A 144,179-nucleotide genomic window follows, 5' to 3' on the forward strand; every position below is an offset into this window, starting at 1 on the left:
AGGAGCTCCGGAGGAGAGGCACGGGATGGCTGGACCAGCAGTTCCACGGCGGGGATGTCGGCAGCTGCCCCAGCGCCTCCGCGGATGAGCGGGAGGAGGTCCAGGGCGCCATCTAGAGTAAGCCCCGACGCGATCCCACGCTCCCGGCGCCGGCAGGAGAGCCCCGCCAGGGACCCTCCGGTGAGGCCTGCTGCTGCCCCCACCTCGCATAGCGGTGAGTCTGCCGGGAGGAATCTCGGGCTGGGGAGGGGAGTGGTGGAGCCAGCGCGTGCAGAGCAGGGGTGCTCTGCAAGAAGACGCAGCAGGAGGGGAGAGGCAGAGCTACTGACGGCCGGTCCCAGTGCTGAGGCTCCGAGCTGTCACCAGCGGCCCAGCGGGGCGCGGGTATGGAGACTGATGTGGCCGGGAGAGCCTGCAGACGGAACACTGGGCACACTGCGGCGCCTGCGTGGTAGCGGCGCCGGTAGGCTCCTTCACCCAGACGACATCCTGCTTCCGGTCGGAAGGCACGGGGGGAGCGGGAGGTTAGCTCCGCCCCCAGGGCTGCACGTGGAGGTGAGGAGGTATCTGAAGACGAGAGGGATGGAGGAGGCGCCTCTCCTGTCTCGGCTGCTGAGGACATCGCCGGGGATGAAAGTGATGACCTGCGGCCTGCGGTGGCCAGTGTGGTGGTGCTGCCAGCGGCGACCCGGGCCGGCGGTGCGGCGGGTCAAGTGATGGCCGTGGAGAGATCCGGAGGAGGTGCGACACGCCGCGGTCAAGGAGGAGCGGCAACCGCTGGGCCGTCCGCCCCAGAGAGGTTGGGTGAGTGGAACACTGCTTCGGGGTCTGGGGTTGGGGGGGGGTTTGTGGGAGGGTTTGTCTTCTTTGCTGCGGGATGTCCGGGATCTTTTGCAGGATAGGGCTGCTCCTGGGGTGGGGTCACCGGCGGCAGTCTGGGCGAGTGGCGGTTCGGGGGTGGCCGAAGGGGGGGCTGCTTCGGTCGCAGTTGTGAGTGGGGACAGTGGGCTGCCGGTCCCTGGAGCGGCGGCTGGCAAGGTGGGGGAGAAAGTGGTGGATGAAGTGCGTTTGGCGGATTCGGCGAAAGGGGAGGTCTACGTCTGTTTTGAGGGGCCCCTGGGTGCGCATTTGAAAGCGGAGGTTTGGGAGCGGATCTGGAAGGGGGAGTATGTGGAAATTTTTTCGCTGCTACCGTTGGAAAAGTTCAACCTGGATAGGGTGAAACCTGACGAGTCGAAGGAGGAGGAGGAACGCCGGCGGTATCGGCTGATACCTCGGACGTTTAATAATTGGCTGCAGGCGTTTGCCATCTTGGCGAGCGTTATTGGCGAAAAAGCGCCGGATAATTGTTCCGGCCTTTTTTGCTATCTCGATTCGGTAGGGGAAGCGTATAGGACATATGGGGGCATATGGCTGCGATATGACGAGCAGTTCCGGCAGCGCAAGGCGGTGCGCCCCTCGCTGCAATGGGATCACAAGGATATCAGCTTGAGGATGAAACTCATGGCGGCGCCTCGCGCTCCAGGGGGACAGCAGTCCTTTCGGGAGGGGGCCGGCGGGTCTGGGGCCGGGTCTGGTCGGCCGGCCGATGCAGCGAAGGGTTGTTGCTGGCAATTTAATAAGGGCCAGTGTAGGTTTGGGGAGACGTGCAGATTTCGTCATGAGTGCTCCGGTTGCATAGGCGCCCATGGTCTGTCGCGGTGCTTTAAAAAGGGGAAGGGAAAGGGCGGAGATGCTGAGGCAAAAGGGGGTCACGCCGGTGAGGGTGGAAAGGATGCTTCCTTTCCTAGAGGCGTACCCAAATAGGCGGGTGGCGGAGTTGCTGAGGGAGGGGTTTTCGGAGGGGTTTCGTATTCCATGTTCGCCGGTTAGGGACTTGGGGGTAGTGTGCAACTTGACATCGGCATTGGGTCATCCTGACATGGTGTCGGACAAGTTGTTTAAGGAAGTTGAGCTGGGTAGGATGGCGGGCCGTTTGCGGCCCCGCCGCTGCCGAATTTGAGGATCTCTCCGCTGGGGGTAGTTCCCAAGAAGGAGCCGAATAAGTTCCGGCTCATCCACCACCTCTCCTTTCCTGAAGGGGAGTCGGTGAATGATGGTATCGACCCGGCGCTATGTGCTGTGTTGTACACGTCGTTTGATGCGGCGGTTGAGTGGGTGCGGCGGTATGGCAGGGGTGCGCTGTTAGCGAAAACGGATATTGAGGCTGCATTTCGGCTCCTTCCGGTCCATTCGGACAGTTTTGAGTTGTTGGGGTGTTGTTGGGAGGGTCAGTTTTTTGTGGATCGTTGCCTTCCTATGGGCTGTTCTATTTCTTGTTCGTTTTTTTAGTTTTTTAGCACGTTTTTAGAGTGAGTAGTGCGGTCGGAGGCTCAAGTGCCTTCGGTTCTGCATTACCTCAACGATTTTTTGTTTGTGGGCCAGACTGGTAGGGCGACATGTGCGATTTTGCTGCAGACGATGGAGAAGGTGGCGACCTGCTTCGGGGTGCCTTTGGCACCCGACAAGACGGAGGGGCCGTCCATGGTGTTGAAATTCCTGGGCATTGTCATTGACACGGTGGCCTTTGAGTGTAGGCTGCCGGATGACAAGCTTCGGGACTTGAGGGGGGCGATAGAGGGGGCGTTGCTGACTCGGAAGCTTAAATTGAGGGACTTGCAGTCGTTTTTAGGCCGCCTCAATTTTGCATGCCGTATTATGCCCATGGGGTGGGTTTTTTGTAGGCGTTTGGCGGGTGCTACGGCAGGCGTGCGACGGCCGAATCACTTTGTGCGGTTGTCCGCGGACTTGCGGGCGGATTTGGGGATTTGGCTGGCATTCTTGGACAGGTATAACGGGCGGTCGATTATCATGGAACGGCAGGTGTCCAACTGGGACATGGAGCTGTTCACGGATGCGTCGGTTAGCTGTGGCTTCGGCGCTTACTTCCAAGGTCAGTGGTGCGCGGGGGAATGGCCGATGGCATGGCGGGAGGGCGGCTTGGTGCGCAACTTGGCGCTCTTGGAACTTTTTCCGATTGTAGTGGCGGTGGAGATTTGGGGGGAGCAGTTGCGCAATCGGAAGATCTGTTTCCGGTGTGACAACCTGGGAGTGGTGCAGGCAGTGAACGCACAAACGGCAAAATCGCCTCCGGTGGTGAGGCTATTGCGGCGTTGGTGTTAAGTTGTTTATTGTTGAACGCGCATTTTGTGGCTTTGCATGTCCCGGGGATCTGTAATGAGATTGCTGACTCTCTCTCTCGTTTTCAGTGGGACAGGTTTCGGGAGCTGGCGCCGGAGGCAGAGTCGCAGGGGATCCCCTGTCCGGAGGAGTTATGGCAAGTGGTTTGAGGACGGCCTTTGCCTTGATTCGTCGGTCGGTCTGTGATAGCACCTGGGCGGGGTATAGTAAGTGTTGGCGGGAATGGGAGCTTTTGGTGGCGGAGTTGGGGGTTTTGAGTGATGGGGATTGGGAAATGGCGGTTTTGTTTTACATTGGGAGATTGTTTGGGGATGGAGTGTCCCCGTCGGGGCTGAGCCGCCGGATGGCGGCTCTGGGGTTTTGGTTTAGGTGTCAAGGGTTTTCTGATGTCACTAATTCGTTCAGGGTGCGTTTAGCTGCCAGGGGTTTTCGGAGAGGGGTGGTGCAGCGTGTTGCTCGGCGGCCCGTTTCTTTCCAGCTGCTGGTGGATATAGGAGTGGTTTTGGGGACGGTGTGTTCGTCAGGTTTTGAGGTGTTGCTGTTTCGGCTGGCTTTCTCGCTGGCGTTTTTCGGGGCGTTACGGGTTTCTGAGTTGGTTGCGCCTAGTAAGGTTCGGGAGGGAGGTTTGTTGTTTGGGGATGTTTGCTTAGAAGGTTCTGTTTTAGTGTGTAAAGTGCGCAGGTCCAAGACGGACCAGCTGGGGAGGGGATTTGCTGTGCGATTGGCGGTGCTGGGTGGCGGTGGCATGTGTCCGGTGCATTGTTTTCGGGAGTACTTGGGGGTTCGGACTGTGATGGGTGGCCCTCTGTTGGTTCATGCGAACGGGGAATTTTTGTCCCGGTACCAATTTGCGCGTATTTTTCGTTTTTGCCTGGAAAAGCTGGGGAAGGATGCGGGTGGGTTCAGCTCGCACTCCTTTCGGATAGGAGCGGCTACGGAGGCGTCCCGGTGGGGTTTGGGGCCTGAAGCGATACGGAGGATTGGTAGGTGGGAATCTGACAAGTTCAGGTTATATGTGCGCCCGCAGATGTTGTAAGGGGGTGGGCGAGTCTTTCCGTTGGGGTTTTTGTTTTTTTATGGATAATATATGTGGGGGGAGTTGGGCAGGAATAGTGATGGGTTGTTTTCGTTTGTGTCTTACAGGGGCTCAGCCGTGCTTGGTCTTGATCGTGGGACATTCGTACGTGAGGCGTGGGGCCTCGCGCACTGATGTTCAGCCGGGAGGCAGTTGGGCCTAGACAGGGAACAGGCTCAGGTGCGGTGGATTGGTCGGGGGGTTTGCAGTGGGCGGGACTGCTCCCCCTCTTGCAAATGTACGCGGCGCTGGACAGGCCCCCCAACGTGTTGGTAGTCCACCTAGGTGGCAATGATCTTGGGGGTCGGATGGCCAGAGCCTTGAAGAGGGATATTAAGTTACATATGCTGCGGATATGGTCGTCCTTCCCCGGGATCGTGGTGGTCTGGTCGGACATTGTGGCGCGTTTCAAATGGAGGGAGGCGCGGTCGGTCGTCCGACTGAATAAGGCTAGGGCCAAGGTTAATCGGGTGGTGGGTCGTTTCATGGCACGGAATGGGGGTCTGGTTGTGCGCCACCGGGAGTTAGAGACTCCTTCCTGGGATTTTATGGACGCTGACGGGGTCCATCTGCACCCCCTGGGGATGGATTTGTGGGTTCTAGAAATTAAGGAGGTAGTGGTGAGAGCAGTCGGGTTGTGGGTGGTCGACCATGTGTGAGGAGTCACACAAGGCCGTCGTGGCAGGTAGTGGGGGGAGGGGGACCTGGAGGCACTTGATGGAGAATTGGAGTGAGGTGTGAACAGAATGGTGTGGTAGGGCTGGGGGCGGTGCCCCAGTCACTGGTGACACCTCAGCGGTTGAGGTGGAAAACGGGGGCTCTGAAGGGGGTGTCCTTGGGTCGTTGATTTACAGCCAAGGGCAAAGTAGGAGCCCGGGGAATAACTCAGGTTGCCTTCAGGTCCCCTTACCTTTGGGGTAGGAAATGGAAAACTGTTTACACTGTTATGCACTATGGTATTTGTAAAATGTTATAATGTTAATGGGTAATGTTTACCCAACTGTTTCTGTGTTATTGTAAAGTTAAAGTATATATTTATTTTATTATGGTTATTTAATAAATGTGGCCGCTGTGGCCTTTTTCCACCAAAAAAGTGTTGTAATGTGGTTATTGATTGGGGTGGCAGGGTGGTACAGGGTCACAGAGCAAGTAGCAGATCCCCTAGTCAAGAGATCTACAGCTCCTATGTATAGAGATCTACAGCTCCTATGTATAGAGGTCTACAGCTCCTATGTATAGAGGTCTACAGCTACTATGTATAGAGATCTACAGCTCCTATGTATAGAGATCTACAGCTCCTATGTATAGAGGTCTACAGCTCCTATGTATAGAGGTCTACAGCTCCTATGTATAGAGATCTACAGCTCCTATGTATAGAGGTCTACAGCTCCTATGTATAGAGGTCTACAGCTCCTATGTATAGTGGTCTACAGCTCCTATGTATAGAGGTCTACAGCTCCTATGTATAGAGGTCTACAGCTCCTATGTATAGAGGTCTACAGCTCCTATGTATAGAGGTCTACAGCTCCTATGTATAGAGGTCTACAGCTCCTATGTATAGAGATCTACAGCTCCTATGTATAGAGGTCTACAGCTCCTATGTATAGAGGTCTACAGCTCCTATGTATAGAGGTCTACAGCTCCTATGTATAGAGGTCTACAGCTCCTATGTATAGAGATCTACAGCTCCTATGTATAGAGGTCTACAGCTCCTATGTATAGAGGTCTACAGCTCCTATGTATAGAGGTCTACAGCTCCTATGTATAGAGGTCTACAGCTCCTATGTATAGAGGTCTACAGCTCCTATGTATAGAGGTCTACAGCTCCTATGTATAGAGGTCTACAGCTCCTATGTATAGAGATCTACAGCTCCTATGTATAGAGGTCTACAGCTCCTATGTATAGAGGTCTACAGCTCCTATGTATAGAGGTCTACAGCTCCTATGTATAGAGGTCTACAGTTCCTATGTATAGAGGTCTACAGCTCCTATGTATAGAGGTCTACAGCTCCTATGTATAGAGGTCTACAGCTCCTATGTATAGAGGTCTACAGCTCCTATGTATAGAGGTCTACAGCTCCTATGTATAGAGATCTACAGCTCCTATGTATAGAGATCTACAGCTCCTATGTATAGAGGTCTACAGCTCCTATGTATAGAGGTCTACAGCTCCTATGTATAGAGGTCTACAGCTCCTATGTATAGAGGTCTACAGCTCCTATGTATAGAGGTCTACAGCTCCTATGTATAGAGGTCTACAGCTCCTATGTATAGAGGTCTACAGCTCCTATGTATAGAGGTCTACAGCTCCTATGTATAGAGGTCTACAGCTCCTATGTATAGAGGTCTACAGCTCCTATGTATAGAGATCTACAGCTCCTATGTATAGAGGTCTACAGCTCCTATGTATAGAGGTCTACAGCTCCTATGTATAGAGGTCTACAGCTCCTATGTATAGAGGTCTACAGCTCCTATGTATAGAGGTCTACAGCTCCTATGTATAGAGGTCTACAGCTCCTATGTATAGAGATCTACAGCTCCTATGTATAGAGGTCTACAGCTCCTATTTATGAAGGTCTACAGCTCCTATGTATAGAGGTCTACAGCTCCTATGTATAGAGATCTACAGCTCCTATGTATAGAGGTCTACAGCTCCTATGTATAGAGATCTACAGCTCCTATGTATAGAGGTCTACAGCTCCTATGTATAGAGGTCTACAGCTCCTATGTATAGAGGTCTACAGCTCCTATGTATAGAGGTCTACAGCTCCTATGTATAGAGGTCTACAGCTCCTATGTATAGAGGTCTACAGCTCCTATGTATAGAGGTCTACAGCTCCTATGTATAGAGGTCTACAGCTCCTATGTATAGAGGTCTACAGCTCCTATGTATAGAGGTCTACAGCTCCTATGTATAGAGGTCTACAGCTCCTATGTATAGAGGTCTACAGCTCCTATGTATAGAGATCTACAGCTCCTATGTATAGAGGTCTACAGCTCCTATGTATAGAGGTCTACAGCTCCTATGTATAGAGGTCTACAGCTCCTATGTATAGAGGTCTACAGCTCCTATGTATAGAGGTCTACAGCTCCTATGTATAGAGGTCTACAGCTCCTATGTATAGAGGTCTACAGCTCCTATGTATAGAGGTCTACAGCTCCTATGTATAGAGGTCTAAAGCTCCTATGTATAGAGGTCTACAGCTCCTATGTATAGAGGTCTACAGCTCCTATGTATAGAGGTCTACAGCTCCTATGTATAGAGGTCTAAAGCTCCTATGTATAGAGGTCTACAGCTCCTATGTATAGAGGTCTACAGCTCCTATGTATAGAGGTCTACAGCTCCTATGTATAGAGGTCTACAGCTCCTATGTATAGAGGTCTAAAGCTCCTATGTATAGAGGTCTACAGCTCCTATGTATAGAGGTCTAAAGCTCCTATGTATAGAAGTCTACAGCTTCTATGTATTAAAAAAAAAATGACCTTCAATATTACAGGGCACCAAAGATGGAGCAAAATGGGGATGATGTTAGAGACAATCACGGGCCACTATAGTCTATGTCCATGTTTCCCAACCTGTGTGCCTCCAGATGTTGCAAAACTACAACTCCTAGCATGCCTGGATGGTCTTTGGCTGTCCAGTTATGTTGGGAGTTGTAGTTTTGCAAAACCTGGAGGCACCTTGGTTTACAAACACTGGTCTATGTCTTATGGTTAATAGAGGGGCCCCAAGAGTCATTCCAGTGGGGGCCCAAGGTTCCTCAGTCTGACACTAAGTCCAGCTCTATGAGACAACACACATGGACAGGAGATATAGATTGGGAAATGATTTATTGATCGGAAGAAACAAAATTTATAAGAAACTGTTTTGTTCATTATCAAGAAAACCAAAAGATGAATTTATGGTTTTATGGGTTTTTTTTTGTCTTTTTTATTGCGCACTTTCTACTCTTCTACTATTTATGTCCAACGTCCCTAGAAATAAAGAGAAGAGATCAGTAAATGATGAAGTGGACACGAAAATTTCCCATAATACACACAGATTCCACAATAAACTGCAAGGAGACAAATTCATTGCTTCTTTCTTTCTTCTGGATTCTCCGATCCTCATACAAGTTCATACTCAGTGCTGAGGCCGGGAACAATGGGGGGGGTATGAATGAAGGATTTTACCCTGTTTTTTTGACTGTGATTTGTCTCAAATTTCCTTTTCTGTCACTTTTTGCAACAAACAATTGCACCAAATGGTTTTGAACAAAATCACTGATTTCACTTAGTCGTGATTTCAGTTACAATCATTCTTTGGTCTGGAATTCATAAATAGCGACTTTTCGATTTGGCGCAATTTTAGGCGCAAATACCTTCATTTAGGGCAACACTACACCATGAATAATGTGACAGAGAAAATAGCTACAACAATAGAATGTCCCAAAGTCAGATTTACTGCCTGGAATTCTGGGGTCTGCTCCTTTTGTCGGGCTAAATTTGTGCCAAAATTACAAACTTGCATACGACAATTGATAATTTTGGCGCAAATATGCTCCATTTTACGCAAAAAGACATACATAAAATCACACATTGCTACACCATTATTGATACATACCCCCCTATGAACCCAAAAGATTTCTATGTAAGGACAGAAACAGCATTCAGGGGCCACAACAATGTATTCCTATTACTGTGCTGATCCTATTAGATCTGAGGAGGTGACGTGTCCCCTGGGGAGATCACCAAGATGGCGGAGGACGTCCTAGAGGCCACAACAATGTATGAATAAGATGACTAATAATAAAAACTTATTTCATGATGATTTATTATCTGTTGTGGTGGTGTACTCCAGTATTATATAATGAGGATTTATTATCTGCTGTGGTGGTGTACTCCTGTATTATATAATGAGGATTTATTATCTGCTGTGGTGGTGTACTCCTGTATTATATAATGGGGATTTATTATCTGCTGTGGTGGTGTACTCCTGTATTATATAATGGGGATTTATTATCTGCTGTGGTGGTGTACTCCTGTATTATATAATGGGGATTTATTATCTGCTGTGGTGGTGTACTCCTGTATTACATGATGAGGATTTATTATCTGCTGTGGTGGTGTACTCCTGTATTATATAATATGGATTTATTATCTGCTGTGGTGGCGTACTTCTGTATTATATAATATGGATTTATTATCTGCTGTGGTGGTGTACTCCTGTAATATATAATGGGGATTTATTATCTGCTGTGGTGGTGTACTTCTGTATTATATAATATGGATTTATTATCTGCTGTGGTGGCGTACTTCTGTATTATATAATATGGATTTATTATCTGCTGTGGTGGTGTACTCCTGTATTATATAATGGGTATTTATTATCTGCTGTGGTGGTGTACTCCTGTATTATATAATGGGGATTTATTATCTGCTGTGGTGGTGTACTCCTGTATTATATAATGGGGATTTATTATCTGCTGTGGTGGTGTAATCCTGTATTATATAATATGGATTTATTATCTGCTGTGGTGGTGTACTCCTGTATTATATAATGGGGATTTATTATCTGCTGTGGTGGTGTACTCCTGTATTATATAATGGGGATTTATTATCTGCTGTGGTGGTGTACTCCTGTATTATATAATGAGGATTTATTATCTGCTGTGGTGGTGTACTCCTGTATTATATAATATGGATTTATTATCTGCTGTGGTGGTGTACTCCTGTATTATATAATGGGTATTTATTATCTGCTGTGGTGGTGTACCCCTGTATTATATAATGAGGATTTATTATCTGATGTGGTGGTGTACTCCTGTATTATATAATGAGGATTTATTATCTGCTGTGGTGGTGTACTCCTGTATTATATAATGAGGATTTATTATCAGCTGTGGTGGTGTTCTCCTGTATTATATAATGAGGATTTATTATCTGCTGTGGTGGTGTACTCCTGTATTATATAATGATGATTTATTATCAGCTGTGGTGGTGTTCTCCTGTATTATATAATGAGGATTTATTATCTGCTGTGGTGGTGTTCTCCTGTATTATATAATGAGGATTTATTATCTGCTGTGGTGGTGTACTCTTGTATTATATAATGGGATTTATTATATGCTGTGATGGTGTACTCCTGTATTATATAATGAGGATTTATTATCTGCTGTGGTGGTGTACTCCTGTATTATATAATGAGGATTTATTATCTGCTGTGGTGGTGTACTCCTGTATTATATAATATGGATTTATTATCTGCTGTGGTGGTGTACTCCTGTATTATATAATATGGATTTATTATCTGCTGTGGTGGTGTACTCCTGTAATATATAATGAGGATTTATTATCTGTTGTGGTGGTGTACTCCTATATAATATAATGGTGATTTATTATCTGCTGTGGTGGTGTACTCCTGTATTATATAATGATGATTTATTATCTGCTGTGGTGGTGTACTCCTGTATTATATAATGAGGATTTATTATCTGCTGTGGTGGTGTACTCCTGTATTATATAATGAGGATTTATTATCTGTTGTGGTGGTGTACTCCTGTATTATATAATGGGGATTTATTATCTGCTGTGGTAGTGTACTCCTGTATTATATAATGATGATTTATTATCTGCTGTGGTGGTGTATTCCTGTATTATATAATGAGGATTTATTATCTGCTGTGGTGGTGTACTCCTGTATTATATAATGATGATTTATTATCTGCTGTGGTGGTGTACTCCTCTATTATATAATAGGGATTTATTATCTGTTGTGGTGGTGTACTCCTGTATTATATAATAGGGATTTATTACCTGCTGTGGTGGTGTACTCCTGTATTATATAATGAGGATTTATTATCTGCTGTGGTGGTGTACCCCTGTATTATATAATGAGGATTTATTATCTGCTGTGGTGGTGCACTCCTGTATTATATAATGATGATTTATTATCTGCTGTGGTGGTGTACTCCTGTATTATATAATGGGGATTTATTATCTGCTGTGGTGGTGTACTCCTGTATTATATAATGAGGATTTATTATCTGCTGTGGTGATGTACTCCTGTATTATATAATGATGATATATTATCTGCTGTGGTGGTGTACTCCTGTATTATATAATGGGGATTTATTATCTGCTGTGGTGGTGTACTCCTGTATTATATAATGAGGATTTATTATCTGCTGTTGTGGTGTACTCCTGTATTATATAATGAGGATTTATTATCTGCTGTGGTGGTGTACTCCTGTATTATATAATGAGGATTTATTATATGCTGTGATGGTGTACTCCTGTATTATATAATGGGAATTTATTATCTGCTGTGGTGGTGTACTCCTGTATTATATGATGAGGATTTATTATCTGCTGTGGTGGTGTACTCCTGTATTATATAATGAGGATTTATTATCTGCTGTGGTGGTGTACTCCTGTATTATATAATGAGGATTTATTATCTGCTGTGGTGGTGTACTCCTGTATTATATAATGGTGATTTATTATCTGCTGTGGTGGTGTACCCCTGTATTATATAATGAGGATTTATTATCTGCTGTGGTAGTGTACTCCTGTATTATATATTGAGGATTTATTATCTGCTGTGGTGGTGTACTCCTGTATTATATAATGGGATTTATTATCTGTTGTGGTGGTGTACTCCTGTATTATATAATGGTGATTTATTATCTGCTGTGGTGGTGTACTCCTATATTATATAATGAAGATTTATTACCTGCTGTGGTGGTGTACTCCTGTATTATATAATGAGGATTTATTATCTGCTGTGGTGGTGTACTCCTGTATTATATAATGGTGATTTATTACCTGTTGTGGTGGTGTACTCCTGTATTATATAATGGGGATTTATTATCTGCTGTGGTGATGTACTCCTGTATTATATAATGATGATATATTATCTGCTGTGGTGGTGTACTCCTGTATTATATAATGGGGATTTATTATCTGCTGTGGTGGTGTACTCCTGTATTATATAATGAGGATTTATTATCTGCTGTGGTGGTGTACTCCTGTATTATATAATGATGACTTATTATCTGCTGTGGTGGTGTACTCCTGTATTATATAATATGGATTTATTATCTGCTGTGGTGGTGTACTCCTGTATTATATAATGGGGATATATTATCTGCTGTGGTGGTGTACTCCTGTATTATATAAAATGGATTTAGTATCTGCTGTGGTGGTGTACTCCTGTATTATATAATGGGGATTTATTATCTGCTGTGGTGATGTACTCCTGTATTATATAATGATGATATATTATCTGCTGTGGTGGTGTACTCCTGTATTATATAATGGGGATTTATTATCTGCTGTGGTGGTGTACTCCTGTATTATATAATGAGGATTTATTATCTTCTGTGGTGGTGTACTCCTGTATTATATAATGAGGATTTATTATCTGCTGTGGTGGTGTACTCCTGTATTATATAATGAGGATTTATTATCTGCTGTGGTGGTGTACTCCTGTATTATATAATGAGGATTTATTATCTGTTGTGGTGGTGTACTCCTGTATTATATAATGAGGATTTATTATCTGCTGTGGTGGTGTACTCCTGTATTATATAATGAGGATTTATTATCTGCTGTGGTGGTGTACTCCTGTATTATATAATGAGGATTTATTATCTGTTGTGGTGGTGTACTCCTGTATTATATAATGGTGATTTATTATCTGCTGTGGTGGTGTACTCCTGTATTATATAATGGGGATTTATTATCTGCTGTGGTGTACTCCTGTATTATATAATGAGGATTTATTACCTGCTGTGGTGGTGTACTCCTGTATTATATAATGATGATTTATTATCTGCTATGGTGGTGTACTCCTGTATTATATAATGGGGATGTCACGATGCCGGCTGGCAGGTAGTGGATCCTCTGTGCCAGAGAGGGATTGGCGTGGACCGTGCTAGTGGACCGGTTCTAAGCCACTACTGGTTTTCACCAGAGCCCGCCGCAAAGCGGGATGGTCTTGCTGCGGCGGTAGTGACCAGGTCGTATCCACTAGCAACGGCTCACCTCTCTGGCTGCTGAAGATAGGCGCGGTACAAGGGAGTAGGCAAAAGCAAGGTCGGACGTAGCAGAAGGTCGGGGCAGGCAGCAAGGATCGTAGTCAGGGGCAACGGCAGAAGGTCTGGAAACACAGGCAAGGAACACACAAGGAACGCTTTCACTGGCACTAAGGCAACAAGATCCGGCAAGGGAGTGCAGGGGAAGTGAGGTGATATAGGGAAGTGCACAGGTGAACACACTAATTGGAACCACTGCGCCAATCAGCGGCGCAGTGGCCCTTTAAATCGCAGAGACCCGGCGCGCGCGTGCCCTAGGGAGCGGGGCCGCGCGCGCCGGGACAGAACAGACGGAGAGCGAGTCAGGTAGGGGAGCCGGGGTGCGCATCGCGAGCGGGCGCTACCCGCATCGCGAATCGCATCCCGGCTGGCAGCGGAATCGCAGCGCCCCGGGTCAGAGGACGAGACCGGAGCGCTGCCGCGGGGAGAGTGAAGCGAGCGCTCCGGGGAGGAGCGGGGACCCGGAGCGCTCGGCGTAACAGTACCCCCCCCCCTTGGGTCTCCCCCTCTTCTTAGAGCCTGAGAACCTGAGGAGCAGACTTTTGTCTAGGATGTTGTCCTCAGGTTCCCAGGATCTCTCTTCAGGACCACAACCCTCCCAGTCCACTAAAAAAAAATTTTTCCCTCTGACCTTTTTGGCAGCTAAAATTTCTTTGACCGAGAAGATGTCCGAGGAGCCGGAAACAGGAGTGGGAGGAACAGATTTGGGAGAAAAACGGTTGAGGATGAGTGGTTTGAGAAGAGAGACGTGAAAGGCATTAGGGATACGAAGAGAGGGAGGAAGAAGAAGTTTATAAGAGACAGGATTAATTTGACACAAAATTTTGAAAGGACCAAGATAGCGTGGTCCCAACTTGTAGCTAGGGACACGGAAGCGGACATATTTAGCGGAGAGCCATACCTTGTCTCCAGGGGAAAAAACGGGGGGAGCTCTTCTTTTCTTATCCGCGAACTTCTTCATGCGTGATGAAGCCTGTAAGAGAGAATTTTGGGTCTCTCTCCATATGATGGAAAGGTCACGAGAAATTTCATCCACAGCGGGCAGACCAGAGGGCAAGGGAGTAGGGAGGGGGGGAAGAGGGTGACGGCCGTACACCACGAAAAATGGGGATTTGGAGGAAGACTCAGAGACCCTGAAGTTATACGAGAATTCGGCCCATGGGAGGAGATCTGCCCAGTCATCCTGGCGGGAGGAAACAAAATGTCGCAAATAATCACCCAAGATCTGGTTAATCCTTTCTACTTGTCCATTGGACTGGGGATGATATGCAGAAGAAAAATTTAATTTAATCTTGAGTTGTTTACAGAGAGCCCTCCAGAATTTAGACACGAATTGGACGCCTCTATCCGAGACAATCTGCGTAGGCAACCCGTGAAGACGAAAAATGTGTACAAAAAATTGTTTAGCCAACTGAGGCGCAGAAGGAAGACCAGGAAGAGGGATGAAATGTGCCATTTTGGAGAATCGATCAACGACCACCCAAATAACAGAGTTGCCACGGGAAGGGGGTAAGTCAGTAATAAAATCCATACCAATCAGCGACCAAGGCTGTTCGGGGACAGGCAGAGGATGAAGAAAACCAGCGGGCTTCTGGCGAGGAGTCTTATCCCGGGCACAGATAGTGCAGGCTCGCACAAAGTCCACAACATCCGTCTCCAGAGTCGGCCACCAATAGAAGCGGGAGATGAGTTGCACAGATTTCTTGATACCGGCATGACCTGCGAGATGGGAGGAGTGACCCCATTTGAGGATTCCGAGGCGTTGGCGAGGAGAAACAAAGGTCTTTCCTGGAGGAGTCTGCCTGATGGAGGCAGGAGAAGTGGAGATCAGGCAGTCAGGTGGAATGATGTGTTGCGGAGAGAGTTCAACTTCTGAGGCATCCGAGGAACGAGAGAGAGCATCGGCCCTAATGTTCTTATCGGCAGGACGAAAGTGAATCTCAAAATTAAATCGGGCAAAGAACAGAGACCACCGGGCCTGGCGAGGATTCAGCCGTTGGGCAGACTGGAGGTAGGAGAGGTTCTTGTGGTCGGTGTAGATAATAACAGGAGAACTTGATCCCTCCAGCAGATGCCTCCATTCCTCAAGTGCTAATTTAATGGCTAGAAGCTCTCGATCCCCGATGGAGTAGTTCCTCTCCGCTGGAGAGAAGGTCCTAGAGAAAAAACCACAAGTGACAGCATGCCCGGAAGAATTTTTTTGTAGAAGAACAGCTCCAGCTCCCACTGAGGAGGCATCAACCTCCAATAGGAAGGGTTTGGAAGGGTCAGGTCTGGAGAGGACGGGAGCCGAAGAAAAGGCAGACTTGAGTCGTTTAAAGGCGTCTTCTGCTTGAGGAGGCCAGGACTTGGGATCAGCATTTTTTTTGGTTAAAGCCACGATAGGAGCCACAATGGTAGAAAAATGTGGAATAAATTGCCTGTAATAATTGGCGAACCCCAAAAAGCGTTGGATAGCACGGAGTCCGGAGGGGCGTGGCCAATCTAAGACGGCAGAGAGTTTGTCTGGATCCATCTGTAGTCCCTGGCCAGAGACCAAATATCCTAAAAAAGGAAGAGATTGGCATTCAAACAGACATTTCTCAATTTTGGCATAGAGTTGGTTGTCACGAAGTCTCTGAAGAACCATACGGACATGCTGGCGGTGTTCTTCTAGATTGGCAGAAAAAATTAGGATATCGTCCAGATATACAACAACACAGGAGTATAACAGATCACGAAAAATTTCATTGACAAAGTCTTGGAAGACGGCAGGGGCGTTGCACAGTCCAAAGGGCATGACCAGATACTCAAAGTGTCCATCTCTGGTGTTAAATGCCGTTTTCCACTCGTCCCCCTCTCTGATGCGGATGAGGTTATAGGCGCCTCTTAAGTCCAATTTAGTGAAGATGTGGGCACCTTGGAGGCGATCAAAGAGTTCAGAGATGAGGGGTAAGGGGTAGCGGTTCTTAACCGTGATTTTATTAAGACCGCGGTAGTCAATGCAAGGACGTAGGGAGCCATCTTTTTTGGACACAAAGAAAAATCCGGCTCCGGCAGGAGAGGAGGATTTACGGATAAAGCCCTTTTTTAGATTCTCCTGGACGTATTCGGACATGGCAAGAGTCTCTGGGGCAGAGAGAGGATAAATTCTGCCCCGGGGTGGAGTAGTGCCCGGGAGGAGGTCGATAGGGCAATCATAAGGCCTGTGAGGAGGTAGAGTCTCAGCTTGTTTTTTGCAGAAAACATCCGCGAAGTCCATATAGGCCTTAGGGAGACCGGTTACTGGAGGAACCACAGAGTTACGGCAAGGGTTACTGGGAACCGGTTTTAGACAGTTCTTGGAACAAGAGGACCCCCAACTCTTGATCTCCCCAGTGGACCAATCCAGGGTAGGGGAATGAAGTTGAAGCCAGGGAAGTCCAAGGAGAATTTCCGAGGTGCAATTGGGGAGGACCAAAAGTTCAATCCTCTCATGATGAGATCCGATGCTCATAAGAAGGGGCTCCGTGCGGAAACGTATGGAACAGTCCAATCTTTCATTATTTACACAATTGATGTAGAGGGGTCTGGCGAGACTGGTCACCGGGATGTTGAACCTGTTGACGAGAGAGGCCAAAATAAAATTTCCTGCAGATCCAGAGTCCAAGAAGGCCACTGTAGAGAAGGAGAAGGCAGAGGCAGACATCCGCACAGGCACAGTAAGACGTGGAGAAGCAGAGTAGACATCAAGGACTGTCTCACCTTTGTGCGGAGTCAGCGTACGTCTTTCCAGGCGGGGAGGACGGATAGGACAATCTCTCAGGAAGTGTTCGGTACTAGCACAGTACAGGCAGAGGTTCTCCATGCGGCGTCGTGTCCTCTCTTGAGGTGTCAGGCGAGACCGGTCGACCTGCATAGCCTCCACGGCGGGAGGCACAGGAACAGATTGCAGGGGACCAGAGGAGAGAGGAGCCGAGGAGAAGAAACGCCTCGTGCGAACAGAGTCCATATCTTGGCGGAGTTCCTGACGCCTTTCGGGAAAAACGCATGTCAATGCGAGTGGCTAGGTGAATAAGTTCATGTAGATTAGCAGGAATTTCTCGTGCGGCCAGAACATCTTTAATGTTGCTGGATAGGCCTTTTTTGAAGGTCGCGCAGAGGGCCTCATTATTCCAGGACAATTCTGAAGCAAGAGTACGGAATTGTACGGCATACTCGCCAACGGAAGAATTACCCTGGACCAGGTTCAACAGGGCAGTCTCAGCAGAAGAGGCTCGGGCAGGTTCCTCAAAGACACTTCGGATTTCCGAGAAGAAGGAGTGTACAGAGGCAGTGACGGGGTCATTGCGGTCCCAGAGCGGTGTGGCCCATGACAGGGCTTTTCCGGACAGAAGGCTGACTACGAAAGCCACCTTAGACCTTTCAGTGGGAAACAGGTCCGACATCATCTCCAGATGCAGGGAACATTGGGAAAGAAAGCCACGGCAAAACTTAGAGTCCCCATCAAATTTATCCGGCAAGGATAAGCGTATCCCAGGAGCGGCCACTCGCTGCGGAGGAGGTGCAGGAGCTGGCGGAGGAGATGACTGCTGAAGCTGTGGTAGTAACTGTTGTAGCAAAACGGTCAGTTGAGACAGCTGTTGGCCTTGTTGCGCTATCTGTTGTGACTGCTGGGCGACCACCGTGGTGAGGTCAGCGACAACTGGCAGAGGAACTTCAGCGGGATCCATGGCCGGATCTACTGTCACGATGCCGGCTGGCAGGTAGTGGATCCTCTGTGCCAGAGAGGGATTGGCGTGGACCGTGCTAGTGGACCGGTTCTAAGCCACTACTGGTTTTCACCAGAGCCCGCCGCAAAGCGGGATGGTCTTGCTGCGGCGGTAGTGACCAGGTCGTATCCACTAGCAACGGCTCACCTCTCTGGCTGCTGAAGATAGGCGCGGTACAAGGGAGTAGGCAAAAGCAAGGTCGGACGTAGCAGAAGGTCGGGGCAGGCAGCAAGGATCGTAGTCAGGGGCAACGGCAGAAGGTCTGGAAACACAGGCAAGGAACACACAAGGAACGCTTTCACTGGCACTAAGGCAACAAGATCCGGCAAGGGAGTGCAGGGGAAGTGAGGTGATATAGGGAAGTGCACAGGTGAACACACTAATTGGAACCACTGCGCCAATCAGCGGCGCAGTGGCCCTTTAAATCGCAGAGACCCGGCGCGCGCGCGCCCTAGGGAGCGGGGCCGCGCGCGCCGGGACAGAACAGACGGAGAGCAAGTCAGGTAGGGGAGCCGGGGTGCGCATCGCGAGCGGGCGCTACCCGCATCGCGAATCGCATCCCGGCTGGCAGCGGAATCGCAGCGCCCCGGGTCAGAGGACGAGACCGGAGCGCTGCCGCGGGGAGAGTGAAGCGAGCGCTCCGGGGAGGAGCGGGGACCCGGAGCGCTCGGCGTAACAGGGGATTTATTATCTGCTGTGGTGGTGTACTCCTGTATTATATAATGATGATTTATTATCTGCTGTGGTGGTGTACCCCTGTATTATATCATGAGGATTTATTATCTGCTGTGGTGGTGTACTCCTGTATTATATAATGAGGATTTATTATCTGCTGTGGTGGTGTACTCCTGTATTATATAATGAGGATTTATTATCTGCTGTGGTGGTGTACTCCTGTATTATATAATGAGGATTTATTATCTGCTGTGGTGGTGTACTCCTGTATTATATAATGAGGATTTATTATCTGCTGTGGTGGTGTACCCCTGTATTATATAATGGGGATTTATTATCTGCTGTGGTGGTGTACTCCTGTATTATATAATGGGGATTTATTATCTGCTGTGGTGGTGTACTCCTGTATTATATAATGAGGATTTATTATCTCCTGTGGTGGTGTACTCCTGTATTATATAATGAGGATTTATTATCTGCTGTGGTGGTGTACTCCTATATTATATAATGAGGATTTATTATCTGCTGTGGTGGTGTACTCCTGTATTATATAATGAGGATTTATTATCTGCTGTGGTGGTGTACTCCTGTATTATATAATGATGATTTATTATCTGCTGTGGTGGTGTACTCCTGTATTATATAATGGTGATTTATTATCTGTTGTGGTGGTGTACTCCTGTATTATATAATGAGGATTTATTATCTGCTGTGGTGGTGTACTCCTATATTATATAATGAGGATTTATTATCTGCTGTGGTGGTGTACTCCTGTATTATATAATGAGGATTTATTATCTGCTGTGGTGGTGTACTCCTGTATTATATAATGAGGATTTATTATCTGCTGTGGTGGTGTACTCCTGTATTATATAATGAGGATTTATTATCTGCTGTGGTGGTGTACTCCTGTATTATATAATGATGATTTATTATCTGCTGTGGTGGTGTACTCCTGTATTATATAATATGGATTTATTATCAGCTGTGGTGGTGTACTCCTGTATTATATAATGGGATTTATTATCTGTTGTGGTGGTGTACTCCTGTATTATATAATGGGATTTATTATCTGTTGTGGTGGTGTACTCCTGTATTATATAATGAGGATTTATTATCTGCTGTGGTGGTGTACTCCTGTATTATATAATGATGATTTATTATCTGCTGTGGTGGTGTACTCCTGTATTATATAATGAGGATTTATTATCTGCTGTGGTGGTGTACTCCTGTATTATATAATGATGATTTATTATCTGCTGTGGTGGTGTACTCCTGTATTATATAATGAGGATTTATTATCTGCTGTGGTGGTGTACTCCTGTATTATATAATGAAGATTTATTATCTGCTGTGGTGGTGTACTCCTGTATTATATAATGGGGATTTATTATCTGCTGTGGTGGTGTACTCCTGTATTATATAATGGGGATTTATTATCTGCTGTGGTGGTGTACTCCTGTATTATATGATGGGGATTTATTATCTGTTGTGGTGGTGTACTCCTGTATTATATAATGGGATTTATTATCTGTTGTGGTGGTGTACTCCTGTATTATATAATGGGGATTTATTATCTGCTGTGGTGGTGTACTCCTGTATTATATAATGGGGATTTATTATCTGCTGTGGTGGTGTACTCCTGTATTATATAATGAGGATTTATTATCTGCTGTGGTGGTGTACTCCTGTATTATATAATGGGGATTTATTATCTGCTGTGGTGGTGTACTCCTGTATTATATAATGGGGATTTATTATCTGCTGTGGTGGTGTACTCCTGTATTATATAATGGGATTTATTATCTGTTGTGGTGGTGTACTCCTGTATTATATAATGAGGATTTATTATCTGCTGTGGTGGTGTACTCCTGTATTATATAATGAAGATTTATTATCTGCTGTGGTGGTGTACCCCTGTATTATATAATGGGGATTTATTATCTGATGTGGTGGTGTACTCCTGTATTATATAATGAGGATTTATTATCTGCTGTGGTGGTGTACTCCTGTATTATATAATGGGATTTATTATCTGCTGTGGTGGTGTACTCCTGTATTATATCATGAGGATTTATTTTCTGCTGTGGTGGTGTACTCCTGTATTATATAATAAGGATTTATTATCTGCTGTGTGGTGTACTACTATATTATATAATGAGGATTTATTATCTGCTGTGGTGGTGTTCTCCTGTATTATATAATGAGGATTTATTTTCTGCTGTGGTGGTGTACTCCTGTATTATATAATGGGGATTTATTACTTGCTGTGGTGGTGTACTCCTGTATTATATATTGAGGATTTATTACTTGCTGTGGTGGTGTACTCCTGTATTATATAATATGGATTTATTATCTGCTGTGGTGGTGTACTCCTGTATTATATAATGAGGATTTATTATCTGCTGTGGTGGTGTACTCCTGTATTATATAATGAGGATTTATTATCTGCTGTGGTGGTGTACTCCTGTATTATATAATGAGGATATATTATCTGCTGTGGTGGTGTATTCCTGTATTATATAATGGGGATTTATTATCTGCTGTGGTGGTGTACTCCTATATTATATAATGGGGATTTATTATCTGCTGTGGTGGTGTACTCCTGTATTATATAATGGGATTTATTATCTGCTGTGGTGGTGTACTCCTGTATTATATAATGGGGATTTATTATCTGCTGTGGTGGTGTACTCCTGTATTATATAATGGGATTTATTATCTGCTGTGGTGGTGTACTCCTGTATTATGTAATGAGGATTTATTATCTGCTGTGGTGGTGTACTCCTGTATTATATAAAATGGATGTATTATCTGCTCTGGTGGTGTACTCCTGTATTATATAATGGGGATGTATTATCTGTTGTGGTGGTATACTCCTGTATTATATAATGGGGATTTATTATCTGCTGTGGTGGTGTACTCCTATATTATATAATGAGGATTTATTATCTGCTGTGGTGGTGTACTCCTGTATTATATAATGGGGATTTATTATCTGCTGTGGTGGTGTACTCCTGTATTATATAATGGGGATTTATTATCTGCTGTGGTGGTGTACTCCTGTATTATATAATGATGATTTATTATCTGCTGTGGTGGTGTACTCCTGTATTATATAATGATGATTTATTATCTGCTGTGGTGGTGTACTCCTGTATTAAATAATGAGGATTTATTATATGCTGTGGTGGTGTACTCCTGTATTATATAATGAGGATTTATTATCTGCTGTGGTGGTGTACTCCTATATTATATAATGAGGATTTATTATCTGCTGTGGTGGTGTACTCCTATATTATATAATGGGGATTTATTATCTGCTGTGGTGGTGTACTCCTGTATTATATAATGGGGATTTATTATCTGCTGTGGTGGTGTACTCCTGTATTATATAATGAGGATTTATTATCTGCTGTGGTGGTGTACTCCTGTATTATATAATGAGGATTTATTATCTGCTGTGGTGGTGTACTCCTGTATTATATAATGAGGATTTATTATCTGCTGTGGTGGTGTACTCCTGTATTATATAATGATGATTTATTATCTGCTGTGGTGGTGTACTCCTGTATTATATAATGGTGATTTATTATCTGTTGTGGTGGTGTACTCCTGTATTATATAATGAGGATTTATTATCTGCTGTGGTGGTGTACTCCTATATTATATAATGAGGATTTATTATCTGCTGTGGTGGTGTACTCCTGTATTATATAATGAGGATTTATTATCTGCTGTGGTGGTGTACTCCTGTATTATATAATGAGGATTTATTATCTGCTGTGGTGGTGTACTCCTGTATTATATAATGAGGATTTATTATCTGCTGTGGTGGTGTACTCCTGTATTATATAATGATGATTTATTATCTGCTGTGGTGGTGTACTCCTGTATTATATAATATGGATTTATTATCAGCTGTGGTGGTGTACTCCTGTATTATATAATGGGATTTATTATCTGTTGTGGTGGTGTACTCCTGTATTATATAATGGGATTTATTATCTGTTGTGGTGGTGTACTCCTGTATTATATAATGAGGATTTATTATCTGCTGTGGTGGTGTACTCCTGTATTATATAATGATGATTTATTATCTGCTGTGGTGGTGTACTCCTGTATTATATAATGAGGATTTATTATCTGCTGTGGTGGTGTACTCCTGTATTATATAATGATGATTTATTATCTGCTGTGGTGGTGTACTCCTGTATTATATAATGAGGATTTATTATCTGCTGTGGTGGTGTACTCCTGTATTATATAATGAAGATTTATTATCTGCTGTGGTGGTGTACTCCTGTATTATATAATGGGGATTTATTATCTGCTGTGGTGGTGTACTCCTGTATTATATAATGGGGATTTATTATCTGCTGTGGTGGTGTACTCCTGTATTATATGATGGGGATTTATTATCTGTTGTGGTGGTGTACTCCTGTATTATATAATGAGGATTTATCATCTGCTGTGGTGGTGTACTCCTGTATTATATAATGGTGATTTATTATCTGATGTGGTGGTGTACTCCTGTATTATATAATGAGGATTTATTTTCTGCTGTGGTGGTGTACTCCTGTATTATATAATGGGATTTATTATATGCTGTGGTGGTGTACTCCTGTATTATATAATGAGGATTTATTATCTGCTGTGGTGGTGTACTCCTGTATTATATAATGGTGATTTATTACCTGCTGTGGTGGTGTACTCCTGTATTATATAATGAGGATTTATCATCTGCTGTGGTGGTGTACTCCTCTATTATATAATAGGGATTTATTATCTGCTGTGGTGGTGTACTCCTGTATTATATAATAGGGATTTATTATCTGTTGTGGTGGTGTACTCCTGTATTATATAATGAGGATTTATTATCTTCTGTGGTGGTGTACTCTTGTATTATATAATGGGATTTATTATCTGCTGTGGTGGTGTACTCCTGTATTATATAATGAGGATTTATTATCTGCTGTGGTGGTGTACTCCTGTATTATATAATGAGGATTTATTATCTGCTGTGGTGGTGTACTCTTGTATTATATAATGGGATTTATTATCTGCTGTGGTGGTGTACTCCTGTATTATATAATGATGATTTATTATCTGCTGTGGTGGTGTACTCCTGTATTATATAATGAGGATTTATTATCTGCTGTGGTGGTGTACTCCTGTATTATATAATGAGGATTTATTATCTGCTGTGGTGGTGTACTCCTGTATTATATAATGAGGATTTATTATCTGCTGTGGTGGTGTACTCCTGTATTATATAATGGGGATTTATTATCTGTTGTGGTGGTATACTCCTGTATTATATAATGGGGATTTATTATCTGCTGTGGTGGTGTACTCCTGTATTATATAATGGGGATTTATTATCTGCTGTGGTGGTGTACTCCTGTATTATATAATGGGGATTTATTATCTGCTGTGGTAGTGTACTCCTGTATTATATAATGGGGATTGTTACGCCTAGCGCTCCGGGTCCCCGCTCCTCCCCGGAGGGCTCACGGCGCCTCTTTCTCCGCAGCGCCCCGGTCAGTCCCGCTGACCGGGAGCGCTGCACTGTCATGGCCGTCGGGGATGCGATTCGCACAGCGGGACGCGCCCGCTCGCGAATCGCATCCCAGGTCACTTACCCGTCCCGGTCCCCTGCTGTCATGTGCTGGCGCGCGCGGCTCCGCTCTCTAGGGCGCGCGCGCGCCAGCTCTCTGAGATTTAAAGGGCCAGTGCACCAATGATTGGTGCCTGGCCCAATTAGCTTAATTGGCTTCCACCTGCTCCCAGACTATATCTGATCACTGCCCCTGCACTCCCCTGCCGGATCTTGTTGCCTTAGTGCCTAGAGAAAGCGTTTACTGTGTTTGTCCATACTGTGTACTTGACCTCCTGCTATTGCCATATTGACTACGATTCTTGCTGCCTGCCCCGACCTTCTGCTACGTCCGACCTTGCTCTTGTCTACTCCCTTGTACCGCGCCTTCTTCAGCAGTCAGAGAGGTTGAGCCGTTGCTAGTGGATACGACCTGGTTGCTACCGCCGATGCAAGACCATCCCGCTTTGCGGCGGGCTCTGGTGAAAACCAGTAGCAGCTTAGAACCGGTCCACTAGCACGGTCCACGCCAATCCCTCTCTGGCACAGAGGATCCACCTCCAGCCTGCCGAATCGTGACAGTAGATCCGGCCATGGATCCCGCTGAGGTTCCCCTGCTAGCTATCTCTGACCTCACCACGGTGGTCGCCCAGCAATCCCGACAGATCGCCCATCTAACTCACCAGCTGTCAGAAGTGTCCACCATGGTGCAGCAACTTCAGTCGCAACTTCTGCCTCTGCTACAGCAGCAACCATCTCCTCCGCCTGCTCCTGCACCTCCTCCGCAGCGAGTGGCCGCTTCAGGCCTACGACTATCCTTGCCGGATAAATTTGATGGGGACTCTAAGTTTTGCCGTGGCTTTCTTTCACAATGTTCCCTGCACTTGGAGATTATGTCGGACCAGTTTCCTACTGAAAGGTCTAAGGTGGCTTTCGTAGTCAGCCTTCTGTCTGGGAAAGCTCTGTCATGGGCCACACCGCTCTGGGACCGCAATGACCCCGTCACTGCCTCTGTACACTCCTTCTTCTCGGAAATTCGAAGTGTCTTTGAGGAACCTGCCCGAGCCTCTTCTGCTGAGACTGCCCTGCTGAACCTGGTCCAGGGTAATTCTTCCGTTGGCGAGTACGCCATACAATTCCGTACTCTTGCTTCTGAACTATCCAGGAATAATGAGGGCCTCTGCGCGACCTTTAAAAAAGGCCTATCCAGCAACATTAAAGATGTTCTGGCCGCACGAGAAATTCCTGCTAACCTGCATGAACTCATTCATCTAGCCACTCGCATTGACATGCGTTTTTCTGAGAGACATCAAGAGCTCCGCCAGGAAAAAGACTTAGATCTCTGGGCACCTTTCCCACAGTCTCCGTTGCAATCTACGCCTAGGCCTCCCGCCGAGGAGGCCATGCAAGTGGATCGGTCTCGCCTGACCCAGGAGGAGAGGAATCGCCGTAGGGAAGAAAATCTTTGTCTGTACTGTGCCAGTACCGAACATTTCTTGGTGGATTGCCCTATCCGTCCTCCACGTCTGGGAAACGCACGCTCGCACCCAGCTCTCGTGGGTGTGGCGTCTCTTCATTCAAAGTCGGCTTCTCCACGTCTCACGAAGCCCGTGCGGATTTCTCCTTCAGCCAACTCCTCCCTCTCAGCCGTGGCCTGCTTGGACTCTGGTGCCTCTGGGAATTTTATTCTGGATTCCTTGGTGAATAAATTCCGCATCCCGGTGACCCGTCTCGTCAAGCCACTCTACATTTCCGCGGTCAACGGAGTCAGGTTGGATTGCACCGTGCGTTACCGCACGGAGCCCCTCCTAATGTGCATCGGACCTCATCACGAAAAAATTGAGTTTTTGGTCCTCTCCAATTGCACTTCCGAAATTCTCCTTGGACTACCATGGCTTCAACGCCATTCCCCAACCCTTGATTGGTCCACAGGAGAGATCAAGAACTGGCACTCTGCCTGCCATGGGAAGTGCCTCTCCCCCCCTCCCAGTCCCGTCAGGCAAGCCTCAGTGCCTCCTCATGGCCCCCGTCCTGGTGTCAAACTGCCCCGTGCCAGGCTTCGCCCTCTGCCCTCCCTCCCAATTCCCATTCCTGCTGTACTGCCTGCCGTTGAGGAAACCCTCCATTCTTTCCCGGTGTCCTCATCCCAGGGGAGGCAGTTACCGGACAAAGAAAAGGGGAGACCTAAGGGGGGGTACTGTTACGCCTAGCGCTCCGGGTCCCCGCTCCTCCCCGGAGCGCTCACGGCGCCTCTCTCTCCGCAGCGCCCCGGTCAGTCCCGCTGACCGGGAGCGCTGCACTGTCATGGCCGTCGGGAATGCGATTCGCACAGCGGGACGCGCCCGCTCGCGAATCGCATCCTAGGTCACTTACCCGTCCCGGTCCCCTGCTGTCATGTGCTGGCGCGCGCGGCTCCGCTCTCTAGGGCGCGCGCGCGCCAGCTCTCTGAGATTTAAAGGGCCAGTGCACCAATGATTGGTGCCTGGCCCAATTAGCTTAATTGGCTTCCACCTGCTCCCAGACTATATCTGATCACTGCCCCTGCACTCCCCTGCCGGATCTTGTTGCCTTAGTGCCTAGAGAAAGCGTTTACTGTGTTTGTCCATACTGTGTACTTGACCTCCTGCTATTGCCATATTGACTACGATTCTTGCTGCCTGCCCCGACCTTCTGCTACGTCCGACCTTGCTCTTGTCTACTCCCTTGTACCGCGCCTTCTTCAGCAGTCAGAGAGGTTGAGCCGTTGCTAGTGGATACGACCTGGTTGCTACCGCCGATGCAAGACCATCCCGCTTTGCGGCGGGCTCTGGTGAAAACCAGTAGCAGCTTAGAACCGGTCCACTAGCACGGTCCACGCCAATCCCTCTCTGGCACAGAGGATCCACCTCCAGCCTGCCGAATCGTGACAGAGATTTATTATCTGCTGTGGTGGTGTACTCCTGTATTATATAATGATGATTTATTATCTGCTGTGGTGGTGTACTCCTGTATTATATAATGGGGATTTATTATCTGCTGTGGTGGTGTACTCCTGTATTATATAATGGTGATTTATTATCTGCTGTGGTGGTGTACTCCTGTATTATATAATGGGGATTTATTATCTGCTGTGGTGGTGTACTCCTGTATTATATAATGGGGATTTATTATCTGCTGTGGTGGTGTACTCCTGTATTATATAATGGGGATTTATTATCTGCTGTGGTGGTGTACTCCTGTATTATATAATGAGGATTTATTATCTGCTGTGGTGGTGTACTCCTGTATTATATAATGAGGATTTATTATCTGCTGTGGTGGTGTACTCCTGTATTATATAATGAGGATTTATTATCTGCTGTGGTGGTGTACTCCTATATTATATAATAGGGATTTATTATCTGCTGTGGTGGTGTACTCCTGTATTATATAATGGGGATTTATTATCTGCTGTGGTGGTGTACTCCTGTATTATATAATGGGGATTTATTATCTGCTGTGGTGTTGTACTCCTGTATTATATAATGATGATTTATTATCTGCTGTGGTGGTGTACTCCTGTATTATATAATGAGGATTTATTATCTGCTGTGGTGGTGTACTCCTGTATTATATGAAATGGATTTATTATCTGCTGTGGTGGTGTACTCCTGTATTATATAATGATGATTTATTATCTGCTGTGGTGGTGTACTCCTGTATTATATAATGATGATTTATTATCTGCTGTGGTGGTGTACTCCTGTATTATATAATAGGGATTTATTGTCTGCTGTGGTGGTGTACTCCTGTATTATATAATATGGATTTATTATCTGCTGTGGCGGTGTACTCCTGTATTATATAATGGGGATTTATTATCTGCTGTGGTGGTGTACTCCTGTATTATATAATGGGGATTTATTATCTGCTGTGGTGGTGTACTCCTGTATTATATAATGGGGATTTATTATCTGCTGTGGTGGTATACTCCTATATTTTATAATGAGTATTTATTATCTGCTGTGGTGGTGTACTCCTGTATTATATAATGAGGATTTATTATCTGCTGTGGTGGTGTACTCCTGTATTATATAATAGGGATTTATTATCTGCTGTGGTGGTGTACTCCTGTATTATATAATGAGGATATATTATCTGCTGTGGTGGTGTACTCCTGTATTATATAATGGGGATTTATTATCTGCTGTGGTGGTGTACTCCTGTATTATATAATGGGGATTTATTATCTGCTGTGGTGGTATACTCCTATATTTTATAATATGGATTTATTATCTGCTGTGGTGGTGTACTACTGTATTATATAATGAGGATTTATTTTCTGCTGTGGTGGTGTACTCCTGTATTATATAATGGGGATTTATTATCTGCTGTGGTGGTGTACTCCTGTCTTATATAATGGGGATTTATTATCTGCTGTGGTGGTGTACTACTGTATTATATAATGAGGATTTATTATCTGCTGTGGTGGTGTACTCCTGTATTATATAATGAGGATTTATTATCTGCTGTGGTGGTGTACTCCTGTATTATATAATGGGGATTTATTATCTGCTGTGGTGGTGTACACCTGTATTATATAATGATGATTTATTATCTGCTGTGGCGGTGTACTCCTGTATTATATAATGAGGATTTATTATCTGCTGTGGTGGTGTACTCCTGTATTATATAATGAGGATTTATTATCTGCTGTGGTGGTGTACTCCTGTATTATATAATGGGGATTTATTATCTGCTGTGGTGTTGTACTCCTGTATTATATAATGAGGATTTATTATCTGCTGTGGTGGTGTACTCCTGTATTATATAATGGTGATTTATTATCTGCTGTGGTGGTGTACTCCTGTATTATATAATGATGATTTATTATCTGCTGTGGTGGTGTACTCCTGTATTATATAATGGGGATTTATTATCTGCTGTGGTGGTGTACTCCTGTATTATATAATGGGGATTTATTATCTGCTGTGGTGGTGTACTCCTGTATTATATAATGAGGATTTATTATCTGTTGTGGTGGTGTACTCCTGTATTATATAATGGGGATTTATTATCTGCTGTGGTGGTGTACTCCTGTATTATATAATGAGGATTTATTATCTGCTGTGGTGGTGTACTCCTGTATTATATAATGATGATTTATCATCTGCTGTGGTGGTGTACTCCTGTATTATATAATGAGGATTTATTATCTGCTGTAGTGGTGTACTCCTCTATTATATAATAGGGATTTATTATCTGTTGTGGTGGTGTACTCCTGTATTATATAATGATGATTTATCATCTGCTGTGGTGGTGTACTCCTGTATTATATAATGAGGATTTATTATCTGCTGTAGTGGTGTACTCCTCTATTATATAATAGGGATTTATTATCTGCTGTGGTGGTGTACTCCTGTATTATATAATATGGATTTATTATCTGCTGTGGTGGTGTACTCCTGTATTATATAATAGGGATTTATTATCTGCTGTGGTGGTGTACTCCATAGTTAGTACGGTCGAAAAAAGACATATGTCCATCAAGTTCAACCAGGGAATTAAGGGGTAGGGGTGTGGCGCGATATTGGGGAAGGGACGAGATTTTATATTTCTTCATAAGCATTAATGTTATTTTGTTCCATAAATGTATCTAATCCTGTTTGAAAGCTGTTAATTGTTCCTACTGTGACCAGTTCCTGAGGTAGACCGTTCCATACATTCACAGTCCTCACGGTAAAGAAGGCGTGTCGCCCCTTGAGACTAAACTTTTTCTTCTCCAGACGGAGGGAGTGTCCCCTCGTCCTTTGGGGGGGTTTAACCTGGAACAGTTTTTCTCCATATTTTTTGTATGGGCCATTAATATACTTAAATACGTTTATCATATCCCCCCTTAAACGTCTCTTCTCAAGACTAAACAATTGTAACTCCTTTAATCGCTCCTCATAGCTAAGATGTTCCATGCCCCATATTAGTTTAGTCGCGCGTCTCTGCACCCTTTCCAACTCCGCAGTGTCCCTTTTATGGACAGGTGCCCAAAACTGAACAGCATATTCCAGGTGAGGCCGTACCAATGCTTTATAAAGGGGGAGTATTATGTCCCTGTCCCTTGAGTCCATGCCTCTTTTTATACATGACAATATCCTGCCGGCTTTGGAAGCAGCAGCCTGACATTGCATGCTATTCTGTAGTCTGTGATCTACAAGTACACCCAGATCCTTCTCTACCAGTGACTCTGCCAGTTTAATCCCCCCTAAGACATACGACGCATGCAGGTTATTAGTACCCAGATGCATAACTTTACATTTATCCACATTGAACCTCATTTGCCAAGTGGATGCCCAGACACTTAGTCTATCCAAGTCATCCTGTAACTTATGCACATCCTCTATAGACTGTACCGTGCTACAAAGCTTGGTGTCATCTGCAAAGATAGAAACAGAGCTGTTAATACCATCCTCTATATCATTGATAAATAAATTAAACAACAGCGGGCCCAGTACTGAACCTTGGGGTACACCACTAATTACCGGGGACCAATACCTCCTGTATTATATAATGAGGATTTATTATTTGCTGTGGTGGTGTACTCCTGTATTATATAATGGGGATTTATTATCTGCTGTGGTGGTGTACTCCTGTATTATATAATGAGGTTTTATTATTTGCTGTGGTGGTGTACTCCTGTATTATATAATGGGATTTATTATTTGCTGTGGTGGTGTACTCCTGTATTATATAATGAGGATATATTATCTGCTGTGGTGGTGTACTCCTGTATTATATAATGGTGATTTATTATCTGCTGTGGTGGTGTACTCCTGTATTATATAATGAGGATTTATTATCTGCTGTGGTGGTGTACTCCTGTATTATATAATGAGGATTTATTATCTGCTGTGGTGGTGTACTCCTGTATTATATAATGGGGATTTATTATCTGCTGTGGTGGTGTACTCCTGTATTATATAATGGTGATTTATTATCTGCTGTGGTGGTGTACTCCTGTATTATATAATATGGATTTATTATCTGCTGTGGTGGTGTACTCCTGTATTATATAATGAGGATTTATTATCAGCTGTGGTGGTGTACTCCTGTATTATATAATAGGGATTTATTATCTGCTGTGGTGGTGTACTCCTGTATTATATAATGAGGATTTATTATCTGCTGTGGTGGTGTACTCCTGTATTATATAATGAGGATTTATTATCTGCTGTGGTGGTGTACTCCTGTATTATATAATGAGGATTTATTATCTGCTGTGGTGGTGTACTCCTGTATTATATCATGAGGATTTATTATCTGCTGTGGTGGTGTACTCCTGTATTATATAATGATGATTTATTATCTGCTGTGGTGGTGTACTCCTGTATTATATAATGAGGATTTATTATCTGCTGTGGTGGTGTACTCCTGTATTATATAATGGGGATTTATTATCTGCTGTGGTGGTGTACTCCTGTATTATATAATGGGGATTTATTATCTGCTGTGGTGGTGTACTCCTGTATTATATAATGAGGATTTATTATCTGCTGTGGTGGTGTACTCCTGTATTATATAATGAGGATATATTATCTGCTGTGGTGGTGTACTCCTGTATTATATAATGATGATTTATTATCTGCTGTGGTGGTGTACTCCTGTATTATATAATGAGGATATATTATCTGCTGTGGTGGTGTACCCCTGTATTATATAATGGGGATTTATTATCTGCTGTGGTGGTGTACTCCTGTATTATATAATGGGGATTTATTATCTGCTGTTGTGGTGTACTCCTGTATTATATAATGGGGATTTATTATCTGCTTGTGGCAGTGTGGCAAGGAAAGGGTGTATTTCCCTTGCTATCTCTGCAGAATGCTCCACCTGTGGCCTGATTAATGAGGTATCAGGAAGGGAAAGTGTGTGTTTAAAAGAAAAAGGAACAGAATAGTTGGGGCTCTTCCTAGGAGACAGCATGTGGGCTGTAGGGAAGAGACAGAGGCTGCTGAGGAGTACACAGCCCGAGCTATGAGGGGCTCAAAGAGAGTGACATGAATTGTGAGTAGAAGGTTGCAGGGGACATATGTTTAACTGGCTGAGGGAAGCTCAGCGGTTGTTAGTCAGGACAAGCTGATCTGTGTAGTCAGTGACCAGACGGTCTAGGATTTTATTTGTTCCTGCTTTTTGTTTATTTCTTTCCCTGCAACCTGTCTAATAAAACTGGCAAGGTGCCAGATTTGCATTAGAACCGTTTGCTTGCTGGTTTATTGAGAAGAAACGCATCCTGTGGCGTGGTCCAGGACGATCCCCAAGCTAATCCCCAAGGAGGAATCCTCACAATTGGTGTCGGATGCGGGCAAACACGTTGCTAGGAGCAACCAGTGGTCGAGTTGCAGTGAAGTTGTTGCCAAGAGAAAACTACCGTGCATGGTGCAAGGGTGTACTCTTTCTCAGAGAGGAGACAGTGGGACGAGCCCAGCTGTGGAGTACAAGAGCAGGACTGCGCCTGTGGTGAAGTTGTTGCTAGGGGCAACAGATCGCATCAAGCGAGTGGGCACTCTTTCTCAAGTAAGGAGACAGGTGGACGGGCCACCTGCAGAGTGCAGATTACGTTTTGAGACTGTGTATAAAGGCGTTGCTAGGGGCAACGGAAAAATTTTGTTGGCAAGCGGCTGACATTTCGGCAGAGGACTGTATTGTGTTTGCAAGGTTTGAAGTGTTGCAAGATGGATGTCCTGATAAGTGCTTTGTTGCAGACTGCTGCAGCGCAAGAGGAAGCAAGCTTTGCAGAGTTTGAAAAGCTTGCTACACTTGAGGCATGGCCCAAGACACACTGGGGAAACTTGGTGTTTGGATTCATTGGAGGAGATGCCCAAAAAGTTCATTGTGAACTGAATCCAAAGATCTTACGGGACTATGAGAAAGTCAAGACAGAGATCCTGACTAAAGTGGGAGTAAGCCAAGCTGCAAGACTACAGAGTGCACTGCAGCCTAACAGTGATGCTGGGTTTAAAGTTGCAGAGCTACTTAAAGAGCAAGTGGAGCGATGTTCTGCAGCAGAGAAGCTGGTGAGAGGTGTCCAGCACCAGCCCTTAACTGATTGGACGGCAAGAGATTCTGGTAAGACTGTTCCAGGGGTTATGGGGGCCATGTTTAATGACTATGAGACTGTACATAAGAATGATGGGACTGTGCATAAAAAAGCTGAGTCGGAGGGTGGTGTTTCCCTAGTTGACTGTGTGAACAATGTTCAAGGTGGTACCAACCTATGTCCAGTTGCAAAATCATGTGAGGGTGGAGAACCCCTCATGGAGACTGATGGGACTGTTCACACTGTGCAGATCGGATTGAAAAAATCTGGTGAACAGAAAATGTTAAATGCAGAACTGGGAGAAAATGTATTAAAACACACTTTGCCTGAGTTAGGTCCTAGTGCTATGAACTGTCCTGTAAATTTTGAACATGTGCAATCTGATAATGTTTTTGTTGAAAAACTTATGTTGTGTTCAGATGTAAAGAGAACTGATCCCACCTGACAGGACAAAAGAAAAGCTGTGTGAGCTGGAAATAGAAGGTAAAAAGATGACAGTTTTGTTAGACCCTAGATGTGTAATAAGTCTGGTAAAGTCCAGCAGGAGAAAGCCGGACCCCGCTATAGTGTCTATGCAGGCTGGTATTTGGGGTTATAAAACTGTTAATGTCTGTATTTCTACTCCCTATTGTACTATAGGTCATAAGGTTGCAATAGAGCCCTCCTTGGAGTATGATGTAGTACTGGGGACGGATTTTCAATTTTTTCAGCAATTATGGGAAGACTGTCAGGTGACTAGAGCAGGAACACCTGATAGGCCCACAACACTTGACTTGCACCACACACTAGTGGAGAGTTACTCAGCAGAGGCTGAGGATGGGGAGTGTCAGCAGTTACTAGATGTAGGTCAGATAGGGGTCTGCCAGACTGCTGGGGGAGCTGAAGACCAGACCATGAGTCAAGTCCAAGAGGATCCAGTGACTCAAGTGACAAGTGTGCCTCTGACTGAAACAGAATCTTCAGTGAAACCAGAAACGGATCAGGTACAGGAACATGGGTTCCATCCGCCAGCTGAAGATGAGCCCAAGGTGGGGCTAGAGTTGCGCGGTCATCTGGAAGAGGTGACTGGAAAAGAAGCTACAGAGATGTCTGTGGATAATGCAGAAGTACTGAAGAGAGTACATGTGGAGCTGGGTGCTGCGCTTACTGTCACAGACAGAGTCCTGAGTGAAGGCAATGTGATGTCTGGACCAGAGATGGATCGTTACCAGGAAGGTCGAACCACTGGACCAGATGTTGTTGCAGACCCAGGAGCCCTAGACCTTTCTGCTGGGCAGCAGAGAGACAGTGTTGAAGTGAAAGAGAAGTCTGCCAGTGAGCAGAGAGACAGTCCAGAGAGACTGTCCAGGAACTACCCTGAAGCCCAAGTGGCCAAGACCCTTGAAAAGGGGGAGACTACTCCTAAAGGTGGAAAAGAGTCTGAACGAGTTTGCTTGAAGGAAGAGACAGGCCAAGCACAGGTGACTGTCAGAGGACAAGAGAATGTCACAAGGTCCAGCAGCGAGAGTAAGGAGACCGCTGTAAGTAAGAGATCTCGGAAAAAAAGCGCTGGTCTTGGTAAAAAAAGGGAGCAGATCCAGAACCTTGAAGAAACCTTACAGATGGTTTCTGCTAAATTGTCTCAAAAGGAAGAAGTAGTTCATCACCTGACAGAGGAGAAAGAAAAAACGCTTGCAGACTTGAATAAAGAGCAGGAAGCAACGCTTCAGCTGCAGAAAGATATGGAGCGCCACAAAAGTGAGTTTGCGGCTCTGCAGGATGAACTGTCCCGCTCCCAGGGTCTTATGACCAGCAAGGAGAGAGAATTGGAGATTCTGGCCAAGCAGATCTCATTCAAGGATGAAGAAGTGAATGTCCTGTGTGGGGCATATCTGGCTCTACAAAGTGATCACAAGGCTAGGTTGGTAGCCATGGAAGAGCTGGAGAAGGAGAAAGTGGTAATGGCTCATAAGGTGCAGAGCCTGGAGGCGCAGAACGAAACGCATATTAAGTCTCGCGCAGCTGCCTTGGATGCACTGGGTACTCAGCTCTCTGAACAAGAGGCTCAGCTAAAAGTCTATGAGCAGAAAGTGTCCAAGATGGCGCAACTGAATAAAGACAATGAGCAGATGAGAGAACAACTGCTGTCCCTGGAGGATACTGTCAAAAACTTGACAGAATTGCTGGAAAGTGAGAAGAAGAACTCTTCTAAGCTCAAGAGTGAGCAGCAGAAATGTTTAAAGCTGGAAGGGGACATGAAGGTCCTAAAAGAAAGCCGTGACCAAGTTATAGCAAAACTTGCTAACGAGAGGTTAAAAGTGTCTCAGATGGAAATTGAGGCCAAAGCCACAGCCGTCCGTGTAAAAGAAAAACTGCTTGTGAGGCAAAAGCTACTGGAGACAGGGATGCTTTCTCTAAAAAAGGCGGAGTCTGAACAATGGACGCAAGAAACAGTAGAGTCTGAAGCTGAGACTGAGGTGAAACCATATGGGAAGTCCTCTGAAGCTGCAGAGATATTAACATTGCATGGTGAAAATTCTGAGGCAGAGAAGTTCTCTGAGGTAGAAGTTAAACCAGAGATAACTGCAGAAGCTGCAAGTAAAGTCAGTGACACATCTGAAGGTGCAGGTGAAAAACTGGCTAAAGGAGCCAAGAGTTTTCAGCCTAAAAATGAGCCTGTGAAAGTCGGTGTCCCTAAAGAAAGGGCTAATAAGAAAGCAGAGTCCTTAAAAAGAGGTCACTGTGATAGAAGACTGGGTCGTGGTGGAAACCCTGAGAGGCACTGGATTAGAAAACACTGGAAGAAAGTCCGCAGAAGTAGAATTTGGAGAAGAGTCTGTCTCAAGGAGAAGAGGGACAGGTACATTAAAGGGAAGCCTCCTGAAATTGTGGAGGATGACTTAGAAGACCTGCAAATGGGTGATACAGGCTCGGTTGGCCACCAGCAAAGTTCGTGCAATGGTCATACCAGTGACAGAAGAAGACAATGGCCTAGAGCATCTGCCTTGTCCGCACCTAGAGTCCAGAGCACTGCACAGACCAAGATGAAGAACCTGGTGTTGGAAAGGTGTGACATGAATGGAGCTTTTTACAAGGAATTTGTCAAAGGTGACCAAAAGTCTTGTGCTCGGTGGCTGATGAAAGTGCGAATGAAAGAAGGGTGCACCATTGAAGTGGTGCAGATAAAATCTACTGATGAAGGAAGCCAAGTGCCTCAAAATCTGTTGGACGTAGTTGTTCAAGGAAAAGGAAAGGCAGTTGGACTCTGCCTTTTGAATACAAGTGCTCCTTCCCGGTGGTCTGAGCAGAGGGGGGGGATATGTGGCAGTGTGGCAAGGAAAGGGTGTATTTCCCTTGCTATCTCTGCAGAATGCTCCACCTGTGGCCTGATTAATGAGGTATCAGGAAGGGAAAGTGTGTGTTTAAAAGCTAAAGGAACAGAATGGTTGAGGCTCTTCCTAGGAGACAGCATGTGGGCTGTAGGGAAGAGACAGAGGCTGCTGAGGAGTACACAGCCCGAGCTATGAGGGGCTCAAAGAGACTGCCATGAATTGTGAGTAGAAGGTTGCAGGGGACATATGTTTAACTGGCTGAGGGAAGCTCAGCGGTTGTTAGTCAGGACAAGCTGATCTGTGTAGTCAGTGACCAGACGGTCTAGGATTTTGTTTGTGCCTGCTTTTTGTTTATTTCTTTCCCTGCAACCTGTCTAATAAAACTGGCAAGGTGCCAGGTTTGCATTAGAACCGTTTGCTTGCTGGTTTATTGAGAAGAAACGCATCCTGTGGCGTGGTCCAGGACGATCCCCGAGCTAATCCCCAAGGAGGAATCCTTACAATTGTAGTGGTGTACTCCTGTATTATATAATATGGATTTATTATCTGCTGTGGTGGTGTACTCCTGTATTATATAATGATGATTTATTATCTGCTGTGGTGGTGTACTCCTGTATTATATAATATGGATTTATTATCTGCTGTGGTGGTGTACTCCTGTATTATATAATGAGGATTTATTATCTGCTGTGGTGATGTACTCCTATATTATATAATATGGATTTATTATCTGCTGTGGTGGTGTACTCCTGTATTATGTAATTGGGATTTATTATATGCTGTGGTGGTGTACTCCTGTATTATATAATGGGGATTTATTATCCGCTGTGGTGGTGTACTCCTGTATTATATAATGGGGATTTATTATCTGCTGTGGTGGTGTACTCCTGTATTATATAATGGGGATTTATTACCTGCTGTGGTGGTGTACTCCTGTATTATATAAGGAGGATTTATTATCTGCTGTGGTGGTGTACTCCTGTATTATATAATGAGGATTTATTATCTGCTGAGGTGGTGTACTCCTGTATTATATAATGAGGATTTATTATCTGCTGAGGTGGTGTACTCCTGTATTATATAATGAGGATTTATTATCTGCTGTGGTGGTGTACTCCTGTATTATATAATGAGGATTTATTATCTGCTGTGGCGGTGTACTCCTGTATTATATAATGAGGATTTATTATCTGCTGTGGTGGTGTACTCCTGTATTATATAATGAGGATTTATTATCTGCTGTGGTGGTGTACTCCTGTATTATATAATGATGATTTATTATCTGCTGTGGTGGTGTACTCCTGTATTATATAATGGGGATTTATTATCTGCTGTGGTGGTGTACTCCTGTATTATATAATGAGGTTTTATTATCTGCTGTGGTGGTGTACTCCTGTATTATATAATGATGATTTATTATCTGCTGTGGTGGTATACTCCTGTATTATATAATGAGCTTTTATTATCTGCTGTGGTGGTGCACTCCTGTATTTTATAATGGGGATTTATTATCTGCTGTGGTGGTGTACTCCTGTATTATATAATGAGGATTTATTATCTGCTGTGGTGGTGTACTCCTGTATGATATAATGAGGATATATTATCTGCTGTGGTGGTGTACTCCTGTATTATATAATGAGGATTTATTATCTGCTGTGGTGGTGTACTCCTGTATTATATAATGAGGATTTATTATCTGCTGTGGTGGTGTACTCCTGTATTATATAATGAGGATTTATTATCTCCTGTGGTGGTGTACTCCTGTATTATATAATGAGGATTCATTATCTGCTGTGGTGGTGTACTCCTGTATTATATAATGGGGATTTATTATCTGCTGTGGTGGTGTACTCCTGTATTATATAATGAGGATTTATTATCTGCTGTGGTGGTGTACTCCTGTATTATATAATGAGGATTTATTATCTGCTGTGGTGGTGTACTCCTGTATTATATAATGGGGATTTATTATCTGCTGTGGTGGTGTACTCCTGTATTATATAATGGGGATTTATTATCTGCTGTGGTGGTGTATTCCTGTTTTATATAATATGGATTTATTATCTGCTGTGGTGGTGTACCCCTGTATTATATAATGAGGATTTATTATCTGCTGTGGTGATGTACTCCTGTATTATATAATGATGATTTATTATCTGCTGTGGTGGTGTACTCCTGTATTATATAATGAGGATTTATTATCTGATGTGGTGGTGTTCTCCTGTATTATATAATGATGATTTATTATCTGCTGTGGTGGTGTACTCCTGTATTATATAATGATGATTTATTATCTGCTGTGGTGATGTACTCCTGTATTATATAATGAGGATTTATTATCTGCTGTGGTGGTGTACCCCTGTATTATATAAGGAGGATTTATTATCTGCTGTGGTGGTGTACTCCTGTATTATATAATGGGGATTTATTATCTGCTGTGATGGTGTACTCCTGTATTATATAATAGGGATTTATTATCCGCTGTGGTGGTGTACTCCTGTATTATATAATAGGGATTTATTATCTGCTGTGGTGGTGTACTCCTGTATTATATAATGATGGGGATTTATTATCTGCTGTGGTGGTGTACTCCTGTATTATATAATGAGGATTTATTATCTGCTGTGGTGGTGTACTCCTGTATTATATAATGAGGATTTATTATCTGCTGTGGTGGTGTACTCCTGTATTATATAATGAGGATTTATTATCTGCTGTGGTGGTGTACTCCTGTATTATATAATAGGGATTTATTATCTGCTGTGGTGGTGTACTCCTGTATTATATAATGAGGATTTATTATCTGCTGTGGTGATGTACTCCTGTATTATATAATATGGATTTATTATGTGCTGTGGTGGTGTACTCCTGTATTATATAATGATGGGGATTTATTATCTGCTGTGGTGGTGTACTCCTGTATTATATAATGAGGATTTATTATCTGTTGTGGTGGTGTACTCCTGTATTATATAATGAGGATTTATTATCTGCTGTGGTGGTGTACTCCTGTATTATATAATGAGGATTTATTATCTGCTGTGGTGGTGTACTCCTGTATTATATAATGAGGATTTATTATCTGCTGTGGTGGTGTACTCCTATATTATATAATGGGGATTTATTATCTGCTGTGGTGGTGTACTCCTGTATTATATAATATGGATTTATTATCTGCTGTGGTGGTGTACTCCTGTATTATATAATATGGATTTATTATCTGCTGTGGTGGTGTACTCCTGTATTATATAATGATGATATATTATCTGCTGTGGTGGTGTACTCCTGTATTATATAATGGGGATTTATTATCTGCTGTGGTGGTGTACTCCTGTATTATATAATGAGGATTTATTATCTGCTGTGGTGGTGTACTCCTGTATTATATAATGGGGATTTATTATCCGCTGTGGTGGTGTACTCCTGTATTATATAATAGGGATTTATTATCTGCTGTGGTGGTGTACTCCTGTATTATATAATGATGATTTATTATCTGCTGTGGTGGTGTACTCCTGTATTATATAATAAGGATTTATTATCTGCTGTAGTGGTGTACTCCTGTATTATATAATGAGGATTTATTATCTGCTGTGGTGGTGTACTCCTGTATTATATAATGAGGATTTATTATCTGCTGTGGTGGTGTACTCCTATATTATATAATGGGGATTTATTATCTGCTATGGTGGTGTACTCCTGTATTATATAATATGGATTTATTATCTGTTGTGGTGGTGTACTCCTGTATTATATAATGAGGATTTATTATCTGCTGTGGTGGTGTACTCCTGTATTATATAATGAGGATTTATTATCTGCTGTGGTGTTGTACTCCTGTATTATATAATATGGATTTATTATCTGCTGTGGTGGTGTACTCCTGTATTATATAATATGGATTTATTATCTGTTGTGGTGGTGTACTCCTGTATTATATAATGAGGATTTATTATCTGCTGTGGTGGTGTACTCCTGTATTATATAATGAGGATTTATTATCTGCTGTGGTGGTGTACTCCTGTATTATATAATGAGGATTTATTATCTGCTGTGGTGTTGTACTCCTGTATTATATAATAGGGATTTATTATCTCCTGTGGTGGTGTACTCCTGTATTATATAATAGGGATTTATTATCTGCTGTGGTGGTGTACTCCTGTATTATATAATAGGGATTTATTATCTGCTGTGGTGGTGTACTCCTGTATTATATAATAGGGATTTATTATCTGCTGTGGTGGTGTACTCCTGTATTATATAATGGTGATTTATTACCTGCTGTGGTGGTGTACTCCTGTATTATATAATGAGGATTTATTATCTGCTGTGGTGGTGTACTCCTGTATTATATAATATGGCTTTATTATCTGCTGTGGTGGTGTACTCCTGTATTATATAATAGGGATTTATTATCCGCTGTGGTGGTGTACTCCTGTATTATATAATAGGGATTTATTATCCGCTGTGGTGGTGTACTCCTGTATTATATAATAGGGATTTATTATCCGCTGTGGTGGTGTACTCCTGTATTATATAATGGGGATTTATTATCTGCTGTGGTGGTGTACTCCTGTATTATATAATGAGGATTTATTATCTGCTGTGGTGGTGTACTCCTGTATTATATAATGGGGATTTATTATCTGCTGTGGTGGTGTACTCCTGTATTATATAATGGGGATTTATTATCTGCTGAGGTGGTGTACTCCTGTATTATATAATGAGGATTTATTATCTGCTGTGGTGGTGTACTCCTGTATTATATAATGATGATTTATTATCTGCTGTGGTGGTGTACTCCTGTATTATATAATAGGGATTTATTATCCGCTGTGGTGGTGTACTCCTGTATTATATAATGAGGATTTATTATCTGCTGTGGTGATGTACTCCTGTATTATATAATGGGGATTTATTATCTGCTGTGGTGGTGTACTCCTGTATTATATAATGGGGATTTATTATCTGCTGTGGTGGTGTACTCCTGTATTATATAATATGGATTTATTATCTGCTGTGGTGGTGTACTCCTGTATTATATAATGAGGATTTATTATCTGCTGTGGTGGTGTATTCCTGTTTTATATAATATGGATTTATTATCTGCTGTGGTGGTGTACTCCTGTATTATATAATATGGATTTATTATCTGCTGTGGTGGTGTACTCCTGTATTATATAATATGGATTTATTATCTGTTGTGGTGGTGTACTCCTGTATTATATGATGAGGATTTATTATCTGCTGTGGTGGTGTACTCCTGTATTATATGATGAGGATTTATTATCTGCTGTGGTGGTGTACTCCTGTATTATATAATGAGGATTTATTATCTGTTGTGGTGGTGTACCCCTGTATTATATAATGGGGATTTATTATCTGCTGTGGTGGTGTACTCCTGTATTATATAATGGTGATGTATTATCTGCTGTGGTGGTGTACTCCTGTATTATATAATGATGATTTATTATCTGCTGTGGTGGTGTACTCCTGTATTATATAATGAGGATTTATTATCTGCTGTGATGGTGTACTCCTGTATTATATAATGAGGATTTATTATCTGCTGTGGTGGTGTACTCCTGTATTATATAATGAGGATTTATTATCTGCTGTGGTGGTGTACTCCTGTATTATATAATGAGGATTTATTATCTGATGTGGTAGTGTACTCCTGTATTATATAATGGGGATTTATTATCTGCTGTGATGGTGTACTCCTGTATTATATAATGAGGATTTATTATCCGCTGTGGTGGTGTACTCCTGTATTATATAATGAGGATTCATTATCTGCTGTGGTGGTGTACTCCTGTATTATATAATGAGGATTTATTATCTGCTGTGGTGGTGTACCCCTGTATTATATAATGAGGATTTATTATCTGTTGTGGTGGTGTACTCCTGTATTATATAATGAGGATTTATTATCTGCTGTGGTGGTGTACTCCTGTATTATATAATGATGATTTATTACCTGCTGTGGTTGTGTACTCCTGTATTATATAATGAGGATTCATTATCTGCTGTGGTGGTGTACTCCTGTATTATATAATGGGGATTTATTATCTGCTGTGGTGGTGTACTCTTGTATTATATAATGGGATTTATTATCTGCTGTGGTGGTGTACTCCTGTATTATATAATGAGGATTTATTATCTGTTGTGGTGGTGTACTCTTGTATTATATAATGGGATTTATTATCTGCTGTGGTGGTGTACTCCTGTATTATATAATGAGGATTTATTATCTGCTGTGGTGGTGTACTCCTATATTATATAATATGGATTTATTATCTGCTGTGGTGGTGTACTCCTGTATTATATAATGAGGATTTATTATCTGCTGTGGTGGTGTACTCCTGTATTATATAATGAGGATTTATTATCTGCTGTGGTGGTGTACTCCTGTATTATATAATGATGATTTATTACCTGCTGTGGTTGTGTACTCCTGTATTATATAATGAGGATTCATTATCTGCTGTGGTGGTGTACTCCTGTATTATATAATGGGGATTTATTATCTGCTGTGGTGGTGTACTCCTGTATTATATAATGAGGATTTATTATCTGCTGTGGTGGTGTACTCCTGTATTATATAATGGGGATTTATTATCTGCTGTGGTTGTGTACTCCTGTATTATATAAGGAGGATTTATTATCTGCTGTGGTGGTGTACTCCTGTATTGTATAATGAGGATTTATTATCTTCTGTGGTGGTGTACTCCTGTATTATATAATGAGGATTTATTATCTGCTGTGGTGGTGTACTCCTGTATTATATAATGGTGATTTATTATCTGCTGTGGTGGTGTACTCCTGTATTATATAATGATGATTTATTATCTGCTGTGGTGGTGTACTCCTGTATTATATAATGAGGATTTATTATCTGCTGTGGTGGTGTACTCCTGTATTATATAATGGGGATTTATTACCTGCTGTGGTGGTGTACTCCTGTATTATATAATGATGATTTATTATCTGCTGTGGTGGTGTACTCCTGTATTATATAATATGGATTTATTATCTGCTGTGGTGGTGTACTCCTGTATTATATAATGATGATTTATTATCTGCTGTGGTGGTGTACCCCTGTATTATATAATGAGGATTTATTATCTGCTGTGGTGGTGTACTCCTGTATTATATGATGAGGATTTATTATCTGCTGTGGTGGTGTACCCCTGTATTATATAAGGAGGATTCATTACCTGCTGTGGTGGTGTACTCCTATATTATATAATGATGATTTATTACCTGCTGTGGTGGTGTACTCCTGTATTATATAATGAGGATTTATTATCTGCTGTGGTGGTGTACTCCTGTATTATATAATGGGGATTTATTATCTGCTGTGGTGGTGTACCCCTGTATTATATAATGAGGATTTATTATCTGCTGTGGTGGTGTACTCCTGTATTATATAATGAGGATTTATTATCTGCTGTGGTGGTGTATTCCTGTATTATATAATGGGGATTTATTATCTGCTGTGGTGGTGTACTCCTGTATTATATAATGAGGATTTATTATCTGCTGTGGTGGTGTACTCCTGTATTATATATTATGGATTTACAGAAGGTTTTTCCGCTTTATGTCATGAAGCTGCTGACTGGTTGTCTCTGTTGTCTGGGATCACTTTCTGCTACTTGTGGTACTTTGTAGAGATGTACAATGGATCTCAGACGAAGGAGACCGGAAGTCTCCGAAACGCGTCAGATAGCTTTTTAGACCACAAACAATCCCTTAGTGACGTCACTGAGTAATATCCGCTGATCAGCTCTTTTTTCCATCCCGGGTAGAGATACGGTAGAGGCGCCACCGGCCGGGGCCACCTCCCACTTATCTCCCCGAACCCTTGCAGCGGGACATGAGGATAATATATCGTGCGGACTTCCAAGAATTACGGACAACATAACTTCACCACATGCAAGAATTCTACAGCTAAAGGTATTTTCCATCGCAGGTCACAGCAAATAGGTGCTTACAAATATAACCAAATTGCACCTTATCTCTGCATCTGTTTAATATTCACAGGATTGTTCTGCTTTAAATCGGTCAATACGCATATACCGTTTCTATGGGCAACTCGCTATACTATATTCTACATCACTGCTGAAATAAGGGTATGAACACATTGTTAACTATTGATTGACTCTATGCGTGACGGTCTAATTTAAAATACAGGCTAACTAAATGTCATTATTCCTGTTACTATAGGCAACCACACTTGCCAATTATTGCACAGTTGCACAAAGGACCTCACCCATTGAATTGAATACTGTGATCAACACTAAAGCACTTTAGGTGGGTCCCCCCATCACTCATTTTCTATAATACACATATACTCCATCAATGTATATAAATGGCCCATACAAAAAATATGGAGAAAAACTGTTCCAGGTTAAACCCCCCCAAAGGACGAGGGGGCACTCCCTCCGTCTGGAGAAGAAAAGGTTTAGTCTAAAGGGGCGACACGCCTTCTTTACCATGAGAACTGTGAATTTATGGAACGGTCTACCTCAGGAACTGGTCACAGCAGGAACAATTAACAGCTTTAAAAGAGGGTGAGATACATTCCTGGAACAAAATAACATTAATGCTTATGCAGAATTATAAAACTACATCCCTTCCCCTTATCCCCTTACACGCTTCACTTCAATTCCCTGGTTGGACTTGATGGACGTCTGTCTTTTTTCAACCATACTAACTATGTAACTATGTAACTCCTTTTATACACATAATCAACTTGTATTTTTATATCCTTTCATCTACAGATTGATCTGGCCATTTTTAATCTACATGTTTGTGCTACCTCATCCTTTATTGCAAGTAACCCAATTATTTTATGTGTCCTAAATAAATAAAATATTTAATACAATTTCTTATAGTGCATTCTTTGTATGCGCCAGCACTTATATATATATATATATATATATATATATATATATATATATACTTTGTAGAGATGTTGATATCACAGTGGTCATGTGACCCAGTATTATACACTTATATTTGTGAGCTCAGTTGCCATTTGCATTTTGCCATAAATATGTATATATGTGAATTCACCATGGTGCGACCTCTGACCCCTGAACATCTGGGATGGGCTCACTTACCTAAGCTTCTTTTATATCTGGGATACAATCGTAGATATAAGATATTTTTGGCATCAAAGGTAAAACAGACATATAAAGGGATAAAGCTTTATTTATAGGACTATGGACAATATATTCCCTACAGACCTGGGGGATCTTTATTTATCCCTCCTATATCCATAAAGGAATAATACTAAATGTAGGAAATAAAAATCCCCATAATTCCTCCCTGTGACAAGGAGTATATATATATATATATATATATTGAGAAGTTCTCCTGGATCTAACACAATGTATATGGATGAGCTCAGCTCCTCCTGCTCTATAACCTGAGCCCTGCAGACTGGACTGGATTATTACTGGGACAGGTTCCCTTTATGGGCGACATTTTATCTGACTGAGGATGACTGGGATGTGTAATGATGGGTTTTATCTCCGCTTACCGTGTGTGGGGGATGGTCGGGGGATGTCTTCTATAAAACATTAGGATCAAGAAGAAGTAAACCTCTACCACCTCCTCCAACAACACCATCAAATTCTAGCATCGAGTCTTCACCTGAAACAACCTCAGTCTGTAGAGAAATCAGAGACATTATGGAAGATCTGGAGGAATAAACATTTCTTCACAAACATAAGAAGAAGATAAAAGAGGAAATTCCAGAGTTTGTTCGACGACTGAACTTTTACCTGATGAATCTGAATTACTGACAATTTCTACAGGAAAATCTCAGATCAGGAGATCAGACATATTACTACATACGGACAATATTCCTCTTATTATAGGAGATAATAACCCATCCAGAGCAGGTCACATGATATATCTACAGGTCACATGATATATCTACAGGTCACATGATATATATCTATATACAGGTCACATGATTTATCTACAGGTCACATGATTTATCTACAGGTCACATGATATATCTACAGGTCACATGATATATCTACAGGTCACATGATATATCTACAGGTCACATGATATAGATAGATAGATAGATAGATAGCCTGGGGGAGTAGGGTATATGGGGTGTAGCTGTGCGGTGACTAAAGGGTGTCTGGTTAACCCTTGCTATTCGTGATGCCAGGGTGGGGCTCCTCTGTAATGCTTGACTTACCCCCACCCTTCCCAAGAGTGATAGGGAGGTATAGAATAATGGAATGTCCACAACTGGAGAGTTTGCTGAAAACAGTTGGAATTTTTACTTAAGATTTTATGCAAGCTTCATAACCGGTACAGTCTCTATACATGCAACTGCGCTTGGAGATTGACAAAGGTTTGGACCTTAAGCATTTTAGAGTCTTTAGGAAAATATGCTGTTAGGATTCTGCAGGCTGGATGTGGATCCTCTGTGTCAGCGAGGGATTGGCGTGGACTGTGTCGGTGGACCGGTTCTAGGGTTGCTACTGGTATTCACCAGAGCCCGCCGCAAAGCGGGATGGTCTTGCTGCGGCGGTAGCAACCAGGTCGTATCCACCGGCAACGGCTCAACCTCGCTGACTGCTGAGAAGGCGTGGGACAGAAGGACTAGACAGAGGCAAGGTCAGACGTAGCAGAAGGTCGGGGCAGGCGGCAAGGTTCGTAGTCAATAGCAACAGCAAGAGGTCAGGTACACTGGTAAGGCAAACATTGTAACGCTGTCTCTGGCACAAAGGCAACAAGATCCGGCAAGGAAGGAAAGGGGAAGTGAGATTATATAGACAGGGAGCAGGTGGAGGCTAATTAGACTGATTGGTCCAGGCACCAATCATTGGTGCACTGGCCCTTTAAATCTTAGAGAGCTGGCGCGCGCGCGCCCTAAGGAGCGGAGCCGCGCGCGCCAGGACGAGACAGCCGGGGACCGGGTCAGGTGAGAGACTTGGGGTGCGATTCGCGAGCGGGCGCGTCCCGCTATGCGAATCGCATCCCCGCCGGCAGTGTCAGTGCAGCGCTCCCGGTCAGCGGGTCTGACCGGGGCGCTGCAGAGAGAGGAACGCCGCGAGCTCTCCGGGGAGGAGCAGGGACCCGGAGCGCTCGGCGTAACAGTACCCCCCCCTTAGATCTCCCCCTCTTTTTGTCCAGATGTCGCTCCACATGGGACAAGGACATTGGGAGCGATTGTAGAGTCTGCTTCTGGAGGACAGTGAAGTCCAGGGTATGGTCATCAACAGCAAGCAGTTCAGAAGGAATGGAAATGGGGAGGGGGGGCACAGGGTGAAGCTTGGTACGGGGCAGAGTGTTACCAGGACGGGGGCTATGAGGAGGCAAAGCATAGTCCTGATAGGCCTTGGGTAGACCAGGTGTAGGAGGAGGCACTGAGGCTTGCCTGACAAGACTGGGAGCAGGCGTGAGGCATTTTTTGTGGCAAGCAGGACCCCAGCACTTGATTTCCCCGGTGGTCTAGTCAATGGTAGCAGAGTGGCGTTGGAGCCATGGCAGACCGAGGAGGACTTCAGAGGTGCAGTTGGGCAAAACAAAAAATTCAATTTTTTTGTGATGCAGTCCAATGCTTATGAGCAGGGGTTCTGTGCGGTAACGCACGGTGCAGTCCAATTTAACTCCTTTGACCGAGGAAATGTAGAGCGGCTTGACGAGACGGGTCACAGGGATGTTGAACTTATTAACAAAAGAGGCCAAAATAAAATTTCCCGCAGAACCAGAGTCCAAGAAGGCCACAGCTGAGAAGGAAGAGTTGTCAGAAGGAGAAATCCGTACGGGCACAGTGAGACGTGGAGAAGCAGACTTCATACCAAGAGACGCCACACCCACGTGAGCTGGGTGCGTGCGTGCGTTTCCCAGACGTGGAGGACAAATAGGGCAATCCACCAAGAAATGTTCGGTACTAGCGCAGTACAGACATAAATTTTTATCTCTGCGGCGAGTCCTCTCTTCATGGGTCAGGCGAGACCGATCCACTTGCATAGCCTCCACGGCGGGAGGCACAGTGGTAGATTGCAAAGGATACTGTGAGAGAGGTGCCCAGAGATCAAGGTCTTTTTCCTGGCGGAGCTCCTGGTGTCTTTCAGAAAAACGCATGTCAATGCGGGTGGCCAAATGGATAAGTTCATGCAGGTTGGCAGGAATTTCTCGTGCGGCCAGCACATCCTTGAAGTTACTGGATAGGCCTTTTTTAAAGGTCGCGCAGAGGGCCTCGTTGTTCCAAGATAGTTCTGAGGCGCGGGTACGAAATTGGATGGCGTATTCGCCTACAGAAGAATTTCCCTGAACCAGGTTCAGCAAGGCAGTTTCGGCAGAAGAAGCTCGGGCTGGTTCCTCGAAGACACTACGAACCTCAGCGAAGAAGGACTGTACAGTGGCAGTGACAGGATCATTGCGGTCCCAGAGCGGTGTGGCCCATGACAGGGCCTTCCCAGACAGGAGACTGACCACGAAAGCCACCTTCGACCGTTCTGTAGGAAATTGGTCCGACAACATCCCCAAATGTAGGGAACATTGTGACAGGAAACCACGGCAAAGTCTAGAGTCCCCATCAAATTTGTCCGGCAGGGACAAGCGGAGGCCAGGAGCGGGCACTCGCTACGGAGGAGGTGCAGGAGCTGGTGGAGGAGATGGTTGCTGCTGTAGCTGTGGCAGAAGTTGCTGTAGCATGGCGGTCAACTGCGACAGCTGCTGTCCTTGTTGGGCGAACTGTTGTCCAAGTTGCTCTATTTGTTGAGACTGCTGGGCGACCACCGTGGTAAGGTCAGCGACAACTGGCAGCGGGACCTCAGCGGGATCCATGGCCGGATCTACTGTTAGGATTCGGCAGGCTGGATGTGGATCCTCTGTGTCAGCGAGGGATTGGCGTGGACCGTGTCGGTGGACCGGTTCTAGGGTTGCTACTGGTATTCACCAGAGCCCGCCGCAAAGCGGGATGGTCTTGCTGCGGCGGTAGCAACCACGTCGTATCCACCAGCAAAGGCTCAACCTCGCTGACTGCTGAGAAGGCATGGGACAGAAGGACTAGGCAGAGGCAAGGTCAGACGTAGCAGAAGGTCGGGGCAGGCGGCAAGGTTCGTAGTCAATAGCAATAGGTCAGGCAAACTGGTAAGGCAAACACTGTAACGCTTTCCCTGGCACAAAGGCAACAAGATCCGGCAAGGAAGGAAAGGGGAAGTGAGGTTATATAGACAGGGAGCAGGTGGAGGCTAATTAGACTGATTGGGCCAGGCACCAATCATTGGTGCACTGGCCCTTTAAATCTTAGAGAGCTGACGCGCGCGCGCCCTAACGAGCGGAGCCGCGCGCGCCAGGACGAGACAGCCGGGGACCGGGACAGGTGAGAGACTTGGGGTGCGATTCGAGAGCGGGCGCGCCCCGCTATGCGAATCGCATCCCCGCCGGCAGTGTCAGTGCAGCGCTCCCGGTCAGCGGGTCTGACCGGGGCGCTGCAGAGAGAGGAACGCCGCGAGCGCTTCGGGGAGGAGCAAGGACCCGGAGCGCTCAGCGTAACATATGCGCTGTTCCACTGGATTTAGGGGATTTAGTTGCGGTTCAGTAGTCACGCTAGCTTTAGCGGGGATTAGTTTAGAACTTGCAGTTTAGTTCTGCTGAGGCCGGCAGGTTTTCTGGCCTAGCGTGTCTTTGAAAGTTGCGCAGATCCATCCTGCTAGTCTGGCATCCACGAGAGCAGCAACCCAAGAGAGCTACAGCTCCCTATATGGGCAGGGGCTGGACTAGAGCTGATTGGTCCAATACTTGTGTCAATCACCATTACAAAGGATTATGGGTAACATGTGACCCAAGGACCTCAAAAAGGTCCTCCAACATACCATAGAGGATTCAACATAGTCACATGACCAAAGGTCCTGCGACGCTAACAAGGTAAGTACTCTATACATTATCTTAAATACACACATTATTAAGTATATACACTTATAAACGCTTATAGAATTAGAGTAGAAGAGAGGCGACTAGGTGCTGTCCCACCTGGGGGACCCTACCTGAGCGTAGTAACTCTGACTTTGGGGACCACCACACTAGGTACGGTATGCAATACGGTACCGGGACACCCCATAAATATATATATATATATATATATATATATATATATATATATATATACATACAGGTCACATATATATATATATATGTGTATATATATATATGTATATATATATAGATGTGTGTGTGTGTATATATATATATATATATATATATATATATGTATATATATATATATATGTCATACACACAAATTGGTATTAACACCCCTTCTGTATAGTATATAGGCCCCCATCACCCACTGGTCACTGAGTTTTTTTCAGTCCTGTGTGCAGGACAGAGTTATACCTTCTATATGAAGCGTGTGTGTTTTACTTCGGGGAGATGCCGGCATTACCTCCGGAGCGGGCGCGCTATACGGCTGTCCTGTGAGTCCGGACCTGTGTCTGCAATCTCTGTGCATGTTAGTGCTGGCTCCTAAGCATGCGCTGCGATGTTTATAGGAGCCGGCCAGGAAGGCAGGCTGTGACATTCTGGAAGGAGACGGAATTCATCTCTATGGTATCCTTCCTATTGTTAGGCCAGCTGGATGTAAGCCAGCCTAGCCATGTGTTCCTAATTCTATGTGTGGCTATCTTTAGTGGAGCCAAGCTGGGGTTATTTAAACCTCCTGCAGCCTACAGACACGTCTCTTTGAGCCTCTGCTCCAATCTTCTGGTTGCTGCATTTAAAGTGATTCTCATTTTATGCACCAACCTTTTATGTGGCCCCGTATCAAATGCTTTGGAAAAATCCAGATATAGGACACCCAGTGATTCCCCCTGGTCCAGTCTGGAGCTCACCTCCTCATAAAAGCTGATCAGGTGACAGGACCGATCCCTCATGAAGCCATTCTGATATGAAGTCATATATTTATTTTGATCAGGATATTTCAAAATAGCATCTCTTAGAAAACCCTCAAACAATTTACATAAAAGAGAGGTTAAACTAACAGGTCTATAATTCCCTGGGTCATCTTTTGTCCCCTTTTTAAATATTGGCACCACATTTGCTATGTGCCAGTCCTGGGGAACAGTCCCTGTTACTATGGAGTCCATTAATATTAAAAATAGGGGTCTGTCTATTACATTACTTAATTATTTTAGTACACGGGGGTGAATGCCATCTGGACCTGGTGATTTGTCTATTAAGATTTTTTGAAGGCAGCACTATACTTCTTCCTGGGTTAGACAGGTGACCTGTACTTCTTCCTGTGTTAGAAAGGTGACCTGTACTTTTTCCTGGAATAGACAGGTGATCTGTACTTCTTCCTGGGTTAGACAGGTGACCTGTACTTCTTCCTGGGTTAGACAGGTGACCTGTACTTCTTCCTGGAATAGACAGGTGATCTGTACTTCTTCCTGGTTTAGACAGGTGACCTGTACTTCTTCCTGGGTTAGACAGGTGACCTGTACTTCTTCCCTGGTTAGACAGGTATCCTGTATTGGGGAGTTTACCTTATCTTGCTGTATTTCACCTGGCATTCCATTTTTCTCGGTGAATACAGTGGAGAAGAATTTGTTTAATATATTTGCTTTTTTCTGATCCCCGTTTATAATGTCTTCCTTGTCATTTTTTTAAGGGGCCAAAGCTATCATTTTTTATCTTTTTGCTATCTATATAGTTAAAGAACATTTTGGGGCTAGTTTTATTCTCTTGGGCAATGAGCCTCTGTCTCTATTTTTGCGGCTTTTATAATTTTTTTTTACATATTTTCTCTGTAGCTTTTTAATGCTTCTTCACTGCCGTCCTGTTTTAGTGGTTTAAATGCTTTATTTTTGTCATTTATTGCCCCTTAATGTTTGTATTCATCCATATTGGTTTTCTTTTATTCCTGACCCTTTTATTCCCATAAGGTAAATACATATTAGTGAGAATTTACAATATTTTTAAAATTCTCCCATTTAGTGTCAGTATTCTTGTTTTTGAGGACATTATCCAATTTTATGTTGTTAAGGGCTTCTCTGAGTTGATAGAACTTTGCCTTTCTAAAGTTCGTTGTTTTTGTGGCCCCTCGAGAGATTCCCTTATTGAAGAACAAGTTATAATGTAATATATTATGACCACTATTTCCTAGGTGTCCTTCTACCTGTACATTAGTCACTCTGTCAGGTCTGTTGGTTAATATTAAGTCTAGTAGGGCGCCCCCTCTGGTCGGGCCCTGCACCATTTGGGACAGATAATTGTCTTTAGCTATAGTCAGAAACCTGTTTCCTTTGTGAGATTCACAGGTCTCAGTCTCCAGTTTATATCAGGATAGTTAAAGTCCCCCATTATTATCACCTCATTGATTTGCTGCCTTGTTTATTTTCCTCATTAATTGATCTTCTACCTCTTCCATTATGTTTGGTGGCTTATATCAAACCCCTATGAGAATTTTTTTTAATCTCCATATATTTCTACCCATAATGACTCCACATTATCGTTTCCCTCCCATATATCCTCCCACAGTGCGGCCTTCAAACTGGACTTTACATAAAGACAAACCCCTCCCCCTTTCCGTTTTGTCCGATCCTTCCTGAATAGACTATAACCCTGTATGTTGACCGCCCAGTCACAGCTATCGTCCAACCAAGTCTCTGTTATACCGACTATGTCATAATCCTCCTCAGACATTATCAACTCCTGTTCGTCAGTTTTATTGGTCAGACTTCTGGCATTAGTCAACATGCAATTCAATGGTGTAAGTTTTTTTTCTATGAAGCCTATACCTATTAACTGTTCTAACCCCTCCCTCCCCTCCACCCCCAGACACTATCTTCCCACTCTATGTTATAGGTTCCCTTCCCCCAGTCCCTAGTTTCAACACTCCTCCACCCTTCTAGCCATCTTCTCCCCAAGCACAGCTGCACCCTCCCCATTGAGGTGCAGCCCGTCCCTACAGTAAAGCCGGTAACCAACAGCGAAGTTGGCCCAGTTCTCCATGAACCCAAACTCCTCCTTCCTACACCAGCTTCTGAGCCGCTTGTTTACCTCCCTGATCTCCCGCTGCCTCTCTGGTGCGGCTCGTGGTACAGGTAATATTTCAGAAAATACTACCTTGGGGGTCCTTGCCTTAAGCTTGCAGCCTAAGTCCCTGAAATCATTTTAAGGACACTCCACCTACCTCTTGCTTTGTCATTGGTGCCAATATCTACCATGACTGCTGGGTCCTCTCCAGCCCCACTCAGTAACCTGTCAACTCTATCCGTGATGTGCCGAACTCTAGCGCCAGGAAGACAACACACTGTTTGGCAATCCCGGTCTTTGTGACAGATCGCCCTGTCTGTCCCCCTAATAATAATAGAGTCCCACACCACCAGTACCTGTCTGGCCTGCCCTGCACTCCTCCCTCCCTCCTTACTGGAGAAGACACCCCCCTGGCGGTCAGAGGCAGTATCCTGCTGCAGTACTGCTAGCTCTAAAATGGTATCCCCCTCATCTGCCAACCCGGCAAACTTGTTGGGGTGTGCCAGTTAAGGACTAGCCTCCCTGACACTTTTCTCTCTACCCCGTTTTCTGACTGTCCTACGCCTCCATCCCACTATCCGCCCCCACCTCTACCCCAGAGAGTGCTTGCTCAGTGAGCAGGAGACTCCTCTCCAAGTTGTCAGTGCGTCTCAGTGTTGCCAGTTGCTCCTCTAAATCCAGGATCTGGGCTTCCAAATGAACAACTCGCTCACATCTCACACAACAATATGCACCCTCAAACTGCTGTTCAAGGATTGCATACTTTGAATACGATGTACACCGGACTGATTTTTCCAACATGGAGGCCATCTAGTTTTTGGGGGATTTCACAAATTAACAGCCAAAAACAGAGTAAATATTACAATTTCATTCTCTGTAGACCTTGTGAGTTAAAGTCTCTAGAGTGTAGTAATTTACATTAAGAATTACAAGGGAAAGACTTTTCTTAAAGGGGTACTCAGGTGGAAAACTTTTTTTTTTTTTTTTTTTAAATCATCTGGTGCCAGAAGGTTAAACAGATTTGTAAATTACTTCTAGTAAAAAATCTTAATCCTTACAGTACTTATTAGCTGCTGAATACTACAGAGGAAATTGTTTTCTTTTTGGAACACAGAGCTCTCTGCTGACATCATGACCACAGTGCTCTCTGGTGACATCTCTGTCCCTTTTAAGAACTGTCCAGAGTAGGAGAAAATCCCCATAGCAAACATATGCTGCTCTGGACAGTTCCTAAAATGGACAGAGATGTCAAGAGAGAGCACTGTGCTTGTGATGTCAGCAGAGAGCTCTGTGTTCCAAAAAGAAAAGAATTAAGATTAAGATTTTTTTAATAGAAGTAGTTTACAAATCTGTTTAACTTTCTGGCACCAGTTGATTTAAAAAAAAAAAAAAAAAAGTTTTCCACGGGAGTAACCCTTTGAAGCCTTAGATAGATTAAGACCAAGAGTGGTTAAACCTGTAACCCCTTGGGACTTAACCTTGTTTCTTAATCCATTATGTGAACATTCTATTGAACCTCTGGGAGATGTTCCCCTAAATTATGTATCCATGAAGGTTGCCTTCTTGTTGTCAATTACTACTGCCAAAAGAGTAGGAGAATTACAGGCCCTAGCAGCAATGGTCATATATATCTTTTCATCCTGACAAAGTTCTGTTAAGGTTTTCCCCATCTTTTCTTCCAAAGTGTCCCACCTTTTCAAACACTAACCAAGTAATTTGCCTCCCGAGGTGATGGAGAAGTGGATTATAGTGGTCTTGACATAGTAAGGTGTCTAGAACTCTACATCAAGCATACTAAGCCCTTACACAAGGATCGGAACCTTTTTGGTCTCTTATCAAGGGAATTGTAGAGGAAAAACAGTTTGTAAACCTACAATATCTAGGTGGATAATTGACTGTATTGAGACAGCCTATGAGGCCCAGGACTCTGAGTCCCCAGAGTTTATTAGGGCTCATTCTATGAAGGCTGCAGCCACATCTTGGGCTGAAAGGAGTTCAGTCCCTTTGGACCATATATTTCAGAGTGCTTCATGGTCCACTCCATTGACTTTTTTTTTTTTTTTTTTTTAGCATTATAAAATTGAATCTTTATTCTCTGAAAGAATGGATTTGACAAAATCTGTATTAAATTCAGTTAAAAAAGAATTACCCTCCCATGGCTATTACTATACAAATCTCATTATTGTGCTGCTGAAAGACGCTAGGGAAGATTAGATTTAAGTAGTTAATCGGTTTTCCCTTAGTCTTGTCAGCAGCACAAACTTTCCCACCCTCTTATTCCTCTCGGTTACTTTATAAATAACTCAGTGACCAGGGGGTGATGAGGGTTTATATACTATCTAGGAGGGGTGTTAATACTAATTTTTAATTTAAAATTCCACAGTCCTGCAAGTATAAAGGGGACTAATGGAAGGGGACTAAGGGAGAACAGATTAACTACTTAAATCTAATTATATATGTCACACACGAGATATATATATATATATATATATATATATATATATATATATATATATATATATATATATATATTAATATATATATATATATACACAGATCACACACATTATTTATATATATATATATATATATATATATATATATATATATATATACAGGTCACACACATGATCTATATATACAGGTCACACACATGATATATATATATATATATATATATATATATATATATATATATATATATATATATATATACACAGGTCACACACATGATATATATATATATATACAGGTCACACACATGATATATATATATATACAGGTCACACACATGATATATATATATATATATATATATATATATATATATATATATACAGGTCACACACATGATATATATATATATATATATATACAGGTCACACACATGATATATATATATATATATATATACAGGTCACACACATGATATATATATATACAGGTCACACACGTGATCTAGGATCGGGCCGTACCCCTATATAACAGACTGCTCTCTCCGCTCTATATAATGTTCTCCTGGATCTGTCAGGTGATCACATTTATATCTATAGGGAAATAATCCTCTGTCTCGGATTTATTCCTTTCCTGGATGATCCGGGGTTAATCTGTAATAAATCTATTAGTGATGTTATGGGACGGCAAATAAATCATTGTAGAGATCAGCCCTGAAATGTGCCGAGATCTATACGGTGTCCTAGAATATATATTCATCACTTACCAAATCACATGTAAGATCGCTTACTAATCCTTTTTGTACGAGAAGGTCCTGTAATAAAATAATGGGATAATTAGGTCACATGATCTATTCTTCAGCCCCATGTAATATCCTAAAAGGAGATTGATCAGAAGTGATTATCCTTATTGTGGCTTCCTATATGCAGTTATTGAGAATCTTACAGATCGAGATAGATACATATATATATATATATATATATATATATATATATATATATATATACACACCATAGCTGTATAGCTCTCCATGTTTTAACTGCATGTTCATGTTTCACCTATATCCTTGTGCTGGCAGTGTGCTGCTGTATTCTCCTGTTGCTGTATATCTAGCCTAGTAGCGTGCACCTGCAGGCCAGGTCCATATAATAGTTTGGTATCAACTCCAGTGCTGGCTGACTTATTCTTTGTCTGTATTGCACATATGGGGGAGTGGCTACCTCCATGTTGGCCTTGCACCCCACTCACCTCTATCAGGTGTGTATATAAGGTGTCTTGGATGTTCCAGACCCTGCCATGCTTACTGAACTGTTCACATAGAGGCATATACACAGTGTAGGGTCCGTCCCAAGGAGGCCACCTTATCGCGGTGGGACGGTCCAAGCTATTTGACCGCCGGCGGAGACAAATTTGCGAGCTAAGTGCCTCACTATCTCATAGTTTCACATTTGCATCTATTACACCATAGCTGTATAGTTCTCCATGTTTTAACTGCATGTTCATGTTGCACCCATATCTTTGTGCTGGCAGTGTGCTGCTGCATTCTTCTGTTGCTGTATATATATATATATATATATATATATATATATATATATATATATATATATATATATATATATATATATATATATATATATATATATATATGATCCCTCGGCCCCCAATATTACCTACCCCCTCTCCCCAGTACACTACAAGGAATGAATAACAATATCTACTATGATAAACCATTTATATAATCCTGACTCCTGTATCAGCAATAAGAACAGGATTTATCACCCCCAGGGGGCGCTGTAATGTAACTGCATTATGTCCAGAGCATCCAGTGCCAGGCAGCTGCTACCAAGGCAAAGAAAATCATGGGAGACAAAGATGACAAGAACATAGTTTGCTTTCTATACAAATCCCTAATCAGACCACAAGTGGAATATTGAGTTCCATTTTAGATAGAAAGAGACTATGCCGTGAAGGGTAAAAAAAAAAGGTGTGAGCTGCAGGACAGGTGATCTAATATTCGGTTATTCAGTATGAGATGGAAAGATGTCTTAGGGGTGATCACAATGTAGATATTTGAATGAAAAGAACAGAAATCTTTTTACCCCTAGGTCTATATCCATGACAAGGGGACGTCCTGTACATGTAGTGATTGGATTTTTTTTTCCCATCATCACAGATGGGAATCTCTACTGTAATAGCAGTGACACAATAGAACTCTATTAAACATTAGGCAATTATCCAGGGACGGGGCGGACATATCACTTGTTCAGCCGGTTCGGCTGCACAGGGGCCCAGCTTGTTAGGGGGCCCACCTAGTGGCCCAGGTCACAGCCTGGGCCTCACAGTCTGGGCCCCTGCAGGGCCCCTTGCCAGTACTTCATACTCTATGCTGCAGCAACAGGTCCCGGACCTGCCGCTGACAGCAGTAATTTACCTTTAAACCGGCCGGGCAAGAGGACAGGCCAGGGGCTGATGGGAACAGACGTGCCCCGCGCAGGCATGCACGTCTGTTCCAAGCCCCTGACGTCACGTGTCATGGCCTCTGTCCCCGGCAGAAGCGACAGGAGCAGCAAACCCTCCCGCCTCACAGCCGCATCGCTGAGCAGATAAGGTGAGGAGAGTGACGGTCGGGTGCAGGGCGGTGGGGGAGGGAGGGAGGGATTGTAATGATGAAGAAGAGGACAGGAGGGGTGTTGAAGAGGTTGGTGGTGTAATGATAAGGAGGATTGGGGGTCTGGGAGAGCATAGTGTTGATAAGGAGGACCAGAGGGGGGGGGGGGGTCAGGGGTGTAGTGATTAGGGGCTTTAATGTTGATGAGAAGGACTGGGGGGGGGTGTCAGCTGTGTAATAATGATGAGGTGCTTAAGGTATATGAGGTGATGAGGAGACTGAGGATGGAGTGCATGGGGTGTATGGGGGTGATGAAGAGACTGAGGATGGAGTGCATGGGGTGTATGGGGGTGATGAAGAGACTGAGGATGGAGTGCTTGGGGTGTATGGGGATGATGAAGAGACTGAGGATGGAGTGCTTGGGGTGTATGGGGATGATGAAGAGACTGAGGATGGAGTGCTTGGGGTGTATGGGGGTGATGAAGAGACTGAGGATTGAGTGCATGGGGTGATGAGGAGACTGAGGATGGAGTGCATGGGGTGTATGGGGTGATGAGGAGACTGAGGATGGAGTGCGTGGGGTGTATGGGGGTGATGAGGAGACTGAGGATGGAGTGCATGGGGTGTATGAGATGATGAGGAGACTGAGGATGGAGTGCATGGGGTGATGAGGAGACTGAGGATGGAGTGCATGGGGTGTATGGGTTGATGAGGAGACTGAGGATGGAGTGCGTGGGGTGTATGGGGGTGATGAGGAGACTGAGGATGGAGTGCATGGGGTGTATGGGGTGATGAGGAGACTGAGGATGGAGTGCATGGGGTGATGAGGAGACTGAGGATTGAGTGCATGGGGTGTATGGGGGTGATGAGGAGACTGAGGATTGAGTGCATGGGGTGATGAGGAGACTGAGGATGGAGTGCATGGGGTGATGAGGAGACTGAGGATGAAGTGCATGGGGTGTATGGGGTGATAAGGAGACTGAGGATGGAGTGCATGGGGTGTATGGGGTGATGATGAGACTGAGGATGGGGTGCATGGGGTGATGAGGAGACTGAGGATGGGGTGCGTGGGGTGTATGGGGTGATGAGGAGACTGAAGATGGGGTGTGTGGGGTGTATGGGGTGATGAGGAGACTGAGGATGGGGTGTATGGGGTGATGAGGAGACCGAGGATGGGTTGTGTGGGGTGTATGGGGGTGATGAGACTGAGGATGGGGTGCATGGGGTGATGAGGAGACCGAGGATGGAGTGTGTGGGGTGTATGGGGTGATGAGAAGACCGAGGATGGGTTGTGTGGGGTGTATGGGGTGATGAGACTGAGGATGGGGTGCGTGGGGTGTATGGGGGTGATGATTAGACTAAGGATGGGTTGTGTGGGGTGTATGGGGGGATGAGACTGAGGATGGGGTGCGTGGGGTGTATGGGGTGATGAAGAGACTGAGGATGGAGTGCGTGGGGTGTATGGGGTGATTCAGTGGTGTATCGTGGTTGGCAGTATTATATTAATAGAGTACAGTATTTGGCAGTATTATATTCGGGGGTACAGTGGTTGGCAGTATTATATTCCGGGGTACAGTGGTTGGCAGTATTATATTCAGGGGTACAGTGGTTGGCAGTATTATATTCAGGGGTAAAGTATTTGGCAGTACTATATTCAGGGGTACAGTGGTTGGCAGTATTATATTAATAGAGTACAGTGGTTGGCAGTATTATATTCAGGGGTACAGTATTTGGCAGTACTATATTCGGGTGTACAGTGGTTTGCAGTATTATATTCACGGGTACAGTGTGTGGTAGTATTATATTCAGGGGTACAGTGGTTGGCAGTATTATATTCAGGGGTACAGTGGTTGGCAGTATTATATTCAGGGGTACAGTGGTTGGCAGTATTCAGGGGGTACAGTGGTTGGCAGTATTATATTCAGGGGGTACAGTATTTGGCAAGGTTATAATGATTATTGTCATCATACAGAGGATGAGGATCTACTGACAAATTAAGGAACCAATGATGTCCAGATTTCAGACTCTGCAGAGAAGATGGAAGAAATCCTGGTGTCTGGACCAGATGAAGAAGAAAAGTAAAGACAACAGAGAAGACGTCACTCAGGTCAGTGATATCATTGTGTATTTTCCTAACTGTCCCATCAGAGCTGTAGTCACTGATATCATTGTGTAGTCTCCTGACTGTCCCATCAGCTGTAGTCACTTCAGACATGATGGGAGTTGCAGCTTTCCAACATCTGGGGAGCCACTTGAACCAAGGTGATTGGTGGGGGTCCCATGAGTCAGACCCCCACCATAAAAATGGACTGTTTATTTTAAAATGCCTGGGCCTATTTTTGGTCCCAGTCTGGCCCTGCCTGTAAGTCACTTCTATCACTAAGGATAAGAAGCCAAGGAACATGGGGTTGCCAAGGGGTGTCGTGCTAAGTCCAGGGGTGCGAATATAAAGGGGAGGACTGCACTCTGCCTCCCAGCTAGATACGGGTCAGGCTGACCCGGGGGAGTACTCACACTGAAAGGGACAGGGGCCACCCGGAGCCCTCCTCAGGAGCCGTTCCATCCACCTGTGGTGAAATAGGCAAGTGGCGACACTACACGCGCGGGGTAAGTGGAGGCCCTCAGGTGGGGTCTAGGTACATGAGGGGGCACAGTGCTGTGGGGGGGGGGGGGGCCCAGGCACGCTCTTTGCACAGGAGCCCTCTGCTGTCTGTGTCCGCCCCTGATCCAGGGGTTTGTTCTGTTTGTATATTCGGAGTCATGTAGGATTTATTTCTCTAGTTTTGGGGCAGATGACGTCGTGTTCGTTTTTTTTTTTCTCGTTTCTCTGGATCAACACATTAGGATTATAGGATGGACTTGATTGTTCTCTTTCTCTTTTCAGTCTTATCAATTATGTAACAAATACATTAGATTGTTTGGTGTAAATCTACTTCATAAGCTATAAAAGTCCTGTTACCTATGGGCGCACAGCTGACTGACCTACAGAGACAGATTCACTTCACATATACGAGCCCGGAGCAAATATATATATATATATATATATATATATATATATATACTCGCTTGAATGTCTTTATTGTGGTAACTTCAGGTAGATAACAACAGACAACGAGATTGTGCGGGTGCTGGCGTGGGTGAGGGAGCGGGTGGGTGTGGCTAGACGACAGCTCTGTTTCACGTCATTTGACGCTTCATCCGGATGAAGTCTAGCAACACCCACCCGCTCCCTCACCCACGCCAGCACGCGCACAATCTCGCTGTCTGTTGTGATCTACCTGAAGTTACCACAATAAAGACATTCAAGCGATTGGTGAGTTGCTACGTCTTTTCTTCTATTGAAATTGTATACATCACTTGAGAGACACCTGACGTATAGTAACACCTTGCCTAAGATCATAGGAGTTACTCCCCACCAGTGCTGACCATCCGCATAAATCTGCAGTAGCCTAGCTAGCCTTCTCTTTATACATTTACATATATATATATATATATATATATATATATATATATATATATATATATATATATATATATATATATATACACTGTATGATTGATAGAAGAATCTGATCTCTATTGTCCTATTAGAATGAAAGACATTGGAAAATTAAAAAAAATATTTACCTTAATTGTGTCAATAACCCCTGTAAGTACCGTCTTAAGATTTTCACCAGAGCCTTTCAGTAATTTTTCCTGTAAAATATGTGTTATTAGTTTTTTAGCTTTATATATAAAAAAAAAAAAAAAAAAAAAATTCCAATATAATTATCATATTCTGTATAAAACTAAATTAATGAGAGAAACATATCGGAGATGTATGAGGAGATATCACACGGAGACATGAGGAGAAGACATTATGGGGGGGGGTCGGATTTCTTACCAATATATCTTTAGTGTGAAGAGCGTCATCTCCAAAGCAACCAATATTGCTCTAATAGAAAATAAAAAAATTAACAATAAAACTTGTATAATTCGTCTAATACATTCAGACAATTCTAGTAGTAGTCATGTGATAGTAAGTTCGGGGATTCCTAGTAATATTTCCAATCACATAATATCATATGATATAAAAAGTAACTAAATAATGTATTACATTATTTTCTTTTATTGTGATTTCTATGTATATACTGTTCCCCATATCCCGGTTATTGCATGATTATTCTATATACCTTTAGACGTACCTGATTGAGCCACGAGGGCCTGTGTCTCACCCTTTTTAAAAATCATTAAAATTTTATCAACATTTTTCTAAGAATTGTGCTATCGTGAATGGTGATCGGCCGCACAACTGATCGCTGAATTGTTCCTTCGGTCCTTAAACCCTTACACTTTATCATTGTCAGCCGCCCATCCATTATTTTCTGGGCAATGTACACAAAGGATTCAATCAGCCGATATACGAGTGTTTGCCCATTTACCGGCTGACCGCTGACCCTTGTCAGAAATGAAAATTTCTACCAACATGTAAAAGGGCCCTCCAGATCTCTATATGTGGAGTCCGCTCCTACAAAATACAGAAATACTCTAGGGTAAGGGACATAAGGTAAAACCTCCAACTTATGGCTGTAGAAAAGTAAAAAAGAAGTTATTAGCAACAAAGCCTCAATCCATACACAACTGGGTGATTGTCAGAAGGGGGCGTTGTACCATACTATATCTGTGTCCTCTTCTTACAATAATTTCACCCCCTCTAATCAAAAAGTGGTGGCTCGACCTTAAGATGTGTCATGACTATATAAGTTAGGAATATCCCTTTAAAGGATATCCATTTCATAGCTTGATCCAAACTAGACTTCATTTCTGAGACTATAAAAAAAAAGATGCATTGCAGTAAATGTTTCCATCTAAATCAATGGCTGGAATATCGATATGTTCAAATACCCCAATGAAAAACCCAACAAGGACAAGCGGGGCTCTGTACACTGATGACAAGCAGGGCTCTGTACACTGATGACAAGCAGGGCTCTGTACACTGAGGACAAGCAGGGTTCTGTACACTGAAGACAAGCAGGGCTGTGTACACTGATGACAAGCAGGGCTCTGTACACCGAGGAAAAGCGGGGCTCTGTACACCGGGGACAAGCAGGGCTCTGTACACTGAGGACAAGCAGGGCTCTGTACACTGAGGACAAGCGGGGCTCTGTACACTGAGGACAAGCGGGGCTCTGTACACTGAGGACAAGCGGGGCTCTGTACACCGAGGACAAGCAGGGCTCTGTACACCGGGAACAAGCGGGGCTCTGTAAACTGATGACAAGCAGGGCTCTGTAAACTGATGACAAGCAGGGCTCTGTACACTGAGGACAAGCAGGGTTCTGTACACTCAGGAAAAGCAGAGCTCTGTACACAGAGGACAAGCAGGGCTCTGTACACTGAGGACAAGCAGGGCTCTGTACACTGAGGACAAGCAGGGCTCTGTACACTGAGGACAAGCGGGGCTCTGTACACCGAGGACAAGCAGGGCTCTGTACACCGGGAACAAGCGGGGCTCTGTAAACTGATGACAAGCAGGGCTCTGTAAACTGATGACAAGCAGGGCTCTGTACACTGAGGACAAGCAGGGTTCTGTACACTCAGGAAAAGCAGAGCTCTGTACACTGAGGACAAGCAGGGCTCTGTACACTGAGGACAAGCAGGGCTCTGTACACTGAGGACAAGCAGGGCTCTGTACACTGAGGACAAGCGGGGCTCTGTACACCGAGGACAAGCAGGGCTCTGTACACCGGGAACAAGCGGGGCTCTGTAAACTGATGACAAGCAGGGCTCTGTAAACTGATGACAAGCAGGGTTGTGTACACTGAGGACAAGCAGGGCTCTGTACACTCAGGAAAAGCAGAGCTCTGTACACAGAGGACAAGCAGGGCTCTGTACACTGAGGACAAGCGGGGCTCTGTACACTGAGGACAAGCGGGGCTCTGTACACCGAGGACAAGCGGGGCTCTGTACACCGAGGACAAGCGGGGCTCTGTACACCGAGGACAAGCGGGGCTCTGTACACCGAGGACAAGCGGGGCTCTGTACACCGAGGACAAGCGGGGCTCTGTACACCGAGGACAAGCGGGGCTCTGTACACCGAGGACAAGCGGGGCTCTGTACACCGAGGACAAGCGGGGCTCTGTACACCGAGGACAAGCGGGGCTCTGTACACCGAGGACAAGCGGGGCTCTGTACACCGAGGACAAGCGGGGCTCTGTACACCGAGGACAAGCGGGGCTCTGTACACCGAGGACAAGCGGGGCTCTGTACACCGAGGACAAGCGGGGCTCTGTACACCGAGGACAAGCGGGGCTCTGTACACCGAGGACAAGCGGGGCTCTGTACACCGAGGACAAGCGGGGCTCTGTACACCGAGGACAAGCGGGGCTCTGTACACCGAGGACAAGCGGGGCTCTGTACACCGAGGACAAGCGGGGCTCTGTACACCGAGGACAAGCGGGGCTCTGTACACCGAGGACAAGCGGGGCTCTGTACACCGAGGACAAGCGGGGCTCTGTACACCGAGGACAAGCGGGGCTCTGTACACCGAGGACAAGCGGGGCTCTGTACACCGAGGACAAGCGGGGCTCTGTACACCGAGGACAAGCGGGGCTCTGTACACCGAGGACAAGCGGGGCTCTGTACACCGAGGACAAGCGGGGCTCTGTACACCGAGGACAAGCGGGGCTCTGTACACCGAGGACAAGCGGGGCTCTGTACACCGAGGACAAGCGGGGCTCTGTACACCGAGGACAAGCGGGGCTCTGTACACCGAGGACAAGCGGGGCTCTGTACACCGAGGACAAGCGGGGCTCTGTACACCGAGGACAAGCGGGGCTCTGTACACCGAGGACAAGCGGGGCTCTGTACACCGAGGACAAGCGGGGCTCTGTACACCGAGGACAAGCGGGGCTCTGTACACCGAGGACAAGCGGGGCTCTGTACACCGAGGACAAGCGGGGCTCTGTACACCGAGGACAAGCGGGGCTCTGTACACCGAGGACAAGCGGGGCTCTGTAAACTGATGACAAGCGGGGCTCTGTAAACTGATGACAAGCGGGGCTCTGTACACTGAGGACAAGCGGGGCTCTGTACACTGAGGACAAGCAGGGCTCTGTACACTGAGGACAAGCAGGGCTCTGTACACTGAGGACAAGCAGGGCTCTGTATACTGAGGACAAGCAGGGCTCTGTATACTGAGGACAAGCAGGGCTCTGTACACTGAGGACAAGCAGGACTCTTTGCAGTGAAGCTCTATGACACCCCCCCAGCTCACACATCTGGATGATTGACAAGTCAGGAGCCTGCACAGAGCCCTGCTTGCCCTGCCCTCACTTCCTATGTTTTGACTCCTCACAGAGAAACACAGAAAATAGCTGCAGGGACAAAAATTTTCACCGAAAATAGACCTTTTGTAACCAATGTATGATATATACATTATATAAAAGTTTTTGCAGGTACACTTTAAGTATAGGCCTGACGAGAGAAAATAAAATGTGACTGAGAATCTTCCGGACATTTTCATTAGGACGAACCTCACAACTGGTGCGTAGGAACCATTCTTGTGGGGGAGGAGCCTCAATAGGAATGTCCGCTCTACAAGTTTTACAGGATTAAAGTTGTTTTTAGTTTACTTTTAAATGTTGATCTTCTTTATTATCTGAATAGCTCAAAAACCTGAATAATCCTTTATATTAGGTCACTATGACAGAGTTTTTCAGTTTGAAGAAGTTGCAAAAATAGAAAATAGAAGAACTTTTCACACTTACCAAGAGATCTATCATCTGATCTACACTTAATGCTTTTGGGTCATTCTAGAAAGTAATAAAGAGATGGTAAGAAGGCGATGAGCGATGAGTTCTGGTCAGGCAGAGATATTCATAGACTGTGGGTCTGAAGCCTTAATGTAATCACTTCGGGGCTCCTCAATCTCTATCTACTGGGCCTCACAGGACAGATCACGATCATGTTTGGGCCTCACCGGACAGAACACGGTCATATCTGGGCCTCACCGGACAGAACACGGTCATGTCTGGGCCTCAATGGACAGAACACGGTCATGTCTGGGCCTCACCGGACAGAACACTGTCATGTCTGAGCCTCACCGGGAAGAACACGGTCATGTCTGGGCCTCACCGGACAGAACACGGTCATGTCTGGGCCTCACCGGACAGAACATGGTCATGTCTGGGCCTCACCGGACAGAACACGGTCATGTCTGGGCCTCACCGGGAACAACACGGTCATGTCTGGGCCTCACCGGACAGAACACGGTCATGTCTGGGCCTCACCGGACAGAACACTGTCATGTCTGGGCCTCACCGTACAGAACACGGTCATGTCTGGGCCTCACTGGACAGAACACGGTCATGTCTGGGCCTCACCGGACAGAACACGGTCATGTATGGGCCTCACTGGACAGAACACGGTCAAGTCTGGGCCTCACCGGACAGAACACGGTCATGTCTGGGCCTCAAATAAAGGTGCTAGACACATAAAAATTAGATGTACATGGTCAGGATTAGGTACTGAGTGATATATTTAAAAAAAAAAATTGGTTGGATCTGACGGGTACACTTTAAAGTGTTGAGTTCTCTGATCTTTAATATATCTTGCTTAATATTTGGTATTTCTTCAGTGTATAAGGTAATGTATTAGCGATGTTCCTGTGGTTATACCCTTGTATTGACAATATGCTATGTTAAAGTTTAGATGGCTAAATGTCCATTTTCTAGGTTGTTTAATTTTATGGTTGTCGCTGTTTTATTAGCTTTCTAACTTATTAATTGTCTTAGCAACGAGGCACATGCAACAACTGGGCCAACAATAATCAATACATGTTCAATTTCCGGTGGTAGAGAACCAGAAAAGATGGTCTACACCGCTCTCTGACCGCACACATCAGTAATCCCCAGAAAACAACTATTACGTGCATCTATGCTGAAGAGAGCTAAAGATTACCTCACAGTCATCACAGGAAAGTCCTAATAAATGACATTACAAGACCACTTTGGCGCACATTGTCCCACAATGGCAGAACAGAACGCTGAGAAAACCAACCAAATACACGAACGAACAAGTAGACTATTAGTAAACCTGATGGATCGTGTAGGCAAAACCCGACAAACTTAGTAAATCCTGAGCAATATCTCCTGTACGTGACCCAGTTATCGGTATGATCCCCGCGCTGACTGTGACAGAGAAACAACTTCCCTCCTCTGAGGTTACTGCCCCCCTGAGGGGATATGTAGAATAAAAGCGTCACAGACGACAGGTCAGAATAGTGAAACTTATTAAGTCAACAAAACAATTCTGATCAAATAAATACAAACTTAAAGCATTTTAATTACGTCTATATACAGTGCATACAGTAAATATAAATATATATATGTGACTTATTTATATTAATATACTGTTTTAATTTATATTTAGTAACATTTATATTTTTACCTTACAGAACAGCTCGACTAGCGTTTTTATGAGCCCAGGAGTATTATCCTGAAATCAAATAAAAACAAGGTAACATTTCAGTGACAGGACCATAAATGTCACCATTAACATAGACAGCATATACCTCTCCTGATAGAGCATCATCATAGACATAGATGGCATATACCTCTCCTGATAGAGCATCGCCATAGACATAGACGGCATATACCTCTCCTGATAGAGCATCACCATAGACATAGACGGCATATACCTCTCCTGATAGAGCATCACCATAGACATAGACAGCATATACCTCTCCTGATAGAGCATCATCATAGACAGCATATACCTCTCCTGACAGAGCATCACTATAGACATAGAAAGCATGTACCTCTCCTGATAAAGTGTCACCATAGCAAAGACAGCATATACCTCTCCTGATAAAGAGTCACCATAGACGTAGACAGCATATACCACTCCTGACAGAGCATCACTATATACATAGACAGCATATACCTCTCCTGATAGAGCATCACTATAGACATAGAAAGCATATACCTCTCCTGACAGAGCATCACCATAGACAGCATATACCTCTCCTGATAGAGCATCACCATAGACATAGAAAGCATATACCTCTTCTGATAGAGCATCACCATAGACATGGACATCATATACCTCTCCTGACAGAGCATCACCATAGACAGCATATACCTCTCCTGATAGAGCATCACCATAGACATAGACAGCATATACCTCTCCTGATAGAGCATCACTATAGACATAGACAGCATATACCTCTTTTCATAGAGCATCACCATAGATATAGACAAAATATACCACTCCTGACAGAGCGTCACCATAGACATAGACAGCATATACCTCTCCTATTAGAGCGTCACCATAGATATAGACAGAATATACCTCTCCTGATAGATCATCACCATAGACATAGACAGCAGATACCTCTCCTAAATATGAATATATAGGGATATAACACTGATACCTTTAGGATCCTTTCTGTACATTCTGATGCCAAGACATCTCCGACCTGTGAAAGAGAAGAATCAATAATTCAGCAGAGAATAATATCGTAGCGGTCCTTCTTCCTTAAAAACAATGGCCCTCATTTACTAACAGGATTCCTACTCTTTTTGTAGGGTTTTGTGCCTAAATTCTGTTGCATGAACCATGCAACTAAATGTGCGACAGGAAAAACCCGACAGAATCAGAATCACTCAGAGTGAAAAAAAATAAAAAATGGGCGTGGTTTTGAGGAAAAGGGGTGTGTTCCAAATTCACTCATCTTTTCTGAATTTTCTGGGAAGAAAACCCTACACTTTAAAGCGTGAATAAATTGTAAATACCATGGAAAGTAAAATGTAAATACCATGGAAAGTAATACAAAGTATACAAGGAAGAAGGTTGCAGCAGCACTCTTGGTCAGAAAATTGAGCCTCTTAATGCATTTTTTGATCAAAATATTTCCCCCATCCTCCATCCCCTCTTTATCCTTGGATCCTGATATTGGATCCTGCATTTCTCCCAGTCAGAGGCCATATGCCCAGCAGAGTTGAGTGGAATGAGCGTGTTAGGGTCCCATCCGACAAGAGGCCACCTCTGTGTGGTGGATGGGGGACACGTTTTGATCAAGAAGTGTCCTAAGAGCCTCCAGTTTTTGACCAAGAGTGCTGCCGCAACCTTCTTTTTTATCACAAGTCCTATATCTGACGGATTGCAATTTCTAAGACAGAAATAATTTTGTTTAGATCTTTTTACATTACAGTCTATTCATGCAGTATAATGTGATGGCGGCTTCTATAGCTAAAGAAAACGCAAAATGATGTGCTATATATTACTGTCCAAAAGTGCATTGTGTAACAGGGATGATGCCCAGAGTCTTTACTATACTATACTCTTCACCTCTTTTTTTTTTTTACAAGCACCAGAAATAATAGATAATTGAGTCCTTACCAGATTGCATATTACATTGAACACACCTTCAGTCAGTCCTAGTATGTCCTGCAGAACCACAAAACAATAGTATTTTTTACATATCGAAAATTTGATGATTCACGTGTGGCTGTGATTACTATAAAGATGGCCTAAAAAGGGACAACTGGCTTTGTAAGCCCTCAGAGGCAGGGTCTAAGCCCTCAGGGGCGGGGTCATCTCTTCTCTGTACTTGTCAGTAGTTTATTAACCCAGTTTTTGCACTTTCGTTTTTTGCTCCTTGCCTTTAAAAAATCATAACTCTTTCAATTTTGCACCTAAAAATCCATATGATTGCTTATTTTTTGCGCCACCAATTCTTCTTTGTAATGACGTCAGTCATTTTGCCCAAAAATCTACGGTGAAATGGAAAAAAAAAATCATTGTGAGACAAAATTGGAAAAAAAACAAAACCCTGTTTTGTAACTTTTGGGGGCTTCCGTTTCTACTTAGTCAATTTTTCGGTAAAAATGACACCTTATCTTTATTCTGTAGGTTCATACAATTAAAATGATACCCTACTTATATAGGTTGTACTTCTGGAAAAAATTATAACTTCATGCAGGAAAATTAATACGTTTAAAATTGTCATCTTCTGACCCCTATAAATCTTTATTTTTCCGTGTATAGGGCAGTATGAGGGCTCATTTTTTGCGCGGTGATCTGAAGTTTTTAACGGTACCATTTTTGCATTGATAGGACTTATTGATCGCTTTTTATTCATTTTTAAATGATATAAAAAGTGACCAAAAATGCACTATTTTGGACTTTGGAAGTATTTTGCGCGTACGCCATTGACCGTATGGTATAATTAACAATATATTTTTATAATTCGGACATTTCCGCAAGCGGCTATACCATATATGTTTATTTTTATTTACACTGTGTTTTTTTTTTTATGGGAAAAGGGGGGTGATTCAAACTATTAATAGGGGAGGGGTTAAATGATCTTTATTCACTTTTTTTTTCACTTTTTTTGCAGTGTTATAGCTTCCATAGGGACCTATAACACTGCACACACTGATCTCTCATACTGATCATTGTTATCCCATAGGGACCTATAACACTGCACACACTGATCTCTTACACTGATCATTGTTATCCCATAGGGACCTATAACACTGCACACACTGATCTCTTACACTGATCATTGTTATCCCATAGGGACCTATAACACTGCACACACTGATCTTTCACATTGATCACTGGTTTCTCATAGGAAACCAGTGATCGATGATTCTGCCGCTTGACTGCTCATGCCTGGATCTCAGGCACTGAGCAGTCATTCGGCGATCGGACAGCGAGGAGGCAGGTTGTGACCCTCCCGCTGTCCTGTAAGCTGTTCAGGATGCCGCGATTTCGCCGCGGCTATCCCGAACAGCCCACTGAGCTAACCGGCACCTTTCACTTTTAGGCACATGGCTCAGCTATTAGCGGCGGGTCCCGGCTTCACTGTGACGCCGGGCCCGCCATGATATGATGCAGGGTCACCGTGGGACCCCGCGTTATATCACGGGAGCGGGACCAAGGACGTACTCATACGTCCTTGGTCCTTAAGAGGTTAAAGGGGTATTCCCATCTCCACAATCAGTTTTTAAATTGTAGAGAATGTAAAGTTATACACTTGTGTAAATATATATAATCTTCAAACTTACCTCCTTCTGATGTTGTTGCTGTTCTTCTTTGCTGCCTGTTTACTGCTTGCTGTCTATGTTAGAGACCACTTCTTCACTCAGTGGCCAGGCTGTTGTGGACATCACACCCTCTCACTTTGCCCATAGCAGGAGGGGGCTGGGATCCTACACTTACACACTGACTCTTCTGCCACCTTATCTGTCAGGATCCTTATCTATGTGTAAACATTATCACTGGCACTTAAGATAAGGCTCTGCTGCTTGTGTGCAAGCTTGATTGTGTCAGTGATTCCTGCAAACAGCTAGTAGCTTGCATATAAATAAGTGTGTCTGAGGTGTCAATCACAAAAGCAAGAGCCCCCCACGCTGAAAGCGGTAAAGAGAGGAGGCTTGGCTCTGTGCGTAACTCAAAAGGCAGATGAGAGAAACCATTTTAACCCCTTAAGGACTCAGGGTTTTTCAGTTTTTGCACTTTCATTTTTTTCCTCCTTACCTTTTAAAAATCATCCCTTTCAATTTTCCACCTAAAAATCCATATTATGGCTTATTTTTTGCGTCACCAATTCTACTTTGCAGTGACATTAGTCATTTTACCCAAAAATTCACGTCGAAACGGAAAAAAAATCATTGTGCGACAAAATCGAAGAAAAAACGCCATTTTGTAACTTTTCGGGGCTTCCGTTTCTACGCAATGCATATTTCAGTAAAAATTACACCTTATTATTCTGTAGGTCCATACGATTAAAATGATCCCCTACTTATATAGGTTGGATTTTGTCGCACTTCTGGAAAAAATCATAACTATATGCAGGAAAATGTATACGTTTAAAAATGTCATCTTCTGACCCCTATAACGAAGGGTACAAAGACTCATTTTTTGCTCTGTGATCTGAAGTTTTTATCGGTACAATATTTGTTTTGATCGGACTTTTTGATCGCTTTTTATTCATTTTTAATGGTATAAAAAGTGACCAAAAATACGCTTTTTTGGACTTTGGATTTTTTTTGCGCATACGCCATTGACCGTGCGGTTTAATTAATGATACATTTTTATAGTTCGGACATTTACTCACGCGGCGATACCACATATGTTTATTTTTTAATTTACACTGTTTTATTTTTTTTATGGGAAAAGGGGGGTGATTCAAACTTTTATTAGGGAAGGAGTTAAATGACCTTTGTTAACACTTTTTTTTTACTTTTTTTTTTGCAGTGTTATAGCTCCCATAGGGACCTATAATACTGCACACACTGATCTCTTATACTGATCATTATTATCCCATAGGGACCTATAATACTGCACAGCCGGGTTACTTTCACTTTCACTTCAGACGCGGCGGTCAGCTTTGATCGCCGCGTCCGAAGGGTTAATACAGGGCATCACCGCGATCGGTGATGTCCTGTATTAGCCGCGGGTCCCGGTCATTGATAGCCGCCGGGACCGACCCGATATGACGCAGGGACACCGCGTGACCATGCGGCATATCGCGGGAGCCGGCGGAGGACATAAATATACATCCTGCGTCGTTAAAGGGGTCCTCCGGTGGAAAACTTTTTTTTTTTTTTTTAAATAAACTGGTGCCAGAAAGTTAAACAGATTTGTAAATGACTTCTATTAAAAAATCTTAATCTTTCCAGTACTTATTAGCAGCTGAATACTACAGAGAAAATTATTTTCTTTTTGGAACACAGAGCTGCAAAGAGTAGGAGAAAATTCCCATAGTAAACATATGCTGCTCTGGACAGTGATGTCAGCAGAGAGCACGGTGGTCATGATGTCAGCAGAGAGCTCTGTGTTCTAAAAAGAAAAAAAATCCTCTGTAGTATTCAGCAGCTAATAAGTACTGGAAGGATTAAGATTTTTTAAGAGAAGTAATTTACAAATCTGTTTAACTTTCTGGCACCAGTTGATTTAAAAAAAAAAAAAAAAAGTTTTCCACCGGAGGACCCCTTTAAGATCATGTTATCTGCACTTGTTATGTCTTATGTTATGTGTCTTCAAAGTACAGAAAAAAAATTATCACACTTATCCAGCTGTAATGGTACCTGAGCCAGAAGAAGTTTCCTTATAAAGTGAAACTAGTAGCCTTCTGTGGTACCTGGGCCGGAAGAAGTGTCTTTATGATGTGAAACTAGTAGCCTTCTGTGGTACCTGGGCCGGAAGAAGTGTCTTTATGATGTGAAACTAGTAGCCTTCTGTGGTACCTGGGCCGGAAGAAGTGTCTTTATGATGTGAAACTAGTAGCCTTCTGTGGTACCTGGACCGGAAGAAGTGTCTTTATGATGTGAAACTAGTAGCCTTCTGTGGTACCTGGACCGGAAGAAGTGTCTTTATGATGTGAAACTAGTAGCCTTCTGTGGTACCTCTGCCAGAAGAAGTGTCTTTATGATGTGAAACTAGTAGCCTTCTGTGGTACCTCTGCCAGAAGAAGTGTCTTTATGATGTGAAACTAGTAGCCTTCTGTGGTATACCCCCGAGTGTTTCCCATCCCTCCCCGCATGTTCAATATGTTCATCTGCACACACAATATTCATCTGCACACGCGCTTTGAGTGAAGCTATATATTGGAACTCCATTACAGTCGGATAGGTGCGACTTATTTCTTTTGTACTTTGAAGTTACAGTGGGGTAAAAAAGTATTTAGTCAGCCACCAATTGTGCAAGTTCTCCCACTTAAACAGATGAGAGGCTGTAATGTTCATCATAGGTTATAACCTCAACCATGAGAGACAGAATGAGAAAAAAAATACAGGGATGTCCCGAATGTGACGAGAGAAATTATCTCGGCCAGGACACCCGGGGTATGCATAATCCATACCCCGGGCGTCCTGGCCGACTGCAGCAACCGGCGTATAAGACGACCCCCGACTTTTGAGAACATGTTACCAGGTTTAAAAGTGGTCTTATACGCCGGAAAATACGGTATATCTTTATTGGCTTGTGATGAAAGAAATTACACAGTTTTTAAATGTAATAAAAAAATAAAAAACCATTGGGCAGGCTCAATCACCTCAAGTGCCAAGCACCTCCTCCTCCTATTCCAGCCCCTCCCCTCCTACACCTAGCACTATATTACATGTGCAATAGGAAAAGTGATCTTGGACAGAAAAAGGGGTTTGAATCTAAATGTAGGAGATGCCGGGCTAGAATAGGGGAGAGGGATTGTCAGGACGCCCAGTGGGACCATGGAGATCATTGGCATTTAAAAAGTAATGAATGTGAATCTGGTTATAATGCCTTCCTGGTGCTGTAGTCACGTTCACTATGAATTCCCTTTAAAGGGGTACTCCACTGGAAAACATTTTTTCTTAAATCAACTGGTGCCAGAAAGTTAAACAGATTTGTAAATTACTTCTATTAAAAAAATATTAATCCTTCCAGTACTTATCAGCTGCTGTATGATCCACAGGAAGTTGTTTTTCTTTTTTAATTTCCTTTATGTCTGACCACAGTGCTCGCTGCTGACACCTCTGTCCATTTTAGGAACTGTCCAGAGAAGGAGCAAATCCCCATAGCAAACCTCTCCTGCTCTGGACAGTTCCTGACATGGACAGAGGTGTCAGCAGAGAGCACTGTGGTGAGAAAGAAATGAAATTCAAAAAGAAAAGAACTTCCTGTGGATCATACAGCAGCTAAGTACTGGAAGGATTAAGATTTTTTAATAGAAGTAATTTACAAATCTGTTTAACTTTCTGGCAACAGTTGATTTAAAAAAAAAAGAATAATAATGTTTTCCAGGGGAGTACCCCTTTATTCTGCTTTACATCCCAGATAATAGCGTCACTGTGTTTAGTGTAGTATGTGATGGGGCGGCCCGGCGCGGCCCCTTCATATCTACTCTTCAGATAAACAAGGATCATGTTGGGTTTCATCAGGCTGACCCTTTGTTCCCTGGGCCATTGGTTGGAGTATTCTGGCCCTATGACGTGTGATTGGAGGATCCTAATAGGTTTATAGGAGAAGACTTCATATATGTCCACACAATAAACCATCCAGGACTAAATCATGTGACCCAACCCCCCGATCTCTATGGAACCGGCTCTTATGTGTTATGGGGGGCTCCTGACTTCTCCCCACAGATGAAGAGGGCGGAGCTGAGTGTGCAGGTATATGGGGAAAGTCCCAAGAAATATCTATATGTATGAAAGGTGGATGAGCCCTCAGTAACAGGAATCTCTAACATGAAGATTATTTCACTGAAGTCCCAGATCATATTGTTCGTTATTCTATTATAAAACTATATTGGAAAAGTAAAAGTTCACAGTTTTCATTTCATTATTTGTAATATTTAAATTTATGAATTAATCACTATTGGACTCCTATTAAATATAGCTTAATAAAATAGGCTAGAAAACTTACTGCAATCTTTTCTGCAATGATTAATATTTCTGCTTCAAGCTTCCCAGTATTTTCTAATATTTCCTCCTATAGTGGATACAAAATTCTAAATATTTTATCCAGAAGCAAATAAAACAAACAAATAAACAAATTAACAAGGTTTTTGAAGACTATTTTTACCTTCTGACCCATAAGATTATAAGATATGTGCACATTAATAGGAGAATGGCCACTAGCTTTGTCTATTCATATGAAGAGTTATAATAACTGAATAAATTATAATAATAAAGAGATATAATTAATGTTGAGCAAACTTTTTGGCAATAAGCCCCTAAACATGTTTCTAGCACAGCCCAACTGCTCTCAAGTCCTGTACAACACTAGAACAAAAAAGCAGATGTAACGGAGCACTCACCCGACGAACAGGAAAATCCAGACCCACGCGATCGTCCACTTCGGACCGGAGCGGGGAGGAGGCAGATGGAACCGGGGGAGTTCAGACGCTGGCGTCTGAACTCCCCCAATTCCATCTGCCGCCTCCCTGCTCCGGTCCGAAGTGGACAATCTCGTGGGTCTGGATTTTCCTGTTCATCGGGTGAGTGCTCCGTTACATCAGTTTTTTTGTTATATTCATGTACTGTATATTCTTACATGAGCACCACCTGTTATATCTAGAGTCCTAGCGACACCTCCTACACAGCCTCGGTGCGTCAGATCCACATATTGCATGCATGTCTACAGTGCCGGCTTCTTTTCTTTTTTCTTGGTTATCGTCCTGTATAGCACTGCTAAGAATGTATTCAAGTGCAGTGGTCCCTCAAGTTTCAATATTAATTGATTTCAGGACGACCATTGTATAATAAACCATTGTATGTTGAGACTCTATATAACTCTATGGAAACCTGGTAATTGGTTCTGAAGCCCCAAAATGTCATAAAAAATAGGAAAAAGTGAGGATTAAAGAAAAATAAGTAGATAACTAATATAGATAAAGCAAATCCGTACATATAAAAGTAATAAAGATCTGCTGGAAGCTGTAATCACTGTCTATGTAGAGGACAGGAGCTTCTTCGGGGTCCTGTACAGTACACACAATGTCCTAAAAAAAATAACACGGAGCCGCCCTCACCTGGTGTCCAAAGGAGCAGCTAACCGTGACACAGGTAAAGAGTACAGAACATGTAATACCTCCCTGTACTGTAGGGGGCACTACCAGACACCAGTCAGTGCATACACTTCAGTAATACAGGTAAAGAGTACAGAACATGTAATACCTCCCTGTACTGTAGGGGGCGCTACCAGACACCAGTCAGTGCATACACTTCAGTAATACAGGTAAAGAGTACAGAACATGTAATACCTCCCTGTACTGTAGGGGGCGCTACCAGACACCAGTCAGTGCATACACTTCAGTAATGCAGGTAAAGAGTACAGAACATGCAGTACCTCACTGTACTGAAGGGTGCACTACCAGACACCAGTCAGTGTATGCACTTCAGTAATACAGGTAAAGAGTACAAAACATGAAATACCTCCCTGTACTGTAGGGGGCACTACCAGACACCAGTCAGTGAATGTACTCTAGTAATACAGGGGTTTTACCAGTGAATATCCATTCTGATTGGTCGGTTCTTTCAGCCATTGACACGTTTCACAGATCTGGACTGTCTGTACATTGTTCAGTCTGGTTTCAAGTTACAATGATCCAGAAAAGACCAGAAAAGACCATTATATGTTGAAAATATTGTATGTTGAGGTAAGTTAAGGGATCACTATAGTTTTAAAGTGCTTTTAATGCTGGATTATGGTGATATGTGGTAACCCATGGTAAATAACAGCTTCTTTAATGCACTAGCAGATTTTTCTAGGCTTATTCACACTAAAATAAAGTTGCATGAAGTATTCTTGGTTGTTGGTAGATGTCTGCTATTGTTCAAATGCACATGGAGGTATCAGAGGACTTAGTGGCTTTCTCCAAGTATTCCAAAAGTTATCCCATTTTTGGAGCAGCAACAGCCTTTAGTCTGCCATGCGAAGAAGGTGGCATGAATTTTTTTTCAAGGGTTCCAAAAGTTTTCCTTTTTTGAAAATTGAACCAGTATTGTTGTCCCAAAATGATGAAAAAGAACTAGCTTTTGTATAAAAAGATGAACAAAATTATCCCTTTTTTGGAAAAGATGGGTTGTTTAAGTGTAGATCTGGTTAAAAACTACCAGCAGCAAAGGTGACATCGGACTGGTGGAGTGGTGGGTACCAGCGTACAGCAGGAGGTTTAAAAAAGTAAGGTTTTTTAAAATTTGTTAAAAATGAGTTTTTATTTTAATTTTTACAGGTCTGGATGGAAATAGCAGCAGCAAGGGTGATGGTGAACTATAGGGGCTAAAAGTGTCCAGCATATAGCAGGAGGAAGTGGACTGGTAACAGTTGTAGTTTCTTGTGAGCAGCACGAGTTTAAAAAATTATAATTCTTTTACATTTTGCCAGCCTGGTGTCCCCGGTCTCGCTGAAAATGACAGCAGCAAGGGTGATGGTGGACTAGTGGGCCTTGTAGTAACCAGCGTACAGCAGGATGAGGTTTCAGCATACAGCAGGAGGAGGTGGTCTAGCAATAACCAGGGTACAGCAGGAGGTTCAAAAATCATTTTTTTTTACCAGCTAGGTGGCCCAGGCCTGGCTGGAAGTAGCAGCAGCAAGGGTGATGGTGAACTAGTAGGGTTTTTAGTAACCAACATACAGCAGCAGGAGGGAGACTTATAGTAACCAGCATACAGCAGGAGGTTCAAAAATTGTGCCTGCCTGGTGCTCCTGGCCTGGCTGGAAGTAGTGAAATTCTGTGCAGCATGGATTTTGCTGCACACCAACAACTGCATGGAGTGTCCCACCACCTGCACCATATGATTGTGCACAACGCAGAATAGTGCTACCTGTAGCCAGTGGCCAAAGACAGTGGTCAGGTAGTGTTAGTTGAAGCCACCAGAAGCAGGTATTGGTGGACTAGGTATACTTCTAGTCAGGCTTTGTGATTCCTCTCCATGTGGTGACATAGAGGCCTAATTCCTGAAGTGAGACCCTACCTGTGCCTTACTTTTGCTCTGCAGATACGGCACTGTGCCTGGTTTCCTGCATCTGGTAACATAGTAAGGACTGTGCCCTTGTTCTAGAAGGTCTTTTTTTTATCAAGCCTATAGATCCAGCACTAGCGTCGCCATCACCTGCTCCTGAGCTGCTAAATTCAACAGGGCTGCTGACATCTTCATCTTTAAACTCCTCTCCATTGTCCCCAACACATCTCTCAGTAAGAACTTCTAATGTTTGATCACAGCCTCCTTGTCCCCCCTCAGAATATCCACCATGATTTCTTACAGTATCCCCACCAAGCTTATCACCACTAGTCCCACTAGTGTTATCTTTGGCACTTTTTGGCGACCACACCCCCTTTCCCCAACGAGCAGGGCCCCTTTTTCTCTCTCTCTTCCTCTCTCTCTCTCTCTTCCTCTCTCTCTCTTCCTCTCTCTCTCTTCCTCTCTTTCTCTCTTCCTCTCTCTCTCTCATTCCCTCTCTCTCTCTCTCTCTCCTCCTCTCTCATTCTCTCTCTCTTCCTCTCTCTCTCTCTCTCTCTCTCTTCCTCTCTCTCTCTCTCTCTTTCTCTCATTCTCTCTCTCTCTTTCTCTCATTCTCTCTCTCTCTTTTACAATATTTAGCTTACACACTTCTCAGTATTTACTTACAAATGTTTTGCCTGTGGCAAGAAAGTCATCGGGGACACAACCGGCACAAGCCTAATAAAGGATTAGAAGAAGAAACCTCCTTTATTATAGGGTGTTATTCATATTAATCAGCATTGTCATTAGGGGAGGACCCCGCACCTGACACTACAGAGAAGAATGTTATATTTCTTACCATTGTCATAAATGCGTCTCTGGCAGCTTTATCGTGATTTTCCCTATTGTCTTCAAACTATGAAATAAGAAAAGACAGAGTAATAAAATACAATGTATGTGAGATCAGGTGATCAGCGGTGATCAGGCTGCTGCGGGGGAGGGGGCGGGGTTATTACTGTCAGTCTAGAGCAGTGATTCCCAACCGTTGTGCCGCGGGATTTTGCCGTGATTTTTTTATTTTTATTTTTTAAATGTCCCACCCCGGCCTGTGTGCTTATGACTGACAGCGCAGGGGGGAAGGGAAGCCTGCAGGCGCACTGCGCACACAGCGTCCCCCTGCGTTCCCCTCTCCCTTGCGCCGCAGTGAGCTGAAAATGGTGCCCTGAGGCAGAAAGAGCTGCATCTGAGCTGGACTCCCGTGCCTGCCGTGGAACTGCAAGCTGCGCGGGCCGGCTTGCTTAAGGTATCGTACCCTTTCCACCCCTCTGTAACCCCTTCTCAACCCTGTCCAAACACCCCCACACCACCGTCACCCGAGTCCACCCTCTACACCCCGTCACTCATGTCCACCTCACCTGTCATCCATGTCCGCCTTGTCCACCTCCCTGTCCATCCCTGTCATCCATGTCCACCCCCCCATCCAACCCTGTCACCCATGTTCACCCTCCATTGTCCACCCCTCTGACCACATCCTTGTCACCCATGTCCACCCCCTATTCACCCGTCTGTCACCCCGGTCAACCCCTCTGTCACCCCCTATGCCCCGTCACCCATGTTCACTCTTCTACACCCCTCTGTCACCCATGTACACTCCTCTACACCCCTCTGTCACCCATATACACTCCTCTACACTCCTCTTCAACCCTTGTACACTCCTCTACACCCCTCTGTCACCCATGTACATCCATCTGTCACCCATGTACACTCCTCTATACCCCTCTGTCACCATGTACACTCCTCTACACCCCTCGGTCACCCCTGTACACTCCTCTACACTCCTCTGTCACCCATGTACACTCCTCTACACCCCTCGGTCACCCCTGTACACTCCTCTACACCCCTCGGTCACCCCTGTACACTCATCTACACCCCTCGGTCACCCCTGTACACTACTCTACACCCCTCTGTCACCCATGTACACTCCTCTACACCCCTCTGTCACCCATGTACACTCCTCTATACCCCTCGGTCACCCATGTACACTCCTCTACACCCCTCTGTACACTCCTCTACACCCCTCTTTACACCCTACTAGACCCCTGTCACCCATTTACACTCCTCTACACCCCTCTGCTCACAGTAGCGAGCCGAGCTGGATAGTGCCAGCTCCCTGCACCACAGCAGGTTGTCGCGCTCGCCCCGGGACTATGGGAACCGCAGACCAGCGGTCTTCACTCCTGAGATCCCACAGAGGGATATCTATTGCCAGTGATTGAACGTCATCATTGCCTTTCCCTTACAGGATTTGAATCTGGCTATAGGCCCTGTATTGTGGACGTCATCTTCTTTTACAGGAATCTACTTAATATAACTGCTGTATATGAATATTTCCCTGACTTTTTTCCTACAGCATCAATGGGGAAATACATGCATATTTAATGGTATACAACATTAGTAGAACTGTTAATCAGGAGTCTCTCATTGTTATATAGCTACCATCTTGTCATATATACCTCCCTGATGACGCCATCCGCTATATGATGGCAGAAACGCGTCGACGGTCTATAGTATAAACGTTGGTATATCATAACTGTGGCACGGGTTGAGGATTAGTGCCTATAAGCTTTATCTAGCTCCCGGATGTCTGTTTTTTATATTTAATTTGAGTTTTGGTGCTGGTCACGTACACATTAATTACTTTTGGTGGTTTTTATCATAAACCTAATTAAAAGTTATATTTTATAAGCACACCCCGAACACAACCCCGTGAATTGCTTGTTCTTAGTACTTGTGAGTTGCTGTATAAAGCACTTAAAACTTTAAACTACATACCCACTGATAAATAGATATAGCGCAGTGCGTTTTTAACGTTTTTTTCCTTTTTTTTCCCCTCATAAACCTTGCTAGGGGTGTCCCACAGAAAAAAAAAATTCCGAGGTGTGCCCCGACCCGAAAATGTTGAGAAACACTGGTCTAAAGAATTGTCCATCTTTGTGATGTTCTCTGTGTCAGAGCTGAGATCTGGAGGACGGCGCAGTATGAGCGTCTGTCAGGATCCGGGTACTGTGAGGATACTGGTGGTGGATCATCTGTGTCAGTGAGGATGGACTTGCAACGGGAGGTAACCCTCAGGGCGTTTCACCCGATAGCGACTCAACCCCAGCTGACGGCTGAGACAGGCGCGGTACAAGGGACAAGGCAAGAGCAAGGTCGGACGTAGCAGAAGGTCAGGGCAAGCAGCAAGGATCGTAGTCAGGGGCAACGGCAGAGGGTCTGGAACACTGGCTTGGAACATACACAAGAAACACTTTCACTGGCACTGAGGCAACAAGATCCGGCAAAACTAGTAAGGGGAAGTGGGTTTTTATAATGAGGACACAGGTGAAAGTAGTGATTGGGCCAGGCGCACTGGCCCTTTAAATCTAAGCGAGCCGGCGCGCGCGTCCTAGGGAGCGGGGCCGCGCGCGCCGGGACTGAGCCAACGGAGGACGGGACAGGTGAGGGGATTGGGATGCGAGCCGCGGGCGGGCGCGTCCCGCTACGCGGGTCACATCCCCGCCGGGGACACTAATGCAGCGCTCCAGGTCAGCAGGTCTGACCGGGGCACTGCATGGAGGTGAACGCCGCGAGTGCTCCGGGACCTCGGCGTAACAGCGTCCATGTCTGTCTACATACGGGACTATACATTGTTCTGTGAGCTGCATATGGAAACCTGATCCCTGCTCAGCCTGAGATACCGGCTTCTACCTCGGGGCAGCGCAGGATCAGGACGTCTGTTCTCCTTCTGTCATGTTGGCTGTTTTTATTATATTATAAAGAAACTAAGTGAAAGAAGAAATGTTACTGGTTTGTGAATGTGCTGAATGTCTCCTCTGTTACATAATATCGGTGATAATAATCGGGGTTATGTTATATATTCTCTCATTCTGGATGTAGAGACATGAAAAGTTATAATTCATTCTTGACGTATCAGGACTCAGAATTGTAGAGATGAGAATTTGAGGTTTATTTCCCCAGTTATATAAGAGTTACATATAGAGTGAACATTAGTATTTCCAGCATTCTCTATAGGAGAAATGTATAGATGACTGACAGCAGGAATACAGGACCTTCACCCCCCGCACTTTCTTCTTTCATTCATCTACTGATCAGGAGAAGAGGAGGTCCCTGTGCTAAGGACAATATAGGAACAGGAGAATTATGGGGCTTTTATTAGGCCTTGTTCACACCAGATCACAGAAGTATAACAGCCATGTTGGGTCAGTCTACAGATATGGGAAATCTTTGGGGTTCTGGTATTTCTGACAACATGAAAAGCGCTGCAGACTGTATTATTACTGGTGTCAGAAATACCAAAGAGGATGAGGAAACCCCTCAGGGCTCTGACTCCAAAGAAAAAAAACCCTCGGGGCTCTGATTCCAATGAGGAAACCCCTCAGGGCTCAGATTCCAATGAGGAAACCCCTCATGGCTCTGATTCTAATGAGGAAACCCCTCGGGGCTCTGATTCCAATGAGGAAACCCCTCAGGGCTCTGATTCTAATGAGGAAACCCCTCGGGGCTCTGATTCCAATGAGGAAACCCCTCAGGGCTCTGATTCTAATGAGGAAACCCCCCGGGCTCTGATTCCAATGAGGAAACCCCTTGGGGCTCTGATTCCAATGAGGAAACCCCTCAGGGCTCTGATTCCAATGAGGAAACCCCTCGGGGCTCTGATCCCAATGAGGAAACCCCTCGGGGCTCTGATTCCAATGAGGAAACCCCTCGGGGCTCTGATTCCAATGAGGAAACCCCTCAGGGCTCTGATTCTAATGAGGAAACCCCTCGGGGCTCTGATTCCAATGAGGAAACCCCTCGGGGCTCTGATTCCAATGAGGAAACCCCTCGGGGCTCTGATTCCAATGAGGAAACCCCTCAGGGCTCTGATTCTAATGAGGAAACCCCCCAGGCTCTGATTCCAATGAGGAAACCCCTTGGGGCTCTGATTTCAATGAGGAAACCCCTCGGGGCTCTGATTCCAATGAGGAAACCCCTCAAGGCTCTGATTCCAATGAGGACACCCCTCGGAGCTCTGATTCCAATGAGGAAACCCCTCGGGGCTCTGATTCCAATGAGGAAACCCTCAAGGCTCTAATTCCAATGAGGAAACCCCTCGGGGCTCTGATTCCAATGAGGAAACACCTCGGGGCTCTGATTCCAATGAGGAAACCACTCAGGACTCTGATTCTAATAAGAACAGAACTTTCTGCCATTTGTATCTAAATTACAAACAATAACATTACATTTCCTTATTGTCATTATAGACACAATATTAGATATTTACCTTTCCCCGGTATTCACACATATATTTTGTATATGATTTCGTGAAATTTGAACCTTCCTAGTTTAAAAAGACAAACATATGATGAGACAATGTAGAGATAATAATGTCCATAAATATATGACAGATCTGATGGACATATTCATGTGTAACATATAACATTATACAGGAACTTTACATTGTGGCCCCCGAGATAATGTAATAATCCTCAGCATTACTATAGTGATCAGTACGGATCTGCTATGTCACAGATCTTCATTCTGCTTCACTACAAACACATTCCTATTTATTACTGGAGAGAAATGTCCGACAGAAATCACTGACACATTGTATATCAAGGATCTTACCTTGAAAGCTTCAATCAAGCACTCTTTTTTATCTTTAGGAGTTGGTGGTTCTGGACAATTGATTTCTTCTAACACATTGAAAAAAAGCAACAAGTCAGCTGTATATTCATATATGTAAAATCTATATGTCCCCCCAGTATATTACAATGTATATGTCTCCCCGGTATATTACTGTTAGGATTCGGCAGGCTGGAGGTGGATCCTCTGTGTCAGCGAGGGATTGGCGTGGACCGTGTTGGTGGACCGGTTCTAGGTTGCTACTGGTATTCACCAGAGCCCGCCGCAAAGCGGGATGGTCTTGCTGCGGCGTTAGCAACAAGGTCGTATCCACCGGCAACGGCTCAACCTCGCTGACTGCTGAGAAGGCGTGGGACAGAAGGACTAGGCAGAGGCAAGGTCAGACGTAGCAAGAGGTCAGGAACACTAGTAAGGCAAACACTATGAACGCTTTCTCTGGCACAAGGCAACAAGATCCGGCAGTGTCAGTGCAACGCTCCCGGTCAGCGGGTCTGACCGTGGCGCTGCAGAGAGAGGAACGCCGCGAGCGCTCCGGGGAGGAGCAGGGACCCGGAGCGCTCGGCGTAACAATTACAATGTACGCGTCTCCCCGGTATATTACAGTGTACGCGTCTCCCCGGTATATTACAGTGTACGCGTCTCCCCGGTATATTACAGTGTACGCGTCTCCCCGGTATATTACAGTGTACGCGTCTCCCCGGTATATTACAGTGTATGTATGCGTCTCCCCGGTATATTACAGTGTATGTATGCGTCTCCCCGGTATATTAGTGTGTGTATGCGTCTCCCCGGTATATTACAGTGTGTGTATGCGTCTCCCCGGTATATTACAGTGTGTGTATGCGTCTCCCCGGTATATTACAGTGTGTGTATGCGTCTCCCCGGTATATTACAGTGTGTGTATGCGTCTCCCCGGTATATTACAGTGTGTGTATGCGTCTCCCCGGTATATTACAGTGTGTGTATGCGTCTCCCCGGTATATTACAGTGTGTGTATGCGTCTCCCCGGTATATTACAGTGTGTGTATGCGTCTCCCCGGTATATTACAGTGTGTGTATGCGTCTCCCCGGTATATTACAGTGTGTGTATGCGTCTCCCCGGTATATTACAGTGTGTGTATGCGTCTCCCCGGTATATTACAGTGTGTGTATGCGTCTCCCCGGTATATTACAGTGTGTGTATGCGTCTCCCCGGTATATTACAGTGTGTGTATGCGTCTCCCCGGTATATTACAGTGTGTGTATGCGTCTCCCCGGTATATTACAGTGTGTGTATGCGTCTCCCCGGTATATTACAGTGTGTGTATGCGTCTCCCCGGTATATTACAGTGTGTGTATGCGTCTCCCCGGTATATTACAGTGTGTGTATGCGTCTCCCCGGTATATTACAGTGTGTGTATGCGTCTCCCCGGTATATTACAGTGTGTGTATGCGTCTCCCCGGTATATTACAGTGTGTGTATGCGTCTCCCCGGTATATTACAGTGTGTGTATGCGTCTCCCCGGTATATTACAGTGTGTGTATGCGTCTCCCCGGTATATTACAGTGTGTGTATGCGTCTCCCCGGTATATTACAGTGTGTGTATGCGTCTCCCCGGTATATTACAGTGTGTGTATGCGTCTCCCCGGTATATTACAGTGTGTGTATGCGTCTCCCCGGTATATTACAGTGTGTGTATGCGTCTCCCCGGTATATTACAGTGTGTGTATGCGTCTCCCCGGTATATTACAGTGTGTGTATGCGTCTCCCCGGTATATTACAGTGTGTGTATGCGTCTCCCCGGTATATTACAGTGTGTGTATGCGTCTCCCCGGTATATTACAGTGTGTGTATGCGTCTCCCCGGTATATTACAGTGTGTGTATGCGTCTCCCCGGTATATTACAGTGTGTGTATGCGTCTCCCCGGTATATTACAGTGTGTGTATGCGTCTCCCCGGTATATTACAGTGTGTGTATGCGTCTCCCCGGTATATTACAGTGTGTGTATGCGTCTCCCCGGTATATTACAGTGTGTGTATGCGTCTCCCCGGTATATTACAGTGTGTGTATGCGTCTCCCCGGTATATTACAGTGTGTGTATGCGTCTCCCCGGTATATTACAGTGTGTGTATGCGTCTCCCCGGTATATTACAGTGTGTGTATGCGTCTCCCCGGTATATTACAGTGTGTGTATGCGTCTCCCCGGTATATTACAGTGTGTGTATGCGTCTCCCCGGTATATTACAGTGTGTGTATGCGTCTCCCCGGTATATTACAGTGTGTGTATGCGTCTCCCCGGTATATTACAGTGTGTGTATGCGTCTCCCCGGTATATTACAGTGTGTGTATGCGTCTCCCCGGTATATTACAGTGTGTGTATGCGTCTCCCCGGTATATTACAGTGTGTGTATGCGTCTCCCCGGTATATTACAGTGTGTGTATGCGTCTCCCCGGTATATTACAGTGTGTGTATGCGTCTCCCCGGTATATTACAGTGTGTGTATGCGTCTCCCCGGTATATTACAGTGTGTGTATGCGTCTCCCCGGTATATTACAGTGTGTGTATGCGTCTCCCCGGTATATTACAGTGTGTGTATGCGTCTCCCCGGTATATTACAGTGTGTGTATGCGTCTCCCCGGTATATTACAGTGTGTGTATGCGTCTCCCCGGTATATTACAGTGTGTGTATGCGTCTCCCCGGTATATTACAGTGTGTGTATGCGTCTCCCCGGTATATTACAGTGTGTGTATGCGTCTCCCCGGTATATTACAGTGTGTGTATGCGTCTCCCCGGTATATTACAGTGTGTGTATGCGTCTCCCCGGTATATTACAGTGTGTGTATGCGTCTCCCCGGTATATTACAGTGTGTGTATGCGTCTCCCCGGTATATTACAGTGTGTGTATGCGTCTCCCCGGTATATTACAGTGTGTGTATGCGTCTCCCCGGTATATTACAGTGTGTGTATGCGTCTCCCCGGTATATTACAGTGTGTGTATGCGTCTCCCCGGTATATTACAGTGTGTGTATGCGTCTCCCCGGTATATTACAGTGTGTGTATGCGTCTCCCCGGTATATTACAGTGTGTGTATGCGTCTCCCCGGTATATTACAGTGTGTGTATGCGTCTCCCCGGTATATTACAGTGTGTGTATGCGTCTCCCCGGTATATTACAGTGTGTGTATGCGTCTCCCCGGTATATTACAGTGTGTGTATGCGTCTCCCCGGTATATTACAGTGTGTGTATGCGTCTCCCCGGTATATTACAGTGTGTGTATGCGTCTCCCCGGTATATTACAGTGTGTGTATGCGTCTCCCCGGTATATTACAGTGTGTGTATGCGTCTCCCCGGTATATTACAGTGTGTGTATGCGTCTCCCCGGTATATTACAGTGTGTGTATGCGTCTCCCCGGTATATTACAGTGTGTGTATGCGTCTCCCCGGTATATTACAGTGTGTGTATGCGTCTCCCCGGTATATTACAGTGTGTGTATGCGTCTCCCCGGTATATTACAGTGTGTGTATGCGTCTCCCCGGTATATTACAGTGTGTGTATGCGTCTCCCCGGTATATTACAGTGTGTGTATGCGTCTCCCCGGTATATTACAGTGTGTGTATGCGTCTCCCCGGTATATTACAGTGTGTGTATGCGTCTCCCCGGTATATTACAGTGTGTGTATGCGTCTCCCCGGTATATTACAGTGTGTGTATGCGTCTCCCCGGTATATTACAGTGTGTGTATGCGTCTCCCCGGTATATTACAGTGTGTGTATGCGTCTCCCCGGTATATTACAGTGTGTGTATGCGTCTCCCCGGTATATTACAGTGTGTGTATGCGTCTCCCCGGTATATTACAGTGTGTGTATGCGTCTCCCCGGTATATTACAGTGTGTGTATGCGTCTCCCCGGTATATTACAGTGTGTGTATGCGTCTCCCCGGTATATTACAGTGTGTGTATGCGTCTCCCCGGTATATTACAGTGTGTGTATGCGTCTCCCCGGTATATTACAGTGTGTGTATGCGTCTCCCCGGTATATTACAGTGTGTGTATGCGTCTCCCCGGTATATTACAGTGTGTGTATGCGTCTCCCCGGTATATTACAGTGTGTGTATGCGTCTCCCCGGTATATTACAGTGTGTGTATGCGTCTCCCCGGTATATTACAGTGTGTGTATGCGTCTCCCCGGTATATTACAGTGTGTGTATGCGTCTCCCCGGTATATTACAGTGTGTGTATGCGTCTCCCCGGTATATTACAGTGTGTGTATGCGTCTCCCCGGTATATTACAGTGTGTGTATGCGTCTCCCCGGTATATTACAGTGTGTGTATGCGTCTCCCCGGTATATTACAGTGTGTGTATGCGTCTCCCCGGTATATTACAGTGTGTGTATGCGTCTCCCCGGTATATTACAGTGTGTGTATGCGTCTCCCCGGTATATTACAGTGTGTGTATGCGTCTCCCCGGTATATTACAGTGTGTGTATGCGTCTCCCCGGTATATTACAGTGTGTGTATGCGTCTCCCCGGTATATTACAGTGTGTGTATGCGTCTCCCCGGTATATTACAGTGTGTGTATGCGTCTCCCCGGTATATTACAGTGTGTGTATGCGTCTCCCCGGTATATTACAGTGTGTGTATGCGTCTCCCCGGTATATTACAGTGTGTGTATGCGTCTCCCCGGTATATTACAGTGTGTGTATGCGTCTCCCCGGTATATTACAGTGTGTGTATGCGTCTCCCCGGTATATTACAGTGTGTGTATGCGTCTCCCCGGTATATTACAGTGTGTGTATGCGTCTCCCCGGTATATTACAGTGTGTGTATGCGTCTCCCCGGTATATTACAGTGTGTGTATGCGTCTCCCCGGTATATTACAGTGTGTGTATGCGTCTCCCCGGTATATTACAGTGTGTGTATGCGTCTCCCCGGTATATTACAGTGTGTGTATGCGTCTCCCCGGTATATTACAGTGTGTGTATGCGTCTCCCCGGTATATTACAGTGTGTGTATGCGTCTCCCCGGTATATTACAGTGTGTGTATGCGTCTCCCCGGTATATTACAGTGTGTGTATGCGTCTCCCCGGTATATTACAGTGTGTGTATGCGTCTCCCCGGTATATTACAGTGTGTGTATGCGTCTCCCCGGTATATTACAGTGTGTGTATGCGTCTCCCCGGTATATTACAGTGTGTGTATGCGTCTCCCCGGTATATTACAGTGTGTGTATGCGTCTCCCCGGTATATTACAGTGTGTGTATGCGTCTCCCCGGTATATTACAGTGTGTGTATGCGTCTCCCCGGTATATTACAGTGTGTGTATGCGTCTCCCCGGTATATTACAGTGTGTGTATGCGTCTCCCCGGTATATTACAGTGTGTGTATGCGTCTCCCCGGTATATTACAGTGTGTGTATGCGTCTCCCCGGTATATTACAGTGTGTGTATGCGTCTCCCCGGTATATTACAGTGTGTGTATGCGTCTCCCCGGTATATTACAGTGTGTGTATGCGTCTCCCCGGTATATTACAGTGTGTGTATGCGTCTCCCCGGTATATTACAGTGTGTGTATGCGTCTCCCCGGTATATTACAGTGTGTGTATGCGTCTCCCCGGTATATTACAGTGTGTGTATGCGTCTCCCCGGTATATTACAGTGTGTGTATGCGTCTCCCCGGTATATTACAGTGTGTGTATGCGTCTCCCCGGTATATTACAGTGTGTGTATGCGTCTCCCCGGTATATTACAGTGTGTGTATGCGTCTCCCCGGTATATTACAGTGTGTGTATGCGTCTCCCCGGTATATTACAGTGTGTGTATGCGTCTCCCCGGTATATTACAGTGTGTGTATGCGTCTCCCCGGTATATTACAGTGTGTGTATGCGTCTCCCCGGTATATTACAGTGTGTGTATGCGTCTCCCCGGTATATTACAGTGTGTGTATGCGTCTCCCCGGTATATTACAGTGTGTGTATGCGTCTCCCCGGTATATTACAGTGTGTGTATGCGTCTCCCCGGTATATTACAGTGTGTGTATGCGTCTCCCCGGTATATTACAGTGTGTGTATGCGTCTCCCCGGTATATTACAGTGTGTGTATGCGTCTCCCCGGTATATTACAGTGTGTGTATGCGTCTCCCCGGTATATTACAGTGTGTGTATGCGTCTCCCCGGTATATTACTGTTAGGATTCGGCAGGCTGGAGGTGGATCCTCTGTGTCAGCGAGGGATTGGCGTGGACCGTGTTGGTGGACCGGTTCTAGGTTGCTACTGGTATTCACCAGAGCCCGCCGCAAAGCGGGATGGTCTTGCTGCGGCGTTAGCAACAAGGTCGTATCCACCGGCAACGGCTCAACCTCGCTGACTGCTGAGAAGGCGTGGGACAAAAGGACTAGGCAGAGGCAAGGTCAGACGTAGCAAGAGGTCAGGAACACTAGTAAGGCAAACACTATAAACGCTTTCTCTGGCACAAGGCAACAAGATCCGGCAAGGGAGTGAAGGGGAAGTGAGGTTAAATAGACAGGGAGCAGGTGGAGGCTAATTAGACTGATTGGGCCAGGCACCAATCATTGGTGCACTGGCCCTTTAAATCTTAGAGAGCTGGCGCGAGCGCGCCCTAAGGAGCGGAGCCGCGCGCGCCAGGACGAGACAGCCGGGGACCGGGACAGGTGAGTGACTTGGGATGCAATTCGCGAGCGGGCGCGTCCCGCTATGCGAATCGCGTCCCCACCGGCAGTGTCAGTGCAGCGCTCCCGGTCAGCGGGTCTGACCGGGGCGCTGCAGAGAGAGGAACGCCGCGAGCGCTCCGGGGAGGAGCAGGGACCCGGAGCGCTCGGCGTAACAATTACAATGTACATGTCTCCCCGGTATATAACGGTGTACATGTCTCCCCGGTATATAACGGTGTACATGTCTCCCCGGTATATAGCGGTGTACATGTCTCCCCGGTATATAGCGGTGTACATGTCTCCCCGGTATATAGCGGTGTACATGTCTCCCCGGTATATAGCGGTGTACATGTCTCCCCGGTATATAGCGGTGTACATGTCTCCCCGGTATATAGCGGTGTACATGTCTCCCCGGTATATAGCGGTGTACATGTCTCCCCGGTATATAGCGGTGTACATGTCTCCCCGGTATATAGCGGTGTACATGTCTCCCCGGTATATAGCGGTGTACATGTCTCCCCGGTATATAGCGGTGTACATGTCTCCCCGGTATATAGCGGTGTACATGTCTCCCCGGTATATAGCGGTGTACATGTCTCCCCGGTATATAGCGGTGTACATGTCTCCCCGGTATATAGCGGTGTACATGTCTCCCCGGTATATAGCGGTGTACATGTCTCCCCGGTATATAGCGGTGTACATGTCTCCCCGGTATATAGCGGTGTACATGTCTCCCCGGTATATAGCGGTGTACATGTCTCCCCGGTATATAGCGGTGTACATGTCTCCCCGGTATATAGCGGTGTACATGTCTCCCCGGTATATAGCGGTGTACATGTCTCCCCGGTATATAGCGGTGTACATGTCTCCCCGGTATATAGCGGTGTACATGTCTCCCCGGTATATAGCGGTGTACATGTCTCCCCGGTATATAGCGGTGTACATGTCTCCCCGGTATATAGCGGTGTACATGTCTCCCCGGTATATAGCGGTGTACATGTCTCCCCGGTATATAGCGGTGTACATGTCTCCCCGGTATATAGCGGTGTACATGTCTCCCCGGTATATAGCGGTGTACATGTCTCCCCGGTATATAGCGGTGTACATGTCTCCCCGGTATATTGCAATGTATCATATTGTATATACATACCCTGAGCGAGGCTGAGACCGGCCAGTACCAAGAATATGATGATCTTCATTGTGCAGATGGTTGAGCTGAAGGAATGAACGGCAACAGTCGGTGTTCTCCTTTAGAGACCTAAAACAGGTGACATCACTAAACACACAGGATGGTTCTGCGCACATTGGAAAGTGTCCTAGACACCGGCAACTTTTATGTTGTAGTTAAGAAAACATTTAGCATTTGCCAACATTTCACATCCTGCATTCTATGTTTACATTATTAATTCTTGATGATGACAACCTCTAGCTGCTGCACACAGGCTCAGAAGACAACCAGCCGAACCTTACTAGAGAATCATAGGAGTATTTTATTGTAGTATCAGTGCAGCACATGGTGTAACCCGTCACCTCATCAGGGACCGGATACATATTTATAGTAAATAAGATTATATAAAAAGTTATAGAAACTATAAACTATTGAAAAAGAAACGAGGAAGAAGCAGAGAACTAACCAGTTTATAGACAGAGGTGCTGGGTTTCCAAAAGATCAGGAGACAAAGCCCCCAACTCAAACCATACCCCCAACTACACCCTAGTCACAACCTAACCACGCCCCAATCCGTGCCCAATCACACACAGCCTACTCCTTCTATATACTCATTACTACCAGCAAGTATCTGCAGTGTGGTTTTAGCAATCTCACTCCTATCACCCTCAGATCTCAGCATGTACACACTGCCTGAAAGTGATAGGAGTGTGATTGCTGCAACCACACTATCACCCTCCACGACCGGTACATACTCAGGAGGTCTTAACATGCTAGGATCTCACAGATAGTTTAAAAAATAATAATGTCTTGCTTTCTAAGGCTATGTTCACATTAACGTTGTTCAAATCCTTTATGAATCTGTTACTGACACATAGCGGAGGTTATTCCTAACGGATATAAAATTGTTGTTAACGGAAGTAAAATGGGAAAAGATTTTGTAGTTAATGTCAGTTAAGCATCAAAAATGGATGTATAAATAAAGTAATGTAATGGAGATTACTTACATTACCATAGACTTCAATGTTGAATTACTAAAATCTGTTTTAATATCTTTTATTTATGATGGGGAAAAAAAAACCACATGAACCATATTTTTCTTTATCAAAATAATGGAAATTAATCTGAACTAATGACAACTAAGTACGGCAGAGATTTAAAAAAAAAAACATTGAAATTAATGGGAACTGTTTCTACCTTTTACTTTAATTTTGGTTTCTCAAATTTTATAAGGGATATAAGTAGAAGTAAGAAGTAGAAGTAAGAGAATATGTGTAATGATGACAAAAAAGATTGTACTATAGTTACAAAATATTACGAGTATACCAGGAGCGAATATCATCATGCAAATCACCATAAAATCCTGTATACTGAGGCCAATATTACCAATAATACCAGTATACCAGTATACAAGGAGAATAATTATTATCACCATAAATATTCCCATGATACTGTTACTGACCAAATCCTGTATACTGAGACCAATATTACCAATAATACCAGTATACAAGGAGGAATATTATCACCATACATATTACCATCATACTGTTACTGACCAAATCCTGTATACTGAGACCAATATTACCAATAATACCAGTATACAAGGAGGAATATTATCACCATACATATTCCCATGATACTGTTACTGACCAAATCCTGTATACTGAGGCCAATATTACCAATAATACCAGTATACAAGGAGAATAATTATTATCACCATACATATTCCCATGATACTGTTACCGACCAAATCCTGTATACTGAGACCAATATTACCAATAATACAGTATATAAGGAGGAATATTATTTGTATACATATTACTAGGGATGAGTTAATAGAATCTGACAAATCTGAATTTGTTACAAATTTCATGAAAAATTTGAATTGCTTCATTAAGCTCCATTTAGTGCGGTCCAGGCTCCAGGGCATCTAAAATGGCGGCTCCACATGTGAGGACATGGGGCATGGAGCTCTGGGAAGGTGGATAGACGGGATCACCCTGAATCATGATGCAGCATGCAGCCTATCAGCAGCCAGCCAGCTCTGTGATGTCACAGCCCTATATAATCAGCAGCCATCGCTGCAGCCTGCCATTTCAGCATTTCATTACACAGAGAGCAGTGTGTGTGTTGCACAGAAAAATTGCAGCGATTCACTACAAGCCCAAATCACAAGCAGAAAAATTCTGACAGCACTGTTTGAGGATTTTCTAAGAGATGCTATTTTGGAATATCTTGATAAAAATAAATGTATGACTCCATATCAGCATGGCTTTATGAGGTATCGGTCCTGTCACCTGATCAGCTTTTATGAGGAGGTGAGCTCCAGACTGGACCAAAGGGAATCGCTGGATGTCGTATATCTGGATTTTTCCAAACCATTTGATACGGTGCCACATAAAAGATTAGTGCATAAAATGAGAAGGATTGGGCTGGGGGAGAATGTGTGTAAGTCTTGGGTCCTGTTCTATTTTATATATTTATTCATGACTTTGTAGAGGGGTTGAATAGTAAAGTAGCAATCTTTGCAGATGATACTAAACTCTGTAAAGCGGTAAACACAATAGAGGACAGTGCACTGTGTATAGTAGATAACACAATAGAGGACAGTTCACTGTGTATAGTAGATAACACTATAGAGGACAGTGCACTGTGTATAGTAGATAACACTATAGAGGACAGTGAACTGTTACAAATGGATCTGGATAGGTTGGAGGTTTGGGCTGGGAAGTGGCAGATGAGGCAACACTGATAAATGTAAGGTAATGCACATGGGGAGGACAAATCCGGACTGGGATTATGTATTAAATGGTAGAACACTTGGGACAACTGATGTGGAAAAGGACTTAGAAATCTTAGTTAACAGTAAATTTAGCTTTAGTGACCAGTGTTGCTGTTGCCAAGGCAAATAAAATCATGGGGGTGCATCAATAGGGGCATAGGTGCCCACGACAAGGAAATAATTATACCACTGTACAAATCACTAGTCAGACCACACATAGAATACTGTGTACAGTACTGGTCAGACCACACATAGAATACTGTGTACAGTACTGGTCAGACCACACATAGAATACTGTGTACAGTATTGGTCAGACCACACATAGAATACTGTGTACACTACTGGTCAGACCACACATAGAATACTGTGTACAGTACTGGTCAGACCACACATAGAATACTGTGTACATTACTAGTCAGACCACACATAGAATACTGTATACAGTACTGATCAGACCACACATAGAATACTGGGTACAGTACTGGTCAGACCACACATAGAATACTATGTACAGTACTGGTCAGACCACACATAGAATACCGTGTACAGTACTGGTCAGACCACACATAGAATACTGTGTACAGTACTGGTCAGACCACACATAGAATACAGTGTACATTACTAGTCAGACCACACATAGAATACTGTGTACAGTACTGGTCAGACCACACATAGAATACAGTGTACATTACTAGTCAGACCACACATAAAATACTGTGTACATTACTAGTCAGACCACACATAGAATACTATGTACAGTACTGGTGTTACGCCGAGCGCTCCGGGTCCCCGCTCCTCCCCGGAGCGCTTGCAACATCCTCGCATTTGCAGCGCCCCGGTCAGACCTGCTGACCGGGTGCGCTGCAATACCTCTCTCAGCCGGGATGCGATTCGCGATGCGGGAGGCGCCCGCTCGCGATGCGCATCCCGGCTCCCGTACCTGACTCGCTCTCCGTCGGTCTTGTCCCGGCGCGCGGCCCCGCTCCTTAGGGCGCGCGCGCGCCGGGTCTCTGCAATTTAAAGGGCCACTGCGCCACTGATTGGCGCAGCTGGCTTAATTAGTGTGTTCACCTGTGCACTCCCTATTTATACCTCACTTCCCCTGCACTCCCTCACCGGATCTTGTTGCCATTGTGCCAGTGAAAGCGTTTCCTTGTGTGTTCCTAGCCTGTGTTCCAGACCTCCTGCCGTTGCCCCTGACTACGATCCTTGCTGCCTGCCCTGACCTTCTGCTACGTCCGACCTTGCTCTTGTCTCCTCCCTTGTACCGCGCCTATCTTCAGCAGTCAGAGAGGTTGAGCCGTTGCTGGTGGATACGACCTGGTTGCTACCGCCGCTGCAAGACCATCCCGCTTTGCGGCGGGCTCTGGTGAATACCAGTAGCAACTTAGAACCGGTCCACCAGCACGGTCCACGCCAATCCCTCTCTGGCACAGAGGATCCACCTCCAGCCAGCCGAATCGTGACAGTAGATCCGGCCATGGATCCCGCTGAAGTCCCACTGCCAGTTGTCGCCGACCTCACCACGGTGGTCGCCCAACAGCGCAACAAGGCCACCAGCTGTCTCAACTGACCGTGATGCTACAGCAGCTATTGCAACAATCTCCTCCGCCAGCTCCTGCACCTCCTCCGCAGCGAGTGGCCGCTTCCGGCCTACGATTATCCTTGCCGGATAAATTTGATGGGGACTCTAAGTTTTGCCGTGGCTTTCTTTCACAATGTTCCCTGCACTTGGAGATGATGTCGGACCAGTTTCCTACTGAAAGGTCTAAGGTGGCTTTCGTAGTCAGCCTTCTGTCTGGGAAAGCTCTGTCATGGGCCACACCGCTCTGGGACCGCAATGACCCTGTCACTGCCTCTGTACACTCCTTCTTCACAGAGATTCGAAGTGTCTTTGAGGAACCTGCCCGAGCCTCTTCTGCTGAGACTGCCCTGCTGAACCTGGTCCAGGGTAATTCTTCTGTTGGCGAGTACGCCATCCAATTCCGTACTCTTGCCTCCGAATTATCCTGGAATAATGAGGCCCTCTGCGCGACCTTTAAAAAAGGGCCTATCCAGCAACATTAAAGATGTGCTGGCCGCACGAGAAATTCCTGCTAACCTGCATGAACTTATTCATCTGGCCACCCGCATTGACATGCGTTTTTCCGAAAGGCGTCAGGAGCTCCGCCAGGATATGGACTTTGTTCGCACGAGGCGGTTTCTCTCCCCGGCTCCTCTCTCCTCTGGTCCTCTGCAATCCGTTCCTGTGCCTCCCGCCGTGGAGGCTATGCAAGTTGACCGGTCTCGCTTGACACCTCAAGAGAGGACACGACGCCGCATGGAGAACCTGTGCCTGTACTGTGCCAGTACCGAACACTTCTTGAAGGATTGTCCTATCCGTCCTCCCCGCCTGGAAAGACGTCCGCTGATTCTGCACAAAGGTGAGACAGTTTTTGATGTCAACTCTGCTTATCCACGCCTTACTGTGCCTGTGCGGATATCTTCCTCTACCTTCTCCTTCTCTGCCGTGGCCTTCCTGGATTCCGGATCTGCAGGAAATTTTATTTTGGCCTCTCTCATCAACAGGTTCAACATCCCGGTGACCAGTCTCGCCAGACCCCTCTACATCAATTCTGTTAACAATGAAAGATTGGACTGTACCGTGCGTTACCGCACGGAACCTCTCCTAATGTGCATCAGACCTCATCACGAAAAAATTGAATTTTTGGTCCTCTCCAACTGCACTTCTGAAATTCTTCTTGGATTACCGTGGCTTCAACGCCATTCCCCAACCCTTGATTGGTCCACAGGAGAAATCAAGAACTGGGGTACTTCTTGTCTCAAGGACTGTCTTAAACCGGTTCCCAGTACTCCCTGCCGTGACCCTGTGGTTCCCCCTGTATCCGGTCTTCCTAAGGCTTATATGGACTATGCTGACGTCTTTTGCAAAAAGCAAGCTGAGACTTTAGCCCCTCACAGGCCTTATGACTGTCCTATTGACCTCCTCCCGAGTACTACTCCACCCCGGGGCAGAATCTATCCTCTGTCTGCTCCAGAGACTCTTGCCATGTCGGAGTACATCCAGGAGAATTTAAAAAAGGGCTTTATCCGCAAATCCTCCTCTCCTGCCGGAGCTGGATTTTTTTTTGTGTCCAAAAAAGATGGCTCCCTACGCCCTTGCATTGACTACCGCGGACTTAATAAAATCACGGTAAAAAACCGCTACCCCTTACCTCTTATCTCGGAACTCTTTGATCGCCTTCAAGGTGCCCACATCTTTACCAAACTGGACTTAAGGGGGGCTTATAATCTCATCCGCATCAGGGAGGGGGACGAATGGAAGACTGCATTTAACACCAGAGATGGACACTTTGAGTATCTGGTCATGCCCTTTGGCCTGTGCAACGCCCCTGCCGTCTTCCAAGACTTTGTTAATGAAATTTTTCGTGATCTCTTATATTCCTGTGTTGTGGTTTATCTGGACGATATTCTGATTTTTTCTGCCAACTTAGAAGAACACCGCCAGCATGTTCGCATGGTTCTTCAGAGACTTCGGGACAATCAACTTTATGCCAAAATGGAGAAATGTCTCTTTGAATGTCAATCTCTTCCTTTCCTAGGATACTTGGTCTCTGGCCAGGGACTACAAATGGACCCAGATAAACTCTCTGCCGTCTTAGATTGGCCACGCCCCTCCGGACTCCGTGCTATCCAACGTTTTTTGGGGTTCGCCAATTATTACAGACAATTTATTCCACACTTTTCCACTATTGTGGCTCCTATCGTGGCTTTAACCAAGAAAAATGCCAATCCCAAGTTCTGGTCTCCTTAAGCGGAAGACGCATTTAAACATCTCAAGTCTGCCTTTTCTTCTGCTCCCGTGCTCTCCAGACCTGACCCATCTAAACCCTTCCTATTGGAGGTAGATGCCTCCTCAGTGGGAGCTGGAGCTGTCCTTCTACAAAAAAATTCTTCCGGACATGCTGTTACTTGTGTTTTTTTTTCTAGGACCTTCTCTCCAGCGGAGAGGAATTACTCCATCGGGGATCGAGAACTACTGGCCATTAAATTGGCGCTTGAGGAATGGAGGCATCTGCTGGAGGGATCAAAATTTCCAGTTATCATATACACTGATCACAAGAATCTCTCCTATCTCCAGTCTGCCCAACGACTGAACCCTCGCCAGGCCAGGTGGTCGTTGTTCTTTGCCCGTTTTAACTTTGAAATTCATTTTCGCCCTGCTGACAAGAACATTAGGGCCGATGCCCTCTCTCGTTCTTCTGATGCCTCTGAAGCAGAAGTCTCTCCGCAACACATCATCCCTCCGGACTGTCTGATCTCCACTTCTCCAGCCTCCATCAGGCAAACTCCTCCAGGGAAGACCTTCGTTTCTCCACGCCAGCGTCTCGGGATTCTCAAATGGGGACACTCCTCCCATCTCGCAGGCCATGCGGGCATCAAAAAATCCTTGCAACTCATCTCTCGTTTTTATTGGTGGCCGACTCTGGAGACGGATGTTGTTGATTTTGTGCGGGCCTGTACTGTCTGTGCCCGAGATAAGACTCCTCGCCAGAAGCCTGCTGGTCTCCTTCATCCTCTGCCCGTTCCCGAACAGCCTTGGTCACAGATTGGTATGGACTTTATTACAGACTTACCCCCATCCCGTGGCAACACAGTTGTTTGGGTGGTCGTTGATCGATTTTCCAAGATGGCACATTTTGTTCCTCTTCCTGGTCTTCCTTCAGCGCCTCAGTTGGCGAAGCAATTTTTTGTACACATTTTTCGCCTTCATGGATTGCCCACGCATATCGTCTCGGATAGAGGCGTCCAATTCGTGTCTAAATTCTGGAGGGCCCTCTGTAAACAGCTCAAGATTAAATTAAACTTCTCTTCTTCTTATCATCCCCAATCCAATGGGCAAGTAGAAAGAATTAACCAGGTCCTGGGTGACTATTTACGGCATTTTGTTTCCTCCCGCCAGGATGACTGGGCAGATCTTCTACCATGGGCCGAATTCTCATACAACTTCAGAGTCTCCGAATCTTCTGCTAAGTCCCCATTTTTCGTGGTGTACTGCCGTCACCCTCTTCCCCCCCCTCCCTACTCCCTTGCCCTCTGGTTTGCCCGCTGTGGATGAAGTGACTCGTGATCTTTCCACCATATGGAAAGAGACCCAAAATTCTCTTTTACAGGCTTCATCCCGCATGAAAAAGTTTGCCGATAAGAAAAGAAGAACTCCCCCCATTTTTGCTCCCGGAGACAAGGTATGGCTCTCCGCTAAATATGTCCGCTTTCGTGTCCCCAGTTACAAACTGGGACCACGCTATCTTGGTCCTTTCAAAGTCTTGTGCCAGATTAACCCTGTCTCTTACAAACTCCTTCTTCCTCCTTCTCTTCGTATTCCCAATGCCTTCCATGTCTCTCTCCTTAAACCACTCATCATTAACCGCTTCTCTCCCAAACTTGTTTCTCCCACTCCTGTCTTCGGTTCTTCTGACGTCTTCTCCGTGAAGGAGATTCTGGCCTCCAAGACGGTCAGAGGGAAAAAAAATTTTTGGGTGGATTGGGAAGGCTGTGGTCCAGAAGAGAGATCCTGGGAACCTGAGGACAACATCCTAGACAAAAGTCTTATCCTCAGGTTCTCAGGCTCCAAGAAGAGGGGGAGACCCAAGGGGGGGGGGGGGTACTGTTACGCCGAGCGCTCCGGGTCCCCGCTCCTCCCCGGAGCGCTCGCAACATCCTCGCATTTGCAGCGCCCCGGTCAGACCTGCTGACCGGGTGCGCTGCAATACCTCTCTCAGCCGGGATGCGATTCGCGATGCGGGAGGCGCCCGCTCGCGATGCGCATCCCGGCTCCCGTACCTGACTCGCTCTCCGTCGGTCTTGTCCCGGCGCGCGCGGCCCCGCTCCTTAGGGCGCGCGCGCGCCGGGTCTCTGCAATTTAAAGGGCCACTGCGCCACTGATTGGCGCAGCTGGCTTAATTAGTGTGTTCACCTGTGCACTCCCTATTTATACCTCACTTCCCCTGCACTCCCTCGCCGGATCTTGTTGCCATTGTGCCAGTGAAAGCGTTTCCTTGTGTGTTCCTAGCCTGTGTTCCAGACCTCCTGCCGTTGCCCCTGACTACGATCCTTGCTGCCTGCCCTGACCTTCTGCTACGTCCGACCTTGCTCTTGTCTCCTCCCTTGTACCGCGCCTATCTTCAGCAGTCAGAGAGGTTGAGCCGTTGCTGGTGGATACGACCTGGTTGCTACCGCCGCTGCAAGACCATCCCGCTTTGCGGCGGGCTCTGGTGAATACCAGTAGCAACTTAGAACCGGTCCACCAGCACGGTCCACGCCAATCCCTCTCTGGCACAGAGGATCCACCTCCAGCCAGCCGAATCGTGACAACTGGTCAGACCACACATAGAATACCGTGTACAATACTGGTCAGACCACACATAGAATACTGTGTACAGTACTGGTCAGACCACACATAGAATACAGTGTACATTACTAGTCAGACCACACATAAAATACTGTGTACATTACTAGTCAGACCACACATAGAATACTGTGTACAGTACTGGTCAGACCACACATGGAATACTGTGTACATTACTAGTCAGATCACACATAGAATACTGTGTACATTACTAGTCAGACCACACATAGAATACTGTGTACAGTACTGGTCAGACCACACATAGAATACTGTGTACAGTACTGGTCAGACCGCACATAGAATACTGTGTACATTACTAGTCAGACCACACATGGAATACTGTGTACAGTACTGGGCAGACCACACATAGAATACTGTGTACAGTACTGGTCAGACCACACATAGAATACTGTGTACAGTACTGGTCAGACCACACATAGAATACTGTGAACAGTACTGGTCAGACCACACATAGAATACTGTGTACAGTACTGGGCACCAGTGTACAAGAAAGATATAGTGGAGCTGGAGAGGGTTCAAAGATGGGCAACTAGGGTAATACGGGGAATGGGAGGACTACAGTACCCAGAAAGATTATCAGAATTAGGGTTATTATGTCAAGAAAGAAGAAGGCTTAGGGGCAACCTAATAACTATATACAGGGTGCGCCATTTCTATGGATACATCTTAAAATGGGAATGGTTGGTGATAACTTCCTGTTTGTGGCACATTAGTATATGTGAGGGGGGAAACTTTTCAAGATGGGTGGTGACCATGGCGGCCATTTTGAAGTTGGACATTTTGAATCCAACTTTTGTTTTTTCAATAGGAAGAGGGTCATGTGACAAATCAAACTTATTGGGAATTTCATAAGAAAAACAATGATGTGCTTGGTTTTTACATAACTTCATTCTTTCATAAGTTATTTACAAGTTTCTGATCACTTATAAAATGTGTTCAATGTGCTGCCCATTGTGTTGGATTGTCAATGCAACCCTCTTCTCTATATACTGCTATATACTACTATATACACCGCAGGAGAAATGCCAGCACAGGCTTCCGGTATCCGTATACACTGCTATATACTACTATATACACCGCAGGAGAAATGCTAGCACAGGCTTCCAGTATCTGTATACACTGCTATATACTACTATATACACCGCAGGAGAAATGCTAGCACAGGCTTCCAGTATCTGTATACACTGCTATATACTACTATATTGTCACGATGCCGGCTGGCAGGAGGTGGATCCTCTGTGCCAGAGAGGGATTGGCGTGGACCGTGCTAGTGGACCGGTTCTAAGTCACTACTGGTATTCACCAGAGCCCGCCGCAAAGCGGGATGGTCTTGCTGCGGCGGTAGTGACCAGGTCGTATCCACTAGCAACGGCTCAACCTCTCTGACTGCTGAAGATAGGCGCGGTACAAGGGAGTAGACAGAAGCAAGGTCGGACGTAGCAGAAGGTCGGGGCAGGCAGCAAGGATCGTAGTCAGGGGCAACGGCAGGAGGTCTGGAACACAGGCTAGGAACACACAAGGGAACGCTTTCACTGGCACAATGGCAACAAGATCCGGCGAGGGAGTGCAGGGGAAGTGAGGTATACATAGGGAGTGCACAGGTGAACACACTGATTAGAACCACTGCGCCAATCAGCGGCGCAGTGGCCCTTTAAATCGCAGAGACCCGGTGCGCGCGCGCCCTAGGGAGCGGGGCCGCGCGCGCCGGGACAGGACCGACGGAGAGCGAGTCAGGTACGGGAGCCGGGGTGCGCATCGTGAGCGGGCGCCACCCGCATCGCGAATCGCATCCCGGCTGGAGGCGGTATCGCAGCGCACCCGGTCAGTGGATCTGACCGGGGCGCTGCGGGAGCGAGAGTGTAGCGAGCGCTCCGGGGAGGAGCGGGGACCCGGAGCGCTCGGCGTAACAGTACCCCCCCCCTTGGGTCTCCCCCTCTTCTTGGAGCCTGAGAACCTGAGGACCAGATTTTTATCTAGGATATTGTCCTCAGGTTCCCAGGATCTCTCTTCAGGACCACAGCCCTCCCAGTCAACCAAAAAGAAGGTTTTTCCTCTGACCTTTTTGGAGGCCAGTATCTCCTTTACAGGAAAGATGTCTGAAGAACCGGAGACAGGAGTGGGAGAGATAAGTTTAGGAGAGAAACGGTTGATGATGAGTGGTTTAAGAAGAGAAACGTGAAAGGCATTAGAAATACGAAGAGAAGGAGGGAGAAGAAGTTTATAAGAGACAGGATTAATCTGGCACAAAATTTTGAAAGGACCAAGATAGCATGGTCCCAATTTGTAGCTGGGAACACGGAAGCGGACATATTTAGCGGAGAGCCATACCTTGTCTCCGGGAGAAAAAATGGGGGGAGCTCTTCTTTTCTTATCAGCAAACTTCTTCATGCGTGATGAAGCCTGTAAGAGAGAATTTTGGGTCTCTTTCCATATGGTGGAAAGATCACGAGTTATTTCATCCACAGCGGGTACACCAGAGGGCAAGGGAGTAGGGAGGGGGGGAAGAGGGTGACGGCCGTACACCACGAAAAATGGGGATTTGGAAGAAGATTCAGAAACTCTGAAGTTATACGAGAATTCGGCCCATGGTAGAAGATCTGCCCAGTCATCCTGGCGGGAGGAAACAAAATGCCGTAAATAATCACCCAGGACCTGGTTAATTCTTTCTACTTGCCCATTGGATTGAGGATGATAAGCAGAAGAAAAGTTTAATTTAATCTTGAGTTGTTTACAGAGAGCCCTCCAGAATTTAGACATGAATTGGATGCCTCTATCCGAGACGATCTGCGTGGGCAACCCGTAAAGACGAAAAATGTGTACAAAAAATTGTTTTGCCAACTGAGGCGCAGAAGGAAGACCAGGAAGAGGGATGAAATGTGCCATCTTGGAGAATCGATCAACGACCACCCAAACAACAGTGTTGCCACGGGATGAGGGTAAGTCTGTAATAAAGTCCATACCAATCAGAGACCAAGGCTGTTCGGGAACAGGCAGAGGATGAAGAAGACCAGCGGGCTTCTGGCGAGGAGTCTTATCCCGGGCACAGACAGTGCAGGCTCGCACAAAATCCACAACATCCGTCTCCAGAGTCGGCCACCAATAGAAACGAGAGATGAGTTGCACGGATTTCTTGATGCCCGCATGACCTGCGAGATGGGAGGAGTGACCCCATTTGAGGATTCCGAGGCGTTGGCGTGGAGAGACGAAGGTCTTCCCTGGAGGAGTTTGCCTGATGGAGGCTGGAGAAGTGGAGATCAGGCAGTCAGGAGGAATGATGTGTTGCGGAGAGAGCTCTACTTCCGAGGCATCCGAGGAACGAGAGAGAGCATCGGCCCTAATGTTCTTATCGGCAGGGCGAAAGTGAATTTCAAAATTAAATCGGGCAAAGAACAGAGACCACCTGGCCTGGCGAGGATTCAGCCGTTGGGCAGACTGGAGATAGGAGAGGTTCTTGTGATCGGTGTAAATAATAACTGGAAATCTTGATCCCTCCAGCAGATGCCTCCATTCCTCAAGTGCTAATTTAATGGCTAGTAGCTCTCGATCCCCGATGGAGTAGTTCCTCTCCGCCGGAGAGAAGGTCTTAGAAAAAAAACCACAAGTAACAGCATGCCCGGAAGAATTTTTTTGTAGAAGGACCGCTCCAGCTCCTACTGAGGAGGCATCAACCTCCAATAGGAAGGGTTTAGATGGGTCAGGTCTGGAGAGCACGGGAGCTGAAGAAAAGGCAGACTTGAGCTGTTTAAAGGCGTCTTCCGCTTGAGGAGGCCATGACTTAGGATTGGCATTCTTTTTGGTTAAAGCCACGATAGGAGCCACAATGGTGGAAAAATGTGGAATAAATTGTCTGTAATAATTGGCGAACCCCAAAAAACGTTGGATAGCACGGAGTCCGGAGGGGCGTGGCCAATCTAAGACGGCAGAGAGTTTGTCTGGATCCATTTGTAGTCCCTGGCCAGAGACCAAGTATCCTAGGAAAGGAAGAGATTGACATTCAAACAGACATTTCTCCATTTTGGCATAAAGTTGATTGTCACGAAGTCTCTGAAGAACCATGCGGACATGCTGGCGGTGTTCTTCTAGGTTGGCAGAAAAAATCAGGATATCGTCCAGATACACAACAACACAGGAATATAAGAGATCACGAAAAATTTCATTAACAAAGTCTTGGAAGAAGGCAGGGGCGTTGCACAGGCCAAAGGGCATGACCAGATACTCAAAGTGTCCATCTCTAGTGTTAAATGCCGTTTTCCATTCATCCCCCTCTCTGATGCGGATGAGATTATAAGCACCTCTTAAGTCCAGTTTGGTAAAGATGTGGGCACCTTGGAGGCGATCAAAGAGTTCAGAGATGAGAGGTAGAGGGTAGCGGTTCTTTACCGTGATTTTATTAAGACCGCGGTAGTCAATGCAAGGACGTAGGGAGCCATCTTTTTTGGACACAAAGAAAAATCTGGCTCCGGCAGGAGAGGAGGATTTGCGGATAAAGCCCTTTTTTAAATTTTCCTGGATGTACTCAGACATAGCAAGAGTCTCTGGGGCAGAGAGAGGATAAATTCTGCCCCGGGGTGGAGTAGTGCCCGGGAGGAGGTCAATAGGACAGTCATAAGGCCTGTGAGGAGGTAGAGTCTCAGCTTGTTTTTTGCAAAAAACATCCGCAAAGTCCATATAGGCCTTAGGGAGACCGGTTACAGGGGGAACCACAGGGTCACGGCAAGGAGTACTGGGAACCGGTTTAAGGCAGTCCTTGAAACAAGAGGGACCCCAACTCTTGATCTCCCCTGTGGACCAATCCAGGGTTGGGGAATGGTGTTGAAGCCAGGGTAGTCCAAGGAGAATTTCGGAAGTGCAATTGGAGAGGACCAAAAACTCAATTTTTTCGTGGTGAGGTCCGATGCACATTAGGAGGGGTTCCGTGCGGTAACGCACGGCACAGTCCAATCTTTCATTGTTAACGCAATTGATGTAGAGAGGTCTGGCGAGACTGGTCACTGGGATGTTGAACCTGTTGATGAGAGAGGCCAAAATAAAGTTTCCTGCAGATCCGGAGTCCAAGAAGGCCTTAGTGGAGAAGGAGAAGGTAGAGGCAGATATCCGCACAGGCACAGTAAGACGTGGAGAAGCAGAGTTGACATCAAGGACTGTTTCACCTTTGTGCGGAGTCAGCGTACGTCTTTCCAGGCGGGGAGGACGGATAGGACAATCCTTCAGGAAGTGTTCGGTACCGGCACAGTACAGGCAGAGATTCTCCATGCGGCGTCGTGTCCTCTCTTGAGGTGTCAGGCGAGACCGGTCAACTTGCATAGCCTCCACGGCGGGAGGCACAGGAACGGATTGCAGAGGACCAGAGGAGAGAGGAGCCGGGGAGAAAAAACGCCTCGTGCGAACAAAGTCCATATCCTGGCGGAGCTCCTGACGCCTTTCGGAAAAACGCATGTCAATGCGAGTGGCCAGATGAATAAGTTCATGTAGGTTGGCAGGGATTTCTCGTGCGGCCAGAACATCTTTAATGTTGCTGGATAGGCCTTTTTTAAAGGTCGCGCAGAGGGCCTCATTATTCCAGGAAAGTTCTGAAGCAAGAGTACGGAATTGCACGGCGTACTCGCCAACGGAAGAATTACCCTGAACCAGGTTCAGCAGGGCAGTCTCAGCAGAAGAGGCTCGGGCAGGTTCCTCAAAGACACTTCGAATTTCCGAGAAGAAGGAGTGTACAGAGGCAGTGACGGGGTCATTGCGGTCCCAGAGCGGTGTGGCCCATGACAGAGCTTTTCCAGACAGAAGGCTGACTACGAAAGCCACCTTAGACCTTTCAGTAGGAAACTGGTCCGACATCATCTCCAAGTGCAGGGAACATTGTGAAAGAAAGCCACGGCAAAACTTAGAGTCCCCATCAAATTTATCCGGCAAGGATAGTCGTAGGCCTGAGGCGGCCACTCGCTGCGGAGGAGGTGCAGGAGCTGGCGGAGGAGATGATTGCTGAAGCTGTGGTAGTAGCTGCTGTAGCATCACGGTCAGTTGAGACAGCTGGTGGCCTTGTTGCGCTATCTGTTGTGACTGCTGGGCGACCACCGTGGTGAGGTCGGCGACAACTGGCAGAGGAACTTCAGCGGGATCCATGGCCGGATCTACTGTCACGATGCCGGCTGGCAGGAGGTGGATCCTCTGTGCCAGAGAGGGATTGGCGTGGACCGTGCTAGTGGACCGGTTCTAAGTCACTACTGGTATTCACCAGAGCCCGCCGCAAAGCGGGATGGTCTTGCTGCGGCGGTAGTGACCAGGTCGTATCCACTAGCAACGGCTCAACCTCTCTGACTGCTGAAGATAGGCGCGGTACAAGGGAGTAGACAGAAGCAAGGTCGGACGTAGCAGAAGGTCGGGGCAGGCAGCAAGGATCGTAGTCAGGGGCAACGGCAGGAGGTCTGGAACACAGGCTAGGAACACACAAGGGAACGCTTTCACTGGCACAATGGCAACAAGATCCGGCGAGGGAGTGCAGGGGAAGTGAGGTATACATAGGGAGTGCACAGGTGAACACACTGATTAGAACCACTGCGCCAATCAGCGGCGCAGTGGCCCTTTAAATCGCAGAGACCCGGTGCGCGCGCGCCCTAGGGAGCGGGGCCGCGCGCGCCGGGACAGGACCGACGGAGAGCGAGTCAGGTACGGGAGCCGGGGTGCGCATCGCGAGCGGGCGCCACCCGCATCGCGAATCGCATCCCGGCTGGAGGCGGTATCGCAGCGCACCCGGTCAGTGGATCTGACCGGGGCGCTGCGGGAGCGAGAGTGTAGCGAGCGCTCCGGGGAGGAGCGGGGACCCGGAGCGCTCGGCGTAACAGTACCCCCCCCCTTGGGTCTCCCCCTCTTCTTGGAGCCTGAGAACCTGAGGACCAGATTTTTATCTAGGATATTGTCCTCAGGTTCCCAGGATCTCTCTTCAGGACCACAGCCCTCCCAGTCAACCAAAAAGAAGGTTTTTCCTCTGACCTTTTTGGAGGCCAGTATCTCCTTTACAGGAAAGATGTCTGAAGAACCGGAGACAGGAGTGGGAGAGATAAGTTTAGGAGAGAAACGGTTGATGATGAGTGGTTTAAGAAGAGAAACGTGAAAGGCATTAGAAATACGAAGAGAAGCAGGGAGAAGAAGTTTATAAGAGACAGGATTAATCTGGCACAAAATTTTGAAAGGACCAAGATAGCGTGGTCCCAATTTGTAGCTGGGAACACGGAAGCGGACATATTTAGCGGAGAGCCATACCTTGTCTCCGGGAGAAGGTGGCCCTTTAAATCGCAGAGGCCCGGCGCGCGCGCGCCCTAGGGAGCGGGGCCGCGCGCGCCGGGACAGGACCGACGGAGAGCGAGTCAGGTACGGGAGCCGGGGTGCGCATCGCGAGCGGGCGCCACCCGCATCGCGAATCGCATCCCGGCTGGAGGCGGTATCGCAGCGCACCCGGTCAGTGGATCTGACCGGGGCGCTGCGGGAGCGAGAGTGTAGCGAGCGCTCCGGGGAGGAGCGGGGACCCGGAGCGCTCGGCGTAACATATATACACCGAAGGAGAAATGCTAGCACAGGCTTCCAGTATCCGTATACACTGCTATATATTACTATATACACCGCAGGAGAAATGCTAGGACAGGCTTCCAGTATCCATAGACACTGCTATATACTACTATATACACCGCAGGAGAAATGCTAGCACAGGCTTTCAGTATCCGTATACACTGCTATATACTACTATATACACCGCAGGAGAAATGCTAGCACAGGCTTTCAGTATCCGTATACACTGCTATATACTACTAAATACATCGCAGGAGAAATGCTAGCACAGGCTTCCAGTATTCGTATACACTGCTATATACTACTATATACACCGCAGGAGAAATGCTAGCACAGGCTTCCAGTATCCGTATACACTGCTATATAATACTATATACACTGCAGGAGAAATGCTAGCACAGGCTTCCAGTATCTGTATACACTGCTATATACTACTATATACACCGCAGGAGAAATGCTAGCACAGGCTTCCAGTATCTGTATACACTGCTATATACTACTATATACACCGCAGGAGAAATGCTAGCACAGGCTTCCAGTATCCGTATACACTGCTATATACTACTATATACACCGCAGGAGAAATGCTAGGGCAGGCTTCCAGTATCCGTATACACTGCTATATACCACTATATACACCGCAGGAGAAATGCTAGCACAGGCTTTCAGTATCCGTATACACTGCTATATACTACTAAATACATCGCAGGAGAAATGCTAGCACAGGCTTCCAGTATTCGTATACACTGCTATATACTACTAAATACACCGCAGGAGAAATGCTAGCACAGGCTTCCAGTATCCGTATACACTGCTATATAATACTATATACACCGCAGGAGAAATGCTAGCACAGGCTTCCAGTATCCGTATACACTGCTATATACTACTATATACACCGCAGGAGAAATGCTAGCACAGGCTTCCAGTATCTGTATACACTGCTATATACTACTATATACACCGCAGGAGAAATGCTAGCACAGGCTTCCAGTATCCGTATACACTGCTATATACTACTATATACACCGCAGGAGAAATGCTAGCACAGGCTTCCAGTATCCGTATACACTGCTATATACTACTATATACACCGCAGGAGAAATGCTAGCACAGGCTTCCAGTATCTGTATACACTGCTATATACTACTATATACACCGCAGGAGAAATGCTAGCACAGGCTTCCAGTATCTGTATACACTGCTATATACTACTATATACACCGCAGGAGAAATGCTAGCACAAGCTTTCAGTATCCGTAGTTTCAGGAGATAGACGATTTCCTTCAGATGACATCAAAGATAAAAGTCTAAGGGGGTCAGATGGTGAGACCTTGGGGGCCATTCAACTGGCCCACGATGACCAATCCACTTTCCAGGAAACTGTTCATCTAGGAATGCTCGGACCTGACAGCCATAATGTGGTGGTCACCATCTTGCTGGAAGAACTCAGGGAACGTGCAGCTTCAGTGCATAAAGAGGGAAACATCATCATGGAGCAATTTCACATATCCAGCGGCCTTGAGGTTTCCATTGATGAAGAATGGCCCCACCATCTTTGTACCCCATATACCACACCAGACCATCAATTGTTGTGTCCCAACAGTCTTGGAGGGATATATCCAATGTGGGTTAGTGTCAGACCAATAGAGGTGGTTTTGTTGGTTAACTTCACCATTCACATAAAAGTTCAATCCAACACAATGGGCAGCACATTGAACACATTTTATAAATGGTCATAAACTTGTAAATAACTCATGAAAGAATAAAGTTACGTTAAAACCAAGGACATCATTGTTAATACACGCCAGTGATCAGCATGAGAGATCAGTGTGTGCAGTGTTATAGGTCCCTATGGGATAACAATGATCAGTATAAGAGATCAGTGTGTGCAGTGTTATAGGTCCCTATGGGATAACAATGATCAGTATAAGAGATCAGTGTGTGCAGTGTTATAGGTCCCTATGGGATAACAATGATCAGTATAAGAGATCAGTGTGTGCAGTGTTATAGGTCCCTATGGGATAATAATGATCAGTATAAGAGATCAGTGTGTGCAGTGTTATAGGTCCCTATGGGATAATAATGATCAGTATAAGAGATCAGTGTGTGCAGTGTTATAGGTCCCTATGGGATAATAATGATCAGTATAAGAGATCAGTGTGTGCAGTGTTATAGTCTCCTATGGGATAATAATGATCAGTATAAGAGATCAGTGTGTGCAGTGTTATAGGTCCCTATGGGATAATAATGATCAGTATAAGAGATCAGTGTGTGCAGTGTTATAGGTCCCTATGGGATAATAATGATCAGTATAAGAGATCAGTGTGTGCAGTGTTATAGCCCCCTATGGGATAATAATGATCAGTATAAGAGATCAGTGTGTGCAGTGTTTTAGGTCCCTATAACACTGCAAAAAAAAAAAGGAAAAAAAAGTGTTAATAAAGGTCATTTAACCCCTTCCCTAATAAAAGTTTGAATCACCACCCTTTTCCCATAAAAAATTAAACAGTGTAAAAAAAATAAACATATATGGTATCATGCGTAAATGTCCGAACTATAAAAATATATTGTTAACTAAACCGCACAGTCAATGGCGTACACGTAAAAAAGTCCAGAAAAGCTTATTTTTGGTCACTTTTTAAACCATTAAAAAATGAATAAAAAGTGATCAAAAAGTCCGATCAAAACAAAAATGGTACCGATAAAAACTTCATATCACGGCACAAAAAATGAGTCCTCATACCGGCCCATACGTGGAAAAATAAAAAAGTTATAGGGGTCAGAAGAGAACATTTTCCTGCATGTAGTTATGATTTTTTCCAGAAGTACGACAATATCCAACCTATATAAGTAGAGGATCATTTTAATCGTATGGACCTACAGAATAATTATAAGGTGTAATTTTTACCGAAATATGCACTGCGTAGAAACGGAAGCCCCCAAAAGTTACAAAATTTTGTTTTTTCTTCAATTTTGTCGCACAATGTTTTTTTTTTTTGCTGTTTCGCCGTGTATTTTTGGGTAAAATGACTAATGTCACAGCAAAATAGAATTGGTGACGCAAAAAATAAGCCATAATATGGATTTTTAGGTGGAACATTTTTATGGGTTATAATTTCTAAAAGGTATGGAGGAAAAAATGAAAATGCAAAAACTGAAAAACCCTGAGTCCTTAAGGGATTAAAGTCATAAGGGCCTAGTTACTCTGAAAGGCAAGCCAAAGCTACGCAGCTGCTTTTGTAACCAAATACAGTTTTAAGCGTAGTGGAGTGTATAGTCTACCTTTCATAAATGTAACATAGACGCACAATATGTCAGGCAGAGAAGTGCCAGGACGTGCACAGAGGAGTGGCAGAGACCTAAATCAGGCAGAGGTCTCAGCAGACTACGGGCTAGTGGCAGCAGGAGTCACAGTGATGCATGCACTATTTCTCCCGTAACTATCTTCCATCACAAAATAACGTCCCTTATTCATAATGGGCTATAATGGGTTAAAACGGCTATTAGAAGAATCCCATAGACTATAATGGGATTTTCTAATGGCCGTATAGGATTTTGTAACTGCCGTTTTACTGCCGATTTTGAGGCAGAACTTTGTACGGATCTTTAAAACCGAGTAATTTTGTATTGTAAAAGAAGCCTTACTCGCCCTAAAAAGGGCGACCCCACACAGGAACCTCTCCCTATTTCCACCTACAAACACTGCCATTTCCCAGGGGTTTTAGTTGAACATAGGGAGAGGTTACTATGTGGGGCCGCCCAATATGTTGTTCCCTTCCATCTTTTCGAGGAAAGTGTTACTCGTCTTAAAAAGGCTCCACACAGGAACCAATCCATATTTCCACCTTAGAATCCTGGAAAATTGTGTGGTTGCTTGGGGGTGTAGGGTAGGTAGTGTGTAGCTGTGCAGTGATGAAAGGGTGTTGGATCAACCCTTAACTGTCGTGATACCAGGGTGCGGGTTCCTCTCTGTATATAAATCCAACCGCCACCCATCCCAGGAACGATAGGGAGGAATAAAGGATTGTCCACAACCGGAGATTAAGTAAACTGAAGATAACTTTACTGCAGATGTGATGCAGATTAAACGTAGTAACAGTCTTTACAGAGGACCGGACTTTAGGCTTCACGCTGTTCCACTGGATTTAGGGGAATTGTTTATGTCGAGCAGTCACGTAGGATTAGGATTGAGTTAGATTGAGCTCACCGTTTTGTATTTGGTTGAAGTTAGCAGGCTTCAGGCCTAGATTTGTCTTGAAGGTATGGACGGAGCTCCGCTCGCTGTCATACCCCAAGAGAAAGAGAGCGATGATTGGGTAACAGCACCCTTCAAGCTTATTGGTCCCCCAGACCTGTCAGTCCTAATACAAAGCATTATGGTACAACATGTGACATGAGCACCTGACCTGGAAGGTCCTTAACCTTAGCAGAACAATACAATTATCAATCATGTGACCTAAGGTCCTGGAAGCAATATTTACACTATACATTATATATATTACAAACATATAAAATTAAAGAAGGAAGAGGTGACTAGGGGTTGTGCCACTAAGAGCATCCTATCAGTACAGTACGTGTACGGTACCGGGACACCACAATTGCATTGTTTGTAGGTGGAAATAGGGAGAAATTCCAGTGTGGGGCCACCCTTTTTAGGGCGAGTAACATTTGCCAAGAAGGGAATTAATATTCTGAGAGTTTTTACCCCCAACTGCTACAATGGATCATACGTTGCTCCCATCCACCTTTTAGAGGTCTTTGCATCACATGAATACTTGGTGGTGTAGGTGGCACATGGTGTTTTTTGCACACCTTTCCTTTTGTTTGATTTAAAAAAAAAATTGATTACATATATTTTATCCTATGAATATTATTAAAAGTTAAGTTTTACGTAATGCATATCCTCAATACTTACTTGTGCACACTAACACTTTTACAAAAAAAAAAATAGTTTTCTTCTGCCGACCTGCCTCAGCTACTATTCTGATCCTGCCACCCGCCTGATGCCACACATCTGATGCCAAGTTCTCCTTTTTTCAACCACCTTCGTCACCGGGTACTTCTATTGCCACCCAACACACCACTCTGTCACCTGGTCACTTTCAGGACTCCTGATGCTGCTTCCACCTCCAGGCTGTCTCATTCTGCCACCATATGTTCTCCTCAAGCAGCTGCCACCTCCAGGCTGTGTCATTCAGCCACTATATGGTCTCCTCATGCTTCCGCCACCTCCAGGCTGTGTCATTCAGCCACTATATAGTCCCCTCATACTGATGCCACCTTCAGGCACTGCGGCAGTGATTCTAATAGCGATGCCTCTGATCAGCATGTTATACTGAATACAAGTATTTCACTAACTGAGCACACACCCTTTGCGTGTTACACCAAGGCAAAGTGTTCTACACCCCTATTGAGGCTCTCTGTAGGCCAGAAATAGCCATTAACGGCCATTCACCGCAAATAAATTCAGAACCAAACAAACTTTTTTGGAAAATTGACCAAATCTAATTTTCAAAAAAAATTGCTCATCTCTAAGAGAGTTCTACAGTAGTTAGTAACATAGTAAAATAGTTCTTAAGGTTTAAAAAAGACCAGAGTCCATCAAGTTCAACCTATATCCCTAATTAGTCCCTATTGAGTTGATCCAGAGGAAGGAAAAACCCTCATACTAGAGGAAAAAATTCCTTCCCTACTCAAAATATATCATCAGAATAAATCCCTGGATCAACGTTCTGTCCCTATAAATCTAGTATACATAACCGGTGATGTTATTATTCTCCAAAAATGCATCCAGACCCCTTTTAAAGGAAATCTGGCATCAGAATCACCCGCACTAAACCTGTTACACAGGCTTGTAGTGCGGGTGATCCTGATTAAAACGCTCCTTACCTGGTTAAAAATGGTTCAGCGGTTCTTAAGATATCTTTATTTTTAGTTTTCTGTTATTCCCTGGCTTGGGACTCAGTGGGAGGTGTTATCATCTGGGACTCGGCCACACGTCATTCTAGCTGGGCGGAGCTGCCGCCCGGCTCATGAATATTCATGAACTTATCCTCGCGGCCCTCCCCACCAGACCTAGAAAAAGGAGTTAGACTACGAGGATAAGTTCATGAATATTCATGAGCCGGGCGGCAGCTCCGCCCAGCTAGAATGACGTGTGGCCGAGTCCCAGATGATAACACCTCCCACTGAGTCCCAAGCCAGGGAATAACAGAAAACTAAAAATAAAGATATCTTAAGAAGCGCTTAACCATTTTTAACCAGGTAAGGAGCGTTTTAATCAGGATCACCCGCACTACAAGCCTGTGTAACAGGTTTAGTGCGGGTGATTCTGATGCCAGATTTTCTTTAAATTCTTTTACAGAGTTCCCCATGACACCTCCTCAGGCAAAGAATTCCACAGTTTTACTGCTCTTACAGTAGAGAACCCCCATCTGTGCTGGTGTAGGGACCTTCTTTCCTCTAAACGTAGAGGATGCCCACTTGTTATATATACAGTCCTGGGTATAAATAGACCATGGAGAGATCTCTGTACTCTCCTGATATATTATATATATTATTAGGTCACCTCCTTGTTATATATACAGTTCTGGGTATAAATAGATCATGGAGAGATCTCTGTACTATCCTGATATATTATATATATTATTAGGTCACCTCCTTGTTATATATACAGTCCTGGGTATAAATAGATCATGGAGAGATCTCTGTACTATCCTGATATATTATATATATTATTAGGTCACCTCCTTGTTATATATACAGTTCTGGGTATAAATAGATCATGGAGAGATCTCTGTACTATCCTGATATATTATATATATATATTATTAGGTCACCTCCTTGTTATATATACAGTCCTGAGTATAAATATATCATTGAGAGATCTCTGTACTGTCCTGATATATTATATATATATATATATATATATATATATATATATATATATATATATATATATATATTATTATTATTAGGTCACCTCCTTGTTATATATACAGTCCTGGGTAAAAATAAATCATGGAGAGATCTCTTTACTGTCCTGATATATTATATATAGTATTAGGTCACCTCCTTGTTATATATACAGTCCTGGGTATAAATAGATCATGGAGAGATCTCTGTACTGTCCTGATATATTATATATATTATTAGGTCACCTCCTTGTTATATATACAGTCCTGGGCATAAATAGATCATGGAGAGATCTCTGTACTCTCCTGATATATTATATATATATTATTAGGTCACCTCCTTGTTATATATACAGTCCTGGGTATAAATAGATCATGGAGAGATCTCTGTACTGTCCTGATAGATTATATATATTATTAGGTCACCTCCTTGTTATATATACAGTCCTGGGTATAAATAGATCATGGAGAGATCCCTGTACTGTCCTGATATATTATATATATTATTAGGTCACCTCCTTGTTATATATACAGTCCTGGGTATAAATAGATCATGGAGAGATCTCTGTACTGTCCTGATATATTATATATATTATTAGGTCACCTCCTTGTTATATATACAGTCCTGGGTATAAATAGATCATGGAGAGATCTCTGTACGGCCCCCTGATATATTTATACATAGTTATTAGGTCGCCCCTAAGTCTTCTTTTTTCTAAACTAAATAACCCTAATTCTGATAATCTTTCTGGGTACTGTAGTCCTCCCATTCCCCGTATTACTCTGGTTGCCCGTCTTTGAACCCTCTCCAGCTCCACTATATCTTTCTTGTACACCGGTACTGTACTGTACTGTACACAGTATTCTATGTGTGGTCTGACCAGTACTGTACACAGTATTCTATGTGTGGTCTGACCAGTACTGTACACAGTATTCTATGTGTGGTCTGACCAGTTCTGTACACTGTATTCTATGTGTGGTCTGACCAGTACTGTACACAGTATTCCATGTGTGGTCTGACCAGTAATGTACACAGTATTCTATGTGTGGTCTGACCAGTTCTGTACACTGTATTCTATGTGTGGTCTGACCAGCACTGTACAAAGTATTCTATGTGTGGTCTGACCAGTACTGTACACAGTATTCTATGTGTGGTCTGACCAGTACTGTACACAGTATTCCATGTGTGGTCTGACCAGTACTGTACACAGTATTCTATGTGTGGTCTGACCAGTTCTGTACACTGTATTCTATGTGTGGTCTGACTAGTGATTTGTACAGCGGTAGAATTATTTCCTTGTTGTTGTTACGGCCTGCACCGGCCGGGAGCACATTGTTCACTTGTCCCCGGCTGTCGGCGGGGCTGCGATTCGCATTGCGGAATGCACCCTCATGAGAATCTCAGACCGTCACTCACCCTTCTCTCCTGCTGCCTCCGCTGTGTCTCAGCTCCGGCGCGCGCCTCCATCCCTTAGGGCGCACGTGCGTGCCGGAGCTCAAAAATTTTAAGGGCCAGTATGCCCATAATTAATGTATACACCTGACACCATTCTATAAATCTATTCCCCTCCCACACTTCCCTGCCGGAACTTCAGTGCCCCTAGCCTGAGATTAAGCATTCCCTATAGCCTGTTTGCCTTTCCCGTGTATCCAGACCTTTCCCTACGTTATTTGACTCCGCACCTTTTCCACCTGCCTTGACCTTCTGCTTTGTTTGACTACGCTACTGCCTTATTCTCCTGGACCTCGCCTTTCCCAGCTACCTGCCGTGTCAGGGTAGCAACCTGGGTGTCGCCTAACGCAGCAAGCCCATCCTGCCTTGCGGCAGGCTCTGGTGAAGACCAGCGGCACCTTAGACTCTGCTCCCCGATACGGTCAGAGTCATCAGCCACACAGGTTAGAGGATCCACATCCAGCTTTGTTACAGTCGTGGGCATCTATGCCCCTATTGATGACCCCCATGCTTTTATTTGCCGTGGCCGCAGCTGCCCGACACTGGTCACTACAGGTAATTTACTATTAACTAATGTGCAACACAAAAAGAGAAACACAGCCGCACATCCACCATTTGTAATTTGATCTACTTGCTTCTCAGCATAATTTCAAAAACTAACAGGTTGTTAGTATACATTTTGATCAAAAAGTACAAGCCCACTCGCCACGTCAAGGCCACCTCATAAGAGTGGTTCCCCAACCTGACACCGGCGTAGCGCTCGGCGGTGACCACTGCCTCCGAGACCCTATGCCCAACGGGAGGAGCGACCCAGCGGCCAGGCAGCCCCACTACTGCCTAACCAAGCCCCTGGCTCTGGGCCACTCCACCCCACAGACAAAGCAGCACAGAAACAATGGCCACCACAGAGAACCACATCAGCATGAAACCTACCATGTGCTCCCTGCCAGAGGGCTGGAAGAATGGTAGGAGGAAACCCTTATGCAGTTTCCTTCTAATTAAAAACGCCTGGGCCAAATGGGTGGAGCGGAGTGCTGGCCATGGAAGAAGGGAGAGACTACAAATGTGCAACACAAAAAGAGAAACACAGCCGCACATCCACCATTTGTAATTTGATCTACCTGCTTCTCAGCATAATTTCAAAAAGAAGCAAGTAGATCAAATTACAAATGGTGGATGTGCGGCTGTGTTCTCTCTTTGTGTCCTACATTTATAGTCTCTCCCTTCTTCCATAGCCAGCACTCCCCCCCCCCACCCATTTGGCCCAGGCATTTTTAATTAGCAGGAAACTGCATAAGGGTTTCCTCTACCATTCTTCCAGCCCTCTGGCAGTGAGCACATGGTAGGTTTCATGCTGGTCTGGTTCTCTGGGAGCGGCCATTGTTTATGTGATGCTTTGTCTGTGGGGTGGAGTGGCCCAGAGCCAGGGGCTTGGTCGGGCACTAGTCGGGCTGCCTGGCCGTTGGGTCGCTCCCCCCATTGGGCATTGGGTCTCGGAGGCAGTGGTCGCTGCCGGGCGCTACGCCAGTGTCAGGTTAGGGACCCACTCTAATTATATGGCCCTGACATGGCGAGTGGGCTTGTACTTTTTGATCAAAATGTATACTAACAGCCTGTTAGTTTTTGAAATTATGCTGAGAAGCAAGTAGATCAAATTACAAATTGTGGATGAGCGGCTGTGTTTCTCTTTTTGTGTTACCATTAACTAAGACTCCTAAGTCCTTTTCAATGTCAGTTGTCCCAAGTCTGCTTCCATTTAATACATAATCCCAGCCCGGATTTTTCCTCCCCATGTGTATTACCTTACATTTATCAGTGTTGAACCTGATCTGCCACTTTCCAGCCCAAACTTCCAACCTATCCAGATTCCTTTGTAACATTGCACTGTCCTCTATTGTGTTATCTACCATACACAGTGCACTGTCCTCTATAGTGTTCTATGTTATACACAGTGCACTGTCCTCTATAGTGTTTACCCCATTACAGAGTTTAGTATCATCTGCAAAGATTGCTACTTTACTATTCACCCCCTCTACAAGGTCATTAATGAATATATTAAATAGGACAGGAACCAAGACTGACCCCTGTGGTCTCCACTAGTAATAGTCATCCAATCAGAATAAGTACCATTAATAACACCCTCTGTTTCCCATCACTGAGCCAGTTACTTACCCACTTACACATATTCTCCCCCAGCCCAATCCTTATCATTTTATGCACCAACCTTTTATGTGGCCCCGTATCAAATGCTTTGGAAAAATCCAGATATACGACATCCAGCGATTCCCCCTGGTCCAGTCTGGAGCTCACCTCCTCATAAAAGCTGATCAGGTGACAGGACCGATCCCTCATAAAGCCATGTTGATATGGGGTCACACATTTATTTTTAACAAGATATTCCAGAATAGCATCTCTTAGAAAACCCTCAAACAATTTACATACAACAAAGGTTAAACTAACAGGTCTATAATTCCCTGGGTCACCTTTTGTCCCCTTTTTAAATATTGGCACCACATTTGCCATGTGCCAGTCCTGGTAAACAGTCCCTGTTACTATAGAGTCCCTGAATATTAAAAATAAAGGTCTGTCTATTACATTACTTAATTCCTTTAGAACAAGGAGGTGAATGCCATCTGGACCTGGTGATTTGTCTATTTAGATTTTTTTGTATCTGGAACTGTACTTCTTCCTGTGTTAGACAGGTGTCCTGTACTGGGGAGTTTATCTTATCTCGCTGTATTTCACATGGCATTTCATTTACCTACAGTGGAATACAGTGAATACAGTGGAGAAGAATCTGTTTAATTTATTTGCTTTTTTCCTGATCCCCAATTATCATTTCTTCCTCATCATTTTTTAAAGGGCCAACACTTTCATTTTTGATCTTTTTTGCTATTTATATACTTATGTTTGGAGTTTTACAGCTCCTATGTATAGAGGTCTACATCCCCTATGTATAGAGGTCTACATTCCCTATGTATAGAGGTCTACATCCCCTATGTATAGAGGTCTACAGCTCCTATGTATAGAGATCTACAGCTCCTATGTATAGAGGTCTACAGCTCCTATGTATAGAGGTCTACAGCTCCTATGTATAGAGGTCTACAGCTCCTATGTATAGAGGTCTACAGCTCCTATGTATAGAGGTCTACAGCTCCTATGTATAGAGGTCTACAGCTCCTATGTATAGAGGTCTACAGCTCCTATGTATAGAGGTCTACAGCTCCTATGTATAGAGATCTACAGCTCCTATGTATAGAGATCTACAGCTCCTATGTATAGAGATCTACAGCTCCTATGTATAGAGATCTACAGCTCCTATGTATAGAGATCTACAGCTCCTATGTATAGAGGTCTACAGCTCCTATGTATAGAGGTCTACAGCTCCTATGTATAGAGGTCTACAGCTCCTATGTATAGAGATCTACAGCTCCTATGTATAGAGATCTACAGCTCCTATGTATAGAGGTCTACATCTCCTATGTATAGAGGTCTACAGCTCCTATGTATAGAGGTCTACAGCTCCTATGTATAGAGGTCTACATCTCCTATGTATAGAGGTCTACATCTCCTATGTTTAGAGGTCTACAGCTCCCATGTATAGAGGTCTACAGCTCCTATGTATAGAGGTCTACAGCTCCCATGTATAGAGGTCTACAGCTACTATGTATAGAGGTCTACAGCCCCTATGTATAGAGGTCTACAGCCCCTATGTATAGAGGTCTACAGCCCCTATGTATAGAGGTCTACAGCCCCTATGTATAGAGGTCTACAGCTCCTATGTATAGAGGTCTACAGCTCCTATGTATAGAGGTCTACAGCTCCTATGTATAGAGGTCTACAGCTCCTATGTATAGAGGTCTACAGCTCCAATGTATAGAGGTCTACAGCTCCTATGTATAGAGGTCTACAGCTCCTATGTATAGAGGTCTACAGCTCCTATGTATAGAGGTATACAGCACCTATGTATAGAGGTCTACAGCTCCTATGTATAGAGGTCTACAGCTCCTATGTATAGAGGTCTACAGCTCCTATGTATAGATGTCTACAGCTCCTATGTATAGAGGTCTACAGCCCCTATGTATAGAGGTATACAGCACCTATGTATAGAGGTCTACAGCTCCTGTCACGATGCCGGCTGGCAGGAGGTGGATCCTCTGTGCCAGAGAGGGATAGGCGTGGACCGTGCTAGTGGACCGGTTCTAAGTCACTACTGGTGTTCACCAGAGCCCGCCGCAAAGCGGGATGGTCTTGCTGCGGCGGTAGTGACCAGGTCGTATCCACTAGCAACGGCTCAACCTCTCTGACTGCTGAAGATAGGCACGGTACAAGGGAGTAGACAGAAGCAAGGTCGGACGTAGCAGAAGGTCGGGGCAGGCAGCAAGGATCGTAGTCAATAAGGTAATAGCAGGAGGTCAAGTACACAGTATGGACAAACACAGTAACGCTTTCACTAGGCTCTAAGGCAACAAGATCCGGCAGGGGAGTGCAGGGGCAGAGATCAGATATAGTCTGGGAGCAGGTGGAAGCCAATTAAGCTAATTGGGCCAGGCACCAATCATTGGTGCACTGGCCCTTTAAGTCTCAGGGAGCTGGCGCGCGCGCGCCCAAGAGAGCGGAGCCGCGCGCGCCAGCACATGACAGCAGGGGATGGGAACGGGTAAGTGACCTGGGATGCGATTCGCGAGCGGGCGCGTCCCGCTGTGCGAATCGCATCCCCGACGGCCATGACAGTGCAGCGCTCCCGGTCAGCGGGACCGTCCGGGGCGCTGCGGAGAGAGAGACGCCGTAAGCGCTCCGGGGAGGAGCGGGGACCCGGAGCGCTAGGCGTAACAGCTCCTTAGTATAGAGGTCTACAGCTCCTATGTATAGAGGTCTACAGCTCCTATGTATAGTGGTCTACAGCTCCTATGTATAGAGATCTACAGCTCCTATGTATAGAGATCTACAGCTCCTATGTATAGAGGTCTACAGCTCCTATGTATAGAGGTCTACAGCCCCTATGTATAGAGGTCTACAGCTCCTATGTATAGAGATCTACAGCTCCTATGTATAGAGGTCTACAGCTCCTATGTATAGAGGTCTACAGCTCCTATGTATAGAGGTCTACAGCTCCTATGTATAGAGGTCTACAGCTCCTATGTATAGAGGTCTACAGCTCCTATGTATAGAGGTCTACAGCTCCTATGTATAGAGGTCTACAGCTCCTATGTATAGAGGTCTACAGCTCCTATGTATAGAGATCTACAGCTCCTATGTATAGAGGTCTACAGCTCCTATGTATAGAGGTCTACAGCTCCTATGTATAGAGGTCTACAGCTCCTATGTATAGAGGTCTACAGCTCCTATGTATAGAGGTCTACAGCTCCTATGTATAGAGGTCTACAGCTCCTATGTATAGAGGTCTACAGCTCCTATGTATAGAGGTCTACAGCTCCTATGTATAGAGGTCTACAGCTCCTATGTATAGAGGTCTACAGCTCCTATGTATAGAGATCTACAGCTCCTATGTATAGAGATCTACAACTCCTATGTATAGAGGTCTACAGCTCCTATGTATAGTGGTCTACAGCTCCTATGTATAGAGGTCTACAGCTCCTATGTATAGAGGTCTACAGCTCCTATGTATAGAGGTCTACAGCTCCTATGTATAGAGGTCTACAGCTCCTATGTATAGAGATCTACAGCCCCTATGTATAGAGGTCTACAGCTCCTATGTATAGAGGTCTACAGCTCCTATGTATAGTGGTCTACAGCTCCTATGTATAGAGGTCTACAGCTCCTATGTATAGAGGTCTACAGCTCCTATGTATAGAGGTCTACAGCTCCTATGTATAGAGGTCTACAGCTCCTATGTATAGAGGTCTACAGCTCCTATGTATAGAGATCTACAGTTCCTAAGTATAGAGATCTACAGCTCCTATGTATAGAGGTCTACAGCTCCTATGTATAGAGATCTACAGCTCCTATGTATAGAGGTCTACAGCTCCTATGTATAGAGGTCTACAGCTCCTATGTATAGAGATCTACAGCTCCTATGTATAGAGATCTACAGCTCCTATGTATAGAGGTCTACAGCTCCTATGTATAGAGGTCTACAGCTCCTATGTATAGAGGTCTACAGCTCCTATGTATAGAGGTCTACAGCTCCTATGTATAGAGGTCCACAGCTCCTATGTATAGAGGTCTACAGCTCCTATGTATAGAGGTCTACAGCTCCTATGTATAGGGGTCTACAGCTCCTATGTATAGAGGTCTACAGCTCCTTTGTATAGAGGTCTACAGCTCCTATGTATAGAGGTCTACAGCTCCTATGTATAGAGGTCTACAGCTCCTATGTATAGAGGTCTACAGCTCCTATGTATAGAGGTCTACAGCTCCTATGTATAGAGGTCTACAGCTCCTATGTATAGAGGTCTACAGCTCCTATGTATAGAGGTCTACAGCTCCTATGTATGAAGGTCTACAGCTCCTATGTATAGAGGTCTACAGCTTCTATGTATAGAAGTCTACAGCTCCTATGTATAGAGATCTACAGCTCCTATGTATAGAGGTCTACAGCTCATATGTATAAAACACTTGGTCTTTAACCCCTTAAGGACGCAGGACGTAAATGTACGTCCTGGTGAGGTGGTACTTAACGCACCAGGACGTACATTTACGTCCTAAGCATAACCGCGGGCATCGGAGCGATGCCCGTGTCATGCGCGGCTGATCCCGGCTGCTGATCGCAGCCAGGGACCCGCCGGCAATGGCCGACGCCCGCGATCTCGCGGGCGTCCGCCATTAACCCCTCAGGTGCCGGGATCAATACAGATCCCGGCATCTGCGGTGTTACGCCGAGCGCTCCGGGTCCCCGCTCCTCCCCGGAGCGCTCGCTACACTACCCTCACTGCAGCGCCCCGGTCGGTTCCACGGACCCGGGGCGCTGCGTTACCACCTCCGGCCGGGATGCGATTCGCGATGCGGGTAGCGCCCGCTCGCGATGCGCACCCCGGCTCCCGTACCTGACTCGCTCCCCGTCAGTTCTGTCCCGGCGCGCGCGGCCCCGCTCCCTAGGGCGCGCGCGCGCCGGGTCTTTGCGATTTAAAGGGCCACTGCACCGCTGATTGGTGCAGTGGTTCCAATTAGTGTTTACACCTGTGCACTTCCCTATATCACCTCACTTCCCCTTCACTCCCTCGCCGGATCTTGTTGCCCTAGTGCCAGTGAAAGCGTTCCTTGTGTGTTCCTTGCCTGTGATTCCAGACCTTCTGCCGTTGCCCCTGACTACGATCCTTGCTGCCTGCCCCGACCTTCTGCTACGTCCGACCTTGCTTCTGTCTACTCCCTTGTACCGCGCCTATCTTCAGCAGCCAGAGAGGTTGAGCCGTTGCTAGGGGATACGACCTGGTCACTACCGCCGCAGCAAGACCATCCCGCTTTGCGGCGGGCTCTGGTGAAAACCAGTAGTGACTTAGAACCGATCCTCTAGCACGGTCCACGCCAATCCCTCTCTGGCACAGAGGATCCACCACCTGCCAGCCGGCATCGTGACAGTAGATCCGGCCATGGATCCCGCTGAAGTTCCTCTGCCAGTTGTCGCTGACCTCACCACGGTGGTCGCCCAGCAGTCACAACAGATTGCGCAACAAGGCCAACAGCTGTCTCAACTGACTGTTATGCTACAACAGTTACTACCACAGCTCCAGCAATCATCTCCTCCGCCAGCTCCTGTACCTCCCCCGCAGCGAGTGGCCGCTTCTGGAATACGACTATCCTTGCCGGATAAATTTGATGGGGACTCTAAGTTTTGCCGTGGCTTTCTTTCCCAATGTTCATTACACTTGGAGATGATGTCGGACCAGTTCCCCACTGAAAGGTCTAAGGTGGCTTTCGTAGTCAGCCTGCTGTCTGGAAAAGCCCTGGCTTGGGCCACACCGCTCTGGGACCGCAATGACCCCGTCACTGCCTCTGTACACTCCTTCTTCTCGGAAATTCGAAGTGTCTTTGAGGAACCTGCCCGAGCCTCTTCTGCTGAGACTGCCCTGTTGAACCTGGTCCAGGGTAATTCTTCCGTTGGCGAGTATGCCGTACAGTTCCGTACCCTTGCTTCAGAATTATCCTGGAATAATGAGGCACTCTGCGCGACCTTTAAAAAAGGCCTATCCAGCAACATTAAAGATGTTCTGGCCGCACGAGAAATCCCTGCTAACCTACATGAACTCATCCATCTTGCCACTCGCATTGACATGCGTTTTTCCGAACGGCGTCAGGAGCTCCGCCAGGATATGGACTCTGTTCGCACGAGGCGTTTCTTCTCCCCGGCTCCTCTCTCCTCTGGTCCCCTGCAACCTGTTCCTGTGCCTCCCGCCATGGAGGCTATGCAGGTCGACCGGTCTCGCCTGACACCCCAAGAGAGGACACGACGCCGCATGGAGAATCTCTGCCTGTACTGTGCTAGTACCGAACACTTCCTGAAGGATTGTCCTATCCGTCCTCCCCGCCTGGAAAGACGTCCGCTGACTCCGCACAAAGGTGAGACAGTCCTTGATGTCTACTCTGCTTCTCCACGTCTTACTGTGCCTGTGCGGATGTCTGCCTCTGCCTTCTCCTTCTCTGCTGTGGCCTTCTTGGACTCTGGATCTGCAGGAAATTTTATCCTGGCCTCTCTCGTCAACAGGTTCAACATCCCGGTGACCAGTCTCGCCAGACCCCTCTACATCAATTGTGTAAACAATGAAAGATTGGACTGTACTATACGTTTCCGCACGGAGCCCCTTCTAATGTGCATCGGATCTCATCACGAGAGGATTGAACTGTTGGTCCTCCCCAATTGCACTTCTGAAATCCTTCTTGGACTTCCCTGGCTTCAACTCCATTCCCCAATCCTGGATTGGTCCACTGGGGAGATCAAGAGTTGGGGGCCCTCTTGTTCCAAGGACTGCTTAAAACCGGTTCCCAGTAAACCTTGCCGTGTCCCTGTGCTTCCTCATGTAACCGGTCTCCCTAAGGCCTATATGGACTTTGCGGACGTTTTTTGCAAAAAACAAGCTGAGACTCTACCTCCTCACAGGCCTTATGATTGTCCCATTGACCTCCTCCCGGGCACTACTCCACCCCGGGGCAGAATCTATCCTCTGTCCGTCCCAGAGACTCTTGCCATGTCTGAATACGTCCAAGAAAATTTAAAAAAGGGCTTTATCCGTAAATCCTCCTCTCCTGCCGGAGCCGGATTTTTCTTTGTGTCCAAAAAAGATGGCTCTCTACGTCCTTGCATTGACTACCGCGGTCTTAATAAAATCACGGTTAAGAACCGCTACCCCCTACCCCTCATCTCTGAACTCTTTGATCGTCTCCAAGGTGCCCATATTTTTACCAAACTGGACTTAAGAGGTGCTTATAATCTCATCCGCATCAGAGAGGGGGATGAATGGAAAACGGCATTTAACACCAGAGATGGACACTTTGAGTATCTGGTCATGCCCTTTGGTCTATGCAACGCCCCTGCCGTCTTCCAAGACTTTGTTAATGAAATTTTTCGTGATCTCCTATACTCCTGTGTTGTTGTATATCTGGACGATATCCTGATTTTTTCTGCCAATCTTGAAGAACACCGCCAGCATGTCCGTATGGTTCTTCAGAGACTTCGTGATAATCAACTCTATGCCAAAATAGAGAAATGTCTGTTTGAATGCCAATCTCTTCCTTTTCTAGGATACTTGGTCTCTGGCCAGGGACTACAAATGGACCCAGATAAACTCTCTGCCGTCTTAGATTGGCCACGCCCCTCCGGACTCCGTGCCATCCAACGTTTTTTGGGGTTCGCCAATTATTACAGGCAATTTATTCCACATTTTTCTACCATTGTGGCTCCTATTGTGGCTTTAACAAAAAAAAATGCCGATCCCAAGTCTTGGCCTCCTCAAGCGGAAGACGCCTTTAAACGACTCAAGTCTGCCTTTTCTTCGGCTCCCGTGCTCTCCAGACCTGACCCATCTAAACCCTTCCTATTGGAGGTTGATGCCTCCTCAGTGGGAGCTGGAGCTGTCCTTCTACAAAAAAACTCTTCCGGGCATGCTGTTACTTGTGGTTTTTTTTCCAGGACCTTCTCTCCGGCGGAGAGGAACTACTCCATCGGGGATCGAGAGCTTCTAGCCATTAAATTAGCACTTGAGGAATGGAGGCATCTGCTGGAGGGATCAAGATTTCCAGTTATTATTTACACCGATCACAAGAACCTCTCCTACCTCCAGTCTGCCCAACGGCTGAATCCTCGTCAGGCCAGGTGGTCTCTGTTCTTTGCCCGATTTAATTTTGAAATTCACTTTCGGCCTGCTGATAAGAACATTAGGGCCGATGCTCTCTCTCGTTCCTCAGATGCCTCTGAAATTGAACTCTCTCCTCAACACATCATTCCTCCTGACTGCCTGATTTCCACTTCTCCAGCCTCCATCAGGCAAACTCCTCCAGGAAAGACCTTTGTTTCTCCACGCCAACGCCTTGGGATCCTCAAATGGGGTCACTCCTCCCATCTCGCAGGTCATGCGGGCATTAAGAAATCTGTGCAACTCATCTCTCGCTTCTATTGGTGGCCGACTCTTGAGACTGATGTGGTGGACTTTGTGCGAGCCTGCACTATCTGTGCCCGGGATAAGACTCCTCGCCAGAAGCCCGCTGGTTTTCTTCATCCTCTACCTGTCCCCGAACAACCTTGGTCTCTGATTGGTATGGATTTTATTACTGACTTACCCCCATCCCATGGCAACACTGTTATTTGGGTGGTCGTTGATCGATTCTCCAAAATGGCACATTTCATCCCTCTTCCTGGTCTTCCTTCAGCGCCTCAGTTGGCTAAACAATTTTTTGTACACATTTTTCGTCTTCACGGGTTGCCTACACAGATCGTCTCGGATAGAGGCGTCCAATTTGTGTCTAAATTCTGGAGGGCTCTCTGTAAACAACTCAAGATTAAATTAAATTTTTCTTCTGCATACCATCCTCAATCCAATGGACAAGTAGAGAGAATTAACCAGATCTTGGGTGACTATTTACGACATTTTGTTTCCTCCCGCCAGGATGACTGGGCAGATCTTCTACCTTGGGCCGAATTCTCGTATAATTTCAGAATCTCTGAATCTTCCTCCAAATCTCCGTTTTTCGTGGTGTACGGCCGTCACCCTCTTCCCCCCCTCCCTACCCCCTTGCCCTCTGGTCTGCCCGCTGTGGATGAAATTTCTCGTGATCTTTCCACCATATGGAAAGAGACCCAAAATTCTCTCTTACAGGCTTCTTCTCGCATGAAGAGATTCGCAGATAAGAAAAGAAGAGCTCCTCCCATTTTTTCCCCTGGAGACAAGGTATGGCTCTCCGCTAAATATGTCCGTTTCCGTGTCCCGAGCTATAAGTTGGGACCACGCTATCTTGGTCCTTTTAAAGTTTTGTGTCAAATTAATCCTGTCTCTTACAAACTTCTTCTTCCTCCTTCTCTTCGTATCCCTAATGCCTTTCACGTCTCTCTTCTTAAACCTCTCATCCTCAACCGTTTTTCTCCTAAATCTGTTCCTCCCACTCCTGTTTCCGGCTCCTCGGACATCTTCTCTGTCAAAGAGATCTTGGCCTCCAAAAAGGTCAGGGGAAGAACTTTTTTTTTAGTGGATTGGGAGGGTTGTGGTCCAGAAGAGAGGTCCTGGGAACCTGAGGACAATATCCTGGACAAAAGTCTGATCCTCAGGTTCTCAGGCCCCAAGAAGAGGGGGAGACCCAAGGGGGGGGGTACTGTTACGCCGAGCGCTCCGGGTCCCCGCTCCTCCCCGGAGCGCTCGCTACACTTCCCTCACTGCAGCGCCCCGGTCGGTTCCACGGACCCGGGGCGCTGCGTTACCACCTCCGGCCGGGATGCGATTCGCGATGCGGGTAGCGCCCGCTCGCGATGCGCACCCCGGCTCCCGTACCTGACTCGCTCCCCGTCAGTTCTGTCCCGGCGCGCGCGGCCCCGCTCCCTAGGGCGCGCGCGCGCCGGGTCTTTGCGATTTAAAGGGCCACTGCACCGCTGATTGGTGCAGTGGTTCCAATTAGTGTTTACACCTGTGCACTTCCCTATATCACCTCACTTCCCCTTCACTCCCTCGCCGGATCTTGTTGCCCTAGTGCCAGTGAAAGCGTTCCTTGTGTGTTCCTTGCCTGTGATTCCAGACCTTCTGCCGTTGCCCCTGACTACGATCCTTGCTGCCTGCCCCGACCTTCTGCTACGTCCGACCTTGCTTCTGTCTACTCCCTTGTACCGCGCCTATCTTCAGCAGCCAGAGAGGTTGAGCCGTTGCTAGGGGATACGACCTGGTCACTACCGCCGCAGCAAGACCATCCCGCTTTGCGGCGGGCTCTGGTGAAAACCAGTAGTGACTTAGAACCGATCCTCTAGCACGGTCCACGCCAATCCCTCTCTGGCACAGAGGATCCACCACCTGCCAGCCGGCATCGTGACATGCGGCAGTTCGCGATTAAAATGAACGATCGGATCGCCCGCAGCGCTGCTGCGGGGATCCGATCATTCATAACGCCGCACGGAGGTCCCCTCACCTTCCTCCGTGCGGCTCCCGGCGTCTCCTGCTCTGGTCTGTGATCGAGCAGACCAGAGCAGGAGATGACCGATAATACTGATCTGTTCTATGTCCTATACATAGAACAGATCAGTATTAGCAATCATGGTATTGCTATGAATAGTCCCCTATGGGGACTATTCAAGTGTAAAAAAAATTTAAAAAAATTTAAAAGTAAAAGTAAAAAAAAAGTGAAAAATCCCCTCCCCCAATAAAAAAGTAAAACGTCCGTTTTTTCCTATTTTACCCCCAAAAAGCGTAAAAAACATTTTTATAGACATATTTGGTATCGCCGCATGCGTAAATGTCCGAACTATTAAAATAAAATGTTAATGATCCCGTACGGTGAACGGCGTGAACGAAAAAAAATTTTAAAAGTCCAGAATTCCTACTTTTTTAATACATTTTATTAAAAAAAAATTATAAAAAATGTATTAAAAGTTTTTTATATGCAAATGTGGTATCAAAAGAAAGTACAGATCATGGCGCAAAAAATGAGCCCCCATACAGCCGCTTATACGGAAAAATAAAAAAGTTATAGGTCATCAAAATAAAGGGATTATAAACGTACTAATTTGGTTAAAAAGTTTGTGATTTTTTTTAAGCGCAACAATAATATAAAAGTATATAATAATGGGTATCATTTTAATCGTATTGACCCTCAGAATAAAGAACACACGTCATTTTTACCATAAATTGTACGGCGTGAAAACGAAACCTTCCAAAATTAGCACAATTGCGTTTTTCGTTTTAATTTCCCCACAAAAATAGTGTTTTTTGGTTGCGCCATACATTTTATGATATAATGAGTGATGTCATTACAAAGGACAACTGGTTGCGCAAAAAACAAGCCCTCATACTAGTCTGTGGATGAAAATATAAAAGAGTTATGATTTTTAGAAGGCGAGGAGGAAAAAATGAAAACGTAAAAATTTAATTGTCTGAGTCCTTAAGGGGTTAATAATACAGGGCATCAAAGATAGAGCAATATGTGTCACCATACATATGTTGCAAAACTACAACTCCTAGAATGCCTGGATGGTCTTTGGCTGTCCAGGTAAGCTGGGAGTTGTAGTTTTGCAAAACCTGGAGGCACCTTGGTTTGGAAACACTGGTCTATATCTTTTGGGCTTATAGAAGCACACCGAGAGTCATTCCTGTGGGGGCCCAAGGTTCCTCAGTCTGACACTAAGTCCAGCTCTATGACACAACACACATGGACCGGAGATATAGATTGGGAAATGATTTATTGATCGGAAAAAAGAAGAGTTATAGGAAACAGATTTGTTCATTATCAAGAAAATCAATCGACAAATTTATGGTTTTATGTCTTTTTTGTTGCACACTTTCTACTCTTCTACTATTTATGTCCAACGTCCCTAGAAATAAAGAGAAGAGATCATTAAGTGATGAAGTGGACTCAAAAGTTTCCCATAATACACACAGATCCCACAATAAACTGCAAGGAGACAAATTAATTGCTTCTTTCTTTCTTCTGGATTCTCCGATCCTCATACTCAGTGCAGAGGCCGGGAACAATGTGTCTGATCGGCTTCTAAGAGACTATGAACCCAAAAGATTTCTATGTAAGGACAGATACAGCGTTCAGGGCCCACAACAATGTATTCCTATTACTGTGCTGATCCTATTAGATCTGAGGGGGTGACGTGACCCCTGTGGAGATCACCAAGATGGCGGAGGACGTCCTAGAGGCCACAACAATGTATGAATAAGATGACTAATAATAAAAACTTATATCATGATGATTTATTATCTGCTGTGGTGTTGTACTCCTGTATTATATAATGATGATTTATTATCTGCTGTGGTGTTGTACTCCTGTATTATATAATGAGGATTTATTATCTGCTGTGGTGGTGTACTCCTGTATTATATAATGAGGATTTATTATCTGCTGTGGTGGTGTACTCCTGTATTATATAATGAGGATTTATTATCTGCTGTGGTGGTGTACTCCTGTATTATATAATGAGGATTTATTATCTGCTGTGGTGGTGTACTCCTGTATTATATAATGATGATTTATTATCTGCTGTGGTGGTGTACTCCTGTATTATATAATGATGATTTATTATCTGTTGTGGTGGTGTACTCCTGTATTATATAATGATGATTTATTATCTGCTGTGGTGGTGTACTCCTGTATTATATAATGGGGATTTATTATCTGCTGTGGTGGTGTACTTCTGTATTATATAATGAGGATTTATTATCTGCTATGGTGGTGTACTCCTGTATTATATAATGATGATTTATTATCTGCTGTGGTGGTGTACTCCTGTATTATATAATGATGATTTATTATCTGTTGTGGTGGTGTACTCCTGTATTATATAATGGGGATTTATTATCTGCTGTGGTGGTGTACTCCTGTATTATATAATAGGGATTTATTATCTGCTGTGGTGGTGTACTCCTGTATTATATAATGATGATTTATTATCTGCTGTGGTGGTGTACTCCTGTATTATATAATGGGGATTTATTATCTGCTGTGGTGGTGTACTCCTGTATTATATAATGAGGATTTATTATCTGCTGTGGTGGTGTACTCCTGTATTATATAATGATGATTTATTATCTGCTGTGGTGGTGTACTCCTGTATTATATAATGATGATTTATTATCTGTTGTGGTGGTGTACTCCTGTATTATATAATGATGATTTATTATCTGCTGTGGTGGTGTACTCCTGTATTATATAATGATGATATATTATCTGCTGTGGGGGTGTACTCCTGTATTATATAATGGGGATTTATTATCTGCTGTGGTGGTGTACTCCTGTATTATATAATGAGGATTTATTATCTGCTGTGGTGGTGTACTCCTGTATTATATAATGAGGATTTATTATCTGCTGTGGTGGTGTACTCCTGTATTATATAATGAGGATTTATTATCTGCTGTGGTGGTGTACTCCTGTATTATATAATGAGGATTTATTATCTGCTGTGGTGGTGTACTCCTGTATTATATAATAAGGATTTATTATCTGCTGTGGTGATGTACTCCTGTATTATATAATAAGGATTTATTATCTGCTGTGGTGGTGTACTCCTGTATTATATAATGATGATTTATTATCTGCTGTGGTGGTGTACTCCTATATTATATAATAGGGATTTATTATCTGCTGTGGTGGTGTACTCCTGTATTATATAATGATGATTTATTATCTGCTGTGGTGGTGTACTCCTGTATTATATAATAGGGATTTATTATCTGCTGTGGTGGTGTACTCCTGTATTATATAATGAGGATTTATTATCTGCTGTGGTGGTGTACTCCTGTATTATATAATGAGGATTTATTATCTGCTGTGGTGGTTTACTCCTGTATTATATAATGAGGATTTATTATCTGCTGTGGTGGTGTACTCCTGTATTATATAATAAGGATTTATTATCTGCTGTGGTGGTGTACTCCTGTATTATATAATAAGGATTTATTATCTGCTGTGGTGGTGTACTCCTGTATTATATAATGAGGATTTATTATCTGCTGTGGTGGTGTACCCCTGTATTATATAATGAGGATTTATTATCTGCTGTGGTGGTGTACTCCTGTATTATATAATGAGGATTTATTATCTGCTGTGGTGGTGTACTTCTGTATTATATAATGGGGATTTATTATCTGTTGTGGTGGTGTACTCCTGTATTATATAATGGGGATTTATTATCTGCTGTGGTGGTGTACTCCTGTATTATATAATGAGGATTTATTATCTGCTGTGGTGGTGTACTCTTGTATTATATAATGGGGATTTATTATCTGCTGTGGTGGTGTACTCCTGTATTATATAATGATGATTTATTATCTGCTGTGGTGGTGTACTCCTGTATTATATAATGATGATTTATTATCTGCTGTGGTGGTGTACCCCTGTATTATATAATGGGGATTTATTATCTGCTGTGGTGGTGTACTCCTGTATTATATAATGATGATTTATTATCTGCTGTGGTGGTGTACTCCTGTATTATATAATGATGATTTATTATCTGCTGTGGTGGTGTACCCCTGTATTATATAATGAGGATTTATTATCTGCTGTGGTGTTGTACTCCTGTATTATATAATGAGGATTTATTATCTGCTGTGGTGGTGTACTCCTGTATTATATAATGATGATTTATTATCTGCTGTGGTGGTGTACTCCTGTATTATATAATGAGGATTTATTATCTGCTGTGGTGGTGTACTCCTGTATTATATAATGAGGATTTATTATCTGATGTGGTGGTGTACTCCTGTATTATATAATGGGGATTTATTATCTGCTGTGGTGGTGTACTCCTGTATTATATAATGATGATTTATTATCTGCTGTGGTGGTGTACCCCTGTATTATATAATGAGGATTTATTATCTGCTGTGGTGGTGTACTATTGTATTATATAATGGGGATTTATTATCTGCTGTGGTGGTGTACCCCTGTATTATATAATGAGGATTTATTATCTGCTGTGGTGGTGTACTCCTGTATTATATAATGATGATTTATTATCTGCTGTGGTGGTGTACCCCTGTATTATATAATGAGGATTTATTATCTGCTGTGGTGGTGTACTCCTGTATTATATAATGAGGATTTATTATCTGCTGTGGTGGTGTACTCCTGTATTATATAATGAGGATATAATATCTGCTGTGGTGGTGTACTCCTGTATTATATAATGAGGATTAATTATCTGCTGTGGTGGTGTACTCCTGTATTATATAATATGGATTTATTATCTGCTGTGGTGGTGTACTCCTGTATTATATAATGGTGATTTATTATCTGCTGTGGTGGTGTACTCCTGTATTATATAATGATGATTTATTATCTGCTGTGGTGGTGTACTTCTGTATTATATAATGGGATTTATTATCTGCTGTGGTGGTGTACTCCTGTATTATATAATGAGGATTTATTATCTGCTGTGGTGGTGTACTCCTGTATTATATAATGAGGATTTATTATCTGCTGTGGTCGTGTACTCCTGTATTATATAATGATGATTTATTATCTGCTGTGGTGGTGTACTCCTGTATTATATAATATGGATTTATTATCTGCTGTGGTGGTGTACTCCTGTATTATATAATGAGGATTTATTACCTGCTGTGGTGGTGTACTCCTGTATTATATAATGGGGATTTATTACCTGCTGTGGTGGTGTACTCCTGTATTATATAATGAGGATTTATTATCTGCTATGGTGGTGTACTCCTGTATTATATAATGAGGATTTATTACCTGCTGTGGTGGTGTACTCCTGTATTATATAATGGGGATTTATTACCTGCTGTGGTGGTGTACTCCTGTATTATATAATGAGGATTTATTATCTGCTGTGGTGGTGTACTCCTGTATTATATAATAAGGATTTATTATCTGCTGTGGTGGTGTACTCCTGTATTATATAATGAGGATTTATTATCTGCTGTGGTGGTGTACTCCTGTATTATATAATGAGGATTTATTATCTGCTGTGGTGTTGTACTCCTGTATTATATAATGGGGATTTATTATCTGCTATGGTGGTGTACTCCTGTATTATATAATGAGGATTTATTATCTGTTGTGGTGGTGTACTCCTGTATTATATAATAGGATTTATTATCTGCTGTGGTGGTGTACTCCTGTATTATATAATGAGGATTTATTACCTGCTGTGGTGGTGTACTCCTGTATTATATAATGGGATTTATTATCTGCTGTGGTGGTGTACTCCTGTATTATATAATGAGGATTTATTATCTGCTGTGGTGGTGTACTCCTGTATTATATAATGAGGATTTATTATCTGCTGTGGTGGTGTACTCCTGTCTTATATAATGAGGATTTATTACCTGCTGTGGTGGTGTACTCCTATATTATATAATGAGGATTTATTATCTGCTGTGGTGTTGTACTCCTGTATTATATAATGGGGATTTATTATATGCTGTGGTGGTGTACTCCTGTATTATATAATGAGGATATATTATCTGCTGTGGTGGTGTACTCCTGTATTATATAATGAGGATTTATTATCTGCTGTGGTGGTGTACTCCTGTATTATATAATGGTGATTTATTATCTGCTGTGGTGGTGTACTCCTGTATTATATAATAGGGATTTATTATCTGCTGTGGTGGTGTACTCCTGTATTATATAATTGGGATTTATTATCTGCTGTGGTGGTGTACTCCTGTATTATATAATGAGGATTTATTATCTGCTGTGGTGGTGTACTCCTGTATTATATAATGGGGATTTATTATCTGCTGTGGTGGTGTACTCCTGTATTATATAATAGGGATTTATTATCTGCTATGGTGGTGTACTCCTGTATTATATAATGGGGATTTATTATCTGCTGTGGTGGTGTACTCCTGTATTATATAATATGGATTTATTATCTGCTGTGGTGGTGTACTCCTGTATTACATAATGGGGATTTATTATCTGCTGTGGTGGTGTACTCCTGTATTATATAATAAGGATTTATTATCTGCAGTGGTGGTGTACTCCTGTATTATATAATGGGGATTTATTATCTGCTGTGGAGGTGTACTCCTGTATTATATAATGGGGATTTATTATATGTTGTGGTGGTGTACCCCTGTATTATATAATGGGGATTTATTATCTGCTGTGGTGGCATACTCCTGTATTATATAATGATGATTTATTATCTGCTGTGGTGGTGTATTCCTGTATTATATAATAGGGATTTATTATCTGCTGTGGTGGCATACTCCTGTATTATATAATGATGATTTATTATCTGCTGTGGTGGTGTACCCCTGTATTATATAATGATGATTTATTATCTGCTGTGGTGGTGTATTCCTGTATTATATAATAGGGATTTATTATCTGTTGTGGTGGTGTACTCCTGTATTATATAATGAGGATTTATTATCTGTTGTGGTGGTGTACTCCTGTATTATATAATGATGATTTATTATCTGCTGTGGTGGTGTACCCCTGTATTATATAATGAGGATTTATTATCTGCTGTGGTGGTGTACTCCTGTATTATATAATGAGGATTTATTATCTGCTGTGGTGGTGTACTCCTGTATTATATAATGATGATTTATTATCTGCTGTGGTGGTGTACTCCTGTATTATATAATGATGATTTATTATCTGCTGTGGTTGTGTACTCCTGTATTATATAATGAGGATTTATTATCTGCTGTGGTGGTGTACTCCTGTATTATATAATGGTGATTTATTATCTGCTGTGGTGGTGTACTCCTGTATTATATAATATGGATTTATTATCTGCTGTGGTGGTGTACTCCTGTATTATATAATGATGATTTATTATCTGCTGTGGTGGTGTACTCCTGTATTATATAATGATGATTTATTATCTGCTGTGGTTGTGTACTCCTGTATTATATAATGAGGATTTATTATCTGCTGTGGTGGTGTACTCCTGTATTATATAATGGTGATTTATTATCTGCTGTGGTGGTGTACTCCTGTATTATATAATATGGATTTATTATCTGCTGTGGTGGTGTACTCCTGTATTATATAATGAGGATTTATTATCTGCTGTGGTGGTGTACTCCTGTATTATATAATGATGATTTATTATCTGCTGTGGTGGTGTACACCTGTATTATATAATGATGATTTATTATCTGCTGTGGTGGTGTACTCCTGTATTATATAATGGGATTTATTATCTGCTGTGTTGGTGTACTCCTGTATGATATAATGAGGATTTATTATCTGCTGTGGTGGTGTACTCCTGTATTATATAATAAGGATTTATTATCTGCTGTGGTGGTGTACTCCTGTATTATATAATAAGGATTTATTATCTGCTGTGGTGGTGTACTCCTGTATTATATAATGGGATTTATTATCTGCTGTGGTGGTGTACTCCTGTATTATATAATGGTGATTTATTATCTGCTGTGGTGGTGTACTCCTGTATTATATAAGGAGGATTTATTATCTGCTGTGGTGGTGTACCCCTATATTATATAATGGGATTTATTATCTGCTGTGGTGGTGTACTCCTATATTATATAATGGGATTTATTATCTGCTGTGGTGGTGTACTCCTGTATTATATAATGAGGATATATTATCTGCTGTGGTGGTGTACTCCTATATTATATAATGGGATTTATTATCTGCTGTGGTGGTGTACTCCTGTATTATATAATGAGGATATATTATCTGCTGTGGTGGTGTACTCCTGTATTATATAATGAGGATATATTATCTGCTGTGGTGGTGTACTCCTGTATTATATAATGAGGATATATTATCTGCTGTGGTGGTGTACTCCTGTATTATATAATGAGGATTTATTATCTGCTGTGATGGTGTACTCCTGTATTATATAATGGGATTTATTATCTGCTGTGGTGGTGTACTCCTGTATTATATAATGAGGATTTATTATCTGCTGTGGTGGTGTACTCCTGTATTATATAATGAGGATTTATTATCTGCTGTGATGGTGTACTTCTGTATTATATAATGGGGATTTATTATATGCTGTGGTGGTGTACTCCTGTATTATATAATGAGGATTTATTATCTGCTGTGGTGGTGTACTCCTGTATTATATAATGGGGATTTATTATCTGCTGTGGTGGTGTACTCCTGTATTATATAATGAGGATTTATTATCTGCTATGGTGGTGTACTCCTGTATTATATAATGAGGATTTATTATCTGCTGTGGTGGTGTACTCCTGTATTATATAATGGGGATTTATTATCTGCTGTGGTGGTGTACTCCTGTATTATATAATGGGGATTTATTATCTGCTGTGGTGGTGTACTCCTGTATTATATAATGATGATTTATTATCTGCTGTGGTGGTGTACTCCTGTATAATATAATGAGGATTTATTATCTGATGTGGTGGTGTACTCCTGTATTATATAATGAGGATTTATTATCTGCTGTGGTGGTGTACTCCTGTATTATATAATGAGGATTTATTATCTGCTGTGGTGGTGTACTCCTGTATTATATAATGGGGATTTATTATATGCTGTGGTGGTGTACTCCTGTATAATATAATGAGGATTTATTATCTGATGTGGTGGTGTACTCCTGTATTATATAATGATGATTTATTATCTGCTGTGGTGGTGTACTCCTGTATTATATAATATGGATTTATTATCTGATGTGGTGGTGTACTCCTGTATTATATAATGGGGATTTATTATCTGCTGTGGTGGTGTACTCCTGTATTATATAATGATGATTTATTATCTGCTGTGGTGGTGTACTCCTGTATTATATAATGATGATTTATTATCTGCTGTGGTGGTGTACTCCTGTATTATATAATGATGATTTATTATCTGCTGTGGTGGTGTACTCCTGTATTATATAATGGGGATTTATTATCTGCTGTGGTGGTGTACTCCTGTATTATATAATGAGGATTTATTATCTGCTGTGGTGGTGTACTCCTGTATTATATAATGAGGATTTATTATCTCCTGTGGTGGTGTACTCCTGTATTATATAATGGTGATTTATTATCTGCTGTGGTGGTGTACTCCTGTATTATATAATGAGGATTTATTATCTGCTGTGGTGGTGTACTCCTGTATTATATAATGAGGATTTATTATCTGCTGTGGTGGTGTACTCCTGTATTATATAATGGTGATTTATTATCTGCTGTGGTGGTGTACTCCTGTATTATAAAATGAGGATTTATTATCTGCTGTGGTGGTGTACTCCTGTATTATATAATGGGGATTTATTATCTGCTGTGGTGGTGTACTCCTGTATTATATAATGAGGATTTATTATCTGCTGTGGTGGTGTACTCCGGTATTATATAATGGTGATTTATTATCTGCTGTGGTGGTGTACTCCTATATAACATAATGGTGATTTATTATCTGCTGTGGTGGTGTACTCCTGTATTATATAATGAGGATTTATTATCTGCTGTGGTGGTGTACTCCTATATTATATAATGAGGATTTATTATCTGCTGTGGTGGTGTACTCCTGTATTATATAATGGGGATTTATTATCTGCTGTGGGGGTGTACTCCTGTATTATATAATAGGGATTTATTATCTGCTGTGGTGGTGTACTCCTGTATTATATAATGAGGATTTATTATCTGCTGTGGTGGTGTACTCCTGTATTATATAATGAGGATTTATTATCTGCTGTGGTGGTGTACTCCTGTATTATATAATGGGGATTTATTATCTGCTGTGGTGGTGTACTCCTGTATTATATAATGGGGATTTATTATCTGCTGTGGTGGTGTACTCCTGTATTATATAATGGGGATTTATTATCTGCTGTGGGGGTGTACTCCTGTATTATATAATAGGGATTTATTATGTGCTGTGGTGGTGTACTCCTGTATTATATAATATGGATTTATTATCTGCTGTGGTGATGAACTCCTGTATTATATAATGATGATTTATTATCTGCTGTGGTGGTGTACTCCTGTATTATATAATGAGGATTTATTATCTGCTGTGGTGATGAACTCCTATATTATATAATGATGATTTATTATCTGCTGTGGTGGTGTACTCCTGTATTATATAATGAGGATTTATTATCTGCTGTGGTGATGAACTCCTGTATTATATAATGAGGATATATTATCTGCTGTGGTGGTGTACTCCTGTATTATATAATGGGGATTTATCATCTGCTGTGGTGGTGTACTCCTGTATTATATAATATGGATTTATTATGTGCTGTGGTGGTGTACTCCTGTATTATATAATGGGGATTTATTATCAGCTGTGGTGGTGTACTCCTGTATTATATAATGAGGATTTATTATCTGCTGTGGTGGTGTAATCCTGTATTATATAATAGGGATTTATTATCTGCTGTGATGGTGTACTCCTGTATTATATAATGAGGATTTATTGTCTGCTGTGGTGTTGTACTCCTATATTATATAATAGGGATTTATTATCTGCTGTGGTGGTGTACTCCTGTATTATATAATGATGATTTATTATCTGCTGTGGTGGTGTACTCCTGTATTATATAATGATGATTTATTATCTGCTGTGGTGGTGTACTCCTGTATTATATAATATGGATTTATTATCTGCTGTGGTGGTGTACTCCTGTATTATATAATGAGGATTTATTATCTGCTGTGGTGGTGTACTCCTGTATTATATAATGAGGATTTATTATCTGCTGTGGTGGTGTACTCCTGTATTATATAATGGGGATTTATTATCTGCTGTGGTGGTGTACTCCTGTATTATATAATGGGGATTTATTATTTGCTGTGGTGGTGTACTCCTGTATTATATAATGAGGATTTATTATCTGCTGTGGTGGTGTACTCCTGTATTATATAATGGGGATTTATTATCTGCTGTGGTGGTGTACTCCTGTATTATATAATGATGATTTATTATCTGCTGTGGTGGTGTACTCCTGTATTATATAATGAGGATTTATTATCTGCTGTGGTGGTGTACTCCTGTATTATATAATGTGGATTTATTTTCTGCTGTGGTGGTGTACCCCTGTATTATATAATGAGGATTTATTATCTGCTGTGGTGGTGTATTCCAGTATTATATAATGATGATTTATTATCTGCTGTGGTGGTGTACTCCTGTATTATATAATGAGGATTTATTATCTGCTGTGGTGGTGTACTCCTGTATTATATAATGAGGATTTATTATCTGCTGTGGTGGTGTACTCCTGTATTATATAATATGGATATATTATCTGATGTGGTGGTGTACTCCTGTATTATATCATGATGATTTATTATCTGCTGTGGTGGTGTACTCCTGTATTATATAATGAGGATTTATTATCTGCTGTGGCGGTGTACTCCTGTATTATATAATGGGGATTTATTATCTGCTGTGGTGGTGTACTCCTGTATTATATAATGAGGATTTATTATCTGCTGTGGTGGTGTACTCCTGTATTATATAATGATGGTTTATTATCTGCTGTGGTGGTGTACTCCTGTATTATATAATGGGGATTTATTATCTGCTGTGGTGGTGTACTCCTGTATTATATAATAGGGATTTATTATCTGCTGTGGTGGTGTACTCCTGTATTATATAATGAGGATTTATTATCTGCTGTGGTGGTGTACTCCTGTATTATATAATGAGGATTTATTATCTGCTGTGGTGGTGTACTCCTGTATTATATAATGATGGTTTATTATCTGCTGTGGTGGTGTACTCCTGTATTATATAATGGGGATTTATTATCTGCTGTGGTGGTGTACTCCTGTATTATATAATGGGGATTTATTATCTGCTGTGGTGGTGTACTCCTGTATTATATAAAATGGATTTATTATCTGCTGTGGTGGTGTACTCCTGTATTATATAATGGGGATTTATTATCTCCTGTGGTGGTGTACTCCTGTATTATATAATGAGGATTTATTATCTGCTGTGGTGGTGTACTCCTGTATTATATAATGGGGATTTATTATCTGCTGTGGTGGTGTACTCCTGTATTATATAATGAGGATTTATTATCTACTGTGGTTGTGTACTCCTGTATTATATAATGGGGATTTATTATCTGCTGTGGTGGTGTACTCCTGTATTATATGATGAGGATTTATTATCTGCTGTGGTGGTGTACTCCTGTATTATATAATGGGGATTTATTATCTGCTGTGGTGGTGTACTCCTGTATTATATAATGATGATTTATTATCTGCTGTGGTGGTGTACTCCTGTATTATATAATGGGGATTTATTATCTGCTGTGGTGGTGTACTCCTGTATTATATAATAGGGATTTATTATCTGCTGTGGTGGTGTACTCCTGTATTATATAATGGGGATTTATTATCTGCTGTGGTGGTGTACTCCTGTATTATATAATATGGATTTATTATCTGCTGTGGTGGTGTACTCCTGTATTATATAATGATGGTTTATTATCTGCTGTGGTGGTGTACTCCTGTATTATATAATGTGGATTTATTATCTGCTGTGGTGGTGTACTCCTGTATTATATAATATGGATTTATTATCTGCTGTGGTGGTCTACTCCTGTATTATATAATGAGGATTTATTATCTGCTGTGGTGGTGTACTCCTGTATTATATAATAAGGATTTATTATCTGCTGTGGTGGTGTACTCCTGTTTTATATAATGAGGATTTATTATCTGCTGTGGTGGTGTACTCCTGTATTATATAATGATGATTTATTATCTGTTGTGGTGGTGTACTCCTGTATTATATAATGATGATTTATTATCTGCTGTGGTGGTGTACTCCTGTATTATATAATGGGGATTTATTATCTGTTGTGGTGGTGTACTCCTGTATTATATAATGATGATTTATTATCTGCTGTGGTGGTGTACTCCTGTATTATATAATGGGGATTTATTACCTGCTGTGGTGGTGTACTCCTGTATTATATCATGAGGATTTATTACCTGCTGTGGTGGTGTACTCCTGTATTATATAATGGGATTTATTATCTGCTGTGGTGGTGTACTCCTGTATTATATAATATGGATTTATTATCTGCTGTGGTGGTGTACTCCTGTATTATATAATGGGGATTTATTATCTGCTGTGGTGGTGTACTCCTGTATTATATAATGGGGATTTATTATCTGCTGTGGTGATGTACTCCTGTATTATATTATGAGGATTTATTATCTGCTGTGGTGGTGTACTCCTGTATTATATAATGAGGATTTATTATCTGCTGTGGTGGTGTACTCCTGTATTATATAATGGGGATTTATTATCT

At 44.4% G+C, this 144,179-nt stretch overlaps 1 protein-coding gene across 1 annotated transcript; it reads right to left on the reverse strand.

The window, feature by feature from the left end:
• Positions 1-8,086: 8,086 nt before the first annotated feature.
• LOC130282153 (uncharacterized) lies at positions 8,087-113,792 on the reverse strand. Its single transcript, XM_056530110.1, has 16 exons — positions 113,670-113,792; positions 92,673-92,780; positions 84,856-84,923; positions 84,512-84,568; positions 80,048-80,104; positions 79,876-79,926; positions 76,169-76,234; positions 70,157-70,204; positions 69,189-69,233; positions 68,204-68,251; positions 66,523-66,567; positions 62,658-62,708; positions 62,402-62,470; positions 56,933-56,980; positions 46,244-46,372; positions 8,087-8,230 (listed from the first exon to the last, which is right to left on the reverse strand). Exons 2-15 carry the CDS (start codon positions 92,719-92,721, stop codon positions 46,274-46,276), a joined length of 801 nt encoding a protein of 266 aa, XP_056386085.1. The 5' UTR covers positions 92,722-92,780; positions 113,670-113,792; the 3' UTR covers positions 8,087-8,230; positions 46,244-46,273.
• Positions 113,793-144,179: the final 30,387 nt, after the last annotated feature.

The sequence above is a fragment of the Hyla sarda genome, chromosome 7 (assembly GCF_029499605.1).
Source record: "Hyla sarda isolate aHylSar1 chromosome 7, aHylSar1.hap1, whole genome shotgun sequence".
NCBI lineage: Eukaryota > Metazoa > Chordata > Amphibia > Anura > Hylidae > Hyla > Hyla sarda.

Excerpts from the sequence above, each read along its gene's own strand:
- LOC130282153 (XM_056530110.1), bottom strand. The coding sequence starts at position 92,721 with ATGAAGATCATCATATTCTTGGTACTGGCCGGTCTCAGCCTCGCTCAG. Across the intron at positions 62,471-62,657 it reads TTCACACTAAAGATATATTG|GAAAAATTACTGAAAGGCTC; the intron begins GTAAGAAATCCG and ends CATATTTTACAG. Across the intron at positions 46,373-56,932 it reads GCGATCTTACATGTGATTTG|ACTGAGGTTGTTTCAGGTGA; the intron begins GTAAGTGATGAA and ends ATTTCTCTACAG.